The sequence below is a fragment of the Talpa occidentalis genome, unplaced genomic scaffold (genome assembly GCF_014898055.3).
Source record: "Talpa occidentalis isolate TD23 unplaced genomic scaffold, MPIMG_talOcc4v2.1 talOcc4.3, whole genome shotgun sequence".
In the NCBI taxonomy this organism is placed as follows: Eukaryota; Metazoa; Chordata; class Mammalia; order Eulipotyphla; family Talpidae; genus Talpa; species Talpa occidentalis.
In genome coordinates, this window is record NW_023603184.1 from 146,122,270 (window position 1) to 146,264,640 (window position 142,371).

Sequence of the window (142,371 nt, forward strand, 5' to 3'; positions counted from 1 at the left end):
ATTTTCTTTACCCTACAGTCCACCCCCTCAGGGTTTTCTGCCATACAGTCTATATACATATATACAATTTTCTAAGCAAACAAACAATGCAGCCATGGCCCACAAAAGCAAATACATCAAATAACAAAATACAACATAACAAAATACAACAGAACACAAATAAGTCCAGGCAGGGCACCAACCAAGTGCAAAAGACAATTATTGGTACCAGCAGATGAGCCACCAAATCTGCTGCCGAAGGCACTGCTCATACGAGGGAGGGGAAATCACACACGGCATCTGCTATATCACACCAGGAGCCGTCAGGCTTCCTGGCCTTCTCTGGCTGTAGTCTCGGCTACAAGGCACACACAGCATCCACCCCCAGGATGCACTAGCTCTGGGATTGGCAATTTTATTCTGTTGGGGGTAATCGCCAACCCTCAGGGTTTCTGTCTGCAGTCGCTCCAACACTCGGCCTTCATGGCCACCCATGCGACTCACAGACCCCTGCTCTCAAGCCAACCCACTGCACAAGCACATGGGTTGGGGATCCAAACTTTGCATTTGGCTTGGCTCTACCCCAAGCCACATTCCCCACCCGTCCCCCAAGGACGGCCTCCTCAGCTCCTCACCCTCACTCAAGAATGAGCAGGGCATCACCCATAGGTGATTTTACGAGACTCACAGGGCTTCAGCATACCCAGGCTGCTTAACAGCCGCTTTAGGGCTTCTCAACTTAGCATCAGTACCAGCTTTTGCCACCTTAGTTGGCTTTTCTCCTCCACCTGGCCACTGGGCATACACAGGCTGCTTTTGGCCATCTAGGCCCACTGGCCACCCCCAGATTCTCAAAAAATAAACATAACCTGCTAAGGTCCTCCGCCTTCTGGCGGGATTGTCAGTCCAAAATCATCAGTTCATCAGTCTATCAGTCCATTGGCCTCTCCCTGCTTCAGCAATGGCCTGCTGCCTCAGGGGTCATTGGCTGGTCCTTTCCGGTGTCGTTGGCTGGTCCTATCCGGTGTCGTTGGCTGGTCCTATCCGGTGTCGTTGGCTGGTCCTATCCGGTGTCGTTGGCTGGTCCTATCCGGTGTCGTTGGCTGGTCCTTTCGGGCGTCTCCTTCACGCCAGGTCTCATCCTGTAGCTCGTGGACGTATCCATCTTCTATACCGCCATGGTGCCTCCAGCGTCGTCACAGGCAAAGTCTGTTCTCCTTAGTCCCTCCAGGTCTTCGGAGGGCTCCAATACCCGTCTGCATGGATCTTGCCGACATACGCCAATTGTAAGGGGCAGGACTGGATACAGTGCAGGTTTTCTGATCCCATGCAGATCGGGTAAAGGAGGAGTCAGAGTCCTCAGTAGTTTTGCAGGTTTTTTATTTGGGGTTCACCAGGCATATGGCAGGCAGGGGTGCTGGCTGGGGGGCTGGGAGGCTGGCAGGCCTCCCAGCCCCCAGCAAGTCCTCACTCTATCTGGGCTCTCTAGCGTTCGTTCTGCTGCTTCTCGGCTTCGGCTTCGGCTGCGGCGGCTGCTGCTGCTGGTGCTGGTGCTGCTGCTGCTGGCGTCCCCCCGTGACGCCGCCCTTAAAAAGCACAGTCTTAACTCAGCTGAATCCCATCTACCTATGCCCGCACCCTATTCCAGGTGCCCGCCATCAGGCATGCATTCAGGACAAGGATCCATCATCTATCCTGATGGCGGAAGGGCAGAAAAGCCTGACATTTTCTTTACCCTACAAGGCCTGTGTCTTTTGGCGAACAGGCCTCCCTGTGACACTGGATATCGGAGGGCACAGCACCTGCTCAACCTCTGTGAGTAATCAGGGACGGTGCTGCTCCTGGGGAGAGATGTGGCCAGTGCCAATGTGCCCAGCTCTGGTCTCATCCAGCGGGCATGCCCAAGGGGCACTGTGATAGCAGGCATCCCATGCTGGGGGGCCGTCACTGAGTGGCAACCCCTTTTTCAGATGACTCCAGAGATGCAAGTGGCCCCTGAGACCAGGGGAGAAATGATGAAGACCTCTAGGATTTCATGATCTCACATGCTGCTTCCCTGTGTCTGGCTCTTAAAGGGTCTGTGCTCTGCTTTGTTTCCAGGGTCAATGGAAGCAAGGAAGAGAAGGAAGCACAGAGAAGAGAGTGGGGTTTGGTAGCCCACACACCAATTCCAAGAGGAGAGGAACCCCAGGGCATGCGGCGGGGGCATCACTGGGAGGAGAGAGAAGCAGGCCGGCTCCTGGGGCTCGAGGGAGGGAAGAGGGGTCGGGCATCCACCAGAACCTAGCAGGCTCCCCGGAGCAGGCCCCGTCGCCATCTATGGAGGCGAGCGTGTTCTGCAGGCCGCAGCATTGCAGACACCTGAGAAAGGCCCTCAGCCCAAGGCTGACTGCCAATTAAGTTTACCTGTCCTGACAGCAGGTGTAGTTGAGCAGGAGAACGCGCGTTCCCAGCTCCCGAGGAGGAATCTGCCAAGGTTGAATTTCCGGTATCAGTGTTTGTATGTATCAATTTTAATATAAGCTTCCTCCAGCCACTCTTGATAGAAAGCTTTCTTTGCCCTGTTTGCAGCTTTAGGCCTGTCCTGCATCAGCTGGAGTCAGTTATCACCTCCTGTGTCCTGAGCTGGTGGGGGGGGGGGCAGTCCAGAGTCGAGCCTGACTACTTTCACCCTGCCAGTGGGGGTGGGGAGGACCAGCTGGACCAGGAAGGGAGAAATAACCTGGGTGCAGGACCAGAGGGGCTCCTGGGGAGAGGCAACTGGCTTTGTCTGCTGGAGCATCGCTCACAGCCGTGTCACAAAGAGTTTTTTAACATCTAAGGTGGTGGACGTTGAAAGCAGAAGACCCAGAGAAAGGCCTGGGGGAAGATAGGGACCAGCTGAGCTGAGCAGAGCAAGCCGAACCTGCTCCTGTGGGTAGAAATCATTGGAAAACCAGGAGAGCAGGGTGGTAGCAAGAAGGGGGACAGGGAGGGATGGATCCATGGAGGGGGTCTTGGTTGTCATGGCAACCAAACTGCTAGTGGTGGAAAATTTCGACTTGCAAGATGGAAATGACTAATTAGTGTTTTTCTCTAGTCATAGTGACTGAGAGCCATGGCGTGTGTGTGTATAAAAGAGAGAGACAAAGAGAAACCTGACTCAGTTTACCTAGTGCCAGAATGGCAGAAAGGATCTGTAGGGTAAATAAAAAGTATCAGGCTTCTCTGCCCTCCGCCATCAGGATAGATGATGGATCCCTGCGGTCCTGAATGCATGCCTGATGGCGGGCACCTGGAGTGGGGTGTGGGCCTGCGTAGGTGGGTGCACCTGGGCTGAGAGACAGATTATAAAGGCAGCGTCACGGGGACGCCAGCAGAACCACGAGAGAAGCAGAGAGAACGTGAGAGAACACCCGAGAGCCCAGAAAGAGTGAAGACTCGCTGGGGGCTGGGAAGCCTGCCAGCCTCCTGGCACCCCTGCATGCCGTGTGCCTGGTAAATCCCAATAAAAGCCTGCAAAAGCCACCGAGGGCTCCAGGACTGTCCTCCTTCACTTGTCTGCTCGGCTATTAGAGATCCTGCACCTTCCCTTCCTGCCCACTACAGGATCATAAATGCCTCTTCCTCTACTTACAAGAACACAAATCCTATCTGATTAAGACCTTGCTTTCTGACCTCACATAACCCTTACTTCCTCCCTAGAGGCCTGGTCTCCAAATATTAACATTGGGGGTTGGGCTTGTAGGGTAAAGAAAATGTCAGGCTTTTCTGCCCTCCCGCCATCAGGATAGATAATTAGATGATGGATCCTTGCGGTCCTGAATGCAGGCCTGATGGCAGGCACCTGGACTGGGGTGTGGGCATAGGTAGATGGGATTCACCTGGGTTAAGACTGTGCTTTTAAGGACGGCATCACGGGTACGCCAGGAGAAGCCGAAAGAGAAGCCAAGAAGCAGTAGAAGTCAAGAGAGAAGCAAGAGAAACAAGCTGAGAGAAGGCCGGAGAGCCCAGATAGAGTGAAGACTTGCTGGGGGCTGGGAGGCCTGCCAGCCTCCCGGCCCCCCAGTACCCCTGCCTGCCATATGCCTGGTGAACCCCAATAAAAGACCTGCAAAAACCACTGAGGACCCTGACTCCTCCTTTACCCGGTCTGCTGGATATTAGAAAACCTGCACTGTGTCTTCCTGACCTCTACAGCTTCAACATATGACCTTTTGTGTTTGGGGGTTGGGGACAATTCATTGACACAAAACAAAAATGAAAAATCAGAAATGCGTGTCAAGACAACTTAGTAAGTTGCAAAGATTTTCTACTTTTGTCTTGAGAACAGAAAATTATAATAAGAAATGTTTACATCCTTTGAAGCTTGGTTAATAGATAGCAATCAGCATTATAAAAATGCTAAAAAAAAACCCTAGGTTTATATTATTACCATAGAATTTAAATTATTTTAATATAGTGAAGTCTCATACTAAGGGGAGGAATGTTTTTCTTTTTTTTTATGATCAGTAGGATGGCTAATAGATGTTCTTGAAAGTGAACCCAGAAAAAAATGGATCAGGAAAATTTAATGGAGCTGAGAAAAGAACCAGATATGTGTATGGAAAGGGTCAGTTGCCAGGCAAGAGCAGTCATAAGACCTGACAGGAACTCCTCCTATTCTGTCAAAAATAGCTAAACATATAACTACAGAGATAAAGGGAAATTCCATATCGGTTTACACACTCACAGAATCCTGGCTGAATCCACACTTTAGACTTAGAGAGCAAAATGCTCCCAGACAGTGGAACAGTCTCAATTAATGTTGAAGGTGAGAAGTTGGGATAAAACATACATTGCAGCACAATATCTTGCTAATTTATGATAACAGAAGACATTCTGAGATACACGAAGACTTCCAAAATATACTACCTATCTACTTTTCTTCTAAAATTACTTAGAGATAATCATCAATGGCCTGAAAGATGGAGCAAAAAAAAAAGAAGTATGGACAAGACATGGCAAGGAAGAGCCTGGGGAAACTTAGAAAAAGCAGAACATTAACGTTGCACTCATGAATGTGGATTATCATGTAACACAAACTTTTTTTTTTTTTTAAATCTTCACTTTTTTTTTAAATTAATTTTTTATTTTATTTATTTATACAGGCACTGGGGTACAGTCAGAAGCGCGGGAGGGTGAGAGAATTCACCAGAGCCAGAGCGGGGAGCAGAGCAGGCAGAAGGACCGAAGTACACTGCTGAGGGGAGCAGCGGGCGGCAGGAGAGGTCTGCGCGCCATGGGGGACCCTCCTCCGGTGGCCGGGGAGCAGCTGGGGATTGAACAAGCGCTGCAGAGGCTGCGAGCAGCTTGGCAACCCAGCGCTCAACCGCTGTGCCACCAGGGAGGCCCACATGTAACACAAACTTTACATTTTTACTTTTCCATTATATAATATTTGTCGTGGTGAATAATTTCTGTGAAGCAAAAATAACAAAATGACTTATATAACGGAATAAAAATTAGAATAGTTAATATAGAACAAAAGATTAAAAATCCAGTAATGATAATAAATATCCATTTCATAAAATAGCAGATAGAAAGGAATTAAGAGAACTGAGGGAATGTAAAAGTGACAAGTATCTTGGCTTAAATTTGTAGCATCTTAAAGACATTTTATTTTTTGGCTCTGACATTTAAAAAATAAGTCAAAATACATTTGGGAAATTTGCAGGTAAGTATTAGAAGAGTTAAAAACAGTTACAGTGTCTTTTAGGATAAAAAGTAAACACAAGAGACTATAGATGAAAATGACACAGAAGTTTTCAAAGGTGAAAGAATAGAATAATATGACAGAAATAAAACCAACTATAAACAGCAAATGCAATGGACAACTTCTTTGAAAAATATAAAAATAGAACAGATTCAGAAAAAAAGTAATACCTAACTAGTCTAACCACCAATGAGAAAGCAGAGTATGCCGTCAGCATTATCTCCCCAAAGAACTCTAGGCTATATGACAAGTTAGTTAATTTAAAACTCCATAAACTACTACAGAACATATAAAAAGGTAGAAAATTTCATGCTGCATTTTACCAAGCTAGGTTACCCTAAATCTGACTATGGTGGTGATAAAAACTGACAGATCAATCTCATTTATAAATACAAATGCAAAATCCTGAAGACCACTCTCTGTGATGGTATATTAAATGTATAATAGAAACAAAAATAAATCCCACACAAATTTAGAATTCAGTTTAGTTTTCATAGTGGCGTAAGTGTAGAAAATCCAGAAACTATCCTTGTAGTTTAGAGTTGGGCAAATGAGTCAATAGACTTTGGGAGAAATATAACTATTAACTAGGGGAAGACAGGAAAGAAATCCATGGTGTTGGATGGGGATTAAATGTCTATCACATTTATAAATAATAGCTGTATTACCCTCTGCAAGGTGTGTTTTCTGAGACTGGGGCAAGTCATGTCCAGCTGGATTTCAGAATTGCTACGGACCAGTGACAGCTGAGTGCAAGTGTCTACAGTGGCTGTTCTGTTTGGATTCTGATCAAACAAATAAACATAAAAAAATATTTATTAGACAATGGGGAGAACATAACTACAATGGGGTATTTAATGTTATTCGGGAAATATTCTTTTTTTTTATGTGTATGTAGGGTAAGTGATTATCAGGCTTCTCTGCCCTCCTGCCACTAGCACTAATGATGGTCCCTGCTGTCCTGCATGCATGTGTGAAGCTGGGCTCCTGGAGTGGGGCGTGGCCATGCGTAGGTGGGCACAGCTGGACTGAGCCTGGGCTTTTAAGGGTGGTGTCACGGGAAAGGAACCAGCAGAAGAAAGAGCAACAGAATGAGCGAGGGGAACAGAGCTAAGAGCAAGAGTAGCAGTGGTGGAGGCAGCAGAGAAGCAGAGACAGCCGGGGTGGGGGTGGGGGGGAGAGGCACTCCTTTTGGACTCCCCGTTTGGACACCGACTCATTTGGGTGCCCTCCCTCGTCCTTCGTCCTTCGCCTTCGCCAGTGTGGCTCCTCCCGGCGAGGGCTCAGGGAGGCTGGGTTCAAACTCACCAGCTGCTCCTCAGGCTGCATCCGCCTCGCCAGGACCTCAGATCTCAGATCCCCGCGACGGCGCTGCTGGCCTCCCGAGGCCGCCTTCCCCCAGCAGAAGGTGCAGCTCCAGGGGCTCCTGGGGTGGGCACAGGTGAGCAGGGGCGCGGCCAGCAACAGCCCCTGCGCACCCTTCAGAAGGCTGAGGGCACAGCAGGGACGGAGGGGACCCCTCCCGGAGCCTCCCGGCCCCCAAGTGGGGTCCAAGGTGATGGCCTCTCCCCAGCAATGGGGAGGGGCGTCAGGTGAGGGGGCGTCTGCTTCCCCACCTGAGCTGCGGGGAGCGCAGGATCGTTGCCCACCAGGCCCGTCGGAAACTGGTCCCGAGGGACCCGGGTGCCTCCGCCTCTTGAGAACAGGCCACATTTTCTGCCACTTCCGAATAATAATAATAATAATAATAATAATAATAGTAATAGTAGCAATAATAAATAGTGACGTTCCCATTCCTGACCCCCTCGGCAGGGCGCTGGGCCTAGACGCGGGGGGGCTGTCTCGGGGGACAGGGTGGCGGGGGTCAAGGGAGGCTGTCTCGGGGGACAGGGTGGCGGGGGTCAAGGTGGCTCGGGCCGGCTCAGAGCCCCGAGGGGACACAGGCTGCCACCCCCAGGCTGGCGGGTCCCACAGCCTTGGGCCCCGAGTCCTGCCCTTCCTCTGCCAGGAGCCGCAGAGGGGGGCCGGGGGGCACCCTGGCGCTCCCCTGCCAGCCTCTGCCAGTGCGGAGTGGGGAGTGTGGTGAGCGGGACGGCAGCCCGTGCGCAAGGCCCTCCCGCAGGCGGCACAGTGCCCCAGCGCGCCCCCTCTGCGCCCCGCCCTCTGCGCCCCGCCTCGCATTCCGGGGCGCCTTCCTGCTGGAGGGGAGAAAGGCAGCTCTGCCTGGACCCATGACCCCGCCTGGGCGACCAGGAGCTCGGGAGCTCCTGGTCTCGGGAGCTCGAGGGCGCGTCCTCCTGGCCTGTCCGGAGTGGACGCTCCGGCCCCACAGACCGGCGGCCACGCAGCTCTCCGGAGGGGCCACCCCGGCCTTTCCGCGGGGACCAGGCTGGACAATCGCCGAGCCCCGCTTCCCGGCTGCAGGCCCTTCCCGCCCCTGAGCTGCCCAGGACCAGGCAGCTGCGTCGTCCAGGCGCTGGTCACAAACACGGACCTACTGGTGCAAACCTGCTTTGCTCAGGGTCCCCGTGGTTTGGAAACTCGTGAAATTTGACAGGACACAGCTTCAGGCAACTTGCTCAGTTTTGCAGGCCTGGAAAGGTGAATTATTTTGTTCTTTCTGCCATCGAAGGGATCTGGTTTGTGAGCTGGGTGGCACCCAGGCCTCAGGTGCCAGTGGTCAGCATCCCCCTGGGGTGGTGCCTGCCCAGCTGGCGCATGGGCAGCATGAGGGCAGCCCTGGTGTCAGAGCCGCTGCGCAGGGAACCCCTTCTGTGGGCTGAGAAACCACACGGGTCTTTCTTGTGGCCTCAGAATGTGGTCGAGTCGATTCTACAAGGGGTTTAGACGACGGAGCTTTACCACTGGGTAAGACCAGGAGCATCTGGTGCCACTCCAGGTCCCAAAAGACAGAGTGTGGGGTTCTGCACACTAGGGCTTCTCTACGCTGCAGGAGGCTCAGAAAGTCCTTCCGCCTGTGCCATACCACTGCACCCCCCCTAGCTCCCAGCCCCTTGGGAACCAGGCAAGGCAGGATGTGGACCCTGGGGAGTGGAGCCAGGGTTGAAGGGATGAGAATCATCCCTGCCCTCAATGGTCCACGAGCCAAGTGCAGGGTGAGGACCTCAGGGCTGCAGTGGCCTCATCCACTCTCAAAAGTAGCCTCTTGGCCAAGGAATGATCCCCCTTGACCTGGGAAGGCTGCCCATCTCAGTCTTAACTGGGGAGGTTTCTTGCTGGGACTTACTGGGTCAACCTCCGCCTTCTAGGCCCCAGGACTTCATAAAGAGGGCTCCACCCGCCGCAGGCCGGGCGTCTCTCTGGCCTTCCCTTCCTGAACTCAACAGTCAGATTTTCTTGTCATTGGAGTTGACATTCTATGGCCTTCCCCACCTCCGACTGCACATCTGGCCTGCTCTGAGCCAGTGCACAGCTCCTGCTCCTCCAGTTGAGGCCCTGGCTGGATCCTAGTCCCTGAGCCTCCCCAGTCTCTGCAGTGGAGGTTTCCAGAACACACAGTGTGACAGGAATGCCAGAGAAAAGTCATATGCTCCCAAACAACAGTTCAAAGACAGGCAGCTCCGCAGTCACGTTCTGTCATGAAAAGTGGGGTGCTTGCTTCAATTTGACAGTTCGGCCCCACCCTCCCTCTACCCCTCCTGCTGTTTCTGGGTGTTAATAAAAAGCTCAGGTGCTCCCCTCTCAGTCTCAGTGAGAAGTTCAACAAGACAGGCCCAGCCCTGCATAGGGGATCCTCCCCCAGCCCCACCTGCACCACAGGAACTCGGCTCTGCTCTCTCCATTCAAGCTGAGGGCCTGCCCGGCTCTCCCCAGGAACCTCAGTCCGAGTAACACACTCTTCAATCTCTCTTGGTGTCCATCATCACTTTCTATAGTCAAACCCAGCTTTTGGTGGAGGGCTGCGCCCACTTTCCTGCAGGCAAACCACAGGGCCCGCTCAGCAGGTGGGGGTCTAGGAGACCACAGGGGTCTTTCTTCTCGCTCTGCTCTGCTAACTGGCTACACTCCCTGCTGCTCCACTTTGAGCTGGGCTGCTGCTCTCAGGGCCGTGGCGTTGAGGCTGCAGTAATGCAACTGCAGGCACCGTTACTCTCCCCAGCTTTGAACATGCCAAGTGTGCAGGGAAGTGGAGACACAATCACAGCTGCTGGAAACTGCTCTGGCATCATGAGTCTCAATTCTTGAAGGCTGCGCTTCAGTTTATACTGGATTCTATTTTATTAACTGTGAACTGGTTAACGACTTTGACAGAAGGCCCGTGGGTTCTATTTTGTAAAGCTGGCTGTAAATATCGAAGACCTACTTTGGGTCTGCTTCATTCATCATGGCAGGGCAACCTTGTCCACATGGGGCATTTGTAGGAACAGGTGCTGTGATCACGGCCCATTTAGGTAAGGCAACAGCTTCCATGGTTAAGGCAAGTGTACCTGTTTGTCCCCTATGTTAGTGTTGGTAGCTCCCCTAAGAGGGTAGAGGCTGCCATGTTTAAATTTATTGGAATCTTCCCCAATAAGATCCTCACATCTGATCTTATTGACATTGTTGCCACCACTCACTTGCAACTGGTACGTACTTTGCCATCACAGATTTGGCACGTGTGTCCTGTTTGGTGCCTGTTTCATCAGCATCTCACAGTCGCTTGCTTTGGCCTCTGCAGGGACACAGCACACCTTTACCTGGCTACCGTGGGTCCATCAGCTACTCGGCCTCACACACAGTGTCTGCAGGTCCCATCTTAACTGCCTGAGACCCTCCTGGGGAGCACAAGGATGACCCTGCATCACTGATATCCTTCTCATTCAGAGATGAGATGTCACACTCATTCCAAGTATGCAATTACTCACAGAGGAACTCACACAGGCCCTCCCTGGTAGCACAAGGGGTTAAGACGCAGCACTATGAAGCTATCTGGAGCCACTGCAGCATGAGTTCGATCCCCGGCCAGGGAGCTACCCACATGGTGCAGCAGACCTCTCCTGACTTGCCCGCTGCTCCCCTCAGCAGTGTATTTCAGTCAATCTGCCTGTTCTGTTCCCCACTCTGTCTCTGGTGAATCCTCTTACTCTAAGCCCCACCCCCCAACATCTCTGCCTGGCACCACAGTTCTTGTATGCATAAATAAATAAATCTTTTTTTTTTTTTTAAAGGAACTCACATAAAGGGATGCCCTCTCCCAGCCCCTGCCATGGCTCCCGCGCAGCAGCCGCTTACAGCCAGCCACCGGATGTGGACTTGTGCCTCAGGCCTCTTACCATGACACAGCCCAGAGCTAGAAGCCCTTGGAGCCGGGTCTGCTGCAAAGCAACGTGACATGGGGCGAGTCCTCCTAACTGGCTGGTTCTTTACATGGAACAAAGGGTCATGAAAGCAGATTTGCCAAAGCTACTTGTTAGCAACAAGAGCTAAGACTCCACAGCACAGAGCAACACTAGATTTCCACACAAATGTCCCCAAGCCTTCAATATTAAAAAATAATTTGTCCTCATTCATTCATTTTCCAACCCGATTATTCCAGTTCAGGGTCTCACGTGGCTGGAGACTCTCTTGGCAGCTGAGGGCAATGAGGGCAGCAGCCTTGGACAGGACACCCTCCACCTGGGGCGCACACACGACATCCATCTCCTTGGTGAGCCTCTTGCGCTCATCTTTAGGATGTGGGAGCAGAGCAGATGGTGGGAGAAACCCACACGGGCCTGGCTGGGAAGCGGAGCTCTTTTCTCAACAAGATCATAATAAAACTGAGGGCCGGGCTGTTGCAGGAAATGACCCTGCTAACGTGATTTCCGGAAAAGCCCTTGTTACTCCATCACTCAGAACTAAGCACCATGCTCATTCTACTGGGGGGCTCCCGATTGGTGGGACTGAATGTTTGGGTCACGGGTGACCCCAGCTCTCAGGTCACAGGAGTAAGAAGGAACTATTACATCAGGGCCATTAATTAATGATCTGATTTTAAAGATCTTTATTTTTATCTGGTTACAGAAGTAATAAACGGTGATGATAAAAACCCCAACTGCACACAAAGAAGATACACAGAAGAGAAAAGCCCCTTGTCGTCCCATCCCAGAATAACCAATTCCTTCAGATATTTTTTTACTCATACAAATACATACTCCAGAAACAAAACTGAGCTTCCCCTCTCCACATCACCACCAATTTAAGCTTCCAGAAGTTTCCTGACCTTAAAACCCTTTGGTGGTTTTCTATGGAGTAAATGATGAGTCCATAGCTGTGAATCCATGACGGATTCACATTTACGTTCTTCCCTCATACTTTCTACTATAAGGAGCACCCCTGTACATGTCAAGGTGTACAAATTAGCATGGAAAAGACCATTTACACAGTAAACTGGCACAGGGGGTATCACTGTCTTATAACCTTTGAGTGAATGCGCAGAGGGCAGGCCAGCTCCAGTGCCCCCTTGCCACCCCTGGACGTCATGATGGAGTGGGGAGCTCCTGCAGGGGCTGCGTCTGGAGGAGATATTTAAACAAGAAGGTGGAGAGTTGCGTCTGGGGCAGCCTATAGATGGAGCGAGGCTTGGCCGATACAAGGCTCAGCTGAAATGCATCGTTCCGTCCCGGCGCTACCGGTGTACATGTGTCGAACTGAGAAGCACTGAGGGTGTAGGCTGGCCTTCTTGGCCTTTCCCAGGCTGTTCTTGCTTATTTCAATACCATAATTGCTTTTTAAACTGGAACACTTTATTTCTGACACCTTTCGTTTGTAACCATCCAAATATCCAGATCTCTCTCTAAAACATGTATACATATTAGTGCTTGCCTTACACTTTTTTTTTTTAAAGATTTATTTATTTATTTATACAAGCACTGGGTACAGTCAGAAGTGCGGGAGGGTGAGAGAATTCACCAGAGCCAGAGCGGGGAGCAGAACAGGCAGACTGATGAAATACACTGCTGAGGGGAGCAGCGGGCGTGGCAGGAGAGGTCTGTGCACCCTCACGGGTGACCGGGGATTGAACCGGCGCTGCAGAGGCTGCGGGCAGCTTTGCAGCCCAGCGCTCAACCGCTGTGCCACCGGGGAGGCCCAGCTTGCCCTACACTTTAAAGAGTTATTTGCTTCCCATCATCAATAAGCTACAAAAGTCATGCGTGTGCACACGTGCCGGTGTGCTAACCCAGTCATTATGGAGACGCATGCCTCCATGGGACGGAAACTCAGGCCTGGGAAACTCGAGGACTCGGAGAGACTTTGGCCAAGGGAAGTCTGTAACGTGGCAACTGAGAAATTCACCTGCTATTTACCTCTCTTGAGACTTATTCTTGGAGGACAATGCAAAAGTCCTTTCTGAAAGAGAGAAGGGTCAGTAAGTGAGGTTGTTCTGGAGGTCTTCTGTGCAAACATGAAACTTTCCATCTCCTAGTGGTTATTTGTACCAGGCCATCCTCTGGGGTGTCAAATTCAAAGTGTCTAAAGGAAAAATTAGCTCCTTCCTTCTTAGTTCTTCTTCTGGACTTTTTTAAAAAATAAAATCACCTTTCCCTGCTACTCAAGCCCATGGCCAGTTCTTTTCTAGTCCCTTTCCCTCTCACTGCTTTTCCTTACCCTTCTTCCTTTCTAGATAAAAACCCTGTGATTCCCAGTGGTCACTGGCAGGCTCCGTGTTGGATGTCGGGATCACAAAGACTAGCACCCTTGTCTGTTTCACAGCTTGGACCGGGGAAGTGCAGAAGCGTGACAGGCGGCCTGCATGTGCCTCCCTGAGGCGTCTGGTGCAGTGGGGTCTTGAGGTGGTGTTCATAGGGTGCAGGATGCAGGGAAGCTGTTGGTGAGGTCTATGATTTCCTCTAGCTTCCTTTCAGCCCACCCTACCCCCTACCACTGGGCTAAACTTCTTAAATCTCTTCTGACCGCAAAATCCTTTGCTTGCATTTAAAGTTCTCCACCTTCAGCACCAATCAGTGTTTCCAACTTTGTCACTTACAACTTCCGTCGATGAATGGCTTAGCTCTTTCCCAAGCAGGCTGTGGGATCCCCGAGGGGATTTCTTCCCACTCTGTTACTGAAATTCCACGCACCCCTCAGGGAATTGAACCCGTCACCTCCCTGTCCCAGGTCATCGTCATACCTCCAGCAGCTGTTCTAGGGTCTGTCCTCGGCATCGAACACTCCGCTTCCATTTCTTTGAATTCGCCCGTTTTCCTTCAATTTCAAATTCGTGTGGCGTGAACCACACTCCCGTCTCATTTTGAATGCATTTCTCCAAGGATCCTGTGAGACAGAGACGGCCCTTCCAGCACCCACTTCCATCTTTTGTGACTCCACCTAAACCTCTGAACCCCTAATTGTGGTGCTCCATCTTTCTGGGCCCAGAGAGACTCCTTGTGATGGGAGGGCAGTGCCAGGGCATCTGGATTCCTCCTCTTGCCAATCAAAGGAAGGCAGAAAACTTGCCCTACCTAAAACCTGCTGGCGTGGTGGCGGAGCAGGGCGGGGGTTAGCTCTGTGAGCCCCCTACGTACTCTAAGGACGGCCGGTCAGTGTCAAGGGCCCATGGGCCACTTTTATGTCAGCGCAGGGTGGCCTGGTCACCAGTTGTACCTCAACATGGAAAAGCTTCAAAATTCCTTCTTAACAAGCACGTCATTTTCTGCCCCGTGGCTGGCAGGGTCCACTTCCTGAGCAATGTCCCCCCGCTAGTGGGGCCTCCCTCTAGGGGTTCCCAAGAGCAGAAGCTCAAGGAGCTCACCTCGCTTCATTTTCTCCTTGTATAAAAACCCCTTCACGTCCCCACAGATCACGGGAAGTATTGGAGAGTTAAAGTCCTCGCTTTCATCTTCAGATTTTCCTGGAACTGGAAGAGAACAGGCGGGTGTTACTGAGTCTCTGCTCCTTCTCCCCACAAGCGCCTTCTGTGAGCTGTAGGAAGCACAACAGCCACAGCAAAGCCGATGGAAACAGCTTGGGGGCCCCTTGCTGGACGTCACCCACTTTGGGGGGCAGATCCGAGGATGGGGTGGTCGCTCATGAACAAAACCACCACCTGACACTACATTAAACGAAATATCTTAGTAAAACCTAGCGGCCTTCTTTGGCGCATGTGTTTTAATCCACAGGCACAGAGGACATGCCCTAAGGTCCTTTGATTCCCTAAGCGCTCTGCCTCTCCTCGTGCTGCTGGAAGCCGCCTGCCCAAAGTGTCTGTGTCCTCAGAGCAGAAGAAAGGTTCTTGGGCGGTGATCCTGCCACGTGACTCACCCAGGAGGGGCCAGGGAGGCAGGCAGCACCGAGCGAGGGGACAGTGAGGGTCTTCACAATCCACAGAGCTTTTCTCCACCCCAGCTCACCTGGTTCTTCTTAGTGAGTAAACACAACCCTGGAGGGCTCTAGAGGGGCCCGCACCAGGGGGGATTTAGCAACTCAGAACCCATCAACAGGGACCTGGGGTTCTCATTCAGGGAAGCAGCTGTGAAAGGGTTTAAGCTAAATACCAGGGACTCCCACTGCCTCTTCCCCAGCCATGCTGCACTGTGGGTAAACCTGTTCCCTGGGGGCAGAGGGGGGAGTCCTGCCATGTACCTGGCAAACCCAATAAAAGCCTGCAAAAAGCCCCCGAGGGCTCCAGGATTTGCCATGTTGAGTGACGCAGGAACTCCAGGCCAGCTCTCTCCCTTGGCTCACACACACGCTGAAAGTGCCAGAGGCAAGTGGCTGAAGAAGCGAGATCATGGGGGGTGGGGGATGGAACAAGACGGGGCAGAAACAATAGCAAGGAAACCGAAAGAGGACTCAGAAAGAGCTTGAGAAAGGAGAGGCCCCTGAGAATGAGGGTGGTCCCCCAGACAGGACCCCAGAGGACACCCAGCCTTGGAGGATCAAAGCTGGACAGTGATGAGGGGCAGGAAGAACCTTGTCTGGAGGGCCTCCCATGGCCCTAATGGGGAGCACGTCACCTCCACTTGTTTCCCGTCTCTGTCCCCCAAGTACAGTCCCGTGGACAGAGCTCAGCCTGCAGGCTGTTGGGCTGCAGTCCTGGCTGTGTGACTTACTAGCCAGGTGACATAGTGTGAGTTACTGCTGTCAGAGTCGAGTGGGGTGTTTGTTGCTGCAGGTTCCCGGAGGCCCAGCACAGGACACTATGCCCTGATGGCAAATCCTGAAGGGGTTAGCAGGCAACAGGGCCCTCCTGTGGTTCTCTGTGCCACGAATTGCTTCTTCTCACCCCCAACCATAAGTACAGATGCCCCAGATGTGCCTGCAAGCAGATGTGGGTGCAGGGGTGGCTTGGGGGTGCAGTCTTGGGCATAGCAGCATCCCCACCCTTAGCTGGTGCTAAGAGAACAAAGAGAAACAAGTGGTGAAATACATGGAGGAGGAAATGAGAAGTCTGCCAGAGAAGAAGATCAGGATGGATGAAACCTAGTTAGTGACCAGAAAGACAAGCACAGGAACACGGGCACAAGGAGAGAATGATCGGGCGAGGGGCTGAGGGGCTGAGGGGCTGAGGGTGGAGCTGGGAGGCTGTGATCTGTGCTGGAGGGACTGTAGGTACATAAAGTGTCAGTCTTTTCTGCCCTCCCACCATTAGGACCGAGGATGGAACTCTGTGGTCCTGAGTGCATGCCTGATGGGGGGCACCTGGAGTGGGGTGTGGGCATGGTAGGTGGGTACACCTGGGCTGAGAAACTGGGCTTTTAAGGGCGGTGTCACAGGGACGCCTGCAGGGCGGAAGAGCAGAACCACTAGCAGCGAATGTAAGAGCAAAAGGAAGCAGGAGAGCAGCATCGGCAGAGAAGCAGGGGCCACGAGAGAACTCCGGAGAGCCCAGAAAGAGTGGAAGGCTCGTGGGGGGCTGGGAGGCCTGGCGTGTACCTGGTAAACCCAATAACAGCCTGCAAAAGCCACCGAGGGCTCCAGGACTCTCCTGTACCCATCTGCTTGATCATAAAGACCCTGCTCTGTGCTGCTCCTGCGGCTGCAGGACCTGGGAGGAGTAGCTCGAGGAAACCAACGGTCAAGGAAGCAGCCAAGCCCCGCGCACAGGTCAGTGCTCACTTCTAAGGAAGGGGAGGAAGCTGATGGGGCCTGTTTCGTGGGTGGGGACGCGGCTTAGGTTTGGAGAGGGATGCCCAGGCGCTCAGCGCAGCAGGAGGAGTAGGCGACGGAACCCAGGCCGGACCCACAGTCCAGCTGCTCCTTCGGGACCAGAAAGGCCTCGGGAAGACTCACGTCCCGGCACAGCTCAGGGACACCTGCGCTGGCGCTGCAGCCGCTGACGTGGGTGACACCTGGGCTCGTGCCTCCTTCCCACTTTTCTTGAAAAGACCAAAGGTTTTTGTGTGTGTGTTTTCAGTGCAAAGAACAAAAGACTCAAAATGTTGATTTTAGCTCCTGCAAATCTTTCCTGCGCCCCCTGTGTCTGTAAACCGGCCAATCCCTCCTCCCGAGGATTCCGCGGCAAGCGGAGGGCGCAGCGGCTCGCGGGCTGGGAAGGGCTGTGCCCTGCGGGCTGCGCTCCGCCCGGGGTCCAGGGGCCGCGCCCCCGCCGAGCTTCCACCTTTCGGGCGGGGTGAGTCGGGGCGTCCTGGCCCCCGCGCGGCAGGGGCAGCGGGGCCGGGGTCTGGATCCCGGCCGGGCAGGCGCGACGCGCCGGTGCGCACGAGCGCGGGGGTGGTTTGGGGGTGAACCGAGCGCAGGGCCCCTCGGAGGAGGCGGGGCTCGGGGGATCGCGGAGTCGAGCAAATGGTAGACACTGCTCTTTGTGTGCTGATTCTCTTTCTCTGCAGGCACCGTCCACAAGCCGCCTCGCCTCCGTCTAGCAAAGCGGGGAGCGCACGGCGGGGCCCAGGACGCTCCCGCTGCCCCGGGTGTAACCGGCGCGAAGTCCCGAGATTTGCTGCGTCAGAAACAATAAAACCAGGCGCGGCAGCCCGCGCGGGGCCCTCCTGGGGTCCAGCCTTGGCGGGGAACCGCCCGGCGCTTGTTTAAACAGCGCGGAGGCGCGGACCTGGGGGGCCCCGCGGCGGAGGCGCGGACCTGGGGGGCCCCGCGGCGGAGGCGCGGACCTGGGGGCCCCGCGGCCGAGGCGCGGACCTGGGGGGCCCCGCGGCCGAGGCGCGGACCTGGGGGCCCCGCGGCCGAGGCGCGGACCTGGGGGGCCCCGCGGCGGGCGCGGACCTGGGGGCCCCGCGGCGGAGGCGCTGACCTGGGGGCCCCGCGGCGGAGGCGCGGACCTGGGGGCCCCCGCGGCCAGGCGCTGACCTGGGGGGCCCCGCGGCCGAGGCGCTGACCTGGGGGGCCCCGCGGCGGAGGCGCTGGCCGAGCTCCCTGCACCCGCGGCGCGGAGGGGCGTGGAGAGCGCGAGAGACCGGGGCGCGCGCCTTGGAGGCTTGTCGGGGAGACCGAGCCCCCCGCCCCCCCGCAGGACGAGGACACCCGTTCAAGGTGAAGGCTGGGCATGGTCAGCAACAGGCGGGAGAACGGGGTTGGGGAGGGGGAGGGGGAGAGAGAGAGAGAGAGAGTGTGTGTGTGTGTGTGTGTGTGTGTGTGTTTGTGCGCGCGCGCGGGGTGGGGGGTCTTGCCGGGAGGGCATTGGCGCTTCCCGTTGGGACCCCCGGGGTGGGCAGGACTGGGGTGGGGTGGGAGGGGCTTCTGCCCCTGACCTGAGTGCTGGGCACCCCTGGGCTTTTCCTCTGTGCTGATTCCCAAGGGGGGCGCGTTGGGTCCATGCATTTTCTGCAAGGGGGTTACCCCATCGCAGCTCTCCGCGCTGCTCCCCCGCGCCTCAGGGCCTGGCGGAGGGGAGAGCCGCGGGGGCGCGCCTGGCTTATGGCTTCTTGCTTTTGTGGACCCGCACCACACAGACTTGTGGATGCGCCTGTCTGTGGCCCCAGAGCAGCACCCCTTCCGCTCGGTGCCAAGCTAAAGGCGGGGCGGGGGGGAGGCAGCAAGCATGAGGGTCAGAAGAGGAGAAGGCCAGGAGGACGCTGTCCCAAGGGGGCGGAAGCAAGTCCAGGGCCTGACCTGCAGCAGTAACGCAGGGGGAGAAAGCTCCACCCGCCAGAAATGGGAACACAGCTGGGATTTGCCGGGAAAAAGTTTTCCTCAATTCTTGGAATGAAGGAAGTAGGGGCTTTTCCCCTTGCTTTTTTCTTTTTTTTTTTTTAAGGTTTATTTATTTATGCATACAAGAACTGGGGCGCAGGCCAGAGGTGCGGGGGGTGGGGGAGAGGATTCCCCAGAGACAGAGTGGGGAACAGAACAGGCAGAATGACTGAAACCCACTGCTGAGGGGAGCAGCGGGCGAGGCAGGAGAGGTCTGCTGCGCCCTGTGGGTCAGCTCCCTGGCTGGCAGGGGATGGAACTCCTGCTGCAGAGGCTGTGATAGTTTCATAGGTTGCATCTTAACCCCTTGCGCCACCAGGGAGGCCCTGCTTTTTTTATTCCCCTTACTTAAATACAATGGTCTCGGAAGATGGGAGAGTGACGAGTGACCGACCCTCCCAGTCAAGCTCTGATAAGAAAATCTGCTTCCATGTGACCAATTGTATGGTGGTGCCTGGAAACCAGATCTTGGTGCTGAGCATTATACAGCCTGCACAGATGTTGAATCACAGCCCCCTGAAGCCCACACACCATGGTTTAGACCACACACCTGACCCCGTGGAAGTACAAGATACTGTCAGGGCTTGACTGTGGTCAGTCATTCTCCCACCTTCATTTTTGGGTCTTTATCTAGTTCAGTGCGGAAGGTCCCTCCCCAAGGCAGAAGTGTGTGTGTGTGTGTGTGTGTGTGTGTGTGTGTGTGTGTGTGTGTGTGTGCAAGCGCGCACAGATGATCAGGGCAGGAACTTGGAGCAGAAGCAAGAGGGTAGAGGGAGGGGGCAGAATGGGGGCAGCCTAAGTGGGAGGCCCTGCCTCTCCCTCACATTCCCTTTGGGGGAGTATTTTTCTGATAACTTGTAGAACTTGAACTTTTTTCCTTTTCTTTTTTTAAACAAGCAAAAAAAAAAAAAATCAAGCTCTTTCTGCCTGCTTGTGTCTGTGCAAATGTTTTCTTCTCCCTCCCTTTCTTATAATAAGCCTAATATTTTAAAAATATAAAAAAATAAAATCAATAGTCGCTTATAACTCAAGCAAGGATTTTTTTTTTTTGCTTTATATGTCAACTCTTTTAGAGTAATTTTTTCTTGTCTTTTTACCAGCTTGAAGAAAAATAAGTATGAGTCCTTATGAAAGGAAAATCACAATATTGACCAAGAAAAAATAGCTAGCTCATGTTAATAGATAGGAGGGCTGAAAATACTGAAGTCAAATTGTCACAAATTAATATGTCTTAATATATAAAACAACGTATATATATATTTAACATAGATAATAGAAGTAAATAAAGGATGGAGTCTTATGAATATCACATAGAAAGGGCTCTCTCTCTCTTTTTTAAGATTTATTTTTACACAAGAGCTGGGGTATAGGCCAAAGGCGTGGGAGGGTGAGAGGATCCACCATAGGCAGAGCGGGAAACAGAACAGGCAGACGACTGAAACACACTGCTGAGGGGAGCAGCAGGCGAGACAGGAGAGGTCTGCTGTGCCATGTGGGATCCTCGCTGGCCAGCCAGGATTGAAGCTGCACTGCAGAGGCTGCGGACAGCTTCACAGCACAGTGCTCAACCCACTGCACCACCGGGGAGGCCCAGAAAGGGCTTTTTAAGGCAGAGGTATGGGTAATCTTTGCCCCCCAGGGTATATTTGGCAAAGGTGGGAAATCTTTTTGTTTGTCAAACTGGGAGTTGAGTGCTACTGGTATTCACTAGGTCGAGGTCAAGGATGTTGCTCAATGTTCATGATGTATAAGATGGCACCTCAACAAAGAATTATCCAAGACACCAAACGTCAATTGTACCAAAGTTGATAAATTCTAGTACAAATCATACTGAAAAAGATAAACTGTCTATCCACAATGTAAAGAAAAGGCTCTACACCCAAAACTTCTCAATAGTTAATAGATAAAAACAAAATTAAGAAGACTTTCCAATCACATAACAAAGGGTAAGTTTCCACAGTTGATTAAACAAAGAGGACATGGTCTGGTACAAAAGTAGGCAAATATGAATGAGGGAGTTGCAAAAAAAATACTCTAATGAACAATTTAAAAACTGGTATCTGAGTAAAGCCAGACTAGATACTGCTGCAGTAACTCACCACCCCTTCTATTCTCAGTGTCAGCAAACTATGACCCTAGGGCCAAATGGGCCCAATGCCTATTTTTGTAAATAAAGTTTTATTGAAACGCAGTCAGGCACATTTGTTTATATATTTGTCTCTGGCTATTTTCACACTAGTAGTTGCTACAGAGACTATATGGCCAGCAAAGCCTAAACTGGTTATTAGCTGGCCCTTTTCAGAAAAAGGTTGCCCAGCACTGATTGATTGATTGATTGATTTGTTTGTTCATCTATTTATTTATTTTAAAGTATTTTTAAAAATATTTATTTTTATACAAGAACCAGGGTACAGGTCAGATGCGCGGGAGGGTGAGAAGATTCACCGGAGACAGAGCGGGGAGCAGAACAGGCAGACTGATGAAATACACTGCTGAGGGGAGCAGGGGGTGAGACAGGAGATGTCTGCTCGCCATGTGGTTTGCTCCCTGGCTGGGGATCAAACTCGTGCTGCAGAGGCTCCGGACAGCTTCACAGCGCGGTGCTCATCCACCTGCACCACCAGGGAGGCGCCCCCAGCACTGATTTAGAACAATGGCTCACGTGTCCATCATGTTACTTGTTCATCACAAATTAGATGTGGCTCATGTCATTGATACTTGGGGACAAAGGAGATGTTGGTTGTGCAGTGGAGAGAATGGAAGATGCCCAGGTTCTTAAAGCTCTGGCCTCGCAGTGACCCTCTTACTTCAGCCAAATCAAGCCCTGCAGCCCCTCCTGGGCCCCTAGGCGGGGCTTCCTGACCTTTTGAGACACCCACCCAGGATTTACTAGTGGGCAGGAAAACACCAGGACACCACCCCTCAGGACCCTCCTCCTCATACTGCAAGAGAGCAACCTTTGCCTTTATATTTGACACATGTAAAAGGCAGGTGCAATGTTGGAGGAGTAGAGAAAGGGGCCTCCAATGATATTGAAAGGGGTGAAAATGGCAAAAATCTGATCATCAGGATTAATTTAAAATAGAAAACACATAACCACTTCAGTGAAGAAGCCATGAGGAAGTAATCCTCAGAATGTCTCCACTTGAGTTGGTGCCACTCCTGACATGGGGTCAGTCAGAATCAGAGAGGAGCCCCTGGACTCAGCTGGGGCGGGGGTGGCTCTGCGAGGAAAGAGGGGACGGCAGACCCTGAGACCAGCCACACCATGCCCCGGCGCAGAGTGCCAGCTTTTGGAGGTGCACTGCTTCTCAAGTCACTGAACCCTCCCAGAGAAGATGGTGCTTTCCTCATGCCCCCATCAGGCTTCTCCCAGCTTCTATGCCTTTATATGCCACCTAACCCCGAGCCCGCCCCAGCTGGCCTCAGAAGGCAGGCCTGCCCCCAGCCTTACCTTCTGGGCCAGTCTCTGGAGGATGCAGGTTCCTCTTCTGGGCCGTTGTCACCACCCCTGGCTGCCCAGCTGAGTGGTCCTTCCTGGGAGTTGCCTGATTCCTCACTGGGCGCTTCCCTTGGGTTCCACGGCCAGGTGAGGCTGCCCCTGGGCCACGAGTGATGTGGGAATACTTTTAATTGGGGTCCCAGTGAACTCCCTGCCCCCTATTAATTACTTCACTTCTCACACCCCCAGTTCCCACCATTTCAGGAAATCTCTAGCCCCAACTCACTTTTTCTCTTGCTAGTCACGACTCCTCTCCTTCTTGCATCTTTCTTACTGCCCCAGACTCACACTCCTCCTTCCTGTCCTCTTCCCTTTCCCTGCTCCCCCTTCCACTCCTCGGCCTGCCCTGTGTGTCAAGCCCAATCTAAACTCCACAGCGGGGCCTTCCCGGTGGTGCAGCGGTTGAGCGCTGGGTTGCGAAGCTGCCCGCGGCCTCTGCGGCACCGGTTCGATCCCCGGCTGCTCCCCGGCCACCGGAGGAGGGTCCCACATGGCGCGCAGACCTCTCCTGCAGCCCGCTGCTCCCGCTCTGGCTCTGGTGAATTCTCTCACCCTCCCGCGCTTCTGACTGTACCCAGTGCATGTACGAACAAACAAATAAATAAATAAATAAATAAAACATGCCTCTATAAATAAAAAAAAATAAAAAAAAAAATAAACTCCACAGTGGTGACCCTGCTGGTGAGGACACCACCCGCTGCTTTGTCTTGAAACAAAGTGGGGTGTGTGTGTGGGGGGGGTGGGGTGTGTGTGTTTTGCTTGCTGCCTAGTCCCCAGGACCCAGGACCCAGCCTGGCCCCCTCCTCACACTCCAGTCAGCGTTGCCGCACGCACACACGACAGCAGTGTGTCTCTGAGACGATTACGAGCGTGTTTTTTTACTCTGACCATGGTAATGTGCCAGGCCCCCATTACGAAATAGAGAAGTTTCTGGTGAGAGCAAATGTTGGCCAACACCAAGCACTCACTCCAAATGAGACCACTGAGGTGACATTTCAAGACAAAACGGGTTTTGTCTTCTGTTTTGTTTCAAGACAAGGCGGCGGGTGGTGTCCTCGCCAGCAGGGTCACCGCTGCTGCCCTGTCCAGAGGGCTCCTGCCTGGCCCCTGACCCAGTGGGGAGAGGGAGGGTGTGAGAGGAGAAAGCCTGGGGAGGGAAACAGGGACGAAGCAGGGGAGCCAGGAAAATGCAGTTTCCTCCCTGTGGCTCCCTCTCTGCAGCTGCCTGGGTGTCCAGCACGGAGCCAGGGGGTGGGAGGAGCGGCCTGAGCTGCCACTGCGGCTGCTGAGGCCCAGAGATCCGGGTCTCCTCCAGTTTGGGGCTGGAGCCGGGGTCTGCCCGCACACTGGGGTCTGCCTTGTCTGTTCTTCCTGGCTCTGGTCCTGAGCCGGACACATCCTACCCTGAAAATCGTCTCAGGCCTCCTGTCCAGCCAGCCCACTCCTTCCCGCTGAGAGGAGCGAAGAGCCTGTCTGGGCAGCATGGCTGTGGGGCTCCTTCTTCTGTGAGAAGGGTCATTGGGGGTGGCCTGGCGGTTGGGGTGGGGTGGCACCAGGTGGCCTAGTAGCTGGGGGAGGCCATGCTGAGCGGCCCAGTAGCCGTGCTGAGTGCCCCAGTGAGGGCCCTGGTGCCCAGCGAGGGGGCACTTCCTCTTCCAGCTTACCTCCTGGGGGCCTGTTTTTCGGTCTCCTTTTGGGACTTGACCAGCTATCCTGTTTTCTCCTCTTTTCTGAAAGAGAAAGTAAAATTGTTCTTATGGCTGTAAATATTGATCTACACACTTGAGAGAACAATATATTTATGTCAAACTCTTCCATCTTCCTGACACTTAAGGAAGACCGGAAAGCCGCGGGTGTGAAAAATAGCCCGTCTTACTTGGAAATTAGAAAAGGGTCAGAGGAGTAACAGATGTATGAATCTGTTAACACTTAAAATATACTTTGTTTTTTCCAAATTAACAACAAATGCTTTCAAGACTGGGAAAAAATATGAGTATACTTACAAGCCACAGATATGAAAGATTTTCTTAGCTAAAACTCATGACCAAAAATGATAAAAGATGAACAGATCTGTTTACAAAGTACAATCAAAATGTCCACATTTCAAGAACTGTCCTCAAAATATTAAAATAAAAAAAAGAGGGAAAATTCCAGTATGTAACATTAGGCTAATATCCTTGATAGAGTCAACATGACTTAAAAAAATAAGATAGATAGGGCCTCCCTGGTGGCGCAGCGGTTGAGCGCTGGGTTGCGAAGCTGCCCGCAGCCTCTGCAGCGCTGGTTCGATTCCCGGCTGCTCCCCCGGAGGAGGGCCCCACATGGCGTGCGGACCTCTCCTGCCGCCCGCTGCTCCCCTCAGCAGTGTACTTCATCAGTCTGCCTGCTCTGCTCCCCGCTCTGGCTCTGGGGAATTCTCTCACCCTCCCGCACTTCTGACTGTACCCAGTGCTTGTATAAATAAATAAATAAATCTTAAAAAAAAAAAAAAGGATAGATAAAAGAATAAAAAGTAAAAAATTTAAAGGACAGACTAGAAACAAAAACGACTGGGAAACAAAAAAGTATTCTTTGAAATTGCTCAAGGGAGAGATGTGACATTTACTTAAACAGCCTCTTTGAGCAGGAGTGACAAGAGATGCAGTCAGGTGAAGCCAAGCACCTAGTGCCGGCAGTGAAAGTAACAGAATCACTAAATGCAACCTGCAGACAGTGCCCCTCCTGTCCTCTGGCTGCAATGCAGGTTGCTGGCTGGACCCAACGAAGGGGCTGCCACTCTCGGAGGATAATGGAGCCACAGCCAGGATGAGCCTGGAGTTCTCTGGCTCCTCCACGCAGGAGAGAGAAATAGGGCCTCTCATTTCAGCCACCGTTTTGGAAGGAGGGGCGGTGGGTGGTAGCTAGCAGTCACGCAGAGCAAGCAAATCCTAAGTGTAGAAGTTTTTGTGTTGGAAAAATTTAAATCACCATTTCAGCAAGCACATCTTTTCTGGCTTGCATGTAAACTTTTGTGGCCTGAGGGCATCACACTTTATAAGAACAACATCAAATCCACCTCAACGGAGACCAAACAGTTTCCTTGCACTTACTCTTTTCTGCAGGAGACTGGCCCAAAGACACTTGGCTTCCATGATCCTCGGGATCTACACAGAAATGAAAGAAAAAAGCCATTTATTTAAGGAAGGTAATGGTTGAGTAAACTTCAAATTTCTCCGAAGATGGTTGTATAAATATAATGAAATTATCTGAGACAATTTGAAGCAATGCTGTGTACGCCAGTGTGATCTCAGAGAAACTGTTAAAATTGATAATTTTCTTTAAGGTTGTCACATTTAGTGATTCTTTCTGACAGTCATGAGCTATTTGTCCCTTGAAGGTCACGTGTGGCATGTGGGCGTTCTGTGAATCTGTGACACAGGGACTGAATCCCAGGTAAGGAGAAGAACGTGTAACCTGCCCGCCCCCCATGGGTGGTAGCGGTGTGGGGTCTTCCAGCTGGTGAGGGTATTCAGGCACTGACTTAGCAGCAGACACCCACAACAAGGTGTGGGCCACCAGCTGGGTCACACAATTACACATGTGTTTGATGATGTTTATGATGAGCCGTTCTCTAGTTTTCCCCAAAAGATTATTGATAAACATGGCGATTGGGATTTAGGCAAAGACTTGATCCACGAGATGGGCACCTTCAATAAAGTAGTTATACCACGCACACTCAGCTGCCCCAGTATTGTGCCCAAAGGCACAAACATTGGTTCTTGGTTCCCCATGAAGTTTGAAAATCTTATTCTTTTTATGGAATACATTGTGTACACTTACCCAATATGAGACATGTATATACACACATGTGCACTGGGAGTAGACAGTTGCAACATTAAATATACGGTGTTGGAAAAATTGGACAACTTCATACACAAAATGAAAATGGATCACTGCTTAATACCATACACAGAAATCAACTCAAAATAGATTAAAAACTTAATCATAAGTTTGGAAACCATAAAACCACTGGAAAAAAATAGGTTGTAAAATCCTTGATGGTGGTCTTGGTGATAAATTTTTGGATTTGACACTAAAAGCAAAGAAAGCAAAAGCAAGTTTCTGAACAGCAAAGAAAACCATTAACCAAATAAAAGGGCAATTTGCTGAATGGCAGAACATATTTGAAAACCATATATCTGATAAGGGGTTAATATCTAAAATATTTAAAGAACATTGCAAATCAATAGCAAAAGCACAAATGACTCAATTAAAAATGAGAAAGGATCTGAATAGACTTTTTTTTTTTTAGAAAAGACATACTGATGACTAATGGGTACCTGAATAAGTGTTCAGTATCACTAATCTTTGGGGAAATGAAATCAAATGCACAATGAGGTATTACCTAACATGTAAGAATGGCTATTATCAAAAAGACAAGAAATTCATGAGGATGTGACAAAACAGAATTCTTGTGCACTTTCAGTGGGAATGTAAATTGGTGCAGATTTTATAAAAAAATAACAAGGGGATTCCTCAAAAAATGGAATTACCCTATGATCCTGCAATTCAACTTCTGGGTATTTACCAAAAGGCAAATAAAATACTAATTTGAAAAGATATATGCACTCTCATCTTCACTACAACAATATTTACAATGTCAAAACATGCAAGAAATCTGAATGTCTGGATAGATGAATGGATGAAAAGATGCAGCGGAATATTATTTAGTCATGAAAAATAAAAATAAAATCTTGCTGCTTGTGACAAAATGGATGGACCTTAAAAGCATTTTTCTAAGTGAATTGAAAGAAAGACATACAGCATATGACCTTATTTATACGTGGAATCGAAGGCAACCAAACTAGCAAAAGTGTCAACAAAAAAAAAAATCAAACTCATAAATACAGAGAAGAGATTGGTGATTACCAAAGGTGAGGGCTTGGGGGTAGACAAAAATAGGTGAAAGGGGCCAACAGATACAAACATCCAGGTGTAAGATAGGTGAGTTGTAGGGATGTACTTATGGCATGGTGACAATAATTAATAATATTTTATTGCATATTTCAAAGTTGTTAAGAGAGCAGCTCTGAAAAGCCCCCATCACAGGAAAAACTGTTACTATGTGGTGATGGAAGTTAACTAAATTCATTGTGATCATTTTGAAATATATATAAATGTTAAATCTTTGTCTTGTATATCTGAAACTAATAGAACATGATCTGTCAATTATATCTGAAAGAAACGATTCAGCTGTCTTTGAATCAGCTAGACATCAAAGGGATTTGCAAAAACACACAAGGATGACGCTCATCTCAAATGATTTTTAATTGGAAACTGTATTTTTCATAAAAACTATTACTTATCCTAACAGGTAATTGGTATTATTGTTACCTTTAAATAAATTGATACATAACAATTTTTAATGATAGGTTTAATTTCTAATAAGGTCTCATAAGATATAAAGAACACAAATAAGAGCTCTCTGGGGTCCTCTATTACTTATGAGCTAGACCACAGCCGAGTCAGCTGCAACTGTGAACTCAGCAGATTCTGCATAAACTCTCTTCAGCTGGAACCTGTTCCTCTTTCCTCTCTGTCCCTCTTCTCACACCTGGTCTTTCTTTGCACTTCCTTCCCTTCTACTTATCTACTTAAAAACACCTGCCTCCCACTGAGATACCCACCACTGCGCTCTCAGATGGCAGACCCGCCCCAGCCTTACCTTCTGGGGCACACTCACTCCTGGCCTTCTGGGCCTTTGTCACCACCTGTGGCTTCCCGGCTGAGTCTTCCTTCCTGGGAGTTGCCTGATCCCCAACTCGGAGCTGCTCTTGGATTCCGTGGTCAGGTAAGGCTGCCCCTGGCCAAAAAGTGATGTGTGAATAATATTAATTGGGGACCCCATCCAGCCCCTTCTCTCCCTATCAGTGACCTTCTCTTCAGGTCTCCAGCCCCGGCATTTCAGGAATTTTCTGTAGCCTCACAACTCACTTTTTCTCTTGCCTGTCACGACTCTTCTTCTTGCATCTTTCTTACTCCCCCAGACTCACACTCCTTCCTGTTCTCTCTCCCTGCTTCCCCTTCCACTCCTGGGCCTGCCCCATGTGTCAAGCCCAATCTAAACTCCACAGCACCAGGCGGGGCGGGGGGGTGGGGGGTGGGGTGTGTGTGTTTTGCTCACTGCTGAGCCCCGGGGACCCAGGACCCAGCCTGGCTCCCTCCTCACACTCCAGTCAGCGTTGCCACGCGCACACGACAGCAGTGTGTCTCTGAGACGATTACAAGCATGTTTTTTCACTCTGACCATGGTAATGTGCCAGGGCCTCTATTACAAAATAGAGAAGTTTCTGGTGAGAGCAAACGTTGGCCAACACCAAGCACTCACTCCAAATGAGACCACTGAGGTGACATTTCAAGACAAAACGGGTTTTGTCTTCTGTTTTGTTTCAAGACAAGGCGGCGGGTGGTGTCCTCGCCAGCAGGGTCACTGCTGCCTGCCCTGTCCAGAGGGCTCCTGCCTGGCCCCTGACCCAGTGGGGAGAGGGAGGGTGTGAGAGGAGAAAGCCTGGGGAGGGAAACAGGGACGAAACAGGGGAGCCAGGAAAATGCAGTTTCCTCCCTGTGGCTCCCTCTCTGCAGCTGCCTGGGTGTCCAGCACGGAGCCAGGGGGTGGGAGGAGCGGCCTGAGCTGACAGAGTGGCTGCTGAGGCCCAGAGATCCGGGTCTCCTCCAGTTTGGGGCTGGAGTCGGGGTCTGCCCGCACACTGGGGTCTGCCTTGTCTGTTCTTCCTGGCTCTGGTCCTGAGCCGGACACATCCTACCCTGAAAATCGTCTCAGGCCTCCTGTCCAGCCAGCCCACTCCTTCCCGCTGAGAGGAGCGAAGAGCCTGTCTGGGCAGCATGGCTGTGGGGCTCCTTCTTCTGTGAGAAGGGTCATTGGGGGTGGCCTGGCGGTTGGGGTGGGGTGGCACCAGGTGGCCTAGTAGCTGGGGGAGGCCGTGCTGAGCGGCCTAGTGAGGGCCCTGGTGCCCAGCGAGGGGGCACTTCCTCTTCCAGCTTACCTCCTGGGAGCCTGTTTTTCGGTCTCCTTTTGGGACTTGACCAGATATCCTGTTTTCTCCTCTTTTCTGGAAGAGAAAGTAAAATTGTTTTTATAGCTGTAAATATTGATCTACATGCTCGAGATACCCATTCCTTTAAAGCAAAATTATTTCCCTCTTCTTGTTATTTTGGAGAGGAAAAATAACAATTTTGAAACAAATTATCAAATAGGAGAAACGATTTACAAACTATATATTTGATAATAGTTTGTAAATATCCATAATATATAAATATGTCTTACAATTCAATAGGAGAAAACCAGTAATCCAAGTAAAATTGGGCAAGGAACCTGAATACATGTTTTCAATGAAGATATAAATGGCCTAGACGTACGTGAAGAGGCCACCATCAGAAGTCACCAGGGAACACAAAGTAAAATCACAATGAGCTATCGCCCATGCCTGTTGGAATCGCCATCACGGAGAAGACCAGAGATAAGTGCAGGTGAGAATATAGAGAGAAGGAGACCCTCATACACTGTTGGTGGGATTGTAAAATGGTGTGGCCATGAAGTTAAAAAGTCAAAAAGTTAAAAAGTAGAACTACCACAAGTTTCAGCAGCCCCACCTCCAGGACTATATCCAAATGAAATGAAAACACCAACTTGGAAGACTTCTGTATCTCCATGTTCACAGCAGTCACAAAAGCTATGTATAGTGTTAGTTACAATAGCCAAGATAGGGACTCCACCTAAGTATCCTTCAATGGATGAACAGACAAAGAAGTTGTGACATAGTACAATGAAATGGTAATCAGCTGTAAAAATAAGGAAATCCTACCGTTTAGGCAATATCGACGGATCTTGAAGGCATCAGGCTAAGTGAAATAAGTCAGCCAGAGAGAGATAAATACTGCCTGATCTCATGTGTATGTGGAATCTTAAAAATTAAAAACAAATGCAGACAATAGCAGCAACAAAATTCATAGAAAGATCAGATTGGGGGTAGCCGGAGGGGGTGTGGGGCAGGAAGGACAGGAAAAGGAAAGGGTGGTCAACAAACTTGGTCAACAAACTTCCACCTGGAAGGTGAGTCCTAGGATGTAATGTACAAGGTGATGAGCATTAACTCAGCTGCATGGTATGTAGCAAAGTCGTTAAGAGACTAATGCAGAGTTCTTATCACAAGGAGACAAATTTTGTTCATTTCTTTTTATATTATCTCTTTGACATGATGGATGTTAACTGCACCCATGGTGGAATTCCTTTCACAGCATATGTGAATAAAACCACCTCGAGCTCATCCAGAAATGCATGACCACTATGTCTCAATACAATTTGGAAAAAAGGTGTAGGAAGAAGTCACAGATTTCAAAGATTCTCTGGACAAAAATTCAAGACTGGAAATCACAAAGGTAAAAGATGAACAGCTTAATTTTACAGAGATTGGTTGTTTACAAATTTTTAAACTGCAAAACGTTTAAAGTTTTGAAGTATGGCCATACTTCAAAAAACATCCCCATAATATTAATACAAAACATGGGGGAAAATTCCACTCTGCAACGTGAGAGGAGTGATAGGCTTATTAGGTAAGGCAAAAGGTGAATGGCACACAGGCAAGTGGGCAGAGAGTATGCACTGAAATCTGCAAGAGGTGATGCAGATGAGATTACTGACAAGCCAGCTTGAGCTCACTAATAATGAAAGCCATACATTGTTTGATCGTAAAGATACCAACACTTAAAATGTTTTGTCATAGCTACTGCTGATAAGGATGTAGTTAATGAATTCTCATCAATCCTTAATGGGAATGTAAATTATTTGTTCTGGAGAATAGGTGGTTATGTATATGTATGTGTATATATGTACATATATAATTTTAGATCTCAGACTCTAACCAAGTATAATTTCATATTTAGAAGTTAACTCTGAGGAAATTATTAGATAGGTGTGCATAGATACACACAATGCGATTTCTACTTCCATATAAAAATGATAAGTAACCCAGCTCTCCATCAATAGGTGATTATTTAAACTTACTGTGGTTAGTAATCCAGTAAGTGCTATGCAGTTAAAAGAGAGCAAAATAGATAACATGGACATGAGATACATGTGCTAAAAGCACAATGAAAAAAGTGTTTAGAGAATAGACTGTTTAGACTATTTGGTATAAGCCCATCTATATCATCTGTATCTACATAGTTCATAGATACAGGTATAGATATCTATTATCTCTGCACATGATAAATGTACACTATTTGTAAGGTGTATAAATAGGTGGGGAGGTAGATTGAATAGGAGTTTAACCTCAGATGAATAATTCTCTGTACTCCAGTTTTTCTTAGGAGCCTCATCTCAGAAGGACCAGGCAGGCTATGCAGTGACACACGGCAGGGCATTTTCCTAGCAGAGTGCGCTGCAAGCCAGGGCAGCTACCCTCCCTCCCCCTGGCTTGGCCTCTGCTCCTCCCTCTCCACATCCCCCATCATCAGGGCAAGAGGGCGTGGGGGGCTGCCAGGGCTCCCCTGAGCTTTGACCCAGATGACATCCTGCCCCAGCTCATTGGCCAAAACCAATCTCCTGGACCTGTCTCCTGCAAGGGGCTGGTACATGCATCTTTCTGGGCCCAGGGAGGAAACGGGGGGAGCATCAGCAGTAAGTGGCAGGGCAGTGCAGGGAGGGGACTGTTGGTCGACCTCTTTCTCTAGTTGCCTTTGTTCTTAAAGTAAAGCCCCTGATACTGAGCTGGATCGCTGTCCTCCGAGATAAGTAAAATAAAATAAATAAAAATGACATTTCTTAGCCTCTTTTGCAGTCAGGAGAGCCATGTACCTAGTGCTGGCTATGAAAGGGTAAGAGAATCACTAAATGCAACCTGCTGACAGTGCCCTTCAGTGGAGGAGGGCTCCCCTGCTCTCTGGCTGCAATGCAGGTTGCTGGCTGGACCCCAACAAAGGGGCTGCCACACACTGAGGATGGTGGAGCCACAGCCAGGATGAGCCTGGGGTTCTCTGGCTCCTGAAGCCTCTGCCACACAGGAGAGAGAAATAGGGCCTCTCATTTCAGCCACCATTTTGGAAGGGGTTTGCTTAGTTATCAGGCACACGCAACAAGCAAATCTAAATAGCTGTTGCAAAGTATGGAAAGTTTTCCATAATAAAAAAAAAATTTAAAAAGAAAAAAAAAGTTAAGTCGCCATTTCAATAAGCACATCTTTTTCTGGCTGGCATGCCCACGTCTGTAGCCAGAGGGCATCACAGCCCACATCAAGATCAAATCCACTCTAACAGAGACCAAACGGGCTCCTTACACTTACGCTTTTTCCCAGGAGATTGACCCAAAGGCACTTTACTTTCATGATCCGTGAGGTCTAGAAAGACATAGGGAAGAAACTACTTTAGGAGGAAGTAAGTCTTACGTTCATTTCAGGCAGCCCTGAGCTGGCCAAGCCTCGACAGTGCTGTTCAGTCCCTTCCTTTCTTTTCTTTTCTTCTTTTTTTAATTTTTATTTATTTATTTTTTATTTTATATATTTTTTCATCATTTTCATTTTTGCACAATGTCTGCATTTTCATCTTGGTTATATTCCCCATACACTTCCCACCCCCCTAATTTTGACCCTAATCCCCACCCCCAACCCTGCCCCGTATGTTTCTGGTTCATAGTGGCTGGAGCTGGAAGGGATCCTGCGCAGCAAAATAAGCCAGAAAGAAAAAGAAAAATACCGGATGGTCTCACTCATAGCAGGAATTTAGAAAACCTAAATAAGAGACCTGGAGAAAGACTAATTACAGCACAGTCCCTTCCTTTCTAGCGGGTAATGGCTCCTGAGAGGCTCCCGGCCACCGTGCGAGTCCCCAGCTGGCCATTCCGCATCCCCGGCAGGAGGAAACCAGTGGTCTTTATGCCTCTTGATGTCCTCGTCTAAAATATTCCAGTCAATGATTCCACCTTCTCTAAGGGTTGTTGTGCAAACACAAGGGAACTCTCTGAGACAACTAAAACAGTGTCCCGGAAGTCAGCGCCGGCCTGAAGAGACTTAACAATGACCATTTGTATGTGGGCTGTCACAGGTAGTGATCCTTCCTGACAGTCATGAGCTGTTTGTCCTCGGAGGGTCACACAGGGCAGGTGGGCTTCTGTGAGCCAGCGACACAGGAGCTGAATCCGGGTAAGGAGACCGTCCGGCTCCATCCTCACCAAGGATGTCAGCAGGCTGCGCCCGAGGTGGCAGCAGTGAGAAGTGAATGAACAGTCACTGTTACACCAGCATTACACGCCAGTGGCTTGGGCTCATCATACTAGCATATTTGTATTTACAATGAACTGTTTTCTTTTGATTTTCCCAGGAGGTGAAGTGAGAAACATGGAGATCTGGGGGCGGCGGGTGGGGGAGCTCGATCTGTGACTTGGGCACCTGCAAATGAAGATGCTGAGTGTGTGGATGTGCCGAGAGCGGGACTTTCGGCGGGAGTGCTGGTGCCCGAATGTCAGATCTTGGCAGGTGGGGATCCCACTTTACATAAAAAGCACAAGTCAATATCTACAGAGCATGTACGTGATATGTAATACACACTCGTGGTATTAAAATATCAGGGTCTTTTGTGATTAAGACAAAATGTCAGCGGACTCCTTTGGGTGATGACAACATAAAAAGGTTGAGGAACACTGGCTTATGGTAAGACAGCCCTGACTTTGGGGTCCTGATACCTGCACCCTGGGAGTTGCCATCCTCATCATCACGCGCATGGATCTCGGTGATGTGCTCGGCAGCTCCTGGGCTCTCTTGCCATTCATTTCCAAAGTGTCATCACTGATCTCTCAACAGAGAAAAAGCACTACTTTCAGATCTCAGAATTCCCCCAAAACTTCCAAGGGGAACCTCACGGGACCCAGAAGGACCTTGTACCCTCTGAGTTGATGGCTGCAGGTACCAGGTCTTGCCGCTGCCTCCATGCTGCCCTCCTGGCTGTAGTCACCACTGCATGTTGACTCTCAGTGTGCATCTGTCACTCCCAGGAGAGCCAGGCTGCTCAGCAGGGCCTCCTCGTACAGAAGGTCTTCCCTGGGCTGCAGCCACATGAGCTCAGTGTAAGCTTGCAGGCCCTGAAGATCCAGAAACCCTGCATCTCCAGGGTCCAGACTGTGTTCATGACAAGAGGCTAGTTGCTTTTTGCACAATGTTGACCTTTGCACAGATGGAGCAAGACCCCTGACAGGTAAAACTGCAGGTGCCTTAGTCCAAATCAAAGCAGTGTCCGCAAACCTCGGGAGCAGCCACTGCATTTTGTGCAGTCAGTTACTTACTGCAAAAGAGGCAAGTCACGTCATGTAAGCATGTTGTTGAGGAATATAAGTTATCAATGTTATTAAATTTCTACCCTTGCGTCCACAGCTACTGAAGTCTTTTTGAAAGCCATACAGCAATGTTTTGCGTACAGAAGCGCCATGGCCCTGTCGGTGAGCCACTATTTCCCAGATATTGTGATTTTGAAAAATCTTGCATGAGTGTAAAACCTATTCAAAATGCAATCTGTCATAATAATGCATTTTATAGTAACAGAAAAGTTATGTGATATTGCAAGTTATGAAAATTATATGAAAAGTTCATTGATGTGGCTTCAGATTCTCTAAGTAACCAAGGGGCGACACCGTGTTGATTTCATGTGGTATCAAGAATGAGCGACCACAGGCCTCACCCAGGAGCTTTGACAAGCCCCACCCTTTTCAACTATAGACCCTGTGAGGCTGAGTTTTCTTCACCCCAAACAAGTGGTTGAATGCAGAAGTTGACATAAGAGCCCAATAGACTTTGAATAAATGAGACCTTACACTTCGAGATTTGCAAATATATGAAATGATGGCCCTTCTCCTCACTAATTTTTCTTATTTGGAAATCCACTTCTTTTTCATAAAAATATGCTATTTATGTTAACAAGGAATTGGCTTATTATTTCTTTTAAGGGAATTAATAAATACATAACCTTTTTTAACCATCACTTCTACTTTTTTGTAAGGTATATGTATACGCATATTTACATATATGTGTGTGTATGTATATATATGCATATATACAACATAAAATAGTAAAGGAATCTTAAGATTAAAAAGTTTGAGGGCGCTGGGCTCACAGCTACCTGCGAACACAGATGCTGCTGCCAAAACCTCCTCAGATGGAATTGTTATTTGTTTCCTCTCCCTCCCTCTTCTACAGGTCACAGTCTTTCTCTTCAACCCCTGCCTGCTTCGGAGAGAGCTCCCCACCACTGCACCCTCAGACGGCGGACCCAGCCCCAGCCTTACCTTCTGGGCCAGACGTCGGGGCAGGCTGGCTCGTCGCCTTCTGGGCCGTGGTCACTCTCCATGGCTTCCCAGCAAAGTCATCCTTCCAGGGAGTTTCCTGATCCCCCACTTGGGGCTGCTCTTGGATTTCAGGGTCAGGTGAGGCTGCCCCTGGCAGATCATGTTTGTGATTAGTTTTAATTGGGTGTCCCCATCACCCATTCGTGACCTGCTTCTGTTGCCCAGCCCCCACACTTTGAGGCCTCTGTGCCCCTGTGCTCACTGTTCTAATTTTATTTTATTTTTTAAAGACTTGTTTGTTTATGCATACAAGAACTAGGGTACAGGCCAGAGGTGCAGGGGGTGAGAGGATTCATCAGAGACAAAATGGGGAGCAGAACAGGCAGATCTACTGAAGTACACTGCTGAGAGGAGCAGTGGGCGGCAGGAGAGGTCTGCGCGCCATGTGGGACCCTCCTCCAGTGGAGCAGCCGGGGATCAAACTAGAGCCCCAGCGCTGCAGAGGCTGCGGGCAGCTTCGTAACCCAGCGCTCAACCGCTGCGCCACCGGGGAGGCCCTCCCCACTGCTTTTAGATAACATTGAACTTCCCACCCCTTGACCAATAAGCACGAGCAGCCTCCAGGCTTCAGCCTCCTCTGTACTCTGGCCTTACCTCTTGGGAGGCTTTTTTTATGGTCTCTCTTTCTTGAACTTGACGAAGTACTTCTTTTTCTCTTCTTTCCTAAAAAGAGAGGACACGGACAGCCTTGGATAACCACACACTAGATCTGCCATCTCCTGTGTCAACAAGTTTTAGTTTTCACTTTTGGTCTTCAAGCCATAGAGGCCAGGAGGTCCCTAGCAGTGCTGCTCGTGGAAAAGCCAGTGGGAGAGAGAGTGTTGGACGAGCCAGTCCTCCATGTGGATGTGAAGGTGTGGGGGTGGTGGTGGGTTTTGTGATGCCTGTACAGCCTCGAAACCAGCCTCATGGCCTGCTGGGAGGCCAACGGACTATGATGAGTGAAAGAGGAAGTGACTGTCTCATGGGAGTGGTTAGGACTCAAAGGAGACCATGGGGGCTGGCTGGGCAGGGCTGCAAGGGGTGGCCCCCAGCCTGCCTTCTGCCACGAGCTGGGTGATGGCAGGGAATGTTTCACCTTGTCTGTGGAATGTTCCACAGAAAGCTGTGTCCTCTTGCAGATCTAGCTTTCAGCTATGGGCAGAGATGCGTGCAGCCAGCTCTCTGAGCTGCTGTGGGTGTAGAAGACCTTGATGGCTGCCGCACAGGTGATTCCAGGGGTGCATATTTCAGTGGGCCTCTGTTTTCCTGCTAATTGTCATGAAGGCCTTAGAAGGTGCAGTGGATGGGAAGCGGGTCGCTGTAACCACACCGGAGGTGCTTAGAACACAAACTAATCAGAAGAGCAGAAAACGGCTCCAAGTTCACCCACCTGACAGAGGAGAAAGACACTCCTTACCTTTCTTGGGAGTTTCGGGGGGCACTTCCTGGGGCTCTTTTGAGTCATTTGGTTCAGGAGAATCTTCTCTTATCACTGAAAAAAGTACAGTTCAGTTCAGAGGCTGGCATGGGCTGAAGGTGCGAGGGAGACCAATGGGCGCAGAGCGTGGCGTTGGGATCTGCCGGGCGCAGGCCCTGGCTCTGTCTCGATTTGATCCACAAGTTACTGGGACCAGCGCGACGGTCATAGTGAACCAGGGTGATTGTCCGTGAGGGGCTCAGTTTGGCCCTGCTCGAGAGGGTCCCCTTACTCCTCAGAGGAGAAATACTGGGGTGCCACCCCCCTCAGGGAAAGAGGCTGAGAGCCTGGTGAGCCGGGACCCTGAATCCTGACGGCCACAGGAAGGGGAACGCTTTCGCCATTTGAAAAATACATGTCATTGCTTAGAGGTCTCTGAATGGCGCGTCTTACAACGCTGTGTCTGTGATTCTCTTCACCTTGAGAAACTGTGGAGGAGGCCAGTGTCTCAGATTTCTGGACACAAGGGCTGCCGAGGAAAGCAGAAGCTGGCCTGCGCTGGCTAGTGTGGCTGAGGGCAAATAAAAGCAAAATTCTTCTTTTTTGCTGCATAGGAAGGACAGAGGGCTTGCAGCCAGAGCAAATAAAGGTCCATTTGGGGAAATGTCCACTTCCCCTTTACAACCCTATGAGATTCATCTCAAATTCTGGCTTCTTAAGAGCAGGGAGGCAGTCAGTGGTCATTGGACCTTCTAATTAAGTAGTTGCATTTCAAGTTATGTTCATAAGATCAACTCTTAAAAAGTCAAACAATATAGAAGGGGTGGGGTTGAAAGTGGGAGTCCCCCACAACCGGGCAGGGGCTGGGGGGCCCATCCCCAGCCCATCCCTCGGGCTCAGCACGAGGCCCAAACGTGCTTCCCTTTGCGTCCCCTCCTGGAGAGGCCCCAGAGAGCAGCTATCAAAGTTCCTGCCCAGCTCGGGCTCTTGCCCCTTCTCTGGGGTGCCCACCACAGCACCTCCTGGCAGGTGATGGTCGCCCCTTTGCAGACCCCATGGGGGGTGTTCAGGGCCTGGGTCCAGTGGCTACTAGTGGGGTCCTGTCCTCTATATCGCTGTCCCCTCCCAGTCTACCTCCCTAGACTCATCTCCCTGTGCTCCATTCAGGAACTTGGGGCTCCTGCCTGGTCAGACCCCTGAGGGCTGGGTGAGCAGTCGGAAGCTCGTCTTCTCGAGAGGCACGACAACTAAGGCAAGCGAGGCTGTCCAAGTCAGGCTTACTTGGCACAGGGCCCGAGGGTGCACTGGGCATCTCTGGAGCATCTTCTTCATCTTTCCCTTGGGGGGCTGGTTTGTCACTGGACACTGAACAGAGGGAGAAAAGGCATTTTAGATCCTAGGACCAGCAAACAGGAACCAGAGGGCAGAGGAGCGAGAACAATCTATTCTATCCAGGGAATCAGACGGTGCCAACCAAAGTCTAGTGAGGGTAGGACAGCGGGAGTGCAAGTCATGGCCTTTCCATTGCTGCTTCAGTGATGGTCTGCGGTGGTGGCTTTTATCTTTAGAAATTCTAGAAAACGAACCCTTCCGCTGTTATTAACTTCTGGATCATGTCAACCGCTCTGGTTCGGATTAGCATCATTTGGACCCGAAGGACCCTTCTCCTAGCGCTGGAGGCTCAGCTGCACGGTTCCTCTTGGGCAGCGCCCCGTTGGCAGCGCCCAGTTATTTGCCAGGTTATATTGCCTGTGATCAGCCTCCTTCCGTGACGGCTCAGGGGACACAGCATTAGAAGTTACATCAGGTCCAGCTGACTTTGAGATACTGGGTCATCTGTTTTAATGACTGCAAGGACAATCCTCTTAGCATCCAACCACATAGACATGAATATGGTTGACAGGGAAGGCCGGGCGCGGGCGGGCGAGCTGCACCAGCCCTGTCGGCTCGGGTCCGCGTGCTACCATGGTCGGGCAGGGACACAGGACATCTCAGCCGCAGCTGGCCCTGGTGGCCTTCCTGACGCGCGGTCCCGCCCCCGTCACTGCATGCGTCCCCCTCTGCTTTTCCTTTGTCACCCCAGTTCTTTCCCCCTGGTTCCTGCCTCAGCCCTCTGGCTGGGCGGCTCCTTGAGCTAGGCGGGTGAGCCCACGAAACACTACCTTGCACAGAGTCAGGGCGGGCGCCGGGCTTCTCTGGCGAGTCTCCATCATTTACTTGGGACGCGAGGTTGTCTTCGGTCATGGAAGAGAGGAAGCAAAATCATTACAGGGGTCAGGGCAGTGAGTGAAGGGTGAGAACCCCAGGGCAGGCTGAGCACCAGGTCCAAGGGTGGAGCGTTGGACGGTCCGGGCTGGGAAGCAGGTGTTCTGGGCTTTAGGACTAAACCAGGCCCCTGTGACCCCTAATCCTTCTGGTAGGGGTTGTATGTGGCAAGTGGTATGTGGAAAACAGATCAAGAAAAATACGAGACCCCGGCCTTCAAGACCTGGTCACCACACAAGGCCAGGGGTGCCAGGCGGAGGGCATCCCTGTTTCTCACCTGGGGTGAGCCTCCCTTCCCCGATGAGTCGGGGGGTGGCCGCTGCGGGGCTGGGCTGTTCACCCAGGATCTCAGTGCTGTGCGGTGTGGATCCTTCAGGCTTAGATCCTTCGGGCTTAGTGACGGCGGGCGGCTGGGGTGGGAGGCTCGATGAGGGCTGCTGGGGTGTGGGCAGCGGCAGCAGCCTGGGCTGGTGGGAGCTCCATTCTGCTGTGTCATCCAGGTCGAGGACGGCTGCGAGTCTGCTCCAGCCTCCGTGGGAATTGACAACTGGGATTGGTGAAGGAACTCAGGTCAGACCCCGGAGCCTCTGAATTCTTTGGCAAAGGGCATTTCCTTATACGTGATCCCCAAGAGTGTAAGGGGCGCCACATCATTCTTTCTCCCCCAGGTGCATAGAACCAGCTCACCCTTAGCATCCTCGGTGTGGCCCCTGCCTAGTTTATTTACCTGATTTGGGCATTCAGTGCTTTAAAAATGGCACCAGACCTCGGGTCTAATACCAAAGTGACTTCACACATAAAGTTGAGTTTGACTTACCCCTGGGGATCTAATTTTCTTTCATTTGGGTGTCAGAATTAAAGCAACTATCTACAGAGCTGTCATGGTAATAGTGGTCTCTGTTTTCCAAGAAGAACACATTACATCTCTCTGGGGCAAATAAGAGAACATATTAATTCCCTCCCATGGTTTATATTCTGCTTTCTGCTTATTTCTGCAGATGCAGCTTCCATACCTCAAACCCTCTAATCTGGCCACTGCAACTTTCCTCCCACCCCCGAATCCCCATGCAGAGCTTGGGCCTTACCTTTCCAGAGAGAGAGTGGGCAGTGGAAGCGCAGATTCCACAGGGTAGAGCCAACCCAAGCCTAGCACAGCTACCTGCCTCCCTTCTATAGCCCAAATGTTATCCAAGAAGCCGGTACCATCATGGAAGCTCTTAAAAGTCCTCTTCAGTTTGGGGTACTCATACAGGTGAAGGGGTCGGAACAGCGTCTTCAGAAGTGACAGGTTAAATGTCTTCTCCAGTTTGGCGAGAATGTTGTAGATCACTTGGGACACAGGGACCAGATTTCTATAGGCTTCCAGAGATTCCTTTAAAAAAGGAACAAAGGATCATTACAAATGATTATAAAATGGAATGGAGGCTTATTACTATTATGATACATTGTGGTTTTCAAGGTTGTTAGAAAGCTATTTTGGTCTTTTAAGAAGCAATTTGCATAAAATGTCTAGTCAAATTTCCTGAAGTGTGTTTGCTTTTGAAACTTCACATTCACTGGGACGTGGAATTCCAGTAGTCACAGCAGTAAATATTTTAGGCTTCTTTAAAAAAAATCTGTCTGCTTTATGAGGGTTTTTTTTTTTTTTTTTTTTTGCATAGAAGAACTGGTGTGTAGGCCAGAGGTATGGGGGTTGGGGGGGGTGAGAAGATTCACCAGAGACAAATGGGGAGCAGGCGGATCTACTGAAATACACTGCTGAGGGGAGCAGCAGTCAAGACAGGAGAGGTCTGCTGCCCCATGTGGGTCAGCTCCCTGGCTGGGGATCAAGCTCAGGCAGTAGCAGTGACAGTGCTGATACTTAACCCTTAGGCCACCAGGGAGGCCCTGTGACCGTTGTTTTTAGGTGTCTTTGAGGGAAGAGAGAAATTTTAAGGGAAGAGTGGAGTCAAAGGCTGCTACTGTGTAATTCATCCTGTCAGGCAATAGATCTAGAGGTGGGCCACAATTGGCAATTGTGATGATTGTGCAATAACTTCTGCTCGCTCTCTTTATTTTGGACTTGAGATGTCCTGAACAGGGAAACCATCAGAAGAGCTCCTCTTGCTGAGAGGCGGCCAAAAGGAGAAACATGCTAGCAGAGAATTGATGCAGAATACTTACTGGGCACCCCCTGAGGGTGGTGAGCCCCTCCTTGTGTGCATAACAATGGGGAAGGTCAGCATGGTGCTCCCCAACCAGAGGAGGGGCACTGTTAGGTGGAGAAGGTGGGCATTAAGTAATAAGCACAACTGAGATGAATACTTGGTGACTGCTGAGAGGTGTTATAAAGAGGAAGCATAGGTTACTGTGAGAGAGCAGTGAGGGGGTCTTAATAGATGAGTAGGTCAGGGGGTCCCCAGAGGGGTCACTTCTGGCTGTGATCTGAAATGGAGCTGAAGTCAGCCAGGTCCAGGCTGGAGAAGGTGCTTTATCACTCTGGCACTTCCCTGGGCCTGAGCTCTGGAAAAGCTGTGAAATCAGTGCCATTTTTATCCACATAGCACATCTCCCAATGTCTACCTTGCTTCACATTGAATTATCTGTGGGTGACAAGCTCTTAGGAACTAGGATGGTGCCCTTAGTGGGTTAAGCAGTTCCTTCTTCCCCCCAAAGATATGTCCACTTGAAATCTGTGAATGTGACCTTACTTGGGAAAAGGGTCTTTGTAGATACAATTAAGATAAAAATCTTGTGATGAGGTCATCCAGGATTAGGATGGACCCTTGGCCTAATGAAGTGTCCTTATAAAAGAAGAGAAAGAAAATACAAAGAAGGAGCAGGCAATGTTGGGGTGGAAACAATGATTGAAGTGATGCTTCCTACAGGTCCAGGAATATGAAGACTGATGGCACCACCAGAAAATAGAAAAATGTCTGACATCGAATTCTCCCTCAGAACCTCTAGAAAGAACCAACCCTACCAACAACTTAATTTTAGACTTCTGGGCTCCAGAACTATGAGAGAATGTTTCTGTAGTTTGAAGCCACCTGGATTGTGGTCATTGTTATGGCAGCTCCTGCCACACACACACACACACCCCCCACCTCTGATCATGAACATTTGGGACTGACCTTTAACCTCTAGGAGTCCTGTGGGTTTGGGTTTGATTGTAGCCTCAATAATCAGGATTCTTGGTGGGGGCTGGGCTGCCATGGGAAAGCAGCCAACACAACTCACCCTGTAGAAGTTCTCAGTGATGAAGGCATTGTCTAGCAGGCTTTCAACAAAGGGGAATGGCTTGTGTATGGCATAGGCAATCTCCAGCTTCTTGCATCTGAAGTGCTGGTGAAGAGCCTCTTCCAAGACCCTGGTCATGGTGAAGATCCTATGGAAGGGGCATGAGAAGAAAGAAAAGCAAAGACTCTGAGGAGCTTGGGGAACTGCTCTCTGCAGGCAATAGTCTTCTAGAAACCGGTATTTTGGCCCCAAGAGTGTCTGCTAGCAAAACACTGTGTGTTTAAGTGATTCATGGATGCAGGAAGCAATGGTAACATCCAGCTATAAAGGGGAATGAAAGTGACCAACAATATGGCGCTGAATCTTCAAGAGGCTGCTAGTAATCATCAGGTGGATATTAAAAAGAGTTAACATTGACTGAGAGCTTCCTACATGCCAGATTTTGGTGTCTCAACCTCATCTCTCACAACACACTGCTGCTTTTTCTGTGCCCACGCAACATTGTAAAAAGTGAACATTTACAGGGCATGAGAAAATACCAGAAGTTATATTAGATGAGAATTTACCTATGGCATTCTTGGCAAATTATCTGGGGAAGGAAAGCACTAATAGATAATTCAACCACCTAGAGATTTGAAACAACGAAGCAAACATAAGTCCAATTTTTCCAACTTCAGTTTGTGTCGAAGACAGAATTGAGCTGTGATTCATGATGAATTTGTAGGGATTTAATCCCAAGGGCAGCTCGAACGTCCCTGTCTCTTCTCACTCCTGAATACTATAAGTTTGACCGAAAAGATAAATATATGAAGTATTAAATACACGTGTACAATATATTGATATTGTGTGATTGCATGTACATGAATGTATATATAATATATATGTGAAAAGAATAATCCAGAAAAGATCCCACAGAGGGTCTATAATCATGAAGAAATCCTGAGACAGCAGATGGGAGGGGAATCTATATCCGCAAGACGCCTGGGGAGGGTGCAGCATGCATGAGCACACAGCCAGGATGAACACCTGCTAAGAAGAGGAACGGGCTCTGCGGCCACATTCAGACTATTTTCAGAGCAGAACATTGCTATGGTCCTCATTCTTCACCTGTTAGGACTGACAAGGATGAAGTGAGGCAGATGAAGTAAGTCACTACTCCAGGCATTTGGCAAAGCAGAGCTCATCTGACCCAAACCCCATTTCCACCGGTGCATGATATTGCACCTCATATAGGACTGTCTGATTTTTATCATCTTCCTGCCTGTTTTGGGGGAGGGGACTCTTCTTATGAGCATTGCAGTGTATGCCTTAAAGGCAAACATCCACATAGAACAAAAAGCAGAATATATAAACAAGCAATTAAGTCAAATGGGCAATCAGTATATAAAAAACTGGTAACTCGGTATTAGAACAGTATAAATAGGGCCTCTCAGGTGGCGCAGCGGTTGAGCGCTGGGTTGCGAAGCTGCCCGCGGCCTCTGCGGCGCCGGTTCGATCCCCGGCTGCTCCCCGGCCACCGGAGGAGGGTCCCACATGGCGCGCAGACCTCTCCTGCTGCCCGCTGCTCCCCTCAGCAGTGTACTTCGTCAGTCTGCCTGCTCTGCTCCCCGCTCTGGCTCTGGTGAATTCTCTCACCCTCCTGCCTTCTGACTGTACCCAGTGCATGTATAAAACAAACAAACAAACAAATAGATAAATAAGACATGCCTCTAGAAAATTAAAAAAAAAAAAAAAAGAACAGTATAAATAAAGACATGTTTGCCTATCAGGTTGGCTAAGATAGAAAATAATCATCATCATCCTTGAGTTTCAAATTCTGCAAGGGATTCATTTCAATGCAATAATCACAAATGGGCTGAAAGAAAAAAATCTAAAAAGTTCAAGATTCCCTGGTGAAGCTATTAAATGTACCTCTTGTTCTCTCTTTTCTACCAGCTCCCCAACCACCCGTAGCCATTTGCATGATGGACAATGAGTGAGTTGGTAGCTGGTTTGGGACAGAAGCAGACTCGGGCGTGGACGAGGTGGGTGGAGAGCAAATCTCATCTCCCCAAAATGACAGGGTAGACTTTAGGGGAAACGAGTCAAGATGTGTGTCTCCTTCCCCACCCCCAAACCCCTGATCTGTCCTTTTTTTAAACTGTCCTCTATGAAATTCCCGACACTCCCTGTATTTCTTTGGAAAACACTATGTTAGAAAGAGAGACGCTCACAGTTTAAATAGTTGAGTTTCCACCCACTGCTGCCAGGAAATCAACTCCACAAGCCTAATCCCCCAAAAGGAAGAATCAAGTCATGGGATGAAGACGCACCTGGGTGCTGCTCCTGCCCCTTTCCAGGTCCCGTGATCAGCGGGGATGTCTCCCTCGGCGAGGCAGGGAGTAGCTGTACATGAGCAGGAAGCCAGTGCCTCACCACGGCCAGTGGAGCCCAGCTTCAGAGGAAAGGAAAGTGAAAGTAACTGGAGCTTCAGGGCAGGAAGCTGAGGGCAGGGCCAGGCCTGCTATCTGACTAAGTGCATTTGGGGAGGTTGGGGGGGCTTGCTGCCAATTAGGAGCAGGCTGGAGAGGGAAGCACAGAGCGGGAGAGGACACAGGGGTCCAGCCCCAGTGTCCACAGAACTGGGAAGCCAGCATCCGCCCGCTCCCTCCCTAGCCCGGATGGTCTTCCTTTTGGACACTCTGCAGTGATGAAAATGTTCCAAAATTACATCGTGATGGTGGCTGCAGTTACCCAACTGGATAAATTTAACAAAAATCATCCCTTCTTCTAGAAAGCAAACAAAAAACTAAAGGGGTGATGATGAGGTAGCTCAGAAATACCTATGATTTGTCCAGACAAATTTGAAAATAAAATAAGGAAATGGAAATAAGCGGGAACCTGAATATAAACTGAAATCTCACCAAAGTAGGCACACCTGCAGGCAGGAAAGGGGCCGGGAGCCAGGCAGGCAGTTGGTCTAAGGCAGAGGCAGAAGCAGGAGAAGATTCTAGAACAACCACGATAGCAGGGAAGGTGGAGAATGCCTCTTTTAAAGAATTCTCATGAACACTGGCACATAGGGGCTGTGAGAAATCCCCAAATATGGAAATCTGTTTAACCTTAATAAAACCCAAGGTTCCTCTGACCAGGACACCCTCATTCAAACCCACAGAAAAATAGTGAGAAGCAGTTCTAGGGCCAAAAAAGGCTTGACTCAAGGCAGATCTGCATCAGCGAGACGGCTCCTGGGCTTCCTGTGGAAAAGAAAGCCAGAGTGGGAACAGCATGTCAACTCAGCCAGAAATCAATAAAGTAGAAAATGAGGTGATTAAAGACTCAGGTGCTTCTAGCGAGGGACTGGCAGTGACCCCTCAGTGATGGCGGGAAACGGACAGTCACCTCACACATGTGCCACGTTCTAGGGCCCCTGAGGCGCCATGTAGTTCTTTTTAGCTTCACTTAATTGAGGTATAAAACACATTCATCAGAAGTGTACAGTTGAATGAATATTTTAATTTCTTTTTAATTATTTAATTATTTTCTTACTTCTTTATTAATTTTGGGATAATATCTGTGGTTTCCTTCCAGTGCCCTCTCTGTAGTTCTCCTGTTCTAGAACTTTGCCAAGGGTCTGCTTGATATTTCAGGATCTCACTCCATGACTCTGATGAGTTTTAACAACTGGAGTCACAGCCACGATGAAGACAGACACCACTTCCGTCACCCTGGAAAGCCCCAGTGGGTCCTCCCAGCCCCAGCACCAGGCTGCCACCAAAGTGCTGCCTAGTACTTTGCCCAGATGTTTCCTAAATGGAAACGTGCAATATGTGCCTCTTGACAAATGACATCTTTTGCACATCACAGTGAGCAAAGGGCGAGACTTCGGAAACACTCAACTTTGCTCTGGCTTCCTGGTCCTCACCTGCCTCGACTCACAGGTCTGATGCTCTGACTCCCGCTCCCCTCTCTCTGAGGCAGTGTCTGCCTGGGTTTCTGGTCCTCGGGTTTCGTTGGTTTTATTTGTTCTTTGCTCTCATTTTTTGTGTTTCTCAGCTTCACGTTGACATAGTGTGTTTTGGTAAGTTACTTCAAATCCTTTGCGGAATGAGGGCCATGTAAGTGAAAATTTTATGTGCAAACGTAAATGTAACATGCTTATTAGCTGGATCTCACTGGCCTTTAAATTCTAGGTGACCCTGTTCCAAACCCTTTCCCCATTCAATGAGAAGCCTGTCATCACCCTCCTTGAGATTTCAGAGACTAGCTGAAGCTCAGTTTTTCCCCAATTGCTCCTGCCGGCATTTGCAGAGCGCTCACGTATTCAAGAAAATTTTGAAAATTCAAGAAAACTCAAGAAAAATTGCAGAAGTTGGTTTGGTTCCTTCTGGCCTTTCCAAAAATTTGAAGACCATCCTCCTTGCTTTGCAATGCGTTGGGTTGTCTCCAGCCTGTGTCTGAACACTGGGCTTAGCCGGTTCAGTGCAGATTAACAGCCACACCCAGCCAGCCCAGAGCCGCAAAAGTTCCAGAATGGCTGGCACTTCCTCTTCCTTTGCATGTCGCCTCATCAACGGACCAGTGTGGAGGTCACTTCCTCCCATGTAAACTCTGCCACTTCTAAACAACTTTGATTGGTTTGAGTCAAATGGACTTTCGGGTTGAGTCAAACATTGCCCTCTTTCTTTTGCATGAGGAACACCCTGACTTGACCCGGCTCCTCCTCCCTGGGTCTGAGACCCGCCTTGGAGATTGGGTGATGGGTCAGGCACACAGCTTGGGGATTTCACTTTTCCTTTACCCTGTGACAGGGTGCCAGGCCCCAGGGCTGGATGAATTCTAGCTTCTCTTCAGAGCGCTGGCAAATCACCGAGGAAGCATAGACCTTACTTGGCCCAGTGGGGCCAGCAGAAGACAGCGGTGGACCCCACAGCTTGGCTGCAGCTCTTCTTGTCCTTCATCTCTTTTAAGGTCGGTGTCTCTGTTATTTCTGGGTACCCAGCCTCATCCCACAGGTACACAACAGAACAGGGTTATATATAAATAATGAAGGAATCAGATTTTTTAAATTGCAGGGGATTAGCCCGGGGGTGGCTTCACGCATCATCACATGTCATTGCCCCACATGTGAATGTTGAAACTCTGGGGCCCTGCCGAGGCCTGGGTACAGGAGTGGGAGATTCCCCCACCCTCTAAATCTTCCATGTATCCCACTCTCCTTCCTCTTTCCCTATCCCCCCAAAAACTTTGTCCAGGAAAGATCTTTTTAGAAAAATGAGCAAATGCCTATTGAATCAAATGCCTATTGGCAACTTTTTCCCATTCCTGGGCCGTTAGTTGGCTACCAGTTTGGCCAGAGCCAATCTGTAGTGGCGGGCTCAGCAGCAGACTCAGAGTCTCTGAACCCCTGATCAGAGGAAGTGAAACTACAGGGGTTGAATGGGCAGGCACAGGCAGGTGGGGAGAGTCCCTGTTGTTAGTGTTTCAGTATGTGGGTGGTGCACATCTGGCTAGAGAAGGAGGAAATTTACCTTTTAAAAATATAAGACAAGTATGCCAACATATTTTTGCTGATAAAAATTTAGGCAGCGTAAGTGTGCATGGACACACCTTCAACTCAGATTTCTGGTGCTGGCTGGTCCCCAAGAAGGCGTTGGCCTTGCTAGGGCAACAGCCAGGTGGCACCTGGGCACCCAGCCCACTGCTCCTGGCCACAGGAGATGGGAAGATGAACCCATGGAGCTCTAAGTTCAGCCAGTCCTTGGTCTTCAAGCAGGAAAAGGAAGGTACTGAGAAGTGGCAGACTTCATGAAAGGGGTTAGCAGGTGCTGCCTCTGCTCCTATTTTCTGATTTACCAAAAATCAGTTTGGGGTTTCATTAGTTTTCTCTCATTTTTCCTGTTTTCAGTTTCATAGATCTCTACCCTCGTTTTCATAATTTCTTTCCTTCTGCTTGCATAAGACTTAACATTTCTCTCTTTTTTCTAGTTTTCTTAGGTGGAAGCTTAGGTTATTGATTTAGATCTTTTTTCAAATATATGTATTTAAAATTGTTCGTGTCCCGCTAAGCACTGCTTTTGCTGAATTCCATACACTTTTGGAAATTGTGTTTTTATTTTCATTTGGTTCAAAATACTTTAAAATTTCACTTGCGATTTCTTCTTTGTTGCTAAACTGTGCAGTTTAATTTCCAAGTGTTTTAGGACTTTCCAACTATCTTTTTGCTATTTGTACTTTAATTCCATTATGGTCTGAGAACATATTTTTCAAATAACATATCCTTTTAAATTTGTTACAATATGTTTTATAGTGCAAAATAGAGCATATTTTGGTATATAGTCCACGTGACCTTGAAGGATATGTATATTTTGTTGTGAACAAAATAGACTATAAAAGTCAATTCGATTAAATTGATTGATGATGCTATTCAGATTGTTACAGGGCAGCCCCGATACAAAACGGGGTGCCTGACTGTGGGTCCTCACCCGCGCACTTGAAAGGACTTATCAATACTCCACTGCAGGCACACGCGAAAGGTTAATAAAAGGTTTATTCACAAGGGAAGGGCAAGTGAGGAAATGTACAGCTCAGGGAGAAAAGCGGGAGACAGAGTTTAACTGCGTCCTACCCAATCTGCTGATCAGGAATCCCAAATGGCGCTCTGAGAGCTGGCCGCGAGCCAGGGGCCGTGAAGCCAGGAGGCGAGCGACAGAGCGAGACCCCAAGGCCCACGTGTCTGGGTTTTAATACCAAGCCTGGCTGATTAACCCCACCCTCAGGTCCCAGCCACCCTCCCTTTAGTGGTGACGGGATTTGTCTTTCCCAATGTCCTGATGGCTTCTGGAGTGGGGGTGGCATCCACAAAGCCTGCATGGGATTAGCTCAGGACATCCTTTCCCCCTAACAAGATCACTGTCTTCTTACTGATATTTTTGCCTGATTGATCTATCAACTACTAAAATAGGGTATTGAGTCCCCAGTGATATTAGTGGATTTGTCTATTTCTCCTTATATTTCTATCAATTTTGTTTCTTTGAAGCTCACTTGCTAACTATATACATATGAAGGATTTCTCTGTTTCCCCGGAGAAATTGACCACTTTAGCATTATATAGTCCCCCTCCGCCTCCCTGACAGTTTTCCCTGTGCTGAAGTCTGCTTTGTCTGAAATTAATGTGGCTACTAGAGTTTTCCTTCAAGTAATGTTGGCATTATATATTTTTCTCCATTCCTTTACTTTTAACCTGTGCTTCTATGTTTAAAGTGGGTTTATTATAGATAGCATATAATTGGATGGTTTTTAGAAATTCTCTCAGTCTCTCTTAATTGGCATATTTAGAACATTCACAATTAAAATGATTATTCATGTAGTTGGATTAACAACTACCATGTTTGTAACTATTTTCTATTCATTGTACTTGTCTTTGTTACTATTTTTTCTCTTTCTTTTCTACCCTTTTCATGAGCATTTTGTGATTCCATTTTATCTTCTCTCTCAGCTTATCAATTATACCTCTTTTAAAACAATTTTAGTGGTTTCCCTAGAGGTTACAATATATTTTTACAGCTGGTTATACTCATTTTGTTATTTTTAAAATTACTTTTTTTTTTACCTTGCTTACTACCACTTTATTTTTTCATATCTGCTTTAAGTTTTATCATGGAAAATGATGTATAACAAAATGTCATAAATATGTTTCCCCTGTCTTTGCAAGCATTGCTATCAGTCAGGTTGTTTATCTATACACTTTAATCATATGTTTTTATTATTACTTTGAGCCAGTAGTTATCTCTTATATAAATTTAGAATAGAAAAAAAAATGATAGCTACATGTGTTCCTTCCCTGATGTTTTTCCTTTCTTTATGTAAGTCTGAATTTCTGACTTAACATCAATTTTCTTCTGCAGGGTAAGTCTTCTTGTAATTAATTATTTTAGCTTTTGTTTGAGAAAATCTATTTCTCCTTCTCTTTGAAAGTTACTTTCAAAAGATATAAAAGTTTGCACTGGTGTTTTTTCTTTTATTGCTTTATATATTTTGATATTTACTAGCATGGTTTCTTTTCACTTTCTTTACTAGATTTACTAATAAATCTTTTCTGGCATGGTTTCTGACGAGAAACTGTTAGGGGGAAATGATGTCCTGAGCTCCTTCCATGCAGGCTCTGTGGACTCCACCCCCACTCCAGACCGAAGCCATCAGGACATTGGGAAAGACAAATCCCGTCACCACCCAAGGGAGGGTGGCTGGGACCTGAGGGTGGAGTTAAGCAGCCAGGGTTGGTATAAAAACCAGACACGTGGGCCTTGGGCTCTCTGACACTGTCGCTCTCCTCCTGGCTTCACGGCTCCTGGCTCGCGGCCAGCTCTCAGAGCACCATTTTGGGATTCCTGATCGGCGGATCGGGTAGGACGCATTTAAAACTTTGTCTTCCGCTTTTCTCCCTGAGTTGTACATTTCCTCATTTCCCCTTCCCTTGAAAATAAACCTTTTATGAACCTTTCGTGTGTGCCTGCAGTGGAGTGAGGACCCACAGTCAGGCAACCCCTTCTGTATCGGGGCTGCCCTATAACAAAACCTGTTGTAGCTTTTATTTTTATCTCTCCAAGGGTAAATTTCTCTCACATCCTCTGTCCTACTTTGGCTACTTTCAACAGCTTTTTGTCTTTTCCGCAGTTTGAATAGGAAATGACTTCATGTAAATATTTGGTATCTATCCAGTTTGGCATTTGTTGAGATTCCTGAGTCTGTGGTTTGTTGTCTGTTATTAATTGCTGAAGATTCTTGACTGTTATTATTTACTTCCAATAGTTCTCCTGTTTTCTTTTCTCATTCTTCTCTTTCTGATATCTTTGGAGACTGCTCCAGCCTGCTTGGATATTGTGTTCTGTTGTTTTATTTCCTTGTCCTTCTTTGTGCCCCTCTCTTTGAATTGTGATTTGCTTTTTAGCTGTTTCCTTCTCTCCTACCCCATTTAGATGACACAGGAAGGCCAGAGGGTGGATTTTAGTAACTGCCCTTCCTCGGATTAGCTAAAACTTGGGTAAAGTATTTTTCTCCTGGGGCGTAGACCTTTGGAGCTTATTATGGGGAATGCACTGGGCTGTTTCAGAAAGCCTTCTTCTCCACCCTACTCTCATGTTCGCAAGAAGCACAAGGGGTTTTTTCCTGACTCATCACTGTATCTGATGGGTTTCTTGAAACTAAAACCCACAATAGGTTGGAGTCCATTCTAAGACTGACTTCATGTGCATCTACACTAAGCCTCCAGCAAGTCATCAAACTTACCACTGAGGCATTCCTGCTAGCCTCTGGCTCTAGTGGCACCTGTTCCAGGTAGCTGATCTCCATTTAATCAGATGGACTTTAAAACCTATGAACTTCACTGGGAAAATCCCAAATGCCTAAAGGTGAAACCCTTTTATCTGAGTTAGTAATATTTTCTCAAGAAACCTCTAGCTTCTGGCCTGGATGCAAATGTTCTGTGTGGGCTACAAGACACCCTTGGGCTCTTCTCTGATCCCTGGGCATCCGAGTCAACAGCAGCGATTTGCACTCTGACCAGTCTTTCTCTTTGAGACTTTGGTTTAAATTTCTCATCTGTTCTAGTTCTCCATGTCATTGCTACTTTAATCCCTTTACTCTCTAGTGACAGGGGGAAAAATATACTTTCAACCAAATATTAACCGGAATCCAATCCTTTTTGTAAGAAATTCAATAAGGAATGAGTTTTAGTCATCTTGATGCATATTCAGAGAATGGGAAGCTCCAGTGATCCTCATAAAAAAGAAAATCCTACAAGTCTTTATACCTTTAAGAAATGCAGAGAAGTTTTACAAGACATTGTCAATGGAAGAAATGATTTGTCCAGTAAGAATCAGAATTACAAAGCTGTTTGAGTGTAGGAATTACTTTTCCCAGGCAGGGTCATGATGAAACATAGAAATCTGGTCTGCATGTCTGTAACACTGCCACAGACTCGTGTAGTTACAGAATGTGCCCTAATTGTGGATATTCACACAGGATCTCTATATTAATATTCTTGTGACTATTGCTGGCTGAAATCTTGCCAAGGCATCTTTGAACTGATTTTATGATGGAAAAGGCCATTCCTGTCTCTGCAGTTACAGATGAGAGAAATCTATCTCTTTTACATATTTCTGAGATTTCTACTTGTTACCAGAAAAGCTTATCATTATTTATTGCTTTCTCTGTACCCTTAAAAAAATCTGTATCAATCAGGACTCTCCAGAGAAACAGAACCAATAGAATGTGTGTGTGTGTGTGTGTGTGTGCGTGCCGCACAAAGTCATGTGTTGCTTATCAACAGATGTGTTCTGAGAAATGTGCCATTAGATGACTTAGCCATTCTGGGAATGTTCTAGAATGCATTTACACAAATATAGTTGATATAGCCTACTACACATCTACGCTATATATAGGAACCACCATCGTTCACTAAAATGTTGCTGTGCAGTATCTATCTGTTATCTATCTTTCTGTCTGCCTATCTATCATCTGTCTGTCTATCCATCTATCATCTATTTGTCTACCTATCTACCTGTTTATTGACTCACACAATTATGGAGACTGGCAAATGCAAAATCTGCAGTGTGGGTCATCAGCAGACTAGAGGTCCAGCAGAGCTAATGGTGCAGCGCCAGTCTGAAAGCCAAGTGCTGCAGAATTCCTTCTTCCTCAGAGAGGTCAGTGTTTGTTCTTTTCAGGCTTTTAACTGATTGGACAAGACCCACCCACTTTGGGGAAAGTAGGCTGCTTACTCAAAGTTCACCACTTTAAATGTTAATCTTATCCCGAAATACCCTTCAAGTTGACACTTGAACCACCACAGACAGTAGCATATCAGTTCCTATAAAGATTTTAACATTTTAAAATTCAGTTTTCTCCAGAGGGTTCAGGTGAAAGTCTCTATAGTAGTTTTTTTTAATTTTATTTTTATATTCCCCATACAATTGCAACCCCCTTATTTTGACCCCAATCTCTCCTCCTCCTCCCCATAGTGTGTCTCTGGTTCATAACTGTTTGTTGATTTTGACTTTTTCTTTCTTATAGTTATTCTTTTTCCTGGTCCCTTATTTAGGTTTTCTAGATTCCTGCTATGAGTGAGACCATCTGATATTTTTCTTTTTGGCTTATTTCGCTGAGCATGAGCCCTTCCAGCTCCATCCATGTTGCTGCAAATTGCATGTGTTTATCTTTTTTGATTGCTGAGTAATATTCCATGGTGTATATGTACCACATCTTCTTGCTCCAGTCATCTATTTTTGGGCATTTGGGTTGCTTCCAAAGCTTAGCTATTGTAAATAGTGGCTTTGATTAGGATGGGGTGAACACTTTTATTTCTATGTGGTGGTATTTCTCAAGCTCAATCATTTCTTCTCCTGCACCATTTATTCCATATGAGCAATGTGTCATACACATGCACCGGCTCTCCACTGTCTATCTTTTGTGTCTGGAATCTACCAGCCAATACAGGGCAGCAAGGGACACTAAAACTGGCCGAGGACACTTTACATATTTCTGAGATTTCTACTTGTTACCAGAAAAGCTTATAATTATTTATTGCTTTCTCTGTACCCTTAAAAAAATCTGTATCAATCAGGACTCTCCAGAGAAACAGAACCAATAGAATGTGTGTATGTGTGTGTGTGTGTGTGTGTGCCGCACAAAGTCATGTGTTGCTTATGTGTTCTGAGAAATGTGCCATTAGATGACTTTGCCATTCTGGGAATGTTCTAGAATGCATTTATACAAATATAGTTGATATAGCCTACTACACATCTACACTATATATATGGGGTCGCTCTCTGAGTTCTTCACCCATGCGCACATTTGCAAGCCTACTCAGTTTCAGAGAATAACAATAATGGTATTAATTTAACAAACCAGGGAAAAACAGAGTTACTGAGGCCAAAAATGGCCATTTACCTCACCTGAAGCAGTTTTTAAGTTTTTAAGTCCTAAACACAAACACTTCAAAGATGGTGTCTTCCCACCACTGCAGACCTGGCGCACATGGCAGCCAGACTATAGGCCGGGTTTCAAATCATGAAGACAGCAGAAGACACAACAGGAGATTCTCCCAGAGCTGCTGAGGTGGCCCAGCGCAGCACCAGACAAGCGACACTCAAAACAGCAGCTGCAGTGGCCGAACAACTCGACAAACAGACACAATCACACAGCTCAGCAAGGCACCTGGCTCTGGGTTTTCGCCTTCCCTGCCGGGCTGCAACAGGTGCAAAACCAGAAACAGTTTCAGTCACTCAGCAACCTGCAGAGCCTCCAAAATTTTCCTCTCTGAGGTTGGCTGCTCTACCTCTCCACATCCTTCAGACACCCACAACAGTGTTCTGGAACATCAGCATGGTGGGGTCAGAAATGGCTGGACCTCAGCATCGCTGAAGATCCAAAAACCCTGAATCCCAAACACTGAATCCTGGGGGCTGCTTTCTAAGGGGCTGCCTGGCCAGTACTAGGGGGCAGGCAGTTGTTACTACCCAGTGAACAAATGGCCTCATTACCCATTAGGGTCCCTCCTGTGGCTTCTCAGCCAGACTCCTAATGTCTCCACACAACATTCAAGTTTAAACTCACTTTGGTTGTTCAAGATTGCTTTCAAGTGTATGTCAATGTCTGTGGGTGTCACCGATTATGATGTTGGATACTTATGTTTCTTTCTTTTAAAAAAAAAAAAAGATTTATTCATTCATTCATTCATTTATTTATGGGGTACTGGCCAGAGATGCGGGGGATGAGAGGATTCACCAGAGACAGAGTGAGAAACAGAACAGGCAGAATGACCAAAGTACATTGCTGAGGGGAGCAGTGGGTGAGTCAGGAGAGGTCTGCTGCGCCATGTGGGTTGCTCCCTGGCCGGCCGGGGATCGAACTTGTGCTGCAGAGGCTACAGATTGCTTCATAGTGCAGTGCTTTAATCCCTTGTGCTACCAGGAATGCCCCTGGGTTCTTATATTTCTTATCAGAGTTTCCATCCCAAAATGCCACACTTTGTTCACATTTTCCCTGGGGCTATCTATCCTCACCTGCACACACACACACCCCGCAGGGGGCACCACCTGAAACAGTCTTTGGCTTCAGCCAGCAGTAACACAGGGCTGCTGAAAACTCAGTGTCTGTTATCAATGTGCTTTGTCTCCCAGGATGTTCATCGAAGACCAGAGCCCAGGGGAACGGAGCCCAGGTTCCCAGGCCTTGTATGAGTGCCTTTTCAGTCTTTTCAGAGAAAATAAAGTGGAGATTGCAAGTGCAATAACAAGGGTATATCCTTTCCTGATGAGCATCCGTGACCGTGGCTTCATCTCTGAGCAGAAGTTTGAGGTACTTGAGGAGACTGTGCTGCTGACATTATATCACACATCAGGATGCATTAAACAGTCTAAAAGGCTTCCCATGCGTGGGGACTTTCACCACCCTCTGAGTTAGTTGGTGGGAGGAGAAACAGCCTCTCAGAGAGCGCTGTTTATTCTGTAGTAAATGTTGGTGGAGGGGCAGGGTGATAAGATGTGGCAGAACTGGAAATGGGAGGGCTGTGTGGGTACAGAGCATCTTAGGTATGTCGAGACCATGTAATAACACTGCCTAAAATTATATAAGAGGACTTGGTAGTGTTTTATCACAAAGCCCTCTTCTGTTGCACTCGAGGTTACTGAAAAACAGCAAAGTTATGCTGTGGTAGGATAGATTTGGAAGCAGATGCTTGCTGCACTCTCTCCAAATCCCTTCTTGCCCCTTAGACATTTCTGGAGCTCTAGAATGCAGGTAAAGATTAGAAGTGGGATTACTGAGTTTCAAGACTCTTTGTCTTTGTGAATTTTCTCTGCCCTTTGACCAGGTTCACAGCAAGGAAGAGCGACCACTTGTTTTTCCTGGGGCCCTCCAGGCCTGGCCAGTGCTAGCAGGCGGGCAGTTGTACTACCCTGTCAACAAAATGGCCTCATTACCCATCAGGGCACCTTCTATGGCTTCTCAGCCAGACTCCTAATGACCCCACACAACATCCTAGTTTGAACTCACATTTGCTGCTCAAGATTGCTTTCAAGTGCATGTCAATGTCAGTGGGAGTCACAGATTATGATGTTGGATACTTGAGGAGTCATCCAAATACAAGAAACATTGTAACATTTCACAAGAACACAAATGGTCTATTTATGACTAAATCTTCTATAAGCTGTAAACCCATAGCTGCATAATTCTGCATTCCATATTTTAAGGAATTTATAGGCGCTTGTGAAAACCTGGTCCCAGTGGAAAGAGTGATGTATGATGTTCTCTGTGAAATGGAGAATAATTTTGACGAGAAGGTTATAGATCTGCTGTTTAGCAAGTTCATCCTGAAGAACTACCCTGATTTACTTGAGATTTTCAGCAACTTCCAAAACGGTAATCTATGAATTTTGGGGATTCAGATTCATTCCATGCACTGATTTATTCATTCACTCTTCATGAATATTTGACAGTCATTTTATGGAGTAATGGCTTTGTGACAGGCACAGAGAAAATAAGAAACACACCTGGCGGGGTCCTCATGGAGGAGACAAATAATGGGGGGGACAGGTGATAACCAAGTAATCCCACAAATGATCCCTCAGTCGGAACCTAAATTTGGTTCTGAGGACCTGAGGCTCTAGTTTTTTGGGAGGAAGATAAGAACTTCGCCCTTTTGTTGGAAAGAGGACACCCTCTTGGGCACTTGCAGACATGCTAAAAGATGAAAAGATTTTCTTTGTATTTCTTTGTATTGTATTTTTCATTCAATAAAGTTCTGTGCCAACTTACTCTCGAAACTGTGGTTGGGGAAGTCAGCAAAGAACAGGGCATTCACCCATGTGTGGAAAGCTATGGAGTGTGACTTGCAAGATGTGGGGGCTGAAAAGCAGAAAAACAGACCTCGAGAGGAAGTTTTTGGAAACTAATTTTGGAGGGAGAAGTTGGAGGGAATTTTTGAGGATCTGATACATTGTGCTAAGGAATTTGAAGTTTATAATTTGAGAAATACAGAAGCAATAAGAGATTCTTAAGCAGAGAAAAAGTAAAGACTCAGTATCAAGAATGGGATGTGTTGATTTATGAAAATCATAATCTTTATTAAAATAAGAGCTCTTGGGGCCTCCCTGGTGGCTCAAGGAGTTAAGCGTCAGCACTATAAAGCTATCCGCAGCCACTGCAGCATGAGTTTGATCCCCAGCCAGGGAGCAACCCACATGATGCAGCAGACCTCTCCTGACTCACCCACTGCTCCCCTCAGCAGTGTACTTTGGTCAACCTGCCTGTTCTGCTCCCTGCTCTGTCTTTGGTGACTCCTCTCACCCCCTCACCTCTGGCCTGTAGCCCAGTTCTTGCATGCATAAATAAACAAATCTTTATAAAAAAAAAAGCTATCTCATTTCCATACAATGACATATCCAAGTCGAGGAAGGGAAAGAAGGAAGTCAAATACCTAGTCATAAACTTCAAGCTGATACTGCATTTACAATCAACAGGTCCCCAAGCCCGGGTAGGAAAGTCATGGCAGTTCCTGCCACTGCCCACCTCTCAGGGGCTGAGGTTCACCCTATGGGTTGCAGGGATCCTGTTCCTGGAACCCAGCACTCAGATCACATGGGTTATTTCCAGGACTCCTGTGCTGAAATGACTGTCCCACCACCCAGAGGTTGCACCACCAGGACAGGGTTCCCTGAGGTGGGAAGGTTCCCACTGAACTACCAGAGTCCAGGGTGTGCCAGGATGTGTCACTGAGATGCAGCCCCAGGTGACTGCCAAGATGGCCTTTTCCTTCCTCTGATGGCCTTTTCCTTCCTCTTCTCAGCACTTCGTGACATCTTCTATTTCCAAGACCTTGATGAGGACCAGAAGTGGGAGCCCCATGACTTGCAGTTAGACTACGCACAAGGTAATGATGACCTGATAGAAATTTGCTTTTTCCCCTCCCCAAAGGAAAGGCCATCAGAGGCCAGGTGACCCGGCTCCGGGGTGGAGGGTGTGCCCTGGGGCAGGGATGCAGGAGAGCGAGATAGAGATGCTAGCCCTGATGTGCGCTGGGGGTTCCGAATTAACCAGCCTGAGGTGAGATCCTTCCGGGTAGAGATGACAGCTGGGAAGATGAGCTCTTGGCACATGAATCTGAGAGAGTAAATTTCACTGTCATTGTGAATCAGAATTAAGGGCAGAACCAAGGATAATAATTGTGAGTTAGAAATGTGGTGGGTCTGGGAAGGAATGAGGGCTTGGTCCAACGTGCTAAGTCCAAAGAAGGAGCCTTTGGTGTGTCAAGAACAGGCTATTCTAAACATCATTCTTAAGAAAAGAAAAGAGGACAAGAAAGCGAGAAGTAGTCGTGCGCAGGAGGGGCGCTGTGTAGGGAAGAATGAGTGAAGAAAGGAACGAAAGTAAGAGTCACGGAAGAACTGAGTACAGGATGGTAATGACATGCCAAGGACCCTGGAGCGGCACCTCCTCCAGGGACCAGCAGGTGTCGGGCTCAGCGCTGTGAGGCGGGAATCAGCTGGCGCCTGTTGGCACGTGGACGGTGCTTCTGTCACCAGTAGCCGTTATTTCTAGCTTTTTGGTCTTTTTGGCTCAGGTTTTATTTATTTTGAAAAGCATGAATAATACATTTATATATCAAATTTATATTTGTTTTAATAATCAAACTTAAACGTGGAAGAAGACAAATTGCCAGTAAGTATAAAATTTTCATTAAAATGTACAAAATATATCAAAAATCTATTTGGAGAGTCCCCTATGTCTGAGGATGGTGGGAATGAGAAAGGGGCGTCTGGGGAGGCAGAAGGTTAGTGATAGTTACTTATGAAGAGTAAAAGCGGTTCTTGGTGCGGGGAGGGGAAACAGCAGCAACACTCCCAGTATGATCTAGGTGACACCGTCCCTGCATCCCCAGAGCACCTCAGTGATGAACAGAAGGGGAGCACAAGAGATTTGTCTTACCACGTTCCTGATACAACAAGAACCCAGGAAACAGCAAGTGAATGTGTCCAAGAATCTGAACAAGCAGGTAAGCCTGACCCACAATTCAGTATTTGCCCAGATGGTTGACTCTGCATGTGGGTGGCTCAGATAGGGTGAGGGATTCCCATGTTCAGAATTCAGAAAGGTGGCTTCCAGGGTAGAAGACCAGTGTCTGGTGACAGGTTTCTGTGGCAAAGAGAAAACCCACAAAAAGACACACTAGAATAGTAGAGGGATAGAGAGAACTGGACAGAAAAACTAGAGACAAAGGGGAAAGAGCTGGAACATCCCAGAGACACAGTTCTGGGAGGGCCAAGGAGAGCTCGGAATCAAGGATACATGAGTGCTCCCCAGTAGAGGCAACAATGGAACAAGACTGGAAGGAGAAATGTGGGCAATGGAGAGAGAGAGAGAGAGAGCTGTAAAAAAAAAAAAAAACCCAACAGGAAAAGAGGCAGAGTGAACATGGAAAAAAATAGACATCCACTCTGATTTCACACCCTCCATGAAAAAAATCCTTCAACCTCAAAGGTAAGGCTGAAATGATAAAGCTTTTAGAAGAAAACACAAGAGTGTTCTGCAAGCTTTGGTGAGCAAACAATTGTAATATAGCACACAAAAAACATGGCTCATGAAAGAAACAGTAAATGGACGTCATAAAAATGAAAAATTTCTGCTTTTCCAAAGACATCATTAAGAGGAGGAAATGGTATCAGAGAATAGAAGAAAATATTTGCACTGCACATATCTGACAAAGGATTGTGCTCAGAATATGTATGGAGGGGCTCCTGGTGATGAATTGAAGGCCACAGAATAATGAAAATATAGATTGGGGGAACCAATGGAGTTGCCTAGTAGGCCCAGTTTTATCTAAAAATCTATCTATCCATGCATTCATCCACCCACCCACCCACCCACCCACCCATCCACCCACCCATCCATCCATCCACACATAGGCAGACTATGCCTGGCTTTTGATGGCTTCCCTTGAGAGATATCAGCAGTGAAGAGAGGATGAGCTTTGACTGCCTGGGGCTCCCTGTGTTCAGAACACAGGTAAAAAAATAGGATGAAAAATATAGGTGGAGCCATTAAATGAAGAGACTGGAATGATAGCCAATTTACCTAAATGCAATTGGAATTCAAACACTACCAGGTAGGCATGTGTTATCAGGAAGAGGAAATAATTTTCAACCTAATTTTCCTAAGGTTAGATCAGGAACAAAACTCAAATTTGAATAAAAATTTAAATTTCAGTGTGTCCATTTTGTGCATATCACATATTCCTTCTCTTGTATCATCTATATTCTCATTTTTTGCCACCAACAAATGAGCAGAGATCCTTCCTCCTGTCAGGTCCATTCAAAAGCAACACAGAAAAATCAGTAGCCTTCCTATACACAGTCAGTCTGAAGAAGAAGAAATCAAGAAAAACATCCCTTTTATAATTGAAACAAAAACAAATACTTGGGAATAAACCTAACAAAAGAGGTGAAGGACCTAAACAAAGAAAATTATAAAACGTTGTTAAAAGAGTAGATGAAGACACAAAGAAATGGAGAGACAGCCCCTGCTCATGGTTTGGAAGAATTAACATTATCAAAATGGCCATCCTACTGAAAGCAATTTATAGGTTCGATGCTATTCCAATAAAAATTTCAATGACATTCTTCAAAGAAACAGAATGAATATTGATAAAATTCATATGGAAACATGTACCAAAAAACATGAATAGCCAAGGCCCTCCAGACTAAAAAGGAGGGAAATGGAGGTATCATACTCCCAGACTTCAAACTACACCTCAAAGCCATAATAATTAAAACTGTATGGTACTGGAACAGAAACAGACACACAGACCAATGGAATGGATTAGAAAATCCAGTAATAAATCCACATATTTATAGATAACTAATCTTTGACAAAGGAGCAAAGAATATGCAATGGAACAAGGACATTTTGTTCAATAAATGGTGCTGGGAAAACTGGACTGCTACATGCAAAAGAATGACACTAGACTAATACCTCACACCATGCATAAAAACCAACTCACAGTGGATAAAAGAATTGGACATAAGACCTGAAACTGTAAAATATATAGAAGAAAACTTAGGTAAAACACTACATGACATATATCTCAGTAACATCTTTAAAGACACATCCCCTAAAGCAAAGAAAGTGAAGGAAAAGATAAACAGCTGGGGCTACATCAAATTAAAAACTTCTATACAGCAAAAGAGACATTAACCAAAACAAAGAGACACCCAACTGAGTGGGAGAGAATTTTTGCACACAATACTACTGATAAGGGATTGATCACAAAGATCTACAAAGAACTGACGTGACTCAACAAAATCAAAGTAAGTAACCCAGTCAAAAAATGGGCAGAAGAGCTAAAAAGACACTTCTCCAAAGAGGAAATGCTAATGGTCAACAGACATGCAAAAATGTTCAACTCACTGGTAATCAGGGAAATGTAAATCAAAACCTCCATGAAATAGTACCTTCCACCAGTGAGACTGGCACACGAAACAACAAATGCTTCAAGGAGAAACTGGAACGCCACCATTTTGTAGTGTGGTTCCTACACTGCTGGTGGGAGTGCAAACTGGTCCAACCACCATGGAAGGCTGTGTGAAGATTCCTCAAATTATTAAAAATGAAGCTTCCATATGACCCAGCAATTCCACTCCTAGGAATCTACCCAAAGGACACAAAAACATTAATTCAAAAGGACACACCTGCACCCCTATGTTTATTGCAGCACTATTTACAATAGGTAAGATATGGAAACAACACAAATGCCCAGAAATAGATGACTGGATCAAGAAGATGTGGTACATATACACCATGGAATATTACTCAGCATTCAAAAAAGATAAACACATGCAATTTGCAGCAACATGGATGGAGCTAGAAGGGCTCATGCTCAGCGAAATAAGCCAGAAAGAAAAAGAAAAATATTGGATGGTTTCACTTGTGGAAGGAATGTAGGGGAACCAAATAAGGGATCAGGAAAAAAAGAATTATAATAAATGAAGAAACAAAATTATCAGGCAATTATAAATCAGAGACACGCTGCAGGGGAAGGGGAGCGAGAGGGTGGACACAAGGGATGATGGTGATGGTGCAGGGTGAGCTGGTGGTGGGGATTTTATGGGGACTGCACCTGAGAGGACAAAGCATACATTGTACAAAAAGGAAGAATGATGTAAAATATATATAACATAAATAAATTAAATCTAAAAATTTTTTGTAAGAATTTTAATTTTTTGATTACTCGTTCTCTTCTGAGCTTTTGGACATGCTTAGTCCTGTGCTCGGAACCCTTCTCCTGGCCCGCTTCTCTCTCCACCCTGCCCACTAATCTGGTGGAAGCATGTGCAGAGTGTGTACCTCCCCAGGAAGCCTCCTCTGACCCCTGGGTCTAGAAAGTAAGTGGATGGGCCTGGGCGAGGCCGTGAAGCACAGCATCGGGGAAGCAAGAAAGAAAAGAAGGAAGTGGGAAGACATACAAGGAAAGAAACGAATCACGACAAACAGCCATATGGAGCGATTCCAGCTACAAGATCCAGAGGCGGGGATGGAAGAAGCAGAGATTCTCAGAAGGGTGAAGAAGAGAAACAGAACACAGTGGGGAGGCAAGTGGGCAAGTTGTGTGGGTCTTCAGCAGATGACCAGGCTGTGGAAGATCTTTTATCATGCTCCTTAAGACATAGTCGTGCAAACTGTTGAAACTGTTGTGGCGGGGAAATCAAGGGCAGGGAGGCGGGCAGAAGAGGAAGACAAGCAGAAGAGGAAGTGCGAGCACTGGTTGCTGCGGGTGTGGTTTTGAGGTCAGTGTGTTGTTGGGGTGAGGGGACATGTGGTTGGAATGCAAAGACAAACAGAGGGTCCTGTGGATTCCCCAAGGTATGAACCAGGGTCCAATATAAGACTTTCATGAAAGCAAAAATAATGTTGGTGGAGAGAGAAGGGAAACCACGGAGAGAACACAGAAATGGAGCCAACCACTTGACCTTGGAGAGATCCGGAATGAGAGTGCCAGAAAGCATAACAGGAGGGGGCCCCCCTGGTGGCGCAGGGGGTTAAGCATCAGCACTATGAAGCTACCCACCACAGCCACTGCAGCACGGTTAGACCCCCGGCCAGGGAGCAGCCCACATGGCGCAGCAGACCTCTCCTGTCTCCCCGCTGCTCCCCTCAGCAGTGCATTTCGTCAGTCTGCCTGTTCTCTTCCCCGCTCTGTCTCTGGTGAATCCTCTCAGCCCTCCCGCACATCTGGACTGTGCCCAGGTTTTGGATGCATAAATCAAAAATAAATCTTTAAAAAAAAAGGAAAGCATAAGAGGAAAAAAAAGACACAGTATTATTGAATAAAAGAGACTTGAAAGCAAGGGACAGGAAGGAACAGGGGATGAGAAGTCCAGACAGCCACAGAGACGCACGGCTAGTGCAGAGGTGTGTGGAAGCAGAAATGCAGGACACTGAGGAGAGAGGCTGGGGAGGAGGCACAAAGATGGCGGCAGAGCAGAAGATGGTGTGACGCTCAGGTGTGGGGGTGGAGGGCGCACGTGACTTTGTCATCCCGGTTGGCAGCCTCTGGAGGCGCTGGCAGCAGGAAATGAGGGTGGAGATAGAAAAATGTTCTGAGGAGATGGAGAGGGAAAGAAGTAGAGAAAGAATTAGGGGTACTGGGAGGAAGGGAGAGGGTGGAAGCCTCTTAGCCTCTGGTGGCGGTGGCGGGGTGATCACCGGCAAGCCAGGTGAACCCAAGGGACAGACTGGGATGGTCTGGGACCAGGCTCATTCCTCCCGGGAGATACTTGAACTTCCCACCTCTTCACCGAGGTTTCCTCCCATGATTTGCCTCTGGCTACACCCTGGAGAATTTCATTTCTTTCTGCAGAAGAAAGCACCTCTGATGGGAAAGAGCCCCGCGAAGCAGCAGGCTCCCCACAAAAATGTCAGCCAGGTAAGGAAGAGGGGGCAGGTGTCAGGTGTCTCAATCGGGCTGAACAGCATGACCCTCGTTGTCAGAAGTGTCCCCTCTGCCTGTGGCTGTGGGTAAATGCTGAGGAAGGCACGTGCCTCCCTTCACGCTCTTTATGCTTTTATTCTGAAGACTCGATATTGTCATTTTAACCACCGTCACCAACTATTTCCTGTGAAGAATAAAAGCCCAGCCTCTCCCCAGTGCTTAATATTATTGTTACGTTGTGATCGCCAGGATGGGCTCGGAAAGAAACACCGTTCTGAGATGCACTTGTCAGAAACAAAGATCGATGGCTTTCAAGTCCAAATGACAGTTGTTGCCACTTCAGCTTCGTCAGGCTATGGACTGTACAGAGTTTTTTTCTTTTCAAAGAAAAGACAAATTGGGGGCAAGAAAAACCTCCTTCCAAAATTGAGCCCGAGGAACTGTTGCCCTCCCTCCTTAGCGATAAGGCAGTGGAAGCACGGAAAAAGGAGATTTGTTTTCCTCGAGATCAGAGTAGGGAGAAGAGCAGAGCCCTGTCCTGTCCTGCGGGTGTCCCTGCCGGCGGCAAGGGGGGGGGGCACAGTGTGGTCGCGCGCTGGTCAGGGTCCAGGGAGGCTGCAGGCTCGGGGGGACTAGCACAGAGCCTGATGCACAGGGAAGCCCGCTTCACAATCAGTGTCCGCCGGGAGGGGAAGAAATCAGGGGAGACGGAGAGAGGAGGAATGGATCCCTGGCCGGGGAGGAGAGACCTGGGAGAACGAGAGAAGACAAGCTCCCCAGCGAGGGACGCAGGCAGGAGAGGGGAGAGTTAAGATCTCAGCGGGGCTGGGGGGGAGCAGAGCCCCTCATCTCCTCCGGTGCAGAAGCAGAGCTGTCTGGAGGACAGTGAGAAGCAGGGAAGGGAGGAAAACGTGGGGGACGGGAGGAAGCCCAGGCAGAACGGGGCACGTGGGCCTCAGGGTGGTCCTTGGGGTGGTGTCTCTCTTCTCAGAAAGCAGCTCTCCTGTGCTCGGCTCGGTGCATTGCTCCTCTTCAGAGCCCTGGGACCCCGAAGCTCCCCAAATGACCCATGAAGACGATCCAGGGGAGGGGCCCAGCCAACGGGCCTGTGATAGAGAAGGTGATTATGGTTTCGAGCCCCGTTTAACTAATTGGATCTTTGTTTTATTTTTTAAAATATTTTATTTTATATAATTGTTACATCATTTTTCATCTTCGCACAATGTATGCTTTTTCACTTTGGTTTATTCCCCATACAATTCCCACCCCCCTTATTTTGACTCTAGTCCTTCCTCTCCCCTCACCCCGCCCCCGCAGCGTGTCTCCAGTTTATAGTTCTTGTTGATTTTGATTATTTCTTTGTTATAGTTAGTCTCTTCCTCATCCCTTATTTAGGTTTCTATCACCAGGGAGGACACTTTCTCCCCTTTCTTCGCTCTTATTCTGTGCCTCGTCATGCACTTACATGGCAGAAGTGTGCACAGAATGGAAAGGAGAGAGATTAAGTGTACAGGGAGGGAGAGAGACAGCTGGGGCGTCTTCAGTCCCCACGGTTGTGGCCGAAGCCTCGTTAACCCCTAAGTCCAGGAGAGCCTGAGGCCAGCGACCATCTCGCCCATGAGATTTGTGAGCCCCTAGGTCTCCCTGGCTGGGTTTACAGCCGTGGTTTCCTTTGGTCACATGCCGGTTCTCTAAGAGATTTAATTCTATTCAGCAGAAGACAGTGATACCAGTTTAGAAATGTCTGCTGAAGAATCACCTCAGCAAGCATTGAGCTCCCCAGCAAGAAGTGAGCCAGGTAAGGGAGGTGGGGATTGTTGGGGAAGCAGGGGTCAGGAGGATGGTGCTTCCTGAGGGTTTTCCTCTGAGCACACCCCACAATCGAAAGTGCAGTTAATTCTCAAATACCATTCTTTTTAAAGATTTATTTATTTATTTGTTTATACAAACACTGGGTACAGTCAGAAGCGCGGGAGGATGAGAGAATTCACCAGAGCCAGAGCGGGGAGCAGAGCAGGCAGAAGGACCAAAGCACACTGCTGAGGGGAGCAGCGGGCGGCAGGAGAGGTCTGCGCGCCATGTGGGACCCTTGCCGGCTGCTGGGGATCGAACTGGCACTGCAGAGGCTGCGGACAGCTTCACAGCACTGCACTCAACCGCTGCTCCACCAGGGGAGGCTCTGCTTGAATAGATTTAAAACAGAAGGTCACAACATTCAGAAGTTATGGCCTATTCCAAGGGCATAGAAGCTTTTGGTCTTAGCAGTTTGACATGTTCTAGACACATGTGACTAACTTTACCTACTTTGGATAATTTTGCTTTCTGCATGGGTGGGACTCTACCAGAGAGTCTGAAGCAGTCATTGCATCGCCAATGTGGTATTTCATTAAATCTAATTCAATTCAGTTCCATTCAATTCAATTCAGTTTCTTTTCATTTCATTTTATCCTAATTTTAACCTTTGTGATAAAACTTGTCATAAAGTGATAATATTAAGTCAGGATGCAGTATAGGGACACACAAAATATACCTTCTGGAAGTAGATAGTGAAAACAAAATCCTAGGATTCCTCTTTATTGAATAAGGGTACTGTGTGTGTATGTGTGTGTGTGTGTGTGTGTGTGTGTGTGTGAATCACATGTTCTTTATCCATTTGTCTGTTGATGGACACCTAGATGTTTCCATACCGTGTCTATTGCAAATAATCATGCAATGAACACGGGGAATACCTATTTCTCAACACAGTGATTTTACTTCCTTCAGGTATATATGCCCAGAAATGAAATTACTGGGCAACACGGTAATTGTATTTTCAACTCCATGCTGGAAACTCCACCCTGTTTGCCGCAGTAGCTGTCCTAATCCTCAAACCACAACAGTGCTCAGGGTTCACTTTTCTCTGCATCCTCACTGGCATGTTATCTCTTGCTATGACACTCTCTGATCTAATATAAACTGTGCCATATGACATCATCTAAAAGAGGGGGTAGTGACATGATGTTTACAATCCCTGGAGTAAGGGAAGAAAATCTCGGGGGCTTCACAGTTAGAGTTTCCTTTGGTCACACGCCAGGTTCTCTAAGAGATTTAATTCTATTCAGCAGAAGACAGTGATACTGATTTAGAAACATATGATGAGGAACAGCTCCAGCAAGCATTGAACTCCCCAACAGAAAGTGGATCAGGTAAGGGAGGTGGGGACTGTCTGGGATGTAGGTGTCAGGAGGATGGTGTTTCCTGAGGGTTTTCCTCTTAATTCTGCCTAGAATGGGGCTTATGTTAATATCTAGAAAATAATTATTCACATAAACCATTGATTTCTCCAAGCTAATAATATAGGAAATTCTCGTCAACTCTTGACATCAATAAAAACTGAACATCAATGTATTAAAGAAAGGAATTTGGCTTTAGAAGAGATTGTCATTATGTTAGGCACAACAGCACTTAGGTGGACCTATTTAACTTATTGCTGCAGATCTTGAATCACTCATTGTGTAGGTAAGCTGACGCTCAGATTAAGTATAAATAGATCCTATGCAGGAGAATTTTCCAGATATTCTAAAGTTAGTCTTTCTTTAGTACACTTAGTCTGGTAGTTTTATTTGTAGAGTAGAACCATACCTATTAAATTTATAAACTTTTTTTTAAAGAAAAGAAAGGAGTATTCATTAGATAATGGTCTGAAAGAAATAGCTATTGATTAAACATGGAACTTTTTGTAATTTTTTCTTTCCTTTTATAGAATACCATCTCATGCATTTTTCATTTTTCAAGTGTTAAAATTTCCGTGGAAGCCCAAAATGACCTTTTGTTAAATGTTGCTGTTTATTAAGATACATGCAAAAGTTAGAATCACACCAAGTGTACAAACTCCCTCTTCCTTTTGTGCACTCAGTATGATGCTGGTGGGAGATTGTGACTTTGGCAAAGACAGTTCACAGTGAACAACATAGGTGTGAGTGTGTCTTGCATATGATGGGGTCTTGGGCTCATCAGCCAAGGAAGACACTCCAAAGGGACACACGAGCAGATACCTCATAGTTGCAATCAGATTATGTACTCGATAAAATTATTTTCTTTCACAAACTGATAAGATGGCAAGTAGCTTCATGAGAGTTTTAATGAAGCTAAAGTGTGTCCAACTGTCTTTGCATAAATTGGCTACTAATAGACCCATGTCTACTACCTGGTCTTTGGGGCTGACTTGACTGTGGATTTGTCAAGTCTGTGCCTCCATCCACTTGTTTTGGTCACTATCTTCTAACATTCAGGAAGCACAGCACGGTCAGGAACAGGCAGACTCAATGGACACAGACACAGATTTCTGGAGTGACTCTGGCTGGTCGACTGACTTCCAAAAGTCTAAGGCTGCCTGTGACTGGCTAGCTTTAAATTAGTGGTGTAAGTAGTCATTGGCCAATGGGGTTGAGTTAAACTGGTTCTGGTAACCTAAAATTTTCAAAGCAGCATTTCCCCCCACCCCCCAAAAGGACAAGATCTTTTTTATTCTTTGGGTTGCAAGTAAAACATGGTAGAGAAAGCAGAATGAGGTGCAAAAGATGAGGAAGCGTGGTTCTGTTAGATCTCAGATGTGATTATTGGAGCAGAGATACTTTTTCTCCAGAAGGCAGCTCGTCTTAGCTCAGAAGATCAGGTGAAGCATGAGAGCACCAGGAGCGTTTTCCCAGGCTGGTTTCAGGATCTCTGGACCGTGGCTTTTTTGTTTCTCTTTAGTCTCTGGTGAACTAGAAGTTCTGCAAATGAATAAAGAGGCTTCAGAAGCTAGCCTACTCTCCTATGATGGTCACAGTAATAATGTGCTGCACCTCCCCCTGCAGTGACCCTCAGGGCTAATGGCTGTTGCCATGGTCCCTGAGGTCCGGTGTGGGCAAGGAACCATGCGCACAGGGGGAGAACAGCAAACTCCCTAAGAGGCGGAGAAGCCGAATGCCTGCCAAGAGATAACGACCACCAGAAGCTGCCACAAAGATGATTAAAAGAAATGCTGACCACCTGGAACCTTATCTCGCTTTCTCAAGGCCCATAAACTTTATTCTGCTACAACTGTCTCTCTAAAATCTTTCCTTTTTCTGGTCATTGATTGCTAATTAAAAAACATACCTAATTTAATAATTAGGTTAATGCAAATGAAACATTACTAAACACTGTGTTATAATAGAATTGTAGTTTAATAATCTTTCTATTATGTGCTTAACTTTAGTACCTTTGATATTAACTACATTATAATATAAATTTACCTATGACAATTAATTATGAGTAAACATAAGTAAGTAATAGTAGTAGTAGTTAGTACAAAAATATGGAAAGAGTTAATAACCTGTCCAATTAGGAATAAGACTAGGTCCAGGTGTAACTTCGGACATAAATCACTGCCCTGTCAATTAAGCTAAGCCTATGAGCAAACTGATCTCTTTGATGTTCACTGTTCCTATGCCTTTAGAAAAAACATATATATACTGACCACTAACAAAAATAAAGTTACACTCAGATTTACACTCTCTCTTGAAGTGTGTCTGTTTGTCATTTCTTTAACCGAATCCCTGACCACCCTGCGCAGTCTCTCAACCCTGAGACGGCCTCATTGTCTACTGCTGTGCTGGTCCGCGGCAATAATGACTTAAAAATAATTAAAAAACAGAATTCTGATAAGACCAAAGAGAATACTTTGTATACTTGTGTACAAAGTATACCTCTCAGACCCCAGGCTGAGTGGTGACTGGCCTCTATGAGTTCTTCGCTATCACTTGCTGTTTTCTAGGTACTGTAGACCTTGTATACTTTGTATCCAAGTTTAGAAAGAGTCCACTATTGCTCCCAATGAAAGACTTCAAAGGAAGAATAGATAAATGGGGATCAAGCAGGGTACAGAGGAGAGGGTCACTGGGACAAATGAAACTCTTCATAAATCATGCTTTTAACCCAAAAACAGAGTTACCAGCCCTTGAAAAAGAGACGTGTCCGTGTGTAATGTGCTCCCCCAAATGTGTGCCAGCAAGTTGGAAAGCAGGGCCTGAACATAGCCACGCGTGTGACATGATGGGTAAGGCTGCCTGAAGACCGTGGTTTGGGGGTGACCCTGAGCAACCACAAACCCCAGGCTGAGTGGTGACTGGCCTCTATGAGTTCTTTGCTATCACTTGCTGTTTTCTAGGCACTGTAGGCCTTGGAACCAACTCTACTTTGGCAAGAGTCAAGAGGAAGAGAAGTAAGAATGACTAAGATTTTACTTGCTTTGGGGGTAAAAAGAAGTTTTTTAATGTCACTTTCATTATAGATATCCATAGCTTAATCTCCGGAACATGCAATCCATTATTTTACATGGTGAAAAGTATTTTACAATATAATCAAGGAGGTTTCTTGCAAGAGCAGATTACCTTGGATTATCTGGGTGCTCCCAATATAATCATAGAGGCCTCAAAAAGTGGAGAATCATTCCTGATGGGGGAGAGAAGTGGCTGAAGAAGGTAGTCACAGAGAGAGACAATGTTGCTGACTTTGAAGATGGAGGGAAAGAACAAAGTTTGTAGGTCACCCCTAGAAACCAGAAAATTCAAGGAAATAAATGCACCTGCATAGCTTCCAGGAAGGAACAAAGACCAGCTGAAATCTTGATTTGAGCCCAAAGAAATCTTGTCAGAGTTCTAACCCACATAGTTATAAGATGAAAACCCACTAAATCTGGGTTACTTGTTATGGCAAAAAAAAAAAAAAGGAAGAGTAACGCAGATCTTGCTTATTGGAAGTGGGGTGCAGCTATCACACATACCTAAAAATGTGAATGTGGTTTCAGAATTGGGCAATGGGCAGAGGAAGATTGGCAAATGGGAAGAACTTCAAATAAAAGGATAGAAAATGTCTGGATAGCCTTGCACAATTTGTTAGCAAAAATATAGATGCCAAAGAGTTTCCTAGTGAGGGAAGGAAGCAAAGAACATGGTAAACCTATAATATCTTCAAGATATGTCCTGAAGATATGCAAAGGCAGAACTTTCTGAGTATATAACTAAGGAGATTGCTAAGTAAAGTGATAAAGATTAAAATGGAATAAAGGAAGTAATAAAATCAGCACAGAAATTAACAAAATGGAGATTAAAAAGCCAGAAACTGGTTCTTTTAAAAAGACTAACAAAATAGACAAATGTTTAGCCAGACTCACTAAGAAGACAGAAAACAAACACAAAAAATTATAACTAAAAAAGAAGTTACAACAGATACTACAGAAATAAAAAGGATAATTACAGAGTATGATGAATAATTACACAGCAACAAATTGGGCAATCTTGAAGAAATGGAAAAATTCTTAGGCATATGCAACTTTCCAAGACTGTGTTATCTATGTATTATATATACAACCACAACAGTTACCTTTCAGTCTAAGGCACCAGCAAAATATTTTCCAATGTTGCTTTTTCTAATTTTTAAGGGAAGCTCATCCCCTAGAATCTCTCAGGTACATGCAGAGGACAATGTAACTCAGAATCAGCCTCACTGGTAGTTAAGAATTTTGCCCCATTCTTGTGGATCACAGTCTGGAAAAAAAAAAAAAAAAAAAAACTTGAAAATTATTAACCATAGGCTTTGGAAATTACATTTATGGCTCTGAATGATTAACTTCTCTCTCTCTTTCTTTTTTTAAGAAAAAAAGAAAGGACATTCCTGGACAAGAATTAAGAGAATCCGGAGAAACACACAAAATGCTAAGCGCACCAAGAGAAATAGTCAGTTTATTAAGACACTGCTTATGGTTTTGGTTTTCTTGCCTCTTACAGTCTCCCATGACAGTTTCTGAGCTGTCCTGTCAGTTAGGATATAGGCATAGACACTGTAAAAAGAGGCCCCAACATACCTGCCTTCAAAAATGGTTTATTTCTCACAAATTTAATAGTCCATGCTGCATGGCCCAGGGTTAATAGGGAAGCACAGCCACCTTCATTCAGTATGTGGCTTCTTCTCTTTGTGAAGACATTTTTATTTGGAAAGATACAGCCTCTTTCAGTTTATTCATTCGAAGGCCTTCTGTAGATATGACATCTCCAGCCCCCTTCCACCCATCCCATTTGCAGAATGTTCTAGAACTCCCTGAGATCTTTCCTCTCTGGAGAAAACTAATGTGAAAGTGACATGCAGTAAAGCAGAGAACACAAGTAGAAGTCAGAGGCCATCTCCTCTCTCAGTTTGCCGGTCAGAGTCCTGTCAGGAGGGACAAGTTCAGTCTGATTTGTCTCCAGCTACCTAACTTCAGTGACACTTTGCCTCTTTTAATTAAAAAAATACAGTGTTAATGGTATGGATAGACCCTAGAAGTAACTAGAGACTTGTGCAGTCAACTTTCCTAAGTGCCCCTCTGTCTTTTTAGGGAAAAGCTCAAGGTGGGCAGGGGTGGGGTGGGGGGAGGTGTGCAATTGCAAAATGAGATGGAACAAGGAAATCTCTTTCAGGATCAAGAAATCACAGACATGAAAATGTGGATTTTCACTCTGAAATACTGCCTGTGACCTGTGGTGAGGTGACGGGGATGTTACATAAGAGGAAATTGCAACGAGGTGGGTGTCATGGTCTACTTTAATTTTCAACTCCTATCTGAAGGGATCCCATGGAGCAGTGGAATTATCCATGTGCATTAGACATCATTCAAGAAATTGGGGCTGCAGCTGACTTGAGAGGGGGAGGAAGGGATCCCTAAGATGGTGGACATACTCTACACAGTAGGTGCTCACTCCCACACAGATGTGTCCATGGGATTGCCCAACGAACCAGAGACATGTGAATGAGAAAAGGGAGGGACTTCAACCTCCACCTTTATAACCCCTATCCCTTCTGGTTCATCATGCTAAGGACAGGACACCAACGCCATAAGAAGAGCCCAGAATTTAGAACAGAAAACCCAATTCCCCGCCTCAACGATGCCAAGAGTGACAGATTCATTTGAGTAGAGAAGGGAACCTCCCTGAGGCTGAAATTTCTCATCCAAAAAGAGAATAATAAAACCCCGCTTCATGGTATAACTATGAGGAATTACTTTACATAAGTCAGATAAAGAATTGAACAGCTTTACTGAGATAAAACTCACATGTCATGCTCTTCAGCACTAAGAGTGTAAAGTTCAATGTTGAGTTTTGTTTGTATAGTCACAGGATTATACAGTCATCACCACCTTATGGATTTAGAATACTCCCTCCCAAAGGAAGCCCTAGGTTTATTAGCAGTCAAAAACCCTCCACCTTACCCCACCGCCCAGTGCTAATCAGTCACAGATCTAATTTCTGCCCTATAAATATTCCCTTCTAGATATTCATACAAAAGAAATCTCTAATATATGCCTTTTGTGATTGGTTCTTTTACTTAGCATGATGTTATCCAGGGTCATCCCTGTACTGCTGTATTTTGCCTCTTTTAATTCAAATAATACAGTGTTAATGGTATGGATATACCCCATCTTTTTTCTCCACTTCTCAGCTTGGGTTGCTTCCATTCTTTTAACTATTGTGAATAATGCTGTTGTGAACATCTACGTGAAAGCTTATGTATGAGCATCTATTTTCAATTCTTTGGGGTATATTGCCAGGGTGAAACAGAAAATGTCCTAATTCTCTGTTTAAGTTGTTAAGGAAACACCAAAATGTTTTCCACAGTGGCTGTACCAGCTTATAGTCCCATCAGCAACATATGAGGGCTCCAATTTCTCTACTTCCTTTCCAACTCTGGTTATTCTCTTTTTTTATTATGGTTCGCCTAGTGAATAGGAAATAGTTTATCACTGTGGTTTTGACTTGATTTTCTCTAACGATTAATGATGTTTACCACTAGACTCTTTTACACATAACTGAAAATTTCTACCAGATAACAGGATTCAGGGGTGGAGAAGTCTCTATTCAATAGAGCCATTCAATGAGTCATGTGGTGGATGTGGTTGGGGTGCCATTCTGAGCAGCACACGCCCCCCCCACCCCCCGCCCTCCACCTCCGAAACTGCCATCCCTGAGCAACCTGAGCTTCTGCTGCCACTTGTCACCACAGTTAACTGGAAACTCTGTCCTATTCTCAAGCCCCAGAATTCAATATCACATTGAAATCCTCCCACTCTTCAGAATCACTTCCTTTTTCTTTGTAGGTGATTTGGAAACCTTTTAGAAGGTAGATTTTGATGGTAATTATCAATTTTTGTTGTACAAACTTGAAAGAAATATGCACAGAAAGTAGGAAGTCTCCTGTGAGGGCACTTAGAGGCTGGGCTTGAGGATTCTGAAATTGGTCACCCCCCTCCCATTGTTGATCTTGAGCCCTAATGGGTGTATCCATGTCCATTGGGGTGGAGACCACCTTCTGCATTCTGAGAACAAAGAGAGCTCAAAACCAATGTATGCTCATCTTGCAGGAACCTCTGTACGGTGTATACAATGTGAGGATGGAAATTGGCTCACCCCCAGGGCATTTGAAGTCAAAGGAGGCCTTGAAAGATCAAAGAATTGGAAGAAGAGTTTGCGCTGTGGTGGGATACCCCTGCAAATGCTGATAGAGGTATGGCGGTGATGGGGCAGGAAATGTGACTTTCCTTGATATACTCCACGGTGTGGTCACCATTTGCTCCCTGAGTATTTGCTGAGTTATAGTTTAAGCCCTGATGCCTCTGAGTTTAGCCTTACACCTGGGGGAAAAGTGGCCCACATTCATAACCTCAGTACAGTGCAGCACATAAATGTAGTAAAAGGCGCTCTGTCAGAAGAAATGCAGGGGTGGAGGGAGGGAGAGTTCATTCTGACGATAAACACAGACAGCTTCGTGCACTGAAAGAGGCATCGACAGTGATGCACATGGGAAGAAGACAATCCATGGAAAGCATGACATGAAAATCAGAACCACAGTCAAAGTTAAGGCAGACAGACTGTGTGTGATCCACCTGTGGGGGTTTTTTGCAAGGGTGTAAGGTCAAGCTAATGAGTTTAAACTCATAGACACTCTCTTGGAGAGCCAGGGGGCCTTGATGCCATCAATGTCTTTCAACCCAAGAAACCCATATTCAGCCTACAGTGCTCAGCTCAAATGTCAACTCTCTCTCTGAATATTCCCTGGCTGACCTGGCCCTGGCCACCCCTCACCTGGGCTTCCAGAGTCCTCTATTAAGACTCTTCTTATGCCATTGATTATTTATCCTTCCATGCATTTTCTTTTTCTCTCTAGACCCCTCTGAGGGTTGTCTATCTTTGTGTGCCATGACTGAGCAGAGTGCCTGACATCCAGTAGGTTTAGGACTGATGGAATTGCCCTGGTGTAAGGACACAAGCTAGGGTGGCATTGGTGAAAATGGAAAGGAGGTGTGATGTGTCCAAGACATCGTGAAGAAAGTCCTCTTAATCTTAGGGGAAAAGCACAAGAGAAAGGAGACGCTACAGATACAAGCTTCAATTGATTGAATTCCAGAATTACAAGTGTATGAGAGAGAGAGATGGTTTCTCACTTTGAGTTTGAGTTGATAGTGGGACATTCAGGTAGAAATATTTGGGAAGAGTTTCAAAATGCCAGACTCACGAAACAAAAGCACAGGCTAACCATGTACTTGGATCTTTTTTTCTCTCAGGATGGATTTCTAGATAAACCTCCAAGAAACTATAACAGGAGAAGAAAGGTGATTATTATATAACTTTCTACAAGCTCTTCTCATTAACTGGTTTGACATGTTCAATGTGTTATTTCATGGTCCCCATGTAGGTAAGTAAGTTAAGCTTCATCCATCCATCCTACCTGTTTGTTTTTTTTTCCCATGTACCTTCAAAATAGCTACTATGAACAGTCATGTTGTATAGGCAAGGTCTTCTTTGAATGGTAAACCATTTGAGATGCAGATGATAAGGAGTCATCCAAATAGAACTCAGGGATGAGTTTTAGCTATTGATGCAAAAGTAGTAAGCGTGTCCAAGTTGGAAAAGCAAACGTGTTTGGGTATGGTATACAGGAAAACATTTCCTAAAAAATGATAGGGTCATCTTCAACTTACAGGTTTTTTTTTTTCCTTTCATACTATTTTCTACATTGATTTAAATCAGAGGGAGCAAAATTTTGCTCACCTTCACTAGATGGCTAGGCTGGGGGACTGAAGCCATATACCACTCCATGTGGGTGGCAAACAAAAGCCAACTTCTTTTTGGAGCCTTTACATTTCCTTATACCTTCTAACAAAATGTACACACAGGCATGAAAAATTATTTTCAAGGCGCATTTATCTCCCCTTCACGAGGATGGTGCTGTTGAGAAAACTTCTGGGCGATTGACATATTGCACAGGAGGGGCTACCCTAGAATATAGTTCTGTTCACTTTGATGCCACCCCTTTGGCACCACCAGGGAGGCTGTGCAGACCTCCCTTATCATTGTGAAGGTGATTTCTCCTTTTATGGAAGAGTTATGGAGAGGGCAGTCAAGCTTGTAAGGGGCAGAGTAGATTCAGGACAAGCTGATGGTTCTCCAAGACTGGTTTGGATGTACAAGATAAATAACCAGTTATTTTACCAAGAAAATGGGTACATTTGAGAAAAGCAGGTGAACTGAAATTTGGAAAATGCACATAATTGCAATAGTGAACTATAAGCAAATCCAGATACTCAAAGGTGGGAACCCTGCTGTTATTGGGGAAAGCAGGGGAATGGGGTGGGGGTGGTAGCTACTTGGTGACGAGTGACAGCACTTCTTATTGGTGGAGGTATTGCTGTTCAGGATGACTCTCCCTTTGGGATACTAAAGTGACTTCTTCCTGTTGGGAAGTGTAAGGGTTTGCTTCTTCCCTTTGGGGCATGCAAGAATGAAACGTGCATGACAATGTCAAGTAGTGATATGTGAGTTCCCTTTACAGGCCTTCCCAACTTCAGTTTTAGTGGATGTTCCTTTATTAATTTTCACGCTAGACATGGATGAGCATTTGAGGAAGAATGGTGGGGAAGAAATGCAATTCTTAAATACCACAGATAGAAATAGGTGTTGAGACATTCACAGAGCTCTCAGCTCAGTCACACTTAGTTGGCCAATAGGACTTCACCTTCCAACAGCAATTTGAGGTCCAGGCCTTTAAATGACCTGATGTTGTGGATGGTTTGAGCTATCAGTTCTGGGACGTTTCATCCCCAGCATTACCCAAAGGGAAACGCTTGTTTGCCCTTGTTAGTGAGTTTGTTAACAACCAGCTTCGGGGCCATTCTCCAGGCATCAATACCCCCTCAGTCTAGATCACCCACGTGAACTGGCAGCTTCCTATGTACAATATCTACCCTGAGTCATGAGCACAACATTGTTTGCAACAAGCTGCTATTGCCTCTGCCTTCTCCTGAGTCGGCCGAGAGACATCTTAAGTCTCCCATGAGGAGAACAGCCTCCCAAAGAGGTCCCAGGATTTATTACTACCCCAGGGGCCCTCTGTGCCTCCCAGAGCATCTCGAGTTTTGACAGAGCCCAATGGTCTCCAGAAACTTCATTGCACTCTGGTAACCACAACAGTTTCCTGTCTCCTGACAAGGGCCATGCACATGTCCCAGTGACAGCTGCCATGTTCTAAAATGATCAGTACACTCCTCTGGAACAACCGTTTATTGTTTGATTGTTTGGTAATATTTGCTTAGAGATAGCAAACAATCACTTTTCCTAAGCAAAACAATACTTGTTTATTCAGTCACTAAATAATAATCAAGCACAATCTTTGTGTTTTGTGCTTATTTAAAGAGGCAAGAAATGTGGCCTGTTCTCAATGGGCTGATTTAGGCCTGGGTCCCTCAGGGACTAATCCTCAATGGACATTGAAGAAGATTGAAATAATATCCTTGACCTTAAGGATTGTTTCAACTTCACTGTCTAACGTAGAAGAATAACTCATGGGGGTGATGGGAACGGGCCTCTAGGCCTTGTAGAGAGGTGGGCAGTGATATGGCCACTGCTAAGGTCATTCTCCCATGGGTCACACATGTCTATCACCTCTCTGTCCTGACTGTACATGTAAGCTCAGGTGCCTAGATCCCAGGAGGGAAGGAGGCCAGGTGGTCCTACTGGATAAGCAAAAGCAACATAAACCTAGTAGGTGGCAGTCAGTGACCTCTGAATAGTCAGCCAGCTGACATCTTGGGATTTGGATGGAGGGGAGATGAGGGTGGCCTCCTGGAAGAATTATAGCACTGGGAACCTGGGATGCAGTTTAATCTTTGGGGCTTTTTGCACTGGGGCTGCTGGTGATGCGTCCTGAGCCGACACACTCGTGGCACCTCCTCCCATGGGACAAGGCACTCTGGTGTAGAGAAAATGCCTGAATGCCCCTCGGAGGACATTTTCTCTAATTCCATCATTGAAAACAGGGCCAGACTCCTACATGACCATGCAAAGGTCTGTCTTGGGTCTGAAAGCCAGAGAAGGAAGTTCACGGGGCCATGAGGTGGCGCCTGGCACTTGGAAGACTTCTAGCCCAAATATAGGCCATACAAACAACTGAAACCCTGAGTAGACTGAGTAGACTGTGACTAGAATCCTTTAACAGGCAGCAGTTTAATAAGTGGTTAATTCAAGCTCCCATTCAATATTGTCACTTAATCTTTCTCTCTTTTCAGGGGAAAACACAGAATTCTTTCGGTTATCCCTCAGTTGATCCTTATGTAAGTTGTTTTTTTTTTTTAAAGATTTATTTATTCATTCATTTATTTATTTATTTATACGAGCACTGGGTACAGTCAGAAGCGCGGGAGGGTGAGAGAATTCACCAGAGCCAGAGCGGGGAGCAGAGCAGGCAGAAGGACCGAAGTACACTGCTGAGGGGAGCAGCGGGCGGCAGGAGAGGTCTGCGCGCCATGTGGGACCCTCCTCCGGTGGCCGGGGAGCAGCTGGGGATCGAACTGGCGCTGCAGAGGCTGCGGGCAGCTTTGCAATCCAGCACTCAACCGCTGCGCCACCGGGGAGGCCTGATCCTTATATAAGTTTTAACCCCCACCTGGAACCCCAGACAACCCAGGCCTTTCCCCTTGGTGCATCGTCTATGTCTGATATGTTCCCCTGAGGCTCACACTCAGTAGATTAGCAGAGATGAGCAGAGAGCCACAGACACATAACCCTCGCCAGGTAGATGGTACTGGGGTGTGTCTCAGGGCAAAAGCTCCTTTCCATTTGTCCAGTGGCGACTCCCATTTTCTCATTTCCCCTGGAAAACGGGTGTGCGAGGCCGAGTTCTAGACCACTGTGGCCTCTAAAATTGAGGTTGATGTGATCATGGCCACAGCTGGTCTGCAGATGAGCGGTGAGAAGCAAGGTTGAAGGGTGGCTGCATTTTAAAGAAGGTGGTAGAAGGAAAGCCCAGGCATTCACTCCAGGTGCAGGCAGAGCTAAGGATGTTTTAAACATCAGCCAGATGGTTGGGACCTCACTGGTGGTGCAAGGGCTTAAGTCTCAGCACTATCGAGATATTGCCAGCCACTGCAACACGAGTTCAATCCCAGGCCAGGGAGCTGACCCACAAGGCGCAGCAGACCTCTCCTGTCTTGCCTGCTGCTCCCCTCAGCAGCATATTTCAGTAGATCTGCCTGTTCTGCTCCCCACTTTGTCACTGGTGAATCCTCTCACCAACCCCTACACCTCTGGCCTGCACCCCAGTTCTTGCATGCATGAATAAATAGAAAACAAATCTTAAAAAAATACATATATGAGTCAGAAGGAATAGGCCAGATTGAGCTGCTGTGTTCAAGGGTGGGTCCTGTCGTGAGTCCTGCAGAGAGACATGCGCCAGGCCAGTGGGTCCCTTATAGAACCCTGTACCCAATCCCCAGGGCCTTCAGGGGGCTGAAACCATCACTAATGGCAATCACAGGGCATTTTCACTCAGTTTAAATATGGCTTCCTGCTTTAAATCTGCCAAAATTATGGGCGACTTCACTCTCAGAGCTAAATCATAATGGCTTTCTTTCACTGCAACAAGATTGACATTAAAGCAACCAAAGTAACCAAAGTTTAAGAATCTTGAATCCTATCTTTTTAACAGATTTCTCTCCACAACTCCAGGGGGCAGCACTCACATGGGACATCATGCAGTCATAATGACACCTGACATCCAAGAGAAAAGGGACAAATAGTTTTATACACACTTTACGTCCCAAACAATCCTCCCAAAACGTTTCGATTGTATCCACAGTGATGTTGACCCTCAGCCAACTGAGGAAGCTTCAATCTTCTGGACAGCTCTGGAGTCCAGTGTTTGTGAGGCTTGTTTGGGTGCATGAAGACACGAAGGATCAGGTCCAACTGCCCACGGGAGGGTGGCAACTGTTCCAACAAGAGCACCCTCATCTGTGTAAATCATCCCCCCTGGGACGGATACCACAAGTCAACTCAACATTGACTCAGAACATACCTTGACACTCAGATTCTGCCAAGATTAGATCTCAGCTTACTCTGCACATTGGGATCCCCTGAAGACCTCTGAAAGGCTGCATTGCCTGCCACCCACCCAAGGGGAAATTCTCATTTAATTCTCCTGAGCTGATTTAGGCATTAAGATTGTGGGGAAAGTCCCAGATGACTCTGATACTCAAAGTAACTTATTGTATGGCTTCAGAACAATACCCAAGCCCATCCGCCCCACACCAACTTGGTCAGAATCACTGCCCCTGGGACCAGGAACTCTTAATTTACACTCTTCTCTGGATCATTCTATGTGCAGCTGGGCTGAGAAACTAAGAGCTGGAGACATAAATGTTAAAAAGATATGGATTCAAGATTCTTAAACTTTGGTTACTTTGGTTGTCCTTATTCTCCTGGGGACGAGGGTCACTCTTTCTGGAGAATGATGGTGAGCTATGGGAGCCTGCCCTGAGAGGAAAAATGAGCTATGCTTGCGTGCCAGAGCAGCCTCAGAGGTTGTGCTTGCAGATCCCCTAACTTTCAGTGGGAGCACCTGGCAAGACATCCCTTTGGGCTAACGTTTCCAATATGCGGCCATTTGCACACAAAAGAAATCCCCAGAACCCAATTCATCCAACACAAATATTTTCACCCAGAAACCCAGAACATGATGCAAAGTAACTGTTGATTTGTGTGACTTATTACTTTGCACACATACAAATATATCCCTTCTTATTTAATTTTCAATATATCCCCCTTCTGTGAGTCAGTTTAGTCATGCTGCTCTGGGCACATAAATTTAATACTTTATTGCAGGACCTGGTTTGATCTGCAAGGTTAATACAATGGTTCAGATTCCGATGAAATTGTCTTGTTTTGTCGCCAGTCTTTCTGGGATAGAATCTCTGGTTTCATGGGGCAGCTTTTCCGTCTGAATCTGTCAGGCCCGACACACGGAGCCTCCCTCCTGAATTCACCGCAGACCAGGATGTCCTCTCCTGAAATCCCTGCTCCCTGCCATCCTTCCCTGGCTCTGGGGGCTGAGAGTCCATGCAGGCCCACCCAGGCGGGCACCACCCCTCGAGCTGCCAGCTGTGAGCTCACTGGGCCTCCGGGCACTGTTTTACCTTCCAGCCAGAAAACTCTAACACGTGCGAGGTGTGCGGGGCCAGAGGGCTGCTGCTGTGCTGCGACACTTGTCCCAGGTCCTTTCACAAAGACTGTCACATCCCCCTTGAGGACACGGAGAGGTTTGTGAGACACGGTGCCCACCCCGTGAGGGCCGGTCCCCCCTGCAGAGTTGGCATGGGCATGGGAGAGAGCGGGAGCTCCGAGGCCCGAGGGTGGTCCCCGGAGAACCATGTCAGCTGCTGTGCCGGGAGGGCGGTTCTTTCCTCTCCTCTGCTGCTGGAATCGCTGGTCTCCAGACGGCCGCTGTCCCAACCTAGAAGCTTCCAGCATGGACTCCCGTTCACAGAAATGGAGACGACAGTTGTTTGCGTCCGGTGCTGCGCTAGACGGGGCAGGGAACCTGGCCTGCTCTCCCCGCTCCGATGGCGCCTGGGCCCCTCCGGGACACAGCCCGTTTCTGACATGCAGGCCTGGGGGACAGAGATCCTGGGCTCCCTGCAGCTCAGATGGGGAAGCAAAGGCGTCCCTCCACGTTCTGCCCACCCCCGCCACCCTGGCTGGGAGGAGGCCACTGTCTCAGGCCCCACAACGGAGCTTGGAGACGGGAGGTGTCCCCTCCAGCCATGCTCACGGAGGACAGCTACGGCCACAGGAGCAGGGGCTCTTTCCACAGCTGCTCCCCTGCCCACCTGTGCCCACCCACAGGGACCCGTGGAGCTGCACCTTCTGCGAGGTGAATGAGTCCTCGGGAAGCCAGCCGCGTCGGGGGGAGGCCGAGGTCCTGGCAAGGCCGATGCAGCCCGAGGAGCAGTTGGTGAGAGCATTGGGAACCCCCAACCTCCCTTTGCCCCTCACCCAGGAGCAGGCACAGGGGCCAAGGACGAGGGGGAGGGCACCCAAGGGAGCCTACTCTTGGAGCCAGGCCTCCAGGAGGCTGAACACACCGAGACTTGTTTGCTTGAAAACAGCTCAGCCATTCCAAGTCTGCTTCCTAGACCAATACATGTTTGGGGAAACTTCTGGAAGACTGGTGGGCATGCCTCTGCCCGGACATGCATAAGGGCTCATTCTCTCCAAGTTGCTCTCCATTCACAGTCCCCTTCTCCTGCAGAAATGTGCCTTGCTCCTCATGAAGGTCTATGGCCATTCCGAAAGCTCCTTTTTTAAGAGGATTCCACATTATTATTATGTAAGTAACAAGAAGCCATGACAACAGGCGGCAGAGGTCACCTGACCCTGACCTGGGCCCTGGGGACTCTGATCCCCGTCCAAGGGCTAAGAGCAGGAGCTGCTGTTACCTTGACCTTGTTGCATTTCTGCTGGGTTTTGTGAGAATTTGCAGAAGCAGAGTGTGTTCGTAACTGTCGCATTGATCTATTTTTCTCACCAGATTAAGGAAGTTTCTCAAAAACTGAAGGAACCCATGTGGTTGGACAAAATCAAGAAGAAGCTAAATAAGCAGGGATACTCCCGAGTGCAGGAGTTTGTGCGGGACATGCGCCTCATTTTCCAAAACCACAAAGTATCTTACAAGGTCTGTACTGCCACTGCTTCCAGCACTTTCTCTTCCCACCCCTTGTTACTGGGCATGGTGAGGGGCACCCCAGAACCCCCAAAATTCCCTTCCCTAAATAAGTTCTTCCATCTACCACATCAAGACAAAACATAAGTTTGTCTTTTCTAGTGCATAAGACCTTTAATGGAAGGGAGATTTACTACAATTAGTGTGCAACAAGGACAAGAAAGAGAATAACATGTTTAAATCAAGTACCCAAAGGTACCCATCCCCGCATGGGTAAATGCCCACACAGGGTAGGCCCAGAGCAGGCCCACTGAACCCAAAAACCTGAAGCATCTGCTGGTGGGGACCCATCGGAAGAGGGAAGAAATGGCCAGAAGGCTCTGGAAGGAAAAGAGCAAAATCAAAATCAAGATAAAAGCTGCCACTGTTCACTTCCCTACCGGTGTCTCACCCCCGTCTGTGGCAAGTCTCTCCTTCCCTGTCCCCCAAGGCCCGGGTCTAAGTCCCAGGCTGAGCAGCAAGCCCAGTGTTGTGCATGTCTCTGTGCTCCGCCTGCCTGCTGGGGGCTCCTGGCTTCCATCTGCTCCCTTTTTCCTTCTCCAGTCCCCTCTCCGGCTTCCCCTCGCCCTGCTCTGTCCCTCCCTCCTCAGGTGGGGCAGGGAACCTGGAACCTCCCTTTTCCCCAGAGACCACCCTGTTACACCCTGACAGCTCATTGCCCTCCACAAAGGCACCCACGGGACAGTCGAGATCCACCTGCTCCACCTCCTAAGGAGAGAATTGTCTCCTGAAGTAACCTGGTGCTTCTTCCCTCCACCAGCTCCCCTCAACCAGACTGCTGGGAATCCCCCACTTCCAGATCCCTGCTGTGAATAGGCCACTAATTAACAGGGACCCCCAGAGGGGACAGAAATGACCCATGAAGCTCCACTCTTGTCTTTGAACTGTTTAAAAATGTGGGTTACTTTTCTAGCACTCACTAAGGGGAATAACCCAAACCAAATAAAGGGGTCCCCGAGTGTGGGGGTCACTTGTGGTTTCTGTCTAGTTGAGAAGAAACAAGCATGCTCTGAGGAAACGGAAGCTCCCTGAGCTGCCTGAGTTTTAGTGTGACCTGATAGAACTGGTTTAAGACAAAGGTCCTGCTCCTTCTCCCAGGGAGGCAAACAATGAGGACCACTTTTTTTTTTTTTTTCAGAGCGTTAACTTTGGCCTAAGGGGACTTAAACTGGAGGCAGAATTTGAGAAGAATTTCAAGGAAGTGTTTGCTATTCAAGAAACAACTGAGGACAGCCCCCCAGGGGAGTGACCGCCCTGGATGCCCTCAGAAATCTCTGGACAGATCTCAGAATGGTCCTTCAAAATCAACAAAAAACTACGAACCAGAGACACTTTTAAGGGGGTGGGGGTGGGAGGGGAGAGATTGGGGTCAGAATGGGGGGGCTGCAATTGTATGGGGAATATAAAAATAAAATTTATTATTAAAATAAAAAAAAAAATGGTCCTTCCCAGGCAGCGGTGAGGGGCGCGCTGCTGACTCCTGCAGAGATCTGCCTTTGGGCCCGGGAAGCCCAGTCTCCTGGAGGTTCTACCTCCTTGGCTTGGGGCCAGCTCTTACCCCCAGGGTCAACCTAAAACGGAATAATTCATGCCTTTCCCCAGGCAGCTTTCTTGCCCTGCTGTTTTGTTTATGAAACTCTGAGCCGTTTATGAAACTCTGAGCCGAGTGTCTCTGGGCAGGGAAGGGCTCAGTGCTGGAGTCCCGGCTGGTGCATCTTCCATGGGGGCTGCTTTCTGTTTGGTGCTGCACAGCAGCGACTCTCTTCCTGGTGTGACAGGGGCTGGGAGACTGAGGAGACTTGGGGTCTCGAGCAGGGTCCTGGGGAGGGTGGGCAGGGCTGGCTAGGTGCTTCGGAATGAGCACAGGAGTTCTCTTTCTTTTCTTTTTTAAAAATTTTTTATTTATGCATACAAGAGCTGGGGTACAGGCCAGAGGTGCAGGGGGTGAGAGGATTCACCAGAGACAGAGTGGGGAGCAGAACAGGCGGATCTATTGAAATAGGCTGCTGAGGGGAGCGGAGGGGGAGGCAGGAGAGAGGTCTGCTGCGCCATGTGGGTCAGCTCCCTGGCCGGGGATCGAACTCGTGCTGCGGTGGCTGTGGATAGTTCCGTAGCGCTGCGACTTAACACCTTGCGCCAAGAGAGGCCCGGGAGTTCTGTTTCTGACCTGCAGGAGAGGACCCTGCACAGTGAGCTGCTGACTTCTGGGAAATTCTCAGAACAACTGCCCGAGTTTACCAGAAAACCAACAAAAGTGAGCCAGCTCTGCAGGGAAATGGAAACTTAGAAGCAGCCAGCAGAAGACACTTCCTGTTAATCATCCCACAGCTCTGAGTACACGGTCTTGCTGGGGTGGCAAATATTTTGATAGGAAGTTCTACCTGTTTCCTTTCTGGTCAGGTGAAATAGTCCAGGGGCGTCAGGCTCTCTGGGGAGCAAAGGGGGACGCCCAGAAAGGAGAAAATCTCAGAGAGGACCTCACATTCTGTGCTAAAGCCCTAACCGGGCCTCTGGCTGACGCCTGGGGAACACTAACGTCAGCCTGAGCCCGTGTCCAGGCCACGGCACTAGGAGGACACAGGAGTGGAGCCGAGGCCCAGACACATGAGCCACCTGCTGAGACACGCTCCCCTCCTCTGGTTCCAGCAGAATCGGCAATGCCTGTTCAGTGGGCTCAGACCCTGCCTGACGGCTTCTGCGGGGCAGTGTCATTAACCAGATGCCCTCGGACCTGCCCCTGGCACCTCTGCTCATGTGCCCTGGTCTGACGGTTTTCATCCGCCTTGAAGGCCCTTGGTCCGACATGCCACTGCAACTGGGATTTTCCTCTCCCGCGTGCTGCCAGAGCCCCTGGGAGGCGGGCAGGACCACGTTCCCACGCCCCCAGGTCGCCTGTGCCAGGCTGACCTGAGTTCTCGGGTCACAGTCCCGGCTTCGCTGGTGTCTGTGAGCACGGCTGGGGCCCTCCGAGAACGGGGCTGGGGTGCGCATTGGCAGCGCTGGAAACAGACTAGAGGCAGCGTCCCCTGTGCCCTCTCGCAGGACGGTGTCACTGGGCCTCTTCCCAGGGCACAGGCTCCTGTCAACAGCCCCTCTTGTCTCACCGTCTTGGAGGCTCCAGAAGACGACGTGTGCCTACCCACCCTTTCGGTTCTGCTCAGTCACCCTAAGGTCCTGCTGAGTCACCCTGAGGTCCCACCAGAGAGAATTACCCACCTACAGCCCAAAAGAAGGGACCCACGGCCCAGTGGGCTCCTCCCCTGTGCTGGGGGGAGGGCGCCAGGACCAGCCAGCAGGTGCTCGCGTTACCCGTGCGCCACCTGGCTGTCCTAAGACCCACGACATCCAGGCCACCAGGACTCGGGGTGCAGGCGTGGCAGAGTCTGCAGAAATACTAGACGTGGGGGCTCTGCAAAGGCTTCATCCACTGTCCATTCCAGCCTTTGCTGCTCCCACTGCCCCCTCCGCTCGTCCTGCTTCTGGTGTGCCCAGCCCCGCTGACACCTCGGCTTTTGGAGAGGGGAGGGTTGACCTGCAGCCTTAGTTGATTCCCCTGGGGCCAGTCCACACAGACTGCCCGGTCCCAGGTCCTCCAACCACAGCAGAAGTGCCAGTAGGGGTTCACTCAGGAAACACCACAGCACCCGGATTCCCAGAACATTAAACATGCTCGACCCATACAGGCCAATCAATCAGCAGCTGGGCGTGCTCATCCGGGTGCCTGAGTGATGCTCATCCAGGTGAGTGGTGACGCTGATACCCGTGAGCTCCAGGTCTGCCTGGCAGTAGAGAGGGCCCCGGTGGGGGAAAGTGAGGACTCCACACCCAGCGGGGAAGGGCAGCCTCTGCTAGACACGCACATTTTCTTTGCAGCCCGGGTCTTTAACATCCTCCCACGCCATCCATTTCTGCAGCTGGTGGATATTTAACACATGCAGCGTGGGGGCAGATCCACACGCCTGCATGGCTGAGGGTGGCTGCCCCAGGGGAATGCAACTCGGGGTGAGCAGGGGCCGGCGTGAGCGGGTCTGTGTCCAGGAAGGTCATGTGAGGGCTTCGGGATGGAAACAGCATCGGGTGTCCTGGGCCTTCCTCACAACGTTTAACCAAGATCTTTCCGTTCCGACCCGAGCCCTGTGCGCTCCTGAGCTGCCAGATGTCAAATCCTCTCAGAGCCCAAGCCTCCAGTCGGTCCCTCTGTGGGCAGTAGGCGATTCCGGTGCCTTGTTCCGCTGCTCATCTGGAGAAGCTCAGAGACTCTCAGGCAAAGGAGTTTCTAGTTTCAATTTCCTGGACCAGACCTCAAAGCCCGCGGAGGGCGGGAGGGGCTGCAACGCCAGGCACAACCTTTAGAGGGGGGAGCAGACCCGGCTGGAGCCAGGTCATGAGGAAGGGGTGCCCAGCCCGAGATGGTGGAGACTCCAGGGCCCCAAATGAAAAATGGGGTGGCAGCCTCAGGCTCCTGCCTTGCTTTGTTCCACACCGGGGGTCTGTGACGGGGTACAGGACGTCACCAGCTGCCCTGAGGTGAGCCCGGGGCTCCCAGTGAAGGGCTATGGGTGATGGTGCCAGCTCTGGAGGTGACCCAGCCTGTGAACCTGGACCCGCCTACTTCCTCCGTGGGGTGCACAGGACTGTGGGTGATCTCTGGGCCATTCGCAGACGACCCCAGACCCCCCCCTCAGTGGCTCAGAGGGATTTCCTGCAGTCCCCCAGGCTCCCCTTCTCTTCCCCACTCCCTGAAGCCCCTCAACCTCCAACCCATCCTCCTCTGCCCCATGGGTCTTCCCATCCCCCCTCCCAAGGCGTCACCCCCTTCCCTACAGAAATCACCACATTTTCTCCTAAGGGTCCTCTGCTTGCTGACGATCTTTGTATCCTCAGGAGTCCACAGCTCCTTTGCCCACAGAGCTTCTACTGAGCGGGAAGAGGGGGCTCCCCCTCACCCCTGTGCCTACATCTGAAACATTTCCACCAAATGCCCACAGAGCCCATGCCAGTCAACTGTGTTACGAGCACACGCTTGCAGGTGTGTGATCCCCACCTCTTGACCCACCTGGGCACAGGCGGACAAGACTTTAGGGGTAGGACACACACACACCTGCTCGGCCCTGTAAAGTGTGTCATCGGCCAAGCGTATTCTGTCCCCCATCTGAATTCAAACTGTTCCCGGGCAGGGAGAGGGGCGGCCCAAACCCCGCTGTAGGGTAAACTAAATGTCAGGCTTTTCTGCCCTCCCGCCATCAGGATAGATGATGGATCCTTGTCCTGAATGCATGCCTGATGGCGGGCACCTGGAGTAGGGTGTGGGCATAGGTAGATGGGATTCACCTGGGCTGAGACTGGGCTTTTAAGGGCGGCGTCAGCAGGACGCCAGCAGAAGCTGAGAAAGAAGCCGAAGAGAAGCAAAGAAGCAGAAGCAGAGAACGCCAGAGAGCCCAGATAGAGTGAGGATTTGCTGGGGGCTGGGAGGCCTGCCAGCCTCCCAGCCCGCACCCCTGCCTACCATATGCCTGGTGAACCCCAATAAAAGACCTGCAAAAAAGCCAATGAGGACTCTGACTCCTCCTTTACCCGGTCTGCATGGGATCAGAGAACCTGCTCAGTGTCCAGTCCTGCCTTTACAATTGGCGTAAGTCGGCAAGATGATCCATGCAGACGGGTACTGGAGCCCTCCGAAGACCTGGAGGGACTAAGGAGTAACAGTGTTTGCCTGTGACGACGCTGGAAGCGCCATGGCGGCACAGAAGGTGGATACGGTCCGGGAGCTGTGGGACGAGACCTCGCATGGAGAGACGCCTGAGAGGACCAGCCAACGACACTGGAAAGGACCAGCCAATGACCCCTGAGGCAGCAGAATCACCGGCGAAGAAAGAACCACGATTAGGAGCTCGCCAGTACTGATTCAGGGAGAGGCCAACGAACTTGGCCTAATGGACTGATGGACTCGGACTGATGAACTTGGACTGACAATCCCCCAGAAGGCGGAGGACCTTGCAGGTTGATATGTTTTGGGACCCTGGGGATGGAACGGTTTCGTTTGTAAACCCCAGGAGATGGGAATCTAGGGGTGGCCAGTGGGCCTTGATGGCCAAAAGCAGCCTGTGGATGCCCAGTGGCCAGGTGGAGGAGAAAAGCCAACTAAGAAGGCAAAAGCTGGTGCTGATGCTAAGTTGAGAAGCCCTGAGCGGCTGTTAAGCAGCCTGGGTATGCTGAAGCCCTGGGAGTCTCGTCAAATCACCTGTGGGTGATGCCCTGCTCATTCTTGAGTGAGGGTGAGGAGCTGAGGAACCCGTCCTTGGGGGACGGGTGGGGAACGTGGCTTGGGGTGGAGCCCAAGCCGAATGCAGAGTTTGGATCCCCCGACCCAAGTGCTTGTGCCGTGGGTTGGCCTGAGTGCAGGGGTCTGCGAGTCGCATGGGTGGCCATGAAGGCCGAGTGTTGGAGCGACTGCAGACAGAAACCCTGAGGGTTGGCGATTACCCCCAACAGAATAGAATTGCCAATCCCAGAGCGAGTGCATCCTGGGGGTGGATGCGGTGTGTGCCTTGTAGCCGAGACTACAGCCAGAGAAGGCCAGGAAGCCTGACGGCTCCTGGTGTGATATAGTAGATGCCGTGAATAGTTCCCCTCCCTCGCATGAGCAGCGCCTTTGGCAGCAGATTTGGTGGTTCATCTGCTGGTACCAATAATTGTCTTTTGCACTAGGTTGGGGCCCTGCCTGGACTATTTGTGTTCTGTTGTATTTTGTTATATTGTGATGTATTTGCTTTTGTGGGCCATGGCTGCATTGTTTGTTTGCTAAATTGTATATATGTAGATTATATGGCAGAAAACCCTGAGGGGGTGGACTGTAGGGTAAAGAAAATGTCAGGCTTTTCTGCCCTCCCGCCATCAGGATAGATGATGGATCCTTGTGGTCCTGAATGCATGCCTGATGGCGGGCACCTGGAGTAGAGTGTGGGCATAGGTAGATGGGATTCACCTGGGCTGAGACTGGGCTTTTAAGGGCGGCGTCAGCAGGACGCCAGCAGAAGCTGAGAAAGAAGCTGAAGAGAAGCAAAGAAGCAGAAGCAGAGAACGCCAGAGAGCCCAGATAGAGTGAGGATTTGCTGGGGGCTGGGAGGCCTGCCAGCCTCCCAGCCCGCACTCCTGCCTGCCATATGCCTGGTGAACCCCAATAAAAGACCTGCAAAAAAGCCACTGAGGACTCTGACTCCTCCTTTACCCGGTCTGCTGGATCAGAAAACCTGCTCAGTGTCCAGTCCTGCCTTTACACCCGCAAACCTGCCTATTCTAAATGGGTTCTGCCATCCGCTGCATCAACACAAAACATGAGACTTCACTGGGAAGGAACTTTAATACAACTAGGAAACAATACAGGAAAGGCAGAGAATCTAGTTTCTTAATCAAGCACCCAAAGTGACCCGTCCCCTCGTGGGTAAAAGTCCACCCACATGGGATTGGCCCAGAGCAAGGCCCCAAAGCCTGCCACAAGTCTAAAGCACCTTCCAGTGGGGACCCCCAGAAAAGGGTCAGAAACAACCAGACAAGCCCGGAAGGAAAAGAGCAAAATCAACATCAAGATAAAAGCTGCCATGGTCACCTCCCCACGGGTCTCACCCACATCTGTGTCACCCAGTCCACGACCAAAATGCAAGCGCAGCTTCTTCACGTGTCCCTTGGCTCCATGCACCTCCTCCAGGTCTCCTTCTGGCTTCATCCTGCTCCTTCCTTCCTCAGTCTCTTCTGCAGCTTCTTCTCCCCCTGCTCAGCTCCACCCTCCCTTGGGTGGGGCAGGGAACCTGGAACCTCCCCCTTTCCTGGGGACCCCCGTTACAAAACCAACAGAAATCTACAAAAATGTGAGACAGGTAGTGCAGGGTGAATGGAAATTGTTAGGATTTTCCACCCTCCCGCCATTGGCCTGTAAGATCCACACCTGTGGCTTTCACGTGTGCCTGGCGGCGGACACCTGGTGTAGGGCGTGGGTAAGTGGGTAAGTGGGCACCCCTGGGCTGGGAGGCCGGGCTTATCAGGGCGGCGTCGCAGAGACACAGCGGTAGCAGAGAAACAGGGGCCACAAGAGAACGCAGAGAACCCAGAAAGAGTGAGGACTGGCCAGGGGCCCCTGCCTGCCCTGGGCCTGGTTGACGCTCTGCAGATGGTGTGAAAGCCTCAACAGAGGCCTGGAGAAGCCTGCGAGGGCTCAGGACTCTCCTTTACCCGGCGCCCGCATCACAGAGAATCTGCCCTGTGCTTGATGGCGCTGCAGCTGGAGATCAACATCCCAGCTTCCTTTCTGGAAAAAAGCTGGATTTGGGCATGTGGCTTAGATGTGTGGCAGTGAGGGGGTCCCTAAAGCTGAACCCCAAATGGGACATACAAGGGAGGGAGAAACATGAAGGGGGCAAGAGAGCCGGTGGGAGGGAGCCAGAGCCACCCCAGGGACCCCGTCAGCCCCTCATCAGTCCAGCAGCCTGTCCCCACCAGGCCGCCGGAGGAGAGAGAGAGCAGAAGGGGAGAAGCCCCGGCCCAGGCCCTTGCAAAGGCCATTTACTTTGGCGCCCATGTCCATCTTCCGGCCTCTCCTTGCCCTTCCTGGAAGGATCCTCAGACCCTGAATGAAAATTCCAAGGACGGAGCAGCTCTGAGGGTGAGACATGCCCTGGGGTCCCCCCCCCTTTCATGTCTGGCTCCTCTGGGGTCACTTCCACCTCCTCCCTCTTTCCCTCCGGGCTTCCTGGAAGCTCCTCTGTTCCCTCCAGCCTCACCTCAGGCTGCAGGCACAAAGCAGCCTCCACTTAAAGGCACCTTAAAGGCTCCCCAGCTTGGCTCCACCTCTGCCCCCACCACCTTGAGCTGCTTTTTTTTTTTTTTTTTTGAGGCATGTTTATTTATTTATTTGTTTGTTTGTTTATACATGCACTGTGTACAGTCAGAAGACCTGGAGGGTGAGAGAATTCACCAGAGCCAGAGCAGGCAGAAGGACCGAAGTACACTACTGAGGGGAGCAGCGGGCGGATGGGGGACCCTCCTCAGGTGGCCGGGGAGCAGCCGGGGATCGAACCGGCGCTGCAGAGGCCGCGGGCAGCTTCGCAACCCAGCGCTCAACCGCTGCGCCACCCCACCTTGAGCTGCATTTACCTCTGAGGGACTTCCAGAAGCCTAAGCACCTCCTCCCCAGCCACACTGGGGGGTGCTGGCTTCTCTCCAGCCTGGCCCCGGGCTCCCCCTGCCTGGGCCCGGCAGAAGCACTGATCTTTCCCTCTTCCCACCCCCTGCAGCCCTCTCAGCTCAGGGAAGGGTGAGCTTGGAGGTCCCCCTCCTACGGGGCAGAAGAGGCTGAGGACAGATGGGTGCACAGAGATGCTTTGGGGGCTTTGCACAGAGAAGCAGATTCCTGGGGGCTGGGGCTCTTCCCTGGGGTCCTCCCCTGACCCTCCAGGCCCTGACTCCCTCCCCGGGCTCCCTTCCTGTGGCCCCATTCCTGACACTGCCCGCCCCCCACCCACCCACCCCCCCCCCCCACCCCCACCCCCGCCCTCAGAGCTGGGGGAGGACAGAGGAAATGTGGCAATGTGCAGGGCACTGGAATTACTTTCACTTCTCTGTTCCCCACTTGGGCGGGGCTTCTCTGGGAAATGGGTTCCTGAGCTTCTTGCTCAGGGTGGGGCCAGCCAGTCAGCCTCCTCCCCCAGGCTGGTGAGACTGAAAGGACAGAGCCCGGCTGCTGGACCAAGCAGGGGCAGGGCGGGACGCTGGCCGAAGAGAGCAGAGACCTCAGCACCAGGTCAGTCTGTCCCTCTGGACCTTGCCTTTTCCCTCTGGCCAGGCTGCTGCTCTGGGGTGTCTCCTGCAGACACTCAACGAAACCTTGGCTCGGGGCGTCGGGACAAGATCCCCCACTGGCCATGTGCTGAAAGGCAGGCGTGGACCATGCAGCCAGCACTCCGGGTCTTTTCAACAGCAGCGGGAGAGCTGCTAGCCTGAGTCCAGCTGATCTTGTTTTAGAATGAAACCGTCTCCAGGTTAGATTTTACTTCCATCCCATTGTTTTTCATTCCTCTGTTTATTTCAAATCCATTTTGTAGTAATTCAAAATTTAAAAAAATATACTGGATGCGTGGGAATCTCTACTGGATGCGTGGGAATCTAGCTTAGATCAGGAGAGACTGGACTTTCTGAGTCTTGTGCTGAAGTCCTCCTAGTCTTCGAGTTTTCTTCAATCATATCTTCCTTTTCTGCTTCAATCCATTTATACTAGCTTCTACCCAAAACCATTTTTGTTTCAGATATATTGGCTCTTCACAGCCTATCCTTTACATACATACCCTTATAGCCTTCACAGGCCACCCAGAATCTTTTTGGCATTTATTCATGTTACCCTTCCTCCCTAGGATGTCCACCGAAGACCAGGACACAGATCAAAGGATTTTCTGTCACCTTCTATTCAGTCACTTTAAAAGACATAAACTGGGGATTTGCCAAAAAGATGCCCAAAGAAAGACATTTCCTCTCCTTGAAACCCTCCATGACTGGGGGTTCATCAGCGACAACCTGTATGAAGTAAGTGAAGTTTTTATGTCACGATCTGTCTCACTGGCCCCCACATAGCTTATGCCTTGCTATCCTAAATCCAAAAGTCAGGGCACAGCTAGGAAACTGAGGAGTCTCCTACGGATGGGGGACCTTGTCAAATATTGTTGTTCCAAGTGTTTCTCTAAGATAAAAGGCAGAGGAGAAGGAGGCATGTCCAGAGACAGCCCTGCTCTAACCAGAGGAACTGGGGCAGTGGTGCCCGCTGGAGTTGGTTCTGTAACAGGGTGGTCCCCAGGAAAGGGGGAGGTCCCAGCTTCCCTGCCCCACCCAAGGAAGGGTGGAGCTGAGCAGGGAGAGGAGAAGCTGCAGAAGAGACTGAGGAAGGAAGAAGCAGGATGGAGCCAGGAGACCTGGAGGAGGCGCATGGAGCCTAGAGACACGTGAAGAAACTGTGCTTGTCTTTTGGTCGTGGACTGGGTGACACAGATGTGGGTGAGACCCGTGGGGAGGTGACAATGGCAGCTTTTATCTGGATGTTGATTTTGCTCTTTTCCTTCCGGGCTTGTCTGGTTGTTTCTGACCCTTTTCTGTGGGTCCCCACTGGAAGATGCTTTAGACTTGTGGCAGGCTTTGGGGCCTTGTTCTGGGCCGATCCCATTTGGATGGAGTTTTACCCATGAGGAGATAGGTATCTTTGGGTGCTTCATTTAGAAACTAGACTCTTTGCCTTTCCTGTATTGTTTCCTAGTTTTATTAAAGTTCCTTCCCATTAGTCTCAAGTGTTTTGTGTTGATGCGGCGGATGGCAGAACCCATTTAGAATAGGCAGGTTTGCGGGGTTTGGGCTGCCCCTGGCTCTGTCCTATAACAGGGTCAATAGCACTGGAGCTAGAAGTCTTGGCATCTGGGTTAATGTCAACAAAAGACGTCTTTGGCAAGACATGCAAGTCTCCTCTCTGCCCGATGCACAAGCTTTTTCATGGCCAAGTTCACACAAGGAAAGAACCATCACCAGGCTTCCTGGAGCCCGTCAAGTCAAGTCAGTAATGGAGAATGGGCAGGGTGGTCCTGTCAACAGAACTTATCCCCTGCTGAGCCTCTGCCTGAAACCATTTGCCAGGTTCTTTAAGGGCCACACGATTGTGTTAAGTGTGAACCCACTTTTATTCCTCAAAATCTCTTCTTACGTGAAATGCATATGAGGGTGGAGAGATCAGATTCACAAATGGATATTTTTAAGAAGGAAGGATTTCCTTGTTTCATCTAGTAACCAAATAGACAGAGGTTCTATACCTTTCCATGAGAAGATACCTACGCGGAGAGCAGGAATACATTAACACAAAATCATTTTCTGGAACTCTTCTGTAAGGTAAAAGTGTGTGTTTATATTTTCTCCATTTGTATTTTTTAGGATTGTCAAGAATCGTGTAGAAACCTGGTTCCTGTACAAAGAGTGGTGTACAATGTCCTCCATGAACTGGAGAAGAAAGCTGATGGGAGATTTCTAGAAGCATTGTTCAGCGAGAACAACATGAAGGAGTACCCAGACTTACGCTATGTTTTTGAAAATGGTAACTAGATTTATTCTCTACCTTTTGGTGTCCAGGGCCAATATTTTTTTGACAAGTGTCTATGAGCTCTTACCACATGCCACACACACAGCTGTGCAGGGGGCACACAGCAGTTAACAAACACACACTCATGCTGACCTTCTCAAAGTTTATGCTACGTGGCTTCACAGAATGTGCTGAGGTGAAGGGTGGAGGAGGTTGGGGCTTTTGCTTTGTCTTACTAATGGCTCAGAATCCTCCATCTCTGTACTAATTTCTCAGTCACAGGCCTTCCTCTTGTTGCCTGGGTGGCGGCAGAGCCCATCTCCTTAAATGCGCTGCCTGCCCGCTGGCTCTGGCTTGGAGGCTTTGCCCAGGTGCTGGCTTCTCAGGTTTCTGCCTGGTCTTGCTGCCCTGCTTTGATGTCATGTCCAGCTGTGGCCAATGGAGGGCGGTGGTGACCATTCCTTGTGGCGCGGTGGGGTTGGGGGTGCGCTACCTGCTGCAGAACTATGGCTGCTAGGGCCTGCACCACTCCCCAACCCCCACCCTACTGTGCACCCAGGGCCCCTGGACAGCAGGCCTGGAGCACTCTCCAAACATCAGACAGGCCTCCCAGTAAACCCGTTGGCACATTAGCAGCTAGCGGCCCCTGTCACAAGTCTTAATCGCTCTTATTAATGCTGTTGAGCTATTCAAAATTAAATGATGCCTTTATGGCATTCATCATCATGATTGAATTTGCTGGTCATTCAGAATATCCCACATGGTGATACTGACGACATGTCATTGAATGTTCTCAGAAACTTCATGTTGTTGGTGTTGCGTCCCCATTTTTCAGAGGAGAAAGAATCAGCTTAGGGGTCTATTGTTATTTGTGTGAGTTTGCACAGCTGAGGTAGGGTGAGGGTAGAAGGTGGAGATCAAGTGAGGGGGGTAGAAATTGGTGGAACGAAGTGGGTCTTCCCAGTGTATCCATGGCGGGGATCCCTGCTATGTGGGTCCTTGGCCCCCATCCCAGACCCTAAAGGGTTTTACTTCTCTGTGCAGGGATCAGCAGTGATGACTCCAGAGATGGAGAGGAGCTGCCAGAACCCTCCACCTCAGCGCAGAAAAGGGGGCCTGGTAAGAGAGGGGCAGTGGGGCTGGAATGCAGGGTCAGAATTAAGGGCTGCTGTTACCTGAGGCATCTTATTGTGAACTCGATCGCTACAAGGGTCTGGTTTATCCTGGAATCTGTTCTGTGCATTTATTTTACTTGAAATTTCAGGGAAATGCGGAAAGTTAGGAATTCATAATTGGTATTCTCTCTGTATTTTTGATGGGCTATTATTAATCTACATATGCACCCAAATATCGCTTATATTGTAGAAATAGGCTAACAAAGCAATGAGTTTGTTTTGAAACTAGTTGCTCTAAATATAAAATTTTGCATTTAGACAGTGATTTCTACAGAGAAAAAGCTAAATATTCCTTTACTGGTACATCTTACCATCCTCTGGTCACAAATTCTGTATCTTTGCAAAAGAACTCATCCGCTGGCTCGTGTCTACAGAAATCAAGACTTGAGATCAAGTGTTCTGAAAACTGCCATATTGTTCTTGGCAGAGTTCTTCAGCAAGTCATTGGTTTTTCAAAGGACCTTTGCAAACAATATCTTGCTTTTCCTTTACACCAAATTTAAGGGGTTGGTAGGGGGGGACTTGCCCTAGCAGAGAAAAAAGCAGTCCTGCAGCTCCTGCAACGTTGCATGGAGATCAGGGGAGAGACAATCCTAGCTTCCTGGGTTCTGTGCTATTTCCTGTGTAAATTTAAAGCTCCCATTGGCTAGCAAACTGGTTGTTTCCTCAACCACCCTGCAGCCTATGATCTGTAGCTCTTTAGTGCACAAAGTGTTTTGTTTTCCTTCCTACTTTTAGACACAGAATATTAGGAAAACACCTATTTAGGAACCACACCAGGAACCCACCCAAGAACAAGCAAAAATACTACTTGTTCTTGACGAGAGAACGGTGCTGCGTAGCCCCTGCATTCCTCCCGCTCAAAGCAAAGTGCAAGTATGCGTGGGTTTGTAAAGCGTGTGTTCTCGTGTGTCTTGGCCTAGGCAGACTGCGCTGAAGGGAGCTCCAGAAAGTGTCTGTGGCTCAGACACAAGAGGTTATTTCTGGATTTGCCAACAGTTCAAGAGGGTAGCAGGTTGTGTGGGGAGGTAGCAGGTTCCCCATCTTCAACTCAGGATCTCCCAGGTCTCCCTGCAGGAGAAACAGCAGAGGTGAATGACTTGTGAAATGGCAATGTTGGAAAAGTCATGACACATTTTGCTTGAAAAACAGAAAGATATATATGTATATATCTCATGACTTTTCTGACAACCCGTGTGTGTGTGTAAATATAGAGACACACAGAAGTGTGTGTGTATACACAGATATATTTAGATATATAGTCACCACTGTTAGTCAGATGTTACAGAAATATATTAGAAATATAGAGAGATTGATCTAAAAATCATCAAGAAACTAGGCGCCTCCCCGGTGGCAAAGATACCTGGGGAAGTCTGAAGTTTTTCTAAGTGGGCGTAGAAACTCAAGATCACCAGATTGGAACTTTTGTGAGGAAGAGTGATGATTTTCAAGATACCTTTCAGCATTGTACTTGAAACACGGTAGGCAAGTCCATGACTGACTAGCAAGTCTGCAGGGGAGTGTCCACAGGGAACTGGCCAAAGTAATAGTGTCAACAATTTGGTTGGTGTCACAAGAGCCAGCATTGGGGGGATGAACTCAGTAGCCTGTGAGGTGAAACTGAATATAGATGATGAAAGTAAAGATGGTAAAAACAGCCAAAAGATCAAGATCAGCTTGGAAGAAGCAGACTAGAAGCAAAGAGAAGCCAGAAAAGAAGGGGCTGGAAAGAGGATTACTTCAGTAAACAAGATCAGCCACAGGAGCTCAGAAACATACGTGGGCATGACGTACATGCGGGGGTAATAAGCTGGAAGTGAAGATGTGGCGTAAAGAGAACTCTGTAGAGGAAGTTAAAAGGATCAAGGTAGAGAGAGTGGCCAGTGTACCTGGGAGGGAGATGGGATGGACCGTGGTGGAGTCTGAGATGATCACAAGACAAATGCCACTTTTGCACGTGGTGGGGGCGAGGGGGGTGCAGGTTTCACCATAGCCAGGAATTTTCAGGGTGTCCCCAGGAACTAAGGTGGCCTACTTCACTCACCCCGATGACAAGAGACCTCACCCGGCAGATTATCCACTCTCATGGCTTCAGTCACCCTCCACAATCTCATGGTTTCTCTACATCCTTCCCTAGACCAGCCCTGCCCTCTGAGCTTCCAGCTCATCCACTCAGAGCAAAGACTCTGGCCAAGGGTCTGAAAGTCCCAACTTTTTCCACTTATTGATAGATGCTCTTGTTCAAGACATTCAAGCTCAACACTTCCAAATTGAGCACATCAGCTTTAGTTCTAAAGCTAGCATCTTCATCCTCAGTGTTCTCTACTTCTAAAACACACCCTTAATTGTTCCACTCTGACTGTGCCGTCTCCTCAGTTAATATGCCCATTCTGTCACCTGTCTCTCTTAATTCTTCCTTTCAAATGCCTCCACCCTGTCCATATCTCTCCAAACTCATATTCCCTCCAATCCATAGCCAGATCACTTTTTGATTGAACTCAAGCTATTGGTTCTTATTAACCCCTCTTCTTTGCATTTTTATTTTATTTTATTTTTCAGAGATTTACTTTATGCATCCAAGAGCAGGGGTACAGGCCAGAGGTGCAGGGGTGAGAGCATTCACCAGAGACAGAGTGGGGAGCAGAACAGGCAGACTGACTGAAACACACTGCTGAGGGGAGCAGCGGGTGAGACAGGAGAGGTCTGCTGCACCATGTGGGTATCTCCCTGGCTGGGGATAGAATTCTGGCCACAACGGCTGTTGATAGCATCACAGTGCTGACACTTAACCCCTTGCACCACCAGGGAGGCCCAGCTTTGCATTTTTGTATGAGTAGCTCCAGCTGGGCTCATGTCTGCCTAAATAAGACTAAAGCTCTCACCTTCACTGCAGTTGCCCTGGCCACAAATTAAGTTCTGGCCAAACTTAGTGAATATGAGCAGAAAAACACTGAGCCTCTTCTAGGTCTTTCCCTTAAAAGAAATGAGAGATTGGGTCCCTGTTTATTCCCCATATTTTCATTGGTTAGGAGTATGTGCCTCTGATATTTATAAATGTTCATTTTTTGTTCAAACAATGACCCTTAAAATTGCTTTTTTGTTACATTTGGTCCTCTCTCTTAGATATACCCATTAACTTCACACCCAGAAGATTTTTTAAATTATATGTGTACATTTTGAACCATGATATTACCTTTATAGTTACTTTTCAGCTATTAAATGTGCTCTGTATTTACTCCTTGGTTTGTGCTCTATATTTACTCCTGTGACTTCTAGCTATAAACCAGAAAATGACCTTACTCTACCACCCATAATTCCACTTTCCTTTTTTTTTTTTCTGTTATTGTTCCATTTCTATATTGACAGGGCATATACACTTAAAAAATCTTGTCTGTCACCTTACTTTTTACCTTTATTTTACTCCTTTTGCCAAAATTTTTTGAGACCTGTCTTGGTTTGCTGAAGTAATTTTCTCAGTAAGGATTCATAGGAAAAATATTCCCAGAATTTTCCTGTTCAAAAGTATTCTTTTTGTTGTTGTTTAAATGTGAAAAATAACCTTCTTACTCCTTAATTTCTAGATATCTGTTGTAGAGTTTGCTCCAATTTCCTGTGCCATCAAAGCTGCTGTAGAAAATTCTATACCCAGTAAGATCTTCCTCCCTTGAAAATTACTTGTCTTTTTTGCCTGGCTGCCCATTCGATTCCTTCTTTATCTTTAAAGTTGAGTAAGTTTGTCAGAATTAAGGGTTCACTGTCTAGAGTCAATTTTCTCTGCCACAGGATGAAATATATATACTCATGATAAGTATATTCATTTTTCTGTTATAATGTCAGAAACATTTTTAAAGATTGATTTTATTTATGCATACAAGAACTGGGGTGTAGACCAGAGGTGCAGAGGGTGAGAGGATTCACCAGACACAGAGTGGGGAACAGAGCAAGCAGATCTATTGAAATACACTGCTGAGGAGAATAGCAGGTGAGGCAGGAGAGGTCTGCTGTGCCTTGTGGGTCAGCTCCCTGGTGGGGGATTGAACTCATACCACAGTGGCTAGTGATAGCTTGATAGTGCTAAGATTTTAACCCCTGCGCCACCAGGAAGGCCCCAGATGCAAGTCTTTAAACACTCCACAAACTCCTGGGCGCACATATCAATTACCTGGAATCTAAAGCCTTCTCACTTGTCTTGAAGGTGGGGAACCCTTTACCACTTCCATAGGAAGGCTGTGGTTTCAACAGCTGGTTCTGGACAGGGAAGCCAAGGACAACCGCGCCACTGTCTGTGGAGCATTTGAGTGAGAAATTCACAATGAGCAACTGCAAAGGAAAACCAGTGCCTCTATATTTTCAGCAGGTCTTAATCCCCCAATCTCCCAGTAATGAGAGCTCTGGTAAGCTGAGCCAGACTACTTTCATCCCTGTCATTCATTTGACCTCAACAGGTTTGATGAACAGAGGAAAAACCAGAGGGGCAAAGAGAAAGAAACTGTCTAAGAGTCTGTCACTGAGCAAGCCCAAAGTGCAGATCCACCATTAGAAGGAACACAGGGAGGGAGGGAGGGAGCGAGGCAGGATGGGAGAGGTGGAGGGAGGGCCCTTCATGGCCCTGCCCTGGAGGTTCACGTGCCTGACCATGGCATCCGGGAGATGTTCCTGCACCTGCTCACCAGCTCTCCACCCAGAGCCCATCAGCCGCACCTGAGCACATATTTCTCCATGATGACCCTTCTTTGATAGCTCTAACCCTACGGCTTCCAAAAACTAGATCTTCTATTTCTACAGACTCCTTTTGGGTCAGATTCTCTTGGCTGGTTACCAAGATCCTATTTTTTCTCCAAACCCATGTGAACAAAGTCTTTGACTTTCACTATATTTTCAGCCCAAAGTCTTCATTCAGGCATAAGAGAGGATGGCTGGTGTTTTTTGTTTTTTTTTTAAAGATTGATTTATTTATGCATACAAGAGCTGGGGTACAGGCCAGATGTGTGGGGGGTGAGAGGACTCACCAGAGACAGTGGGGAACAGAACAGTTTGGATTGACTGAAGTCCACTGCTGAGAGGAGCAGAAGGTGAGTCAGGAGAGGTCTGCTGTGTCATGTGGGTTGCTCGCTGGCCGGCTGGGGCTCAAACTGGTGCTGCAGAGGCTGCGGACAGCTTCATAGGTTGCGTCCCAACCCCTTGCGCCACCAGGGAGGCCCTGATTTTGCCTCTTGACTGAAGGAATCTGCATTGCTTCCCTTAATTGTGAAATTTGTGGATGCTTCAATTTCTTCATTGTAGTGGGATAGTAAAAGTCCCTCTCTTGAAAACAGGTTAGTAGATGTTGCTTTTAGCTCACACTGAGCACTTAAAAATTATTAGGTCTCCTTATTATTATTATTATTCTCAGTGTTCCTTGAGATACAAATGGAACTGTCTTAAATTCTTTTTGTTTACTTAAAGTATTTTTAAATTATTTTAAGTTAATGTGAAGGTAAAGAAAATGAAATTTAGACCCAGGGTAACCATCAAAGCCTTGGAAAGAATTGGCTCTGGGCTATGTAATTTTCTCTGCATTTAACTCTTGTTAAACTCTTGTTAACTCTGTGTTAAAATTTTTTCTGTGTTAAACTCTTGGGGAGTTAAAGTAAAATGGAATTTTTGAAAAAACTATTTTATGAAATGTAACCTTTCAACAGCATCTATTCTGATATTTTTCTGTTCTCTCAGTGAAAGAGAGAGGTAACCGGAGAATCCAAATGCTGGGTATCAGAAATCCATCAAAACGAGGCAAACCGAGAGGTAAAAGAAAAAGTGAACACATTTTCAATAGCTAAACCTTTCCATTCTCATGCTTTCTTGTGCTTTGGTAACAAATCCACTTCCTTAATTGCTTGCACAGCTGTCCTTGCTGTTGAGAAACACATCAAATTCAGGCAGCCCACAAGGCCCCTCTCAACGTCACTTACGACATCACACGCCATGGATCACTCCTGTGGACAGCATTCTTGTCTGCAGAGTGAATAGGAAACTTGAGGAGCGCCTTGATTGGACTCCCCAAATCCTCAGCGCAGTTCCAGCATGCTGGCTGGTAGGGTGGGACACAAGCTCATAATTCTGAAGTAATTCCAAGTCTTCTACCTTTATTCCTGTGGAGGGTCACGTTCTCAGCCACCACCACCAATTGCTGGATCACACGGCAGATCCATTTTTAGTGTTGGGAGGAGCCTCTATACAGCTTTCCCTAGTGGCTGGACCAGCTTACATTCCCACCAGCAGTGAAGAGGGCCCCTTTATCTCCACATCCTCTCCAGCATTTTCCAGTTTTTTTATTTTTTTTCAGAAGTGGGGTAAAGGCCAGAGTCGTGGGGGGGTGAGAGCATTCATCAGAGAGAGTGGGGAGCAGAACAGGCAGATGCACTGAAATACACCACTGAGGGGAAAAGCGGGCAAGACAGGAGAGGTCTGCTGCGACATGTGGGTTGCTCCCCGGCCAGCCAGGGATCGAACTCGCACCGCAAAGGCCCCAGACAGTGTCACAGCGCTGCACTCAACCCCCTGCGCCACCAGGGAGGCCCATTTTCCAGTTTTTTTAATGTGTGTCACTCCGACCGGGATGAGGTGTCATCTCATTGTGGTTGCGGTTTGCATTTCCCTGGCAACCAGTGATGTGGAACATTTTTCCTTTGCCTGCTGGCCATTTGCATTTCTTCTTTGGAGAAGTTACTTTTGGTTCTTCTGCCCATTTATGACCAGGTGTTTGCTTTGTTGCAGTTGAGTTGTGTAAGTTCTTTGTAGACCTTTGCTATCAGTGCCTTATCTGTTGTATAGTGAGCACTATTTTCTCCCATTCAAGGATATCTCTTTGCTGCACAGAAACATTTTGGTTTGATGTAGTCCAGCTGTTTATCTCCTTTGTTTTCCTTGCTCCCTGAGAAGCACCCTCAAAGATGATCTGAGGTTCATGTCATGGAGTGTTTGGCCTACGTTTTCTTCTACATCATTGGAGTCCCCAGAGTTCTCCCACTACCACGTCACCCATGCACCTTGTGATCTCAGTCTCTTTATCAAAGAAAATACTCATCATCTTTATTTCATTTGCATTTTTCTTATCTGCTTGGCGAGGATTGTATCAATGTTAGTTGCTATTTGATGCATTTGTTCTAAGGATAAAGGTAATGAAAGTTAGTCTAAGGATAGTTACTGACACATAAGAAGCACTCAACAGATGGCCAACTTTATTACTCTGTTCAGGCTCCTCAACATATATATTGAAAAATGCAAAACACTGCCTCAAATTCATGTGCAATGATCTGGAATTATTAACAAAAGAAATACAGGAAGAATCTCAGTTAAGTATCATCTTTTAACTCAGTCTAGGTTAGGGTTCAGCAAACTATAGCCCAAAGAACAAATCCAGTGCACTGTTTTATAAATAAAGTTTTATTGGAGCACAGCCACTGTCACATCATTTCATTCATGTTTTGTCTATGGATGCACACACAGTACAATCGCAGAGCTGAGTAGACACAACAGAGATAGTGGACTTTAAATATGTACTATATGGTCCTTTAGAGAAAGCTCCTTACTCCAATCTAAGCATTGGACACTGTTCTTGAAATACTGGACAGGCTCCTGAAAAGTTACATTTGAATGGTGCTTTGTAAAACACTACTTTTTTCAGTGCAGTTTTATAAACAATGTTATGAATATTTATGCATTTTTTTACTTTTTCAGGGAGACGAGCAGTCAACACTAGACCTTTGAAAAGAAAAAGAAGAAGAAAAGGTAAAAAGTGATTAATGTTGTGAAAAACTAGAAATCGAGCTGGCTTTTTTCAATGATTCATGAATCATGCAGTTTCCCATCTAACAAGAAAAAAACACTGCAGAAAGTTATACAAAATGGGAGGGTTTTATATCAGAAAGGGGGGGCAATTTTATTAGCAAAAGAAAAGAAAGTTTATTTCAAGCAAAGTCACTTTACCTTGGGAAAAGATAGGGAAGGTCTTATAATGTGAATAACCTTGTTAGTGTTTACCTGGAAACTGCAGATTGGTTAGCTTAACGTTCCATTTTGGGGAGAGGCTGATGCTAAAACTAGGTTAGGTCTTAAGACTTAATTGGGGGGGACTCCCCGGTGGCGCAATGGTTGAGCACTGGGTTGCGAGCCTGCCCACAGCCAATGCAGAGCCGGGGATGTAGTACCGGTTCGATCCCTGGTCTCCCGCGAGGGTCCCACATGGTGTGCAGACCTCTCCTGTCGCCCGCTGCTCCCCTCAGCAGTGTACTTCGGTCCTTCTGCCTGCTCTGCTCCCCGCTCTGGCTCTGGTGAATTCTCTCACCCTCCCGCGCTTCTGACTGTACCCAGTGCTTGTATAAATAAATAAATAGATCTTAAAAAAAAAAAAAAGACTTAATTGGGCTTTGCTTGATGACTCCATTTGGACTTGTTGTTTCTTTACATCATTTATTTTTGTACATTCATTCTATTTTTGTACAAAAAATCTTTATTATTTTGGGTATAATCTATTTTATTTAACGGCTTTTTAAAAAATGAAAATGTGTGTGTGCAGGTTTCCAAGAAATAACTGTTCCAATAAGTTTTCAAACAATTAATTTGCATATAAAGAAGCTATTTTATGACTTTATCTAATTGGTTTTAAATATATAATTTATTCAAACAGTACCCTAATTTGGAACACTTAAATTTGGTGGGTGTGTGTGTGTTCAGAAAAATGGAAACTTCTAGACCTAAGAGCATATAATGTACATTTTTAAGACTTGCTGTACATGATCAAAATGCTTTTTTTTTTTTAAGATTTATTTATTTATTTACACAAGCACTGGGTACAGTCAGAAGCCGGGAGGGTGAGAGAATTCACCAGAGCCAGAGCAGGGAGCAGAGCAGGCAGAAGGACCGAAGTACACTGCTGAGGGGAGCAGCGGGCGGCAGGAGAGGTCTGTGCGCCATGCGGGACCCTCCTCTGGTGGCCGGGGAGCAGCCGGGGATCAAACCGATGCTGCAGAGGCCGCGGGCAGCTTCGCAACCCAGCGCTCAACCGCTGCGCCACCGGGGAGGCCCGATCAAAATGCTTTTAAGAAAAGTTTTACACATGCAATTTGCAGCAACATGGATGGCACTGGAAGGGATCATGCTCAGCGAAATAAGCCAAAAAGAAAAGAAAAATACCGGATGGTCTCACTCATAGCAGGAATCTAGAAAACTTAAATAAGGGACCAGGAAAATGAATATAAGAAAGTGAAAATCAAAATCAACAAAAAACTATGAACCAGAGACACTTTTTGGGGGGTGGGGGGGCGGGAGGGGAAGGATTGGGGTCAGAATGGGGCGTTTGCAATTGTATGGGGGAATATAAAAATAAAATTTAATATAAAAATAAATAAATAAATAAATAAAGAGATATTGAGGAAAAAAAATCCCATTTACAATTGTCTCAAAATTAAAATTCCTAGGAATTATTTTAACCAAGGAATTGAAAGACCTATACTCTGAAAAATAAAAATCTTGTGAAATAAAAAAAAAAAAAAAAAGAAAAGTTTTAGTTACTTTCTTGGCATATTTGGTGTATTCACTTAGATCAGGAGATAAAGTTCACGATTAGGGATCTTTATTTACCAAAACACTTTTAATCATTGTCTAAACTTTTATTTCATACTCTGGGTTTTGCGGGGTCAGTCATTTTCATTAATTGACTTAGTGAGTCTGGTACAAATGTCAGGCTGTTCATTGACCTTGATCGTTGGACAACATGGCAGGTGGAGGTAACACCCACTCTAGTGATCACCACTTGATCAGAATCACCCTGGTTCTTGGGTATGTGCTTGGCTCCCTTCACTGCCCTGACAACATTTGAGGAGGACACAAGTATGTGACTCATATCTCTTTACCTGACCCCTCTCTTTCCCACTTAGAGGGACACAGATATCCTACAAAGGGGACACTGAGTGGCAACGCGAGACCTGTATCCTAACTCCTAAACTTTCCTTGCATATATGACTTTGATTTGACATTTATACTTCTTTTCCTTCAATTTCCTCCCCTGTATGGGAGTCTGGGGTAAGGTCAGCCCCACTGGGTCCCAACTCAAGTAGTCGATGGAAGGACCATGGACAGCGCACTCCCCTCCCCCATGGTGGGGGGGGTGTCTTTAATGGATCACCCTTAACTTTGGCCAGAAGGGCAGGCACAGGTGCTCCTGATCCTGAAGTTGATTTCTTTTTTTTTTAAGATTTATTGATTTATGCATACAAGCACTGCAGTGAAGGCCAGAGGTGTGGGGGCTAGAGTGAGAGGATTCACCAGAGACAGAGTGGGGAGCAGAACATGCAGATCTACTGAAATACCCTGCTGAGGGGAGCAGCGGGGAGATAGGCAAGGTCTGCTGCACCATGTGGGTAGCTCCCTGGGCAGGGATTGAACTCATGCTGCAAGGTGCCCCATTGGAATCCAGTTGATGCCTCCGTAGAAAGACAAAACTAAAATTTTATGGATTTTCCTGCATCTGCATAACTTGAAAACAGTAACTGACAAGATATCTCCCTTCCAGACACCTGAGGGAAATCACTGTGCATCACACAGTCACAACCACACAACCAGGCATTCGCGTCCCGCACATGAGGCTTCTGTGTAGGATTTTAAAGAGTGGGAGTGGAGATGACAGTATCATCGTGTGTTGAATCTGCCATAAAAGACAGACTTGGAAATGTAACTAATTCATGGGGGAAATTCCTCCACTGCATTTCAAATAATAAAAAATCTCAAGATGGTAGAAGAAAGATGGAAAGATGGAATGAAAATAATTATAATAATTTTTCTTGCAGTCCCAACAATTTCTCAAGAATATAAAATGATGTTACAATGTCCCCAGATTCCCGTGTGCTGTGGTGAAGCCAGAGGGATTTTACACCGGGAGAAAATGAAGAAAGGTAGGTGGTGGCATCTACACTCTCCAGCTGGAAAACACCCCAGTGTTCAGGAGGTGGACTGCCGCGAGCCAGCTGCAGCAGCCTGGGTGTCAGGGGTTCCTGAAGGATGGGACGGCGTAGGCCCAATTGTGGGGTGATAAAGGGAGGGGAATGAGGAGATGCAGACACTTGATCAGGGTGCAGACATCATCCTACTGAGGGTCTCAGTGTTACAGGGCAGGGAGAGGGGCAGCCCAGACCCCGCGAACCTGCCTGCTCTAAATGGGTTCTGCCATCCGCTGCATCAACACAAAACGTATGAGACTTTAATGGGAAGGAACTTTAATACAACTAGGAAACAATACAGGAAAGCAAAGAACATAGTTTCTAAATCAAGCACCCAATGTTACCCGTCCCCTCGTGGGTAAAAGTCCACCCAAACAGGATTGGCCCAGAGCAAGGCCTCGAAGCCTGCCACAAGTCTAAAGCACCTTCCAGTGGGGACCCACAGAAAAGCATCAGAAACAACCAGACAAGTCTGGAGGGAAAAGAACAAAATCAAAATCAAGACAAAAACTGCCACTGCCACCTCCCCACGGGTCTCTTACCACATCCGTGACACCCAGTCCATGACCAAAAGGCAAGCGCAGTTTCTTCACGTTGTCTCTAGACTCCATGCACCTCCTTTAGGTCTCCTTCTTGCTCTCCATCCTGCTTCCTCCTTCCTCAGTCTCCTCTGAAGCTTCTTCTCTCCCTGCTCAGCTCCGCCCTCCTTTTGGGTGGGGCAGGGAACCTGGAACCTCCCCCTTTCCTGGGGACCCCCCTGTTAACATCAGCAGCCTTTTATTTATACATGTCAAGCAAACCATGAGAGTGCATAAGCATCTACATTAAGGCAGGAAGATAACAATCATTATGTTACAGGGCAGCCCTGATATAAAACGGGTGGCCTGGCCGTGGGTCCTCACCCGCGCGCTTAAAAGGGACTTATGAATACTCCACTGCAGACACACACAAAAGGGTAATAAAAGGTTTATTTACAAGGGAAGGGGAAATGAGGAAATGTACAACTCAGGGAGAAAATAGGGAAATAAAGTCTTTAATGCGTCCTACCCGATCTGCCAACCTGGAAACCCAATGGCACTCTCAGAGCTGGCCGAGCACTGCGAGCTGGCGGAGAGCCAAAAAGGGAACCCCCCAAAGCCCACGTGTCTGGTTTATACCAAACCTGGCTGCTTAACCCCACCCTCAGGTCCCAGCAACCTTCCCTTTGGTGGTGATGGGATTTGTCTTTCCCAATGTCCTGATGGCTTCGGTCTGGAATGTGGGTGGCGTCCACAAAGCCTGCATGGGGTTAGCTCAGGACATCCTTTCCCCCTAACAATTACATCTTTCTCAAGAACAGCCAAGGGTCTATTTGCCCTCCTGCAGAGGTCGTGACATTTATTATTTTTTGATTTAAAGAAGGCACTGTTGCTAAACAAAAGTGTTCTTAGAACAGTCATTTACTTTAAACAACCAAACAGTCATTTTATTACTAGCAAAAACTTATGTGACTGAAACTAACATTTCTATGTTTGCCAGAGTGAACGATTAACTAAGGGCTCAGGGAAACAAAGGGCAGGAAGTTACCTGGGGGAAGGAAGATGCATTGACTTTTCCCTCGCCCCAAGCTCTCAACTAAGGGAGGCATTTTCCTAATCTAACAAAAGAGTTTTCTACCTATTACTCCTCTACTTATCTCATCAGCCTACTTTCCGTATCTAACTTTAAGATCAAGGGAAAATTCCTTTTCTGTAGGATTGCTGATTGTTGTTTTAAGGAACTACAAACATTTCATCAGAGGCAGGGCGGGAGATGGTTATAGCTTTTGGTTCCCAGAAAGGTTAATGTGTGACCTATCAGTAGTTGTAACATTGCCTATTTCCAAGTGCATTATTTGTGCTGCCATGGTTATTAGCTCGACCAGTCACAAAATTGCGGTTGACTTATTCTTGAATGCACACTCTTAACAGCTACCACACCAGTTGTCACCTCCAGGGGAATCAGCCCTAAACAAACTGGTTTTCTTTCACACTGGAACCTGAAAAATGTTCATCTAAGACTGCATCCCAACCTCCATATATTCGATCTTCATCACCATGGAAATGGTGGCAAAAAGTGAAAGGGGGAATTGTTAGGGGAAAAGGCTGTCCCAAAGCTAATTCCATATAGGCTTTGTGGACTCCACCCCCACCCCAGGTCAAAGCCAAAGACACTGGGAACTCCAAATCCCATCACCACCCAAGGGAAGGTGGCTGGGACCTGAAGGTGGGGTTAAGCAGCCAGGTGGATACAAAAGGCAGACACGTGGGCTTTGGGGGGCCCCCATTTTGGCTCTCCACCAGCTCGCAGCGTCCGGCCAGCTCAGAGAGTGACTTTGGGTTTCCAGGTCGTGGGATCGGGTAGGACGCATGAAAGACTTTATTTCCCTATTTTCTCCCTGAGTTGTATATTTTCCTTATTTCCTTTTCTCTTGTAAATAAACCTTTTATTAACCCTTTTGTGTGTGTCTGTAGTAGAGTATTCATAAGTCCCTTTAAAGCGCGCGGGTGAGGACCCACAGCCAGGAACCCGTTTAATATCGGGGCTGCTCTATAACAGATGGAATTTTACCACGAGGGAATGGGTAACTTTGGGTGTTTCATTTAGAAACTAGACTCTTTGCCTTTCCTGTATTATTTCCTAGTTTTATTAAAGTTCCTTCCCATTAAAGTCTCACATGTTTTGTGTTGATGCGGCGGATGGCAGAACCCATGTAGAGCAGGCAGGTTTGCGGGGTTTGAGCTGCCCCTCTCCCTGCCCTGTAACAGTACCAGACAGATGCGGCGGTGGCCAGCGCTGCACACGTCACTGTGTGCGCTCATCTGCCCCTCTGAATCGCAGCTGCTTCCTCCCTGGTCTCAGAACCCAGGGGAAGGACGCTCCTCACTCTTCTTTAAACCATCCCTCGTTCTCTCTCTTCTGAATGTAGGGAGATGCTTTGCAAAGTAAATGGTGGTGGTGGTTGTGGCACAAAGGTCAAAGCAATGTGTGCACAGGACTCGTGGTCCCCTGCCCCTCAGCGTTCAGACTGTTATAGGACAGTGTTGCAAGACTCCTGTGGGGCCTTGAGCAGGGATTTGGGGCTCCTGGTGCTGAGCCTGACCCCAAGTGGGTGTCCCAGATCCATGTAAGGGAGGCACCGTTTAGGGTTGTTACCGTCAGGGAAATCTCCTGGAGCCAGGAGTGACCAGGGTGCTCAGATCCTCTTGATTTCACAGGCTGTACAGCAAAGTGTGTCCAGAGTGAGGACAAAAGCAGGTGGTTCACCCTCAGGGAATTTGAAGTTGAAGGAGGTCGGGCAGCATCCAAGAAATGGCGAGTGAGTGTGCGCTTTGAAGTGTGGACCCTGGGACAACTGATTAAGGTGAGTGTTCTAGGGACACAAGTTAAGGACTAAGCATCACAATTCACAACTCCAAGCTTTAGCAGACTTGCTGGGTCTCCACTTAACCATCGGACCCTGCCCCCTCAGGTCACTGCTGACAGGGTCACTGACATCCCGCCCATGCTTATCTGGCTCTTGTTACAGTTTAATCCTCTAAGTGCATGCACACTTATCCTTATGAAGGTAGGACAGGAAATTGTGGCCCTAACTCTGCCACAAATAATCGCCACTGTGCAACTAGGTCACAGGAAAATAATTTACATTAGGGGGAGGGCCTTAGACTTTCAGGATCAGTGTTTAAAGTAACATAGTACAATTCTGTATCTGAATAAAAATACAGCAGTAGGGGTGTTTTACAGTATGGAATATTTCCACAGTATTTCTTTTGATAGTCATCAGCAATATACTCTAGAGCAAATGTCAGTAAATTGCATTTTTAAAAATCATCATTCCTGGGCCACCCCTGGTGGCGCAGGCAGTTGAGCCCCACGCTGTGAAGCTGTCTGCAGCCTCTGCAGTGCCCGTTCAATCCAGCTGGCCGGTGAGGGTCCCACATGCTGCGGCAGACCTCTCCTGCCTCGCCCACTGCTCCCCTCAGCAATGTATTTCTTCAGTATGCCTGTTCTGTTCCCCGCTCTGTCTCTGGTGAATCCTCTTACCCTCCCACGCATCTGGCCTGTACCCCAGTTCTTGTATAAATAAATAAATAAATCTTTAAAACATCATCACTATATCAGCCCCCAGATGTAGTAAAGACAAGGACCCAGTCTCTGTCACAGATGAACCCCTTCTTTCTATCTCTTTCTAGAATGCTCCAGAATTCCCTTCTCTGTGTGACACTAATGCTAAAGAAAAGGTCTTTGCTCAGCAGGCATCTATGGAGACATGTCTAGAGCATGCAGATTGAGGTACACATGTAAGGTGTAAGCCCCAGTTCCTAAGCAGGAGGAAGTTTCCCATTCATAACCACAGACCACTTGCACAGAGATGCCAGAAAACAGCAGTGGTGGCAGAGAAGGAGGGAAGGTCTTTTCTTACCCTGAGGCTGAGGACAGCAGCAGAGAGAGTCTGCCCTGAGGCTGTAAAGAACAATGTTCCCTAGGAGAGAGGCATCTGCTCAGAAGGGGTGCGGGGAGATGCTGCCCCACAATGATCAGGAAGTTGTAGGTAACAGGCTACGCACCTGGGTGAAGGGGCTGCAGAGGCCTCGGGCCAAGGCAGGAGTCCACACCCCACCTTTAGCATTGGGGTGAGGAAGGGGAACTGGGAGGGTTTGAGTTTGGGACAAAGTGACAATAGTTGAAATAATCCTTCAGAGGTATTAGTGCATTCAAAGAGTATTTAGAAGTATCACTATGATCATAGGATGCCAAAGGGATTGGGGGTGGAGTCTGAAGCAAGCTTGGGAACAAGCCAGGGGAACCTCAAGTGACCTCTCTGCCTTCCGCTGCTATCCCTCCACTCCAGGGACAATCCCTCAGGTCCTCTCAAACTCACTGTATTGCCTCCTGTATTAAAGGTATAAAGACAAGCTACAGGAAGGAGCAGGTATAGACCAGGTTGTAAAGGGAAACCTGGCAAGGCTTTATAAGGAGAGAAGTGAGAGGCTGCAGGCTTAAAGGGACTTTAAAATAAGTCAGAATACCAGAGAGGAGAATGTTCCAGATTTGGAGAGGGAGTTTCTTTTCCATGAAGGCACCTTGAATTTGTGTAGGCCATGGGACACACCGGGGAGGACTTTGGAAAGAGCAAGCTCATCAAGTAGAACAAAGGCCCATCACAGCATTAACCTTGTTTCTCTTCCAGGAAAATTATCTACCAAACCCACCAAGAAGAAGAAGAAAACAGGTAATTATATCATGGCCTTCTTCTGTCAATGTCATCTATCATATGTTGATTTTCCATCTCTCTGGCCTTAACTTATGGCTTCTAAATTCATCAATCATAATGCAATTTGATTTTATAATAAGGTGCTTTTACATTTGCTGCTCAAACATCATAGTGTGTGAGACTAGGACTTCACTAACAGTCCAGACTAACACTTGAGTTAGAGGTGGGGATGATCCTTAAAAATAAATGAGACAGAGCTAACTTTATATGTTTGTTTTAGATAAAGATATGGACAATAGTATCTTCAAATTAAACAGAAAGTCAGGGGTGGGGTGGAAAAGCGTGATTGTGTAAGCCCCAAACAGCACCTCTAACCACTCTTGTCTTTGCTACACTAACTGTTATCTCATAGATTTTTGGGGGTTCTACCTTTAATGATATAAGAAAAGTTGCTCCACAGAGAATCTGAATAGATACTTCTCCAAAGAAGACAGGCAGGTGCCAAGAGACATGGAAAGGTATTCTTCATCTCTTATGATGAGGGAAATCAAAAACAACAAAAAGCTTTCACCCCACACCTGTGAGAATGGCAAATGACACCCAGTATTATTCTGGTAACCAAAAGATAAGAAACAAGTGTTGAAGAAGATGTTGGGAATGTAAATTGGTGCAGCCATCAAGGAAAGAAAAATGGAGATGCCCCCCAAAAATTAAATATAGACAATTCAGTTATCCCATCTCTAGGTATTTACCTGAAAAATACAAAGGCACTAATTTCCCATGTTTCCTGTAGCATGATTCATGATAGTCAAGAACAGGAAACAATTTAAGTGTCTATACACAGTGAATGGATAAGGAAGATGTGAGGTATATATATATATTTCACCATGGACTATTACTCAACTGTACAAAAAATATCAAATCCTGCCATTTGCAATACCATGGATGGATCTAGAGGATACTGATTATGTTTGGTGAAATAAGTCAGACAAGGAAGGCAAACACCATAAGAGTTCGTCCATATGTGATAAACAGAGAAGCTAAAAAATGAATGAACTAAATAAAACAAAAGTAAACTTTTAGACTGTGAGTCCAATGCGTGCTCAGCAGAAGGAAAGGGGAAAAGGAGGTGTTACAGGGCAGGGAGGGGGGCAGCCCAAACCCCGCAAACCTGCCTGCTCTAAATGGGTTCTGCCATCCGCCGCATCAACACAAAACATAGGAGACTTTAATGGGAAGGAACTTTAATATAATTAGGAAACAATACAGGAAAGGCAAAGAGTCTAGTTTCTAAATGAAGCACCCAAAGTCACCCGTCCCCTCGTGGGTAAAACTCCATCCAAATGGGATTGGCCCAGAGCAAGGCCCCAAAGCCTGCCTCAAGCCCAAAGCATCTTCCAGTGGGGACCCCCAGAAAAGGGTCAGAAACAACCAGACAAGCCCGGAAGGAAAAGAGCAAAATCAACATCAAGATAAAAGCTGCCATGGTCACCTCCCCACGGGTCTCACCCACATCTGTGTCACCCCGTCCACGACCAAAAGGCAAGCGCAGCTTCTTCACGTGTCTCTAGGCTCCATGCGTCTCCTCCAGGTCTCCTTCTTGCTCTCCATCCTGCTTCCTTTCTCAGTCTCCTCTGCAGCTTCTTTCCCTGCTCAGTTCCACCCTCCCTTGGGTGGGGCAGGGAATCTGGAACCTCCCCCTTTCCTGGGGACCACATGTTACAGAGTAGTAAATGGATGAAAGAGTCCACGGAACAGGGAAAGATGGACTTGGCTTTTAGTGGGGACTTAATGTAGTGTATACACATGCTGGCTTTTTAATAATGCACACCTGAGGGCCTCCCCGGTGGCGCAACAGTTGAACGCTGGATTGCGAGGCTGCCCACAGCCTCTGCAGCGCCGGTTCGATCCCGGACACTGGGCGAGGGTCCCGCATGGTGCGCAGACCTCTCCTGCCGCCCACTGCTCCCCTCAGCAGTGTACTTTGTCAGTCTACCTGCTCTGCTCTCCCCTCTGGATCTGGTGAATTCTCTCACCCTCTCGTGCCTCTGACTGTACTTCTTTTCTCTACACACATGCGCACACTCACACACACACACAAGCACTGACTCTCACATCAAGTCCTTCCCAAAGGGGTCCTTCTTTATGGGACTTGCATATCCTTTAGGAGGAGACACCATAGAGAACAGAGTGTTTGGGAGGCAGGTGTGCCCTGTGGGAGAGGCTGCTTGACCCAGAAAACCCTTCCCTTGGCGGGGAGTCCCTTTGTAACCCCAGAGGGTACTGCAGACCTCAGTTCCATCTTTGAAGGCAAATTCTCAAACTAGAAGGTAGAGGGCATGGGGTGGTGGTTTCCATGCTGTGTGGCTTCCACAGAAGGCAAAGAGGCAGCTGATGCCATCCACAGCATCTCCAAGGCTGGGCGTGAGAGCGAGCCTGTGTGGTAAAGACTCTTCCATTTTCCTCATCTCTGACATAGGAGATCTTGGCCGTCTCCCCCACGCCAGCAAGTTGTGTCTTCACAAAGCTGGTTTCTGAGGCTACAGTCTCCACTCACTTTATTAGCATAACCAGGTACCACAGCCGCTGGGTTTTGTGGAGAAACATGTCATGTGATCTGTTTATTAAGACAAACATCTCTACCCTGTCCTAGGGTGTGAAGGGTGACTCAGTCTGAGGTAATCAGTTGGGTCGACTATCTCTTGCCCTTCCTCATAGGCCTCCTTCCGATCCCAAGCCCTTCATCTCAGAGGGGACTTAGGCTCAAGAAAATGGGTTACAGGGACATCTCCGAATTTTACTCCATCTTTTTAAAATTCTCAATAAATCACACTTCAGTGAGTCCATTTAGATCATGCAGGGGGGCCTCCCCGGTGGCGCAGCGGTTGAGCGCTGGGTTGCGAGGCTGCCCGCGGCCTCTAAGGCACCGGTTCGATCCCCGGCTGCTCCCCGGCCACCGGAGGAGGGTCCCACATGGCGCGCAGACCTCTCCTGCCGCCCGCTGCTCCCCTCAGCAGTGTACTTCGGTCCTTCTGCCTGCTCTGCTCCCCGCTCTGGCTCTGGTGAATTCTCTCACCCTCCCACGCTTCTGACTGTACCCAGTGCATGTATAAACAAAACAAACAAACAAAATAAATAAATAAATAAAACATGCCTCTATAAAAAAAAAAAAATAAATAAAAAAAAATAGATCATGCAGGGAAGAGAAATTAGATACTGTACTCCTAAGTCAAGTTTGGCCAGCAGAATATTACATTTTTCAGATCATATATAGTTCATCCTTTTTGTTGTCATGACCTCATCAGATCTGTCTTCACAGAGAAAACTTCCAGTGAAACACTCAGCCTGAACCTGAAATCTCTGCTCAGTGTTGTTCCTTAGTATTCTTCGGAGTCACTTTGGCACGAGCATTTTGGTGCTGTGGCCAACCCCAAGCCGTATGTCTAGAGTTGCAGCACGTTGACCTCCCCGGACTCACTGATCCTCTGGGATCTGCTTTATCTCCCCTCAGGCAGAAAACAGAAACATATGTGAAGTGTGCCGTGGACCTGGACTGCTCTTCTGCTGTGACACTTGCCCAAGGTCCTTTCACCAGAAATGCCACATCCAGCAAACAGACTCCAGCGGGTGGGTGAGACTTTCTTGCTCTTCTTCTTATGCTGCAGCTCTTCCCGCCGTGCACGCTTGGCCTGCAAAGTCTCAGCCTCGGTCTGTGTGTCTCAGTGTGGAGGGAGCAGGTGCTTAAGCATCAGGATCAAGAAACATGGTCCAGAGCTGTTTCTCGGTGCTGGCAGGAGCCGCGTCCCAGGAAGCGAAATCTCTACTAGTCATATTAGGTGCAACAGAAAGAGGAGTCACCACCTTCCTGCTTGGTTTCCAGACCCACATTCTTTGATGAGGGATGACACCAGAATCAACTGCAAGTTTAAAGCATATGTGACCTGCTGAACATCACAAAACTGAAAAAGCTGGGGCAGTGACAACCTTCAGAAGGTCATCCCCACAGCTTGTGTCTGCCCCTACAAGCACAGAGCACCCCTCCTCGTAAGGGGAAGAACCCAGTGTGATCTGCCTGCTCCCACCAGTTCCCAGGGAATGAGGCCAACTCCGGGGTTCAACAATCCACACCCCCTACAGCTTAGAAATCTGCAGAGGCAGAGGATAGACCCCTCTTTTCTTGAGTCCATGGACAGTCTTCACCCTAACACCATGGACACTTTATCGGGGACCCCCTTGAGCAGCCCTGGGGTGGCCAGGAAACAGGCTGAATGACATCCTCAAGGTGGATCATCCCCACGCGGTTGTCCAGAGCCTGGTGGAGGAGAGTGGGAGCTGAGTCGGGGGCAAGTGAAGACGAGATGCTCCGCTGGTGGGTCTCCTCCCCGAGAGGCGCCACAGCACAGATTCTAGGTGTCAACACAGGCATGGCAGAGACTGAGGCCTGTCACTTGGGCTCCCCGCTTCTCCGGCAAAGTAGAGAAACAAGAGTTGGTTTCCTGGCTGTACCCTGGTCTGATGCTCAGCAAGACCCAGAACTCCAGTCCCCACGGGCCTCACTTCCGTCCTCATTCTGGGGAACGGGGCTCATCACCAGGCTGCAGTGGTGCTGGTGGGAACCCTCAATGTTGAGATGAGTCAGGGCCCCTCCCCACTGTGCACCTCACTCAACAGCCTGTCAATCCTGTGAGCACTAGAGTGGGGGAGAGGGAAGGAATCTGTAGCCAGGGAGCCCGAATGGGGGCTTGATGCAGAGGCCTCCAGAGGGAAGCAGGAATGGGGCAAACTCAGTCATTTTTGAACAGAAACCGCAGCACCTGCAGGAGCAGCAGCAGAGTCCAGCGCAACCATCCTGGCTCACTTCTCCCCTGACTTCCCAGGGAACCCTGGAGTTGCATCTTGTGCCAGATAAGGAAGATTCAGAGAAGTTCCCCAGAAACCCAGCAACGCCATAAGGAATCCGAGGTCCTAAAGAGGCCAATGACGGGCGTGGACAAGTTGGTGAGTTGGGCAGGGAAGCGGAAGCCTCCTCTTTCTGTTTCCACCAGGCCAGAAGCCCAGGTGGCTCTGGAGGGTGCCCGCGGGTCGACTGCTCACCCTGCTGTGCCTGGGGCACATGCCCCGAAGACACTCACGCCCAGAGACTCACACTCAGGACCCAGGTTGGGGAGTTGTGTGATCTGTGGGGCACGAGGAGTCATTCTCTCCCAACAGCTGTCACTTAAAATCTCCTCTCTCTTTTGCAGAAATGTCAGTTCCTCCTCTTGAAGATCTTTTCAAGTTCACCAAGAAGCTCTTTAATCTCCAACCCCGATAATGTAAGTAACAGCAACAAAGCTTGGAATTGGTGTTTCTCAGCTTTGTGGCACGACTCCCGGGGTACAAATCGCCAATTGGCTGTGCCTGGTTGGTGGGTGGCTGAGGCAGCTGAGCCAGCCCTTCACACTCTGGCCGTAATCACAAGTACCACAGCCTGGGTGGCTTCAACAACCGACAGTTATTTCTCACAGTGCTGGAGACTGGAAGGTCAGGACTGGCGTGCCTGGCAGTCAGGAGAGCCTCTTCCAGGCTACAGACTGTGGACATTTCATGCCTCCTTAGATGGGGGAAAGAGAGGGAGAGAGAACTGTCGGGGTGTCTTTCTACAGGCACTAATTAGGATCCTGAGCACCCCAACCCTGTGACCTTATTATCTCCCACCCGCTCACACCACCACACTGGGGCAAGGATTCCATCGTGTGGAGTGGGGGGCAGGGACACGCCCACTCAGTCCATAGCAGGGGAGCAGGGAAGGCAGGACTGAAACCTGCTAATAGGCCTCCCCTGGCCCTTTTGTCACAGAGTGAACAGTTATCTCAAGGCAAGAGAAAGTTCATGTGGTTAAACAAAATCCGGCAAAAGTTTTACAATAACTTATACTCCCGCGTGGAGACATTCGTGCTGGACATGCGCCTCGTCTTTCAGAACCACAGGGAACATCACAGGGTAAGTGGGTCTCTCGGCTACGCTTTTCCTTTCCATTAAGTCACTTTGCCTGTCACCTTCTTGCAACCTGGAAATGTTACAACTCCCCTCAGCCGGTGGCAAACCCACACACACAATTAAATATTCTGGAGGTGTCTAAAGCCCCGCCCTCTGGGAAGGAGAAAGCACCTGCAGAGGGAAGTTGTCCTTGCAAGCAGGATCCTGGCCTCAGAGTTTCCTCACTTCTGGATGGTCCAGTGACTCAGACCAGCTCCTCACAGGAAAGGGAAGTGCATGTTAAAGGCAACGAGCACCTCCTGTCCTTGATCATGTTTTGAAGATCTAAGCCTCATTTTCTAAAATTCACTTGGAAATAACACTTTGAGAACAGCAATCTTTTATATTAAACAGGTTTCCAATTTTGCAAAAGAAATTTAGAAAAGTAAACTGGGAAAAACAGGCAGCTAGTGTTTTGTTTCCATCGAATTTCTCAAATTTCAAAATCTTGGATTTCTTTACATCTGGATTTCTAGTGTTTATCAAAAAGTTAACAAGGATTGTTACCTCAAGGGGTGAAAATAAAGAAAGGAGGAAGACAGAGGCCCTGAATGTGCTCTGGATGTTTCTGTGCTATCATGTTGTTACAGTAACATGTGCTGTGTTAATTGAAATAACTAGAAGTTTTAAGATGATCCCATCACTAAATTTCTGGGGAAGAGTTAGACTGCCTCTCCACCGAGAAGTGACCGTGCTGTAGGGAATGTAAGTTACTCTCACTTGATGAAGAGTTGGATGCTCTGAACCTCAGAGCCCAGCTCACTGGCCCTGGCTGTGACCACATCTGTCCGTGCTTGAACTTTTCAGGAAAAGAATTCCCTCAATCTGGGACTCCAACTGGAGAAACAATTTGAGGAGGATTTCCAAAGCATTTTTGCCATCAGGAAATAAGCAGAAGCATTCTGAGCCCATTCTCTCACCCCGCACCCACCCCTGCTTCCCCGGCCCCCAGCAGCCACACCTGACCTGCGGGCGACCCCACGACCCCTCTGCCTGCTGCCGTGCAAGGATGTGACTCTTCTTCAGATGCTGTTGGTTGCCGTTCTGCTCACATAATAACACATATAATATACATATACATATATCTGCAAATAAAATTTCAAAAGGTCCTGTCAGTCCTTTAAGGAATAACTTGGAGTGGGACGTACAAAAGGAAATAAAGAATCTTTCTAGAAAGAACTTTATCCTGGGTTTCTATTTATTTGAATGTTTCAGTCTGTTCTCAATTAAAACTGTCTCTTCTTCCCTCTATTCCCCCACCCCCATCTAGGACGTACTCTTTTTTTTTCCAACACTTGGGTAGTCTCTAATTTTTTTTGTTTTTGTGCAAGTGATCTTTTTCTCGTTATACTTCATTACTGAGGATTATTGGAGGAAGCGACTGCTGTCTTGGTCTTTGGTTACTCCTTTCTGGCTGTAGCCTTTTCACCCAGTTACATCTTGAGGTCCATGCGGATGCTTAGCAGCTTCACTTTTCAATTCAGAGACTCGGAATTAGTACAGCTGGTGGTAGCATTTCCTGAGCGAGCACTAAGACCTCTGACAATTCTCGCTCTGGTGGGAATAGCTCTGTCCCCGCATCCTGGCGACCTCAGATGTCCACAGACACCACACAGGCAAGACTTCAGAGCAGCTGATCTGACCTATAGTCTTGGCGGGTGCCCTGGGGCCCTTCTAGAATCCAGGGGCATGGGAGACAGAGGAGCTGCTGCGAGGCCGTTGTCTCTGTTACACGGGTTGCCCTGTAACAAACATTTCTCCAAATAGGCAAATGGCCATGAGCATGTGAAAAGATGATCAACATTATTAGTCATTATGGAAATGTATATCAAAAACACAAGATACCGCTGCAAACCTACTAAGATGGCTGTGAAAGAGAGAGGAGACACAGAGAGAGAGAGACATTGGGGGTGGGGTGAGTATTGAGGATGTAGACAAATTGGAATCATCCTTCATTGCTGGTGCAAATATAAAATGGTACAATCATTGTGGAAACAGTTTGGCAGCTCCTTGAAAAGTTAAATCTAGAACTACCACATGACCTAGCAATTCCATTCCTAGGTATAAATACAAAGAAGGCAGGGATAGGCCAGATGTTTGTACATCAGTGTTTATATCAGCATTATTCACAGCTACCCAAAAAGTAGAAACGACCCAAGTGTCCATCGATAGATGAATAAATGTGTGTGCACATACAAAGGCACATTATTCAGCCATAACAAGGAGCAAATATTTTAGAATCTGCTACTGCATGAATGGGCCTTCAAAAACATTCTGCTGGGGCCTCCCTGGTGGTGCAGGCGGTTGAACGCCGCGCCGTGACGCTGTCCGCGGCCTCTGCAGCGCCAGTTCGATCCCGGCCGGCTGGCGAGAATTCCACATGGTGCGGCAGATCTCTCCTGTCTTGCCCGCTGCTCCCCTCAGCAGTGTATTTCTTCAGTCTGCCTGGTCAGCTCGCTGGCTGGGGATTGAACTCACGCCCCAGTGGCTGGGGGTAGCTTGATAGCCCTGAGACTTTAACCCCTGTTCAACCAGGGAGGCCCCTTAGCAGAATTTTTTTAAAAAATATTTATTTACTTTTATACAAGAACCGGGGTACAGGCCAGATGCGCGGGAGGGTGAGAGGATTCACCTGGTTGAACAGGGGTTAAAGTCTCAGGGCTATCAAGCTACCACCAGCCACTGGGGCGTGAGTTCAATCCCCAGCCAGCAAGCTGACCCACATGGTGGAGCAAACATCTGCTGTCCCGCCCTCTGGTGCCCTCAGCAGTGTATTTCAGTGGATCCTGCCTGTTCTTCTCCCCACTCTATCTCTGGTGAATCCTCTCTCTCTCTCACACACACACACACACGCACACACACACCATGCACACACCTCTGGCCTATACCCTAGTTTATGTATGCATAAACAAATAAAAATAAATTCTTAAGAAAAAAAGAATAGTGAAATAACCCAGACAAAAGACAAACCTGATTCCACTTACATGAAGGGCCTAAAACAGGCAAATTCACAGAAACAGAAAATTAACTGTGGATCACCCAGGGCTGGAGCCAGAGGGAGAAGGAGTGGGGAGTTAGTGTTTAATGGGTACAGACAGTTTATGTTGGGGGGGACAAAGACAAAGAAGTTTTGGAAACTAGAGCAGTGATGGTCACCCAGCATCGTCACAGTCCTTAGTGCGGGAGGGTGAGAGAATTCACCAGAGCCAGAGCGGGGAGCAGAGCAGGCAGAAGGACCGAAGGACACTGCTGAGGGGAGCAGCGGGCGGCAGGAGAGGTCTGCGCGCCATGTGGGACCCTCCTCCAGTGGCCGGGGAGCAGCCGGGGATCGAACCAGCACTGCAGAGGCCGCGGGCAGCTTCGCAGCCAGTGCTCAACCGCTGCGCCACCGGGGAGGCCCCAGGGAGGCCCTTCTTATACAATTTTTGCACTTGACTTCCAGGACAGGACCCTCTCTGGAATTCCCTTACTTCACCAACTGCTTGTTCCTGCCTGGTTCCTCCTCTCTTACCTCTAAGTTAAGAAGAGTTCAGGATTCTATTATAGTCCTTCCTGTCCTGATTACACTCATTCCTCAGAGAGCTCATCCTGCCTGACAGCTTTAAGTACCGTCTCTGAGTCGAGGTTTGCTAATGTACCACCATCCAGCCAGATGAGCTTATGAGAACCTCCTTGGACTACTTATCTCTGCCTGGAGCTAGAGTGAGCCTTAAAGTCGAGTCAGCATGAACTTTTCCCATAGGTTTGAACTGCTTAGTTACAGCTTAGTTAAATAGCTTCGTTTGACCACCAGATCTTAAGTCTCTCGACAGTTTCAGCATGACCAAATCATTCAATGTTGCTTTCTGAAATTGGTTTGGTTCTCTTTAGAGGTGCTGTAAACCTGCTGTGTAATAAATGATTCACACTTAGTGGCACACCAGAATTATTGCTTTCTTAGTCGTATGTGTAGTAAAAGTCAACATATACATTTATAGAATTTCTTAAATCTTATACTTAATTGGATGTTTCTAAAAATTGCACATGTGAGTCATGTGTATAACACGCTAAATGCTTTAACTGATCTTCAAACTGAAAAAAAAATTAAAAATTGCAAATAGTTTAAAGATAAAAAATGAAGTATGAGTCAGATCTTGGCGCTCCTTTGTTTAAACCTTCCCCTGGCTGTTCCTTTGCCCAGAAAGTCAGTCATTAAACTGGTCTGCAAGGCCCCCTTGTGGTGGACTGTGACCTGCTCTGGATTCATTCTCAGACCCATTCTTGTGGTAAGAGGGTTGGGTGAGAAGTGAGACAGACCTGTGACCCCAGGCTAGTCAGGTTTCCCCAGAGCAGCTAAAGGGAACCAGAAAAATGTCACCCCAAAATACATTTTGACAAAAAATTATTTTTAGCTGAAAGAAATTAAGCAGCAGCAAACATGGGAAAAGTTCTCTTTACCCTCCCCTCTTCTGCCTAAAGGCAAGATATAAATTCTCCTTTTTCTAAAGACCAGAGGAATCTGCAAACAAACCTCACTCCATCTGTGCCTCCCGTATATTGACCTTCCCACAGTAGGCCCCTTGGAGACTTAAGACTGCTCTCCTCTGCCCTGTCATTCCCTACAGACATTTGTTCTTCAAAAAAAAAAAAAAGATTTATGCATAGAAGAACTGGGGTATAGGCCAGAGGTGCGGGGGGTGAGAGGATTCACCAGAGACAGAGTGGGGAACAGAAATACACTTCTGAGGGGAGCAGCAGGCGAGGCAGGAGAGGTCTGTGGCGCCATGTGGGTAGCTCCCTAGCCAGGGATCAAACTCAGGCCGCAGTGGCTGGTGATAGCTTGATGGTTGTTGCGTCGGACAACACCACACTGACAAGCAGGAGTCATGGAGCAGGCTGCACAATGCAGGATGCTGCTGAAGAGCAAGATCCTGGCCCTTTTATTGACACACGTAATTGGTTGTAAGGAGATTAAAGAAAGGGGAAGGGTGTAGAAGATTAGGGATTGTGAGTCTGCCCTCCAGGCACTTCTAATCCACTTGATGACACACCCTAATCCCCAGCCATGGTTCTAATCTTATCAACAAGGTGCTCCACTGATCAGCTTCTGGGGTCCCTTGTCATACATCGGTCCTCGGCCCCCTGGGCATTCCCGGTCATACCTCGTGATGTATAAGTGGGGAGTATGTGTTATGCATCGTTCCTCAGACCCCCGGGCATTCCGGACATACCTTGTGATGCATAACCTTCCCAGTGTGATCCAGCTTTGTGTCTGTAGGGTAAAGAAAAAATGCCAGGCTTTTCTGCCCTCCCACCATCAGGATAGATGATGGGTCCTCGCGGTCCTGAATGCATGCCTGATGGCGGGCACCTGGAGTAGGGTGTGGGCATAAGTAGATGGGATTCACCTGGGCTAAGACTGTGCTTTTAAGGGCGGCGTCACGGGGACGCCAGTAGAAGCCAAGAAGCCGAGAAAGAAGTAGCAGAAGCCGAGAGAGAAGCAGAGAACGCCGGAGAGCCCTGATAGAGTGAAGACTTGCTGGGGGCTGGGAGGCCTGCCAGCCTCCCGGCCCCCTAGCACCCCTGCTTGCCGTGTACCTGGTAATCCCATAAAAGCCTGCAAAACCACTGAGGACTCTGACTCCTCCTTTACCTGGTCTGCATGGGATCATAGAAAACCTGCTCAGTGTCCATTCCTGCCTCTACAGTGTCCGTGTTTGATTTGAAGGGCTGAAGGGTTGGGCTCCTGTTTCTAACTGGCCGGACCACTTTGACCTTGTTTAGGTGACAAAATGGTGGCGGAATAGGCTACCTAGGAGCAGCAGACCCACAGATGGTGCTGAGACTATCGCCTGTGCCACCAGGGAGGCTCCCAGATAGATGTTCGTTCTTTGTCAAGGATGCCAACAGCTAAGTTCTAAGCTATTGCTTTGCATTAATTTTCATTGTGGTGCCGCCCCACGATGTGCACAGCGTGAGTTCATAGACTGTTTTTCTCCTGTAAATTTGTCTTTTTATCAAAGATTCCCCAGCAGAAAATACGAAGATAGGTGGAGGTCAAGTGTTGTCTTTTCCTAGACAAGACTGAGGCTAGGACTTGGGGATGGGACATTTATCTGAGAGATGGACTAGGACCCCTGGGCTGGAGAGGGAGAAAGGTCGACAGATGGCCCGTTCCTGCAAGCGTAGACATCTGGAGCTCCACCTGCTGAGACCTTTTTGGAAACCAGTGGTGCATGGTTCAGACCCTCCCTCAAGAGGGGTAAGTGACAGCACCCATGCGCTCACTCCCACCCACCACTGGCTGGGGCTGTCCCTGGGGCAGTCACTGCTGCTGGGAATTTCCAAGTCCTGCTGTTATAACCTAGCCAGATCCCACGGTGCCAAGGAAAATCTCTCAGGCAGAGCAGGAGAAGCCAGGCACCTGGGATGGAATGTAGAATGCTGAGAACTCCCAAAGCCTCCCCCCCAAGGCTGGGAGCACATACCACAGGCAGCTATTGTTACAGGGCAGCCCCTATATAAAATGGGGTGCCTGCCTGTGGGTCCTCACCCGCGTGCTTACAAGGGACTTATGAATACTCCACTGCAGGCACACATGAAAGGTTCATAAAAGGTTTATTTACAAGGGAAAGGGAATGAGGAAATGTACAACTCAGGGAGAAAATAGGGAAATAAAGTCTTAAATGCATCCTACCCGATCCGCCGACCTGGAAACCCAATGGCACTATGAGCCCCCACCCACCAAAATATTTGAAAACCTGACGTAAATTTTCTTTCAAATATTCCTCTCACCGCATTTTTTTGGTTGTGCTTTTATTCTGACCTTCCACCCTGTGTCCACCACTTTCTTCCCTCCTTTCTCTCTTTCTCGAGGAGATGTCTTTCCTCTCTACTATCTTCTTATTTTTGATTACACCTCAGTCTTTCATCCCTAAAATGAAGCCTCCTGAATGCTGAGCATCCTTCTGCTTTTCTCAAGTTTTCCTCCAAATCAACCTCTGTGCTGCGTCTCCCCAGAGCCCCCAGCAGTCTTCCTTGAGCCACAGCCATCTCAGATTCTTTCATTATGTTTTTCTGATGGGAATTCCCTTTATAATGTCTTGATGGTACATTGAGTTTGGCCTCAACCTCTTCCTGGTGGTGTCATGGCGTCCCCGTGTGGTTATTATGTGTTTTCCTGGCTCTGTCCCCAGGATGAGCGCTCCCTGCTGTGTTCTCTGTCGGATCCTCAGTGCCTGGGCAACGTGATAGTCAATAAATATTTGTTGAACAAATAAGTTAAGGAAAATTGAGACTGACTCAAAATGTCTCCAGTGCCTTTCATATATTTTTCTCAGAAACATGCTTGATTCAAGTACTCAGAGACTCTGTGTGTGTGTGTGTGTGTGTGTGTGTGTGTGTGTGTGTGTGTGTGTGTGAGAGAGAGAGAGAGACAGAAAAACACAGCGAGAGAGAGGATGCGAGCTAGCAAATATGGCAGCTGTATCAATTCCAGCTTTGTGTGCCCTGTACATGTTCCCTTGGGGAACTCTGCTTCCTCTTCCTACACCCTTGGAGCTGTAAACTATGGGACACTACACTGTGTCCAGCAAGGGTAGGTATTTGACCTGAGCTGGACAGTCAGCTGCTTCAAGACTTTCTGCTGAAGCCTCTCTCTCCTTCTGAAACACCAAGTGTCATTTCCAAGTGGCCACTAGTGGCTGCCTTTGCTTCAAGCAGGAGTGAATGAAGCCAAGGGGAAGAGACAAACGAGGGACAAAGAACCTAAGAGAGGGAGCATGATGGCACCATCCAAGCCCCTGGAGGAGCCAAACACCTTTCAGTCCACTCATTTCAGGTGAGTGTAGGGCACGTCACTTTTCTCTAAGCTTTTATTTGGATTTCTATCATTTTCACTCAAAAAAAAAAAAAAAAAGAAAGGAAACAAAAAACCTGACCAGTATTTCCATGTCTTGCTCCCTCAGACCAGAGCAAGCTACTTTACTCCCTACTGCCCCTTCCTTCAACACAGTCAAAGGATGGTGAGACAAGATTCTCTGCTGGGGTCATCAGTTGGTGGTCTGGAGCAGTAGGGGGCCCTAGGGGGTGGAGAGAAGAACGAGGGGTGAAATGGCACTACAGCATCTTCATCTTTACAGAAAAACCCGGCAGTTAGTGAATTAGGATTTCTACATGTGGTTCAGCCCTGCCTGTCAGAGTTTTGTATCAAGGCTTGGAATTCGAGTCTAGGTGTCAGTAAAATGGGGTGTTGTCTCCTTGGACATGAACCCCCATTGAGCCTGTCCAGAGCCCTGCACTAAGCAGCCTGCATCTTACGAAATTGCTATAGGCAGAGGAAAGAATGAACAGTACAGCCTTGGACCCCTCCAAGCTGGGAAAACTGTCCATTAAAAGCTGTAAGCAATTTTTTGTCTCCAAGAGGTGAGGTCTGAATTCACTTTTGGAAGAGGCCAGTCCTTTGGTCTGAAAAACCGCCTCCATCTTCCCTATGGTAGTCAGAATTTTGACCGCTATGACTTTCAGTCTTTTGATATTGCACCCGTGATTATGTTACCTGCACGAGAAAAGAGACTTCACAAGTATTATTAAGGCTACCAACCAACTAACCTTGAAATAGGGAGAGGCTCCTGTATCCAGGTGGGACCAGTGTAATCACAGGAGCCCTTGAAAGCAGAAGGTAGATTCAGAATATGAGAAAGCATCCACATGCCACGTTGGTTTTGAAGATGGAGGAAGAGAACCCAAGTCAAGAAATGCAGGCAGGCTCTCGGAACTGAGAACCACCCCCAGCTGACAGCCAGCGGGACGTGGGGACCTCAGTCCTGTAACAGCAAGGAATTGGATTCTACCCATAAGCTAATTGGGGTTGTCAGTTGGTGGTCTGGAGCAGTAGGAGGCTGTAGCAGGGTGGAGAGAAGAAAGAGGGGTAAAATGGCACTATGTTAATTAAGGGATATACATTTTTTTTGAGGCTGTAACACGACTGTACTCTTAATAACCTACAGTATAAACTCTATCTGCAGTGGGAACCCCAAACATTCTTGTGACGCCCTTTATTGTGATGTTTACTTTATTGTGGTGGCCTGGAATTGAACCTGCACTATCTCCAAGGTGTGTCTGTATATGTGAAGGTATGAAAATTGTTCTGAGATGTTATTAAGTAATGAAAGCAAAGTACACAAAGGTGTTAGCATATAATCCAGTTTGAGAGGTTTTTAAAAATAATTTGTGTGGAATACAATATACATAACCCTTCATGAAAAGGACATTTTTTATTTTACACACTTTCACAATTCTCATTTTAACCACATAAATATAATGCTTTTGTTTTTTTAAAAGCCCATTATTTTAATGAGACTAATAATGTAATAGATATAAACTTACTGACAGAGCAATATTATTAAGTGAAAAAAATCAGATTACAAAACAGCAGATATATAATAATCACATTATTTCATAACCCTATGATTCTTTCTATATATATGTATCTGTGCATAAAAATACCCTCTGGAAGAATCTGGCCAAAATATGAGTTTTGGAAGTCTCCAGCAGTAATTGTTTTTCCATTTTTCTCTTGAATTATCCCTCGTCCTTCAGCAGGATTTCTCTATCTTAGCACTACTGGCATTTGGGGTCACATAATTCTTTATTGTAGGCACTGTCCTGTGTGTTATAAGATCTTTAGCACCATCACTGACCTGTACCCACTAGACGCCAATAGCATCCCCCAAATGTGACAACCAAAGTGTCTCCAGAAATTGACAAGTATCTCCTGGGGGGATAAAATTGCACCCCTTACCCCACCCACTAATCTGTAATAACAGTGATTTATTTATGGAATTTAAAAGTTATATATATATAGACTGGATAGAAATATAGACGACAGAGAGAAAACGAAAACTGGAAGTTAGGTAGGTAGCTAGGTACGTACGTAGACAGACAGACAGGACGTTAACCGGATAGAGGAGGAAATAGAAAGAGGGAGTATATTCAAGGCATATAGCCTGAACACTGGGAGGCAGATCAATGAAGCACTTGTGAAAGGAGCAGCTGAAGAGATCACAGAGACTTACTTCTTTCTCCAGGCTCCTCTGAGACAGGAATAATGAGCGTGGCTATTTCCCAAACCCAGCCCCAGAAAGGGTTCATCCGCTCGTGTGAGTGTCCACAGCACTGTCTTTTGGGGGCTTTGCCTGTTCTACTGATGTTGCCCAAAGGAAAACATATTGGACAGTCCTCTTTGGAATTTATCTTCACAACAGGTAACATACACTTTTTAATAATTTCAGAGAGGGTCTACAATTTTTTAAGTGAAACTGCTTATGAAAAATGGACCACTTTTATTTTGGATACCCGTGTAATGAATAAGTCATATGATCAAATTAAACAATTTAGTACAAAAATAGGCTATGATAATTTTTTTAAGATTGATTTATTTATGCATACAAGAGCTGGGGTACAGGCCAGAGATGTGGGGGGTGAGAAGATTCACCAGAGACAGAGTGGGGAGCAGAACAGGCGGATCTACTGAAACACACTGCTGAGGGGAGCAGCGGGCAAGTCAGGAGAAGTCTGCTGTACCATGTGGGTAACTCCCTGGCCGGGGATCGAATTCAGGCTGCAGTGGCTGCGGATAGCTTCATAGGTTGTATCTTAACCCCTTACGCCACCAGGGAGGCCCCAACTATGAGAATAATTTTGAGTAGAGATTTGTTGTGTTATGGACTGAATCCTGTTCCCACTCCCCCATCCCCCCCCAAAAAAGGTAATTGGAAGTCCTAATCCCCAGTATCAAGAATGTGACCTTATTTGGAAATAGGGTCCTTGAAGATTCGTTTCAATGAAGTGGTCCTTAATGTAATATGACTGGTATCTTTGCAAGAGGAGAGAACGTTGTAGAAACACTGACTCTCTTGGACACATAACACAAGGACATGGCCACATGACTGAGTGGTGTGCTGTAAGCCAAAGAACGCCAGTATTGCTAGCAGACACCAGACCCTAGAAGAGGCAAGAAGGGGTCTCCCCGACAGCTGACAGGGAGCACCGCCTGCCCACAGCGGGTTTCAGGCTCCTAGTTTCCAACATAAGTGAAACAATGAATTTCTGTCGTTTTAAGTCACCCAATGGCTTAAATTACCTCATTAGGGGAACCCTAGGAAACAGCTGTGGCCGTCTATTCAGTGTCTGGTCTCCTCTTTCTTTCTAACAATGCGCAGATTTTCATTTGAGTCTTTACCCCTTTAACTTACTAACCACAATGCCAGGTAGGAAGGGACCGACCTCCAGTGCTAGGTTGGCCCCTGACTGACTGAGCCAATCAGCATCTTCCATTCCCTCATTCCTAAGTCATTGGTTCAGGGGTGATGGGTATTTTAAACTGGACCAATCAGAGCGACTTGCTGGACTTCCCCCTAGAATGGGGGGACACGGGGATCTCTGAAGGCTAGATGTGAGCCAGGAAACGGAAACCTGGATGGCATCTGCCAGCAGCCACCTTCATATGCAGGCAACTGGGTGGGAAACAGCAGAGAAACAGACTTTGGGTGCTCAGAGGTGTCTTGAAGCCACTGGATCAGTCTGCCAGGAAAAACACCAATCTTAGTCAAAGGCTTTATAGTGTAAGTCAGTGTGACTTGGGTTTTGTAGTCCTTTCAACCCAAAGCTTCCTAGCTGACAAGCTGGTATCACGAGGCTCAAGCCAAGGAGAGGGGCTTTAAGCTCTCCCTAGGAGAACTAGAGCTGAAGAACAAGGACCGGAACCACGCCTGCAGAATCTGAAGGCTGGAGGCTGTGCCCAGAGCGCACTCTGAGTTGTGGGAAGCTGAGAGCAGTGGGAAGAGGCATGGGGGAGAGGGGAGCTGTTCTTCCAGAGCCAGTGGGCAAGGATGGATGTGAACCCTCCCTAGAACAGGCGAGCCTGCTGAAGACAGCTAAACCAGGTCTTCTTGAGGGAGGCTCTGCCCAAAAGAACTTCACAAAAGTGCCACAGGGCAGTAAGCAGAAAGGGGGCCTTACGTGGGGAGTGAGCTGGCCAGCAGGAGGAGTCCTTGTCCATTCCAAAGGACCTGAAGTCACGTGATGCCCAGCAATGGCAGAATCCCTGACGAGTCCCCCCAAAAAACACTTTCCAAGAAGATTACCCAGCAATGAGGCATCTTCCTCAGGCAGAGACCACTAATGCCACAGAACCGGTCGAGGATAGCCTTTCCTGACCCCTCTCCTCTTCCCGCCCACTCCAGCCAAGAAGAGCAGGGAATAAAGGCGGGGAAAGGCTGGGGCAGAAAACATGCCTTCAGACCACTCTCCCGCCAGTCCCCAGTCTAGGGCAGACTCCAACTGCAGTAGGAGAGGGGATTTACGCGATAAAAGATCAAATACTACAGTAGGTGAGACTTCAGTGGTTATGAAAAGGAGTCTTTTCTTGTGACTAAAAAGGCCTGGGAAAAGCTATGGCCCCTCCTCAGATTTTAACTAGTTTGAACACACGATCACGCCCTTGGCATTCACCCAGGGCTGGCTGCTGTTGCTTTTACTACACCAACGAGATCACTTTGAGCAAGACAAAGGGGAAGTGCACACCCGGAAGCAGTCCTCACCCTAAGGGACAGGAAGCTGTGGGAGAAGCGCCCCAGCTTCCTGCCGCCCACCCCACCCTGGTAGCACCCATATACCTGGCCTGAAGGCTCTCTCTGCCCATCCTACCTGGCTTCCTCCCTCCCCTACTGTGTATCCTGCCACTGCCTCACAGGAACTGCCTGCTCTCAAGGCGGGCCTCAGGGTCTGCTTCTGGGGAGACCCAAACCAAGACACCCCGAAACAGCAAGATTTCAAAAAGCAGTTTGGAGTTGACGTTGAAGAGAAAAAACATTTTCTGGCTGCTTGTCTATTTGTACATCAGTCACCCTGGTTGGCATCCTGGTTTTACTCATAAAGAAGTTTCCAGCCTCAGGCCTTCCTGGTGGCGCAGGGGTTCATCTCAGAACTATGAAGCTATCGCCAATGGATGTCCTCAAATTCTTTTAATGGATGAATTATACTTTGCAATAAAGTTTATTAAAAAAAAAGACCGATACATGAAAATGAGTGAATTTGACTGCATGTAAATTACACTGTAATAAGAAAATGGAAAAACAAAATAACAAGACTACGTGGTGGTTGGGATCAGCCACCACCCTCAGCTTTGTGAACCATCAGTCACATGCGTCCTGCCGGCAGGTACAGTGGCCCATTCCCAGGGCTTCGCAGGAGGAAGTGGAAAGTTAACAGGCAGGAAGAAGTTGGAAGAGATGTGTGATGCGTATCTAACTCTGTTTAGATTCAGTTTCAAGATGTGATGAGTGTGCGGAGGAGAACGGAAAGCCCCTGCTGTGTCCTGTCCTCAGGTTTAGGCAGGAAACTTTTTTCTTTGAAGATTTATTTTATTTGCTTATGCGTACACGAACTGGGGATAGGCCAGAGGTGCAGGAGGGTGAGAGGGTTCACCAAAGACAGTGGGGAGGGCCTCCCTGGTGGCGCAAGGGATTAAGATGCAACCTATGAAGCTGTCCTGTCCGTAGTCATTGCAGCACGAGTTTGATCCCCAACCAAGGAGCTACCCACATGGCACAGCAGACCTCTCCTGACTCACCCGCTGCTCCCCTCAGCAGTGTATTTCAGTAGATCTACCTGTTCTGCTCCCCACTCTGTCTCTGGTGAATCCTCTCACCCCCCGCACCTCTGGCCTGTACCTCAGTTCTTGTATGCATAGATAAATCAATCTTTAAAAAAAAAAAGACAGTGGGGAACAGAACAGGTGGATTGACTGAAATACACTGCTGAGGGGAGCAGCGGGGAGACAGGAGTGGTCTTCTCTGCCATGTGGGTCAGCTCCATGGCAGGGAATCGAACTCATGCTGCAGTGGCTGCTGATAGCTTCATAGTGCTGAGACTTCAACCCCTTGTGCCACCAGGGAGGCCCAAATAGTGCTTGTTTTGACTTTCATGCTAGGGATCCTACAATCCAACTCAAATTAGTTAAGCTATATCATGTGGGGGCAGGAGGGTTCAAGATAAACTTTTTCCATATGGATGTTCAATTGACCTACATTCATTTGTTGGGAAATAAAAAAATGTTTTGTGTGTGGATTGGCCTGGAACTGTTGGCAGAAATGCTGGTGCCCACATGTGTGAGGACAGTGTCCTGACCCTCTTTTTGTTCCCCCAGCCTATGTTTCTATCCTTGCATCACTACCACACTGTCTTCATTGCTGCAACTGTGTAGCAAGTCTTGAAATCTGGTAATGAATGCCCTCTGCCTTTGTTTTTATTTATTTTTTCCAGGTTTCTCAAGGACTTTGCAAAGAGCCAAGATGTTGAGGGCCCTGGATGTAATAGGTGTCCAGCCTCCTGGTAGTGCTTGTGCTCGTGACACAGGGTTGAGTGGGGCTGTGGGAACTTGATCTTGGGGTCCAGGAACTGCTTCACCACTGTCCAGGATGTTTCCACAGTGATCTCCACCTTCATGATGTGGATGGAGTGGGCCAGAGTACAGAGCCAGGCACCCATCCCTTGGTAGCACTGAGTGACAGAACCCACACTGATCGGGGCCCATTCAAAACGTGGGTGCTGTGCAGGATCATGAAAAGAAATCACTATTATGTGCAATAACAGGAATGAATTTTACTAACCTGCAGTTGTTCAAAGAAACCAGGACAAATGAGTACATGCTGTATGTTTCCACTAAAATGAGAGTCAAAACAAAAGTTAATTTTGGGAGCTGTATCAAAAGTCTAGGAAGGCACTAAAAGCCTTCAAGCCTTGGGGGGTCAGGGGCAAGAATCAGGGCCTCCAACACCACTTGAGCTCTGGCGTTCTCTGCGTCATCTCAGTTTCTATTTAGAAGTCAAGTCTCTCCAAATAGCTTTCTCTCCAGTGCAGAAACCATGGTCTATGACCAACTTTGGACACAGATATTTCCAACCCACTCCCCTGGAGCAAGTTCTCTTTTCCCTTATTTCCCATTCGAAAAACTGTGAAAGAAGACTTCTAAACAGAGATTTTTTTTTTTTAAAGATTAATTTATTTATGCATACAAGAGCTGGTGTACAGGCCAGAGTTGTGGGGGGTGAGAGGATTCACCAGAGAAAGTAGGGAACAGAACAGGCAGATTGACCAAAGTACACTGCTGAGGGGAGCAGCAGGCAAGTCAGGAGAGGTCTGCTGCACCATGTGGGTTGCTCCCTGACTGGCCAGGGATCGAACTCATGCTGCAGAGGCTGCGGATTGCTTCACAGGGTGGTGCTTAACCCATTGCACCACCAGTTATTTTGACTGACCTGGAAAACAGTAGCATAGGAGCTCTCCTCTAGAACCCAATGGTGGGAGTTGGGGAGAGGGAAGAAGTCTCTTCCAAAGAGGCATGCGGTCTCCAAGGACAGGTCACCTAGGGACAGGTGCTAGATGTCTGTGTCACTGGAATTCCCTGGAATTCACTCGAATGGTGACCTCTGTCTTTTCCAGACTACGCCCTGTGCCCCCGTCTTCACCTGGGTTCTTCCTCACACACAAAGACACTTCAAGTCTTGTGGGCAGCTGGGCAAGCACTCTTATTGCTGGCACGAGCCCTTCTGGGTGCCCAGTGGCATTTTCCATCTTCTGGAAGACCATACATGGAACTGTGTTTGTGTTGTCTTCACAATGTTTACAAAATTTTCTTTTGAAACATTAAGAGAAAATTTATTTCCCAATGTTTATTTATTTATTTATTTATTTATTTATTTTTTGTGGGACCCTCGCAAGTGGCCGGGGATCGAACTGGCACTGCAGAAGCTGCAGGCAGCCTCAGCCTCGCAAACTAGCGCTCAACCGCAGTGCCACCAGGGGAGGCCCTCCCAATGTTTATTTTATATATCTTTGCAAATTCACTTTTTTTCAGGATTAAATGAGTTGATATTTTATTTTTCTTTTTATCTGTGGGAAGAGGTGCAGATTTATGAGGGACATTAGCTTCCAGGTCTGTATTTCTGAAATATTTGAATTTTTATAGGAAAATATTATTTCTTTAGGATCTAAAGCAAAACAATAATTTGTTTTTTTTAAGAAAGGGTCTTGAAAGTTGGGGATAGTGTGACAGATGTCACTTGATTGCCTTTCAGACAGATGTCTTGTGTTCACAAGGTTGTTTAAGAATTCAGACCATCTCCTTGTTCACTGACCCATAACACAACAGACTAAATGTTTGACATGGGAAAATTCTCTGGGACAAAAGAGCTTATTCAAGCAGACCTAACAGCCATGAGCTATCTCATAATCTGCAGGGACAGACGTCCTTGAGTCTGTGCGGGGGGTGGGGACAGGCTGCAGAGGAACTGCCATGGGTGGAAAGGTGACTAACCCATTTTTTTCTTTTAGATTTTTAAAAAATTTTATTTATGCATGCAAGAACTGGGGTATAGACCTAAGGGGCAGGAGGTGAGAGGATTCACCAGAGACAGAGTGGGGAGCAGAACAGGTGGATCTACTGAAATACACGCTGACTGATGGGGAGAGTCAGGAGAGGTCTGCTGCTCACTGGCTGGGGATCCAACTCAGGCCACAGTGGCTGGGGATAGCTTGATAGCACTGAGATTTAACCCCTGCACTACTAGGAGGCCCGACTATCGCATTTTTACTAATACCAGCTCCCGTGGCCTTTGGGGGCAGACAAGGGGGCCTGCGCTGCTCTGAAAGTGGGGAAACCTGGATGAGAGGTCACAAGGAGAGGAACTGGGAAGTTTTTTGAAGGGAGGGAGGGAGCCCCACCTTTCAGGGGGCTTCAAAGCAGAAGCATCACAGCTAGCAGAGAAAATTCAGAGGGAGAGATTAATTTTGAACGCAGTGATGAGGCGGGGTGACAGCCATCTGTATGGAGAAGGAGCCCAAGGTCGTGTTCACGGCTCCCAGCTCCCCCATTCCTCAGAGTGTTGGTCTCCCTCCATGACCCATCTGACCATGAAGGTCACCATGAGCTTTTTTCTGTCAGAGCCTCGGTTTAGTCCCAAGTGGCCCCTCTAACACGTTCCGTTAACTGAAGGCTTCTGTCTGAGTCTCTCTTAGAAGGAGCGGGAAAGAGCTGCCTCCACACCCCTCCCACGTGCACAGGCCTGGCCAGAGCCTCTTCCTCCCTGCAGGGGGGTGGGCAGTGGGCAGCACTGGTTTCCACCAGTCTTAATTCCTAGAGATCATCTGAAATCTGCTTCTGCATTTCATCAGGGATGCTACTTCTCCCCGGAAAGAGTTTGTTCATTGTATCATACATGAAAATTTCTGTCTCATACTGTTAGCGTGCCCCCCAGGGTACCGCAGGACCTCCAGACTGGCACACTCTAAAGGGATCTGGTTCTCCATGCCTGCAAAGGAGACTTTAAATGTGAAAGATCTTTAACAGAACTGGTGTGCATCAGGAGAAATTTTTCCCAATAATTTTTTTTTCCAATAAAACACCCAAATTACCTACTCTCTCATGGGTAAATGCCCAGCCAAACAGGGTTGGCCTGAAGCAAGGGCACCGAGGCCCAAATGCTTGCCAAAAGTCTAAGTCACCTTCTAGTGTAGATGCGTAAGAAGGGGTAAAGTGTATACCCAGAGAAGTAGGGGACACATAAGAGTAACCACGTACGCCGCATCAAAAGGGGCCAGGCAAGTCTGGGGCCAAATGAATAAAATCAAAGTATGCACCAAAATAATGGCCGCCATTGTCAGCCTTCCCATGTGTCTCTTTCCAGTGTCTCTGCGTGTCTCTCCTCCATTCGGGTCTCTTTCCAGTCTCCTTCCCAGCAGCACCAGGGTGCCAGTCTGACCGCAGCAACAAGAGTTCTCCCCTCTTCTCCCCAGCCCACCAGCCTTCCTGTCACAGAGCTCCCCCTCACTGAGTGGGCTGGGGAGCCTGGCACCTCCCCCTTTTATGGCGATGTCTCTGTAAAAAGACAGGTTTGGGGACACGCATTAAAGCCACCCAGGCGCTGATGAAAGATCTTAGGTATTCATAGAGGAGAGTGAGGAGTTGATGCCAACCCCAGGTTTGTCTGAGTGACCCTGCTCCTCAAAGGGTCTCTGTAGGGTAAAGAAAATGTCAGGCTTTTCTGCCCTCCTGCCATCAGGATAGATGATGGATCCTTGCGGTCCTGAATGCATGCCTGATGGCGGGCACCTGGAATAGGGTGTGGGCATAGGTAGATGGGATTCACCTGGGCTGAGACTGGGCTTTTAAGGGCGGCATCACGGGGACGCCAGCTGAAGCTGAGAAAGAAGCAGCAGAAGCCGAGAGAGAGAAAGAGAAAGAGAGAGAGAGAAGGCCGGAGGGCCCAGATAGAGTGAACACTTGCTGGGGGCTGGGAGGCCTGCCAGCCTCCCGGCCCCCCAGCACCCCTGCCTGCCCTGTGCCTGGTAAATCTAAATAAAAGACCTGCAAAAGCCACTGAGGACTCTGACTCTTCCTTTACCTGGTCCGCTGGATCAGAAAACCTGCTCTGTGTCATTCCTGCCTCTACAGTCTCCTCAAAGGTGACCCAGTCCCAGAGCTATCTGCTTCATGGGGGTCAATGACCTCTTTACAGGGCCTCCCCAAGGGCAAGGGAGTGAGAGGGAGTTTGACCAAGGAATGGAAAGACGCCCTTCCCACATCAGGGTGAGCACTCTGGCCAGGGTACTGTTAGGGGGAAAGGATGTCCTGAGTTAATCCCATGCAGGCTCTGTGGACCCCACCCCCACTCCAGACTAAAGCCATCAAGACCTTGGGAAAGACAAATCCCATCGCCACCAAAGGGAGGGTGGCTGGGACCTGAGGGTGGAGTTAAGCAGCCAGGGTTGGTATAAAAACCAGACACGTGGGCCTTAGGGTCTCTGACACTGTCGCTTGTCTTCTGGCTCCACGGCTCCTGGCTGGCGGCCAGCTCTGAGTGCCATTTTGGGATTCCTGGTCGGCGGATCGGGTAGGACGCATTTAAAACTTTGTCTCCCACTTTTCTCCCTGAGCTGTACATCTCCTCATTTCCCCTTCCCTTGTAAATAAACCTTTTATGAACCTTTCGCGTGTGCCTGCAGTGGAGCATGGATAAGTCCTTTTAAGCGCGCGGGTGAGGACCCACAGTCAGGCACCCCGTTTTGTATCGGGGTTGCTCTACAACAGTTCCTCTTCATTTATTGAAAGTTTGGGAAGACAGGCAGGATCCCCGCCTGCAGTAGCAAATTAGGCACCCCTATCCTTACAAAGCCCCTCTGTCACTCCAGCAGCAATCTACCCTCTTCCTCTCACCCCTTTGCTGAAGCCCAAACTACTCCCCCTCCCCCAACACCACCACCACCGCCACCAGATTAAGCAGCAAATCCTGGGCCACCAAACTGGGCTCCTGAGGGCATTTTGCATATTCAAAGCCTCACCTGGAGCTCTGACTGCGGCCTAGTCTGCCCTTCTCTTCCGGCTCCTGCCCACTTTGAGGAAGGAGGTGGAGGTGCGTGTGTTGCGTTACTACTGCCTTACGCCATTTGTCAGGTAGGTCTTGAGGTTTGGGGTGTGCAAAGGAAGGTCCTCTGCTGTCACAGTGTTACAGGGCAGCCCTGATATAAAACGGGTGGCCTGGCCGTGGGTCCTCACCCGCGCGCTTAAAAGGGACTTACGAATACTCCACTGCAGACACACACAGAAGGTTCACAAAAGGTTTATTTACAAGGGAAGGGGAAATGAGGAAATGTACAGCTCAGGGAGAAAATAGGGAAATAAAGTCTTTCATGTGTCCTACCCGATCTGCCGACCTGGAACCCTAATGGCACTCCGAGAGCTGGCGGAGAGCCACGAGCTGGCGGGGAGCCAAAAGGGAGCCCCCCAAAGCCCACGTGTCTGGTTTATACCCAACCTGGATGATTAACTCCACCCTCAGGTCCCAGCCACCCTCCCTTTGGTGGTGACGGGATTTGTCTTTCCCAATGTCCTGATGGCTTTGGTCTGGAGTGGGGGTGGGGTCCACAAAGCCTGTGTGGGATTAGCTCAGGACATCCTTTCCCCCTAAAAACAGTGCAACCAATACTAGTGAAGCCACGAGCCCCCACATCCGTGGTCATCTCTCCCCTCCTCAGCGTCTCTCCCCTCCTCAGCACAGGCTGGGGTCCACGTCGACTGCAAAGGACAGAGCTGATGCCAGAGAGGCCTCCAGTCCCTCCCAGTGTTACGGGCAACCCCGCCTGTGGGTCCTCACCTATGCGTTTAAAAGGGACTTATGAGACACAGCTGCAGCCACGCACAAAAAGGGTAGTAAAGGGTTTATTTACAAAAAGGGGAAATGAAGAAAGGAATAACTCAGGGAGAGAGATAAAGTGGTCAGTGTGTCCTACTGTTAGGGGGAAAAGTCTGTCCTAAAGCTAATTCCATACAGGCTTCGTGGACTCCACCCCCACCCCAGGCCAAAGCCAAAAACACTGGGAACTCCACATCCCATCACCACCCAAGGGAAGGTGGCTGGGACCTGAGGGTGGGGTGAAGCAGCCAGGTGGGTATAAAGCCAGACACATGGGCTTGGGGGGTCCCCATTTTTGGGGGGTCCCCCATTTTGGCTCCCCGCCAGCTCACAGCGGTCTGGCCAGCCCTGAGAGTGCCTTTGGGTTTCCAGATCGGCGGATCGGGTAGGACGCATGAAAGACTTTATTTCCCTATTTTCTCCTTGAGTTGTACATTTTCCTTATTTCCTTTTCCTTGTAAATAAACCTTTTATGAACCTTCTGTGTGTGCCTGCAGTGGAGTATTCATAAGTCCCTTGTAAGCGCGCGGGTGAGGACCCACAGCCAGGCAACCCGTTCAATATCGGGGCTGCCCTATAACACTACCAGTTCTGTTGAGCTGGAACCCCAATTGCATGGCTGAAAGGCGGTGAAAAACTAAGCTCCCCAAGGCCCACATGTCTGCTTACATATCTAGTTTTTTTTTTTTTTTTTTTTACATATCTAGTTTTGCTTAACTCCACCTTCGGTCCCCAGCAATCCCGGGTCCCCAGCAATCCCGCTTCGGTGGTGATCACTTTACGGATTTGTAGTTCTTGGATCTCTTTGTTCTGGGTGGGGGTGGGGTCCATAAAACCCGCCTGTGGTGTTTGTTCAGGACATCCTCTCCCCCAACACTGGGACCCCTGTCCCCCCAAGTTTGGACACGGGAGGCACACCAACGGGGTCACACCGCAGGAGGGGGAGGAAGAAGCAATACATGCAGCACAAATCTGACTGGGGTAGGGGGACGCAGGGGAATTCCTAGTGGGGGGCTCAAGTATCCGCCCTGAGGCAGAAAGGGAGCTGGAGAAAGATTAAGTGGGTCTGTAGAATAATTAAACTCAGCTCTTAATTTGCTCTCTTGGATCTGGAGCTTTGAAATAGAATTGCTGCTGTACACATTAAGGATACTTGTATTCAATCTCTTTATTAAACGCCTTGGATATGTAATACTAGGAACCCCTGGGTGCAGAGGAGACAACTCTGAGAAGCCCAAGGCATGAACGGCCACGTGGGGCCCATGCTCCGCCCAGCATAGGGAGCCCAGGAGGACACCCAGATGGGCAGCAGGGGAGGGCTTCCAGGCTGTGGCCCAGGCCCGAGCAACCCCGCTGCTTTCTCCGACCCCGGCAGACACAGTAGACACTTAAGCTTAAAAAAAAAAAAAGAAAAGTTAAAAGACGGGGTGGGAAGAAGGTGTCCCAGCCAGAGGGAGTGGGTGCACCGATGTGGGGTTCCAAGAAAGCAGGTCCAGGGGTCTCTGGTGCAAACCTGAGCCTGCACCCAAGGACAGAGGCAGACAGGAAGGAGGGTGGACACGCCCACCGGGACTGGAGCTGCTTGTTAGCTGAGGAATCTGGGGTTTATCTTGAAGGTAATTGAGAGCCATTAAGGGGAACTGGAGGTGGGGTTTGCATTTCTAAAAGGTTCTTGTTTAGCTCTTTGGAGAATGGCCCGGAAGGGGAGTGCCTGGAGAGGAGCCAGACCTTGAGAGGCCAAAGTAATTACCCCAGAGGCTGAGGGCCTGGGGGGGGGGGGAATTCTGGAGCGACTGGGGAGGGGCCTCAGAAAAGGGTGAGGCTTTAATCACCCCGTGGCTGGGGGGCCACCTGGTCTGGTCCAGCCCTGGTCTTGAGGTGCTAACGTTCATTTGAATGAATGACTTGGGCTGTAGCTGGGGTGGGTTTTCCTTATCTGTGCTCTGGAACATTCCAAAGTGCCTCAGAGTAACAGAAAGGACAGACGGGTGCCCCTCCAGGTCAGAGAAGGAGTCTCCAGAGGCCTCCACAGCCCCACCATTGGAGGTAACCTCCGTTCCTCTCACGATCACCCCCAGTGCAAACAGCCAGGTGCACTGAAAGAACATCTGAATCCACTGTGGCCTGTGATTAACCAGGTAGATCCAGGACTGACCCAGCACAGGCAGGGTCCTGGCTCCAACCTGCCCTGTGGGGGCTTCAAGGGGTTGAATAAAGGGTGCAAAAGGGCACCCACTTGGGCTCCAGAGTATGCTGACATCCCACACTCCGGCTGCCTTTCACAGTTTGCTGGGGACCCACGCCCCAGCAACAGCACCATTTATTGAGTGCCAACAGCACCATTTATTGAGCCCCCTTGTGCTTGTCTGAAGCCAGTGCCTCCCAGGAGCTCCTGCCCACAGCAGCCGGGGCACAATGACTAATTCCTACCAGCATTGTGACTCCACAGGCCATTCCGTGGACTCCACTTTCCCTGCCCCCCCGGGGTCCCCCAGTAACAGGCCCTGGCACAAAAGCATTGGTCCTTCTCCCGCTGGGGAAAGGATTCAGAGGAGAGAGAGGCATGTATTGATAGTTGAAGCAGACAAGGGTTTATTAGACTCAGGCACAAGGGAGCCAGCACAGGACAGGAGAATATAACGGCTCCCTGAAGGGAGTGGGGAGATATATATAGATTTAGATTTTATTTATACAAGAGCTGGGGCACAGGCCAGAGGTGTGGGGGGTGAGAGGATTTTTCACCAGAGACAGAGTGGGGAGCAGAACAGGCAGACTGACTGAAACACACTGCTGAGGGGAGCAGCAGGCGAGACAGGAGAGGTCTGCTGTGCCATGTGGGTAGCTCCCCAGCCGGCTGGGAATCAAAACCCCACTGTAGAGGCTGTGGACAGCTTCACAGTGCTGCGCTCAACGCTGCACCATGCCACTGGGGAGGCCCTGGGGAGATAGTTAAAAGGTTAGTCCACCAGGTGGGGTGGAGAGCAGCATCACAACCCTTTGTGGGTAAGCCTGGGCCTGGGCCT

The 142,371-nt window shown here is 48.2% G+C and overlaps 2 protein-coding genes and 1 long non-coding RNA gene across 9 annotated transcripts; 2 read left to right on the forward strand and 1 right to left on the reverse strand.

Moving 5' to 3' along the window:
• Window positions 1–11,683: 11,683 nt before the first annotated feature.
• SP110 (SP110 nuclear body protein) lies at window positions 11,684–51,898 on the reverse strand. The gene is made up of 20 exons (XM_054699465.1): window positions 51,836–51,898; window positions 48,158–48,313; window positions 44,881–45,050; window positions 42,569–42,716; window positions 40,553–40,721; window positions 39,627–39,896; window positions 39,247–39,318; window positions 38,366–38,449; window positions 37,085–37,159; window positions 36,280–36,348; window positions 35,626–35,775; window positions 32,639–32,692; window positions 29,345–29,410; window positions 28,006–28,143; window positions 25,391–25,444; window positions 23,966–24,031; window positions 22,254–22,400; window positions 14,445–14,549; window positions 13,824–13,966; window positions 11,684–13,042 (listed from the first exon to the last, which is right to left on the reverse strand). Exons 1-20 carry the CDS (start codon window positions 51,896–51,898, stop codon window positions 12,992–12,994), a joined length of 2,250 nt encoding a protein of 749 aa, XP_054555440.1. The 3' UTR covers window positions 11,684–12,991.
• LOC119256283 (nuclear body protein SP140-like protein) lies at window positions 47,256–84,957 on the forward strand. Of its 7 annotated transcripts, none has more exons than XM_037524187.2 (21): window positions 47,256–47,518; window positions 55,729–55,906; window positions 56,800–56,968; window positions 58,395–58,478; window positions 59,463–59,600; window positions 64,461–64,526; window positions 65,524–65,652; window positions 66,247–66,330; window positions 67,634–67,717; window positions 70,483–70,593; window positions 70,705–70,758; window positions 72,191–72,271; window positions 72,992–73,096; window positions 74,929–75,071; window positions 76,129–76,176; window positions 79,129–79,173; window positions 82,040–82,155; window positions 82,742–82,850; window positions 83,148–83,225; window positions 83,427–83,570; window positions 84,757–84,957. In XM_037524187.2, the coding sequence occupies exons 2-21, from the start codon at window positions 55,730–55,732 to the stop codon at window positions 84,865–84,867; spliced, it is 2,076 nt and encodes a 691-aa protein (XP_037380084.1). In that variant the 5' UTR covers window positions 47,256–47,518; window position 55,729; the 3' UTR covers window positions 84,868–84,957. The 7 variants fall into 7 exon arrangements, with proteins under 7 accessions (XP_037380084.1, XP_037380085.1, XP_054556115.1 ...); XM_037524188.2 differs by lacking the exon at window positions 47,256–47,518 and adding an exon at window positions 50,921–50,953; XM_054700140.1 differs by lacking the exon at window positions 47,256–47,518 and adding an exon at window positions 50,921–50,953 and having other exon boundaries at window positions 67,637–67,717.
• Window positions 84,958–93,610: 8,653 nt separating this feature from the next.
• On the forward strand, window positions 93,611–95,725 carry LOC119254876 (uncharacterized). The gene is made up of 3 exons (XR_005127400.2): window positions 93,611–93,649; window positions 94,019–94,187; window positions 95,571–95,725. It is a non-coding gene; the product is annotated as an uncharacterized LOC119254876 (long non-coding RNA).
• The last annotated feature ends 46,646 nt before the right edge of the window (window positions 95,726–142,371 follow it).

What these genes read in the sequence shown, in the direction of transcription:
- SP110 (XM_054699465.1), bottom strand. Translation starts at nt 51,898, where the DNA reads ATGGAGATCAGCTACCTGGAACAGGTGCCACTAGAGCCAGAGGCTAGC. An exon ending in GAGTGAGTGTGCCCCAGAAG is followed by an intron (nt 25,445 to 28,005) that starts GTAAGGCTGGGG and finishes ATTTCTGTGTAG; the next exon opens with ATCCCGAGGATCATGGAAGC. An exon ending in CCCTAGAACAGCTGCTGGAG is followed by an intron (nt 13,043 to 13,823) that starts GTATGACGATGA and finishes TCTCTCTTTCAG; the next exon opens with AAAGGACTTTTGCATTGTCC.
- LOC119256283 (XM_037524187.2), top strand. Translation starts at nt 55,730, where the DNA reads ATGTTCATCGAAGACCAGAGCCCAGGGGAACGGAGCCCAGGTTCCCAG. An exon ending in TTTCAGCAACTTCCAAAACG is followed by an intron (nt 56,969 to 58,394) that starts GTAATCTATGAA and finishes TCCTCTTCTCAG; the next exon opens with CACTTCGTGACATCTTCTAT. An exon ending in AAGAGTCAAGAGGAAGAGAA is followed by an intron (nt 70,759 to 72,190) that starts GTAAGAATGACT and finishes TCTTTTTTTAAG; the next exon opens with AAAAAAAGAAAGGACATTCC.